The sequence below is a fragment of the Hippopotamus amphibius genome, chromosome 6 (assembly GCF_030028045.1).
Source record: "Hippopotamus amphibius kiboko isolate mHipAmp2 chromosome 6, mHipAmp2.hap2, whole genome shotgun sequence".
Taxonomy (NCBI): Eukaryota; Metazoa; Chordata; class Mammalia; order Artiodactyla; family Hippopotamidae; genus Hippopotamus; species Hippopotamus amphibius.
In genome coordinates, this window is record NC_080191.1 from 143,123,150 (window position 1) to 143,267,328 (window position 144,179).

The 144,179-nt window shown below is 34.1% G+C and overlaps 1 protein-coding gene across 2 annotated transcripts; it reads right to left on the reverse strand.

Annotated features, from left to right (window-relative positions):
* Nucleotides 1–54,154: 54,154 nt before the first annotated feature.
* BCHE (butyrylcholinesterase) lies at nucleotides 54,155–112,902 on the reverse strand. Of its 2 annotated transcripts, XM_057739262.1 has the most exons (4): nucleotides 112,768–112,902; nucleotides 105,584–107,108; nucleotides 60,502–60,668; nucleotides 54,155–54,767 (listed from the first exon to the last, which is right to left on the reverse strand). In XM_057739262.1, exons 2-4 carry the CDS (start codon nucleotides 107,098–107,100, stop codon nucleotides 54,643–54,645), a joined length of 1,809 nt encoding a protein of 602 aa, XP_057595245.1. In that variant the 5' UTR covers nucleotides 107,101–107,108; nucleotides 112,768–112,902; the 3' UTR covers nucleotides 54,155–54,642. The 2 variants fall into 2 exon arrangements, with proteins under 2 accessions (XP_057595245.1, XP_057595247.1); XM_057739264.1 differs by lacking the exon at nucleotides 60,502–60,668 and having other exon boundaries at nucleotides 54,697–54,767; nucleotides 112,768–112,853.
* Nucleotides 112,903–144,179: the final 31,277 nt, after the last annotated feature.

The window sequence follows — 144,179 nt, forward strand, 5'->3', positions numbered from 1 at the left end:
TTTCATATCTTCAAACTGTCAATAACATGAGTGAACATAAATCAACAAAATAGAAAAGGGACTTTCATCTTACAAAACAATTGCCATTTTGTATTGTCAATGAGTTTGCAGAAATATTTATCCAAGTTTGAATATTATGACTTATCTTTGATTTATTTGCTTGAGATCTGTGATATTATTGAGATTTTAGACACGTCTATTCTTTCACCACTATCTTTTTGAAATGTTCCTGGACTGCTTACTTGTACAAGTTAGTGAGAAAACACAACTAAATGAACTGTAATGAAAAATAATTCAAGTTTCAAAACCTGAGTTTTTCTTCTTATATTATAGTTGAAACATTTATCAAGGTAATTTTAATACTTATAAATTTGTACTTATATAGAAAAGTATCTTTCTTATTATCCTAGTTGCTAAATTTTTATATGGCAAACTCTTTAAAAACTTTACATAAGAAAGATGGGCTTGAATTTCTTTAAAGAATAAATGCTCTGATTTCTAGTTTAAAAAAAAAGAAATCTTATATAGAAATCCATCCATAGTTTCAGTCATTTTGAAATACATTCTTGAAATTAATCTTGGCATTAAAAATTCAAGATAAAATTTATTCTGAGAAGAAAGTAGCAAGTAAATTAGACAGAAAGTAGTTTCTCAAGAAATAAAAAAATGCATCCTACATTTTACATTTCTGGCATGTCTTAATATTAACCTTTATTGAGACAGTACTTGGCTTGGCAGAGGCCCCATGTAACTTACCTCATAGTCATGCAAAAAGTGGCATATAGTGTTAGAAAAATATATGTTAAATTTAATGTGTTTAATAGGTAAAATTATTGGACAGAATATAAAAAGCACTAACACTGAAAGAAAAAAGTGCTAAATTATATTTCATCAACATTTAAAATATTTTCTAACCAAAAGGCAAAAAATAAGCCATACACGGTGAAATATATTCAGATATATAAGTTATAAAAAGGACATATCCAGAATATGTACATAATCCTACAAATAGACAATTGAAAGATCGATAATCCAGTAAAAAAAAAAGGCAAAAGACTTGAAGAGACACTTCACAAAAGGTAAGTAAATGGCCAATAAATATATTAAAAGATGGTCAACATTTTTATTAATAGTCATTGACAATATGTACACTAAAGCAATGAGATACTATTCACATTCTAGAAAGGCTAACTAAAGGAAAACGAAAACAAAAACTAAAAATATCAAATGTTACCAAGCATGCGGGCCAGTTGGAACTCTCAAAAGTTGTAGTTGGGAGTTATATCAGTTTGCTAGAGCTGTCAAAATGAAGTATTGCAAAGTGGAGGTTTACACAACAGAAATCTGTTATCTCATTTCTGGAAGTGAAGTCAAAGTGTTGGCAGGGTTGGTTCCTTTTGAGAGCTGTGAGAAAAGAATCTCAGGCTGTTCTCTTTGGCTCGTAGATGGCCATCTTCATGTTCATATGTCATTTTCCCTGTATAAGTAGGTCTGTTTCCAAATTCCCCCTTTTTGTAAGGATACCAGTCATTGGATTAGGACCTACCCAATGATTTCATTTTAACTTTAATTATATCTGTAACAACTCTATTTCTAAAGAAGATCACATTCTGAGGTAATGCGGATTAGGACTCAATACAATTTTGGAGGTACACAATTCAGCCCATAACAGGCATGAAAATGGTACAATCACTTTGTAGTACTGATTGTAGTTAAATATATCTGTACACTACAATCCAACAATTTCACACTTTAGATATGTACTCAAGATATGTGATATCATATTTTTGCCCAAAGACTTGTAGAAAAATGTTTATAGCAGCCTTACTCATAATAGGTGAAAGGTGGAAATGATCCCAAATATCCATCAACAAGAAAAAAGGTTAAACAAACTATAAAATATCCATACAATGAAATATTACTCAGCAATTAAAATGAATGAAGTAAACACAACAACATGGATCATTGCAAAATTATCATGTTAAGCAGATAAGTCAGGCACAAGTCTTGGAAGGTGATGGAGGTCAGATAATGGTGAACAGTGATAATATCTTCATGCACAGATGATGAGAAACCCCACAGATTCTGGGGATCCTTAAAAATCAGAGAAGTTTCTTTCCAAACCAGTAAAGAAGAAGAAATGTAATTGGCTTATATAGTTAGAAAGCCCTAAATTTACTAATATAAGTAAATAACTTATCAAACTTTTAAGACCTAAAATGATTTGAATAATGCCTCTTAAACTCCCACTAAAGTATCAGTTGCTTGTAACTACAGGACAGAATTCAAAAGAACAAAATAAAATAGAAGGTACAACATGTAATAGTCTTTTTTGGCTCACTGGAAGACTCTCAGTTGTCCACGTGTTCTAATGATCACAGCCCCTGAAAGACTAATTTGCTAATTTGCAAAATAAGAAATTTCAAGGTCCTTTCTTTCCTGCTTCAGCTGCTCTTGATCAAACATTAAAAAATATTTACTAAAAAACACTAAATTTAATTGAAAGGAAAGCAAGGGAGAAAAAAAACTCACACCCTCATTACCGCAGCCATTATACTGGTTTTGCTTTTCCATGTTTACATTACAGCCCTTGTCCATTTGCAGACATAATTTTTTACATACTATTAGACACAACATAAATATAGTTAATGCTTCTTTTTCACTGACCAATATATTTATAAGCATTTTCTATGCATTTTACTGTATATTTAAGCAGAATACATACTGTGAAGTCTGTGAAGCCATAAAAAATACATATCTAATTTTAAGGCACTGTGGCAAAGATGGCTACTTTTCTACCCCAATATCACTGCTTCTCCTTAGGAAGTTAAAAAATATATACTTAGGAAAGCAAAGTATAATGCAGATAATGATTGTATTTCTCAGCCTCCTGTGAATTAAGGGCTATTAAGTTTGACCAATAAGAGGTAAGAAGAACTTTTCTTATGGTATTTCTGGTTATGATCCTTAAACAGGAATGATCAGTCCCTTTTTTACTTTTTTCCTCTTTTGGGATTTAGACATGATGACCAAGTTTGAGAAAATCATCTTAGAATATTAAGCTGGAATGAACCGAGATTCTGGAAGAGAGGGCCTGGATTGAAATGCCTGGAGAGATAAACAAGTTGTTCATCCATTATTTATTGTGCTTGCTTGATTTCAATTTAGTTTTGTTTTGTCACACATTGCTGAACCTAACACTAACAAATACAGGTCCAGTAAAATCCGCAACAAAAAAAGTATATTGACACTTTGTAAGCTTCTAGAAATGCATATATTTAAAAAATTCCAACAGTACAAAAAGGTATAAAATAAAAATTAAAATTATTCACTCTCCATTTCCTTTCCCCAAAATAAAGTTTGTTTTGTTCCTACAAATAAATATTTATTTGCCCATATGATAAACAGATATAGGTACAGATGGATAACTAACTATATAAGTGCATTTTGACTGTGAGCTATTTTAGTAGTTGTTTTTATCTATGTATATAGATATTGATATAGATATAAATACACACATATGCACATTTCCTCTGATTTTAGCAGCATTATACAGTATCTATTTATATGTTCTGAAGGCTGAGAAAAGGAGCTAATTTTACTTTCTTCTATCCTCCCTCTCTTCTTAACCTCCTTGATTTCCTTATACGTTTTCTAACATTCTTTCTATAACATATATGACTACTTACATTTTTATTTCTTGATTTTGTCAAGTTTATTCAATACTTGTTAATTCTCTACCAAGTAAGTTGAGAAAATTAATAGAATTCTCTTAACTACCATTCTCCATTTCACCTCCCAATTTTTGTTTCTTGTTATTATGACATATATATAATACATGTTTTATATGTTATTATGACATATATAATACATAATGTATAACATTTAATGTCTGTAGCCACATTTTATATAGGTTTGTATATGAATTATTTCAATACTGACCATTGCTCTTTCATCATGACTTATTTTGAGTTGACTGGATTTTTCTAGTAGTTATATCTAAAAGGACTTTTGAAATGTCTTCCTGCTTCCTCTATACTTTAACACATTTGGATGGGCACAGCTTTCTTGGGCCTTCATAATCTCACAGTCACTGCTCCATTGTCACTGGGGATGGCTTCCCTGATTTCCCTCTCCAAATGTTTAAGAAGTTTTTATCCTTGAAATTCAATTTTGTCTACAGATGATTTTAAATCAATTTTCCCTAAATTAGGGTGGGTGATTTCAATCTCAGACAATTCAAGTCTTCCCTAATTTCAGAGAAAATTCACACAATTTTTGGTCAAATTTTGCCCACACTGTTTATATATGTCAAGGGCATCATTTTCTTTAACCTGGGGCCAGTGTTTTTAATCTTTTAATAATTCTAAAATATAAAGTGATACTTGATTATTGGTTTATGCTCACAGGTAAAGGAACAGTTTGTTTTATGTTAGTAATTTAACTTCATTTCCTCCACAGTTTAAAAAGGTTGCTAGGTAAACAGAATTTAAACCTAAACAATTTATATTCAGAAAATTTTTTCAGGGTCTGAAAAAAAGTGACACAGGTAATTTGAGGGGGCAGAGAGGTGTTTGCTTACTGAAAATGTCCTTGCTCTACCTTTTCATCTAATAGATAATCTAACTGGATGTATAATTCTGGGTGGAAGTTATTTTCTCCCAGAATTTGGAAGGCTTTACTTCATTTTCTTTAACTCCTAGCACTGCTGTTGAAAAGTCTCCTGTCTTCCTGTTTTTAGATTCTTTATGTTAAGTACTAAATATTACTATTATTTCTCTCTGAAAGCTTTTAGAATAATGTATTTCTTTGTATTCTAAAATTTCAGGGTGATAATATTGATATTAATCTTTTTTCATTTATTTTGCTCAGCAAAATTAGTGATCAGTTAGTGATCCTTTACAATTTGGAAATTCATGTCTCAGTTCTTATGACACTTTACTATTACTTGCTTCATATTTTTCTCTCCTCTTAGTTTATCTTTCTGGAACTCCTGCTTTTGTATTTGGAATATCTGAAATAGTTCTTTGAAACTTTTATCCTTACTTTCCTAATTTTCAATTGTCTTTGTCTCTCTTTTCTAGAGGATTCTTCAACTTTATCTTTTTCCCCTTCATTTATACTATAAAAGTATTGGTTTCTCAAAGCTTTTTTTTTTTTTTTTTTTTTTTTTTTTTGATCTGTGCTGTTTTATATGGCATCTCGTTCTTTTCTTACAGATGCTGTACTTTAACCGATGGAAAATGTTTGATACTCTGTAGAGAATAAAACTCCAGATTTTTGATAGCATAATGAAAGATATTTACCTGGAAGTGCAGAATGGGGGAGAGTCTTTAGGGCTCTAACCACTTCTTTTTTTTTTTTTTTTTTTTTTTTATTATTTTATTTTATTTTTTTGGGGGGTACACCAGGTTCAATCAACTGTTTTTTATACACATATCCCCATCTAACCACTTCTTAAAAAAACTTTCAAACTATCCTGTTTTAGTTTACCCTCCCCTCCCCCTTCGCAGCCCAGCCTCAGCTTTCTGAGAGATACCAGATGCTAACAATCCCTGAGTCTTCAGATCTCTGTAGTGTAAACTAGGTTGCTTTATTGTTAACACCATGGTTTTAAAATTGAGCTTTAGGATTTGACTTCCTTGGGTATGTTCAGTTACTGTTCATAAATCTGTCTACAGCTCTTAAAATTGTTTTGATATTTCCTCTCCTGTTAGCTATGTCCTTTTAGGTGCTTTGTGACTTAAAAAAATTTTAATAGCTATGAGAATGGAACAAATATAAATATGTGCCTTCATTCTATCTTCTCTATCTAGATGGCCTCTTAAGCAATTTTGTGATAAAAATGATTGTTGACTATTTTTTTAATTTAGTATTTACTTTTTGCTGTTTTTTGTAAAATATACATAAATTTTAAAAGAGAGAAAATGTTAAATATATGCAAGCTGCCCAAATAATAAGAGGAGAGAAGAAAGAACCTGCTTAACATGAAGACATGCAAGTTTTCTCATCTTGAAGGTGAGGATTATGTGACTTGGGTTAGTAATGGCCACAGTAAGATAAACAAAATTCTTTAGGGTCTTATTTATATTTTAATATAAATATTTAATTGCCTGGTTGAATTAAGCTCAAAGAAGTGGTCTCAACTGTTCTGATCTAAATTAAGAAAAATCCCTCACAATCTTTAAAATTTCCAAATGATGCAATAATTCTTCATGGAGATGAAAATAACTAGTGTCATTAGTTCTCTTGTCTACACAAGGTTTATGAAAAGCTCAAGAGAAAACGCTTTGAGTGGATCACAATCTGCATTGTTTTTCCTTCCCCTTTGCCTTCTCCCTCCCACTTCCCCTTTCCCTCTCTCCTCTTCCTCTTTCAATCCCTCTGTGTCTTTTCTTTCTCATACGTGTATTTTGGCTTCTTAATGTGAGTGCAAGTAGAATGTAAGAAGGAAAGAAGAAACTGAATGTTATGGATTTGAAACTTCTTGACAAAACACAGCTGCTCGTGTTGGAGGACATTTTGTTGAAAACATAAATTCCCGCAAGCGGCACCTGGAGTCCAATAGTTTTCAAGCTGACAAGACTGTGCTGTGAACATTGTAACTGAATATTTAACAACTGTGGTAAATGTCAATTATGTAAATGGTAAAATGATATACTTTAGATTTATGTAGCACAAACTAAACTCACGGTGGGAAAATTTTCACATAAATAATTACTTGAGGAATTTTTTGTTTCTTACATGCAGTGTTCTAAAACACTCAACAAACATGAGTGCTAACCACTATTTTCCATCAGAGAATAATTAATAAATACAGATGGGATAGAAACTGACAACATGATATGAAGAAGTTAATAACGGGATTGTAATTTTCTTACCCATAAAATGATATGAGAGATATGATACTAATTTCTGACTGTAAACTACCTGCTCTGCCTCCCACCCCCCATCCCCCCATCCCCCCCACTCCTCTGGATTGAAAGAAGTTAAGGAGCTGTGCTTTATGAGGCTAACCATCTGGATGAGAATTGAAACTTTCAGTTGAAATTCTAAATGTTCAGAAATATTTGAGTGCTTTTTGTTGAGTACACCAAATCCATAACTTTTAAGTTTCTCTTAAAGATTTTAATTTTCATCTGGGTATTGTTCTAAGACATCTCATTACTTTATTCAAAAGTTAATGATTCAACTGTTTTGTTTTTTGTTAACAAATATACACACATGGCCCAGACTCCTATTTAGCGTCAATATTAATCACATTTCCTTAGGCCCCAAGTTCACAATGGGTATGACTAGGAGTGTGATGTCTGAGAATATATTGAGGACTTTTTCAAACTACAAATTCACTACTCCCCCAGCTCTCCAGGACTGATAAATTCCTGAAAGTACGTAGACCCCTTTTCCCAAAGTCTGCTAAACTTCCAACCTTAGCGGCACTGCACTAAAAATAAATTATGCACTAGAAAAGTATCCTATGCCACTAAAAAAATAAATTATATATTGATATTATTGCTTCAAGGTTAACTTCAATCCTGTGTATGATATTAGGCATGTAACATGATGGTTATGTTCAAAACATCATTAGACTGTTCAGAAATAATTATTGATTACCAGAAATATAGGGTCAGTGTATGCAAACATCACATATTTTCAACTTTTAACAGCACAAAACCAATTTTGAGTAATTGTATTTTTAAGTCCTTAAGCAAAGAATTTTAGGCTTTGAGCATTTATGTAATTGATTGTATCTTTAAAAAGATATAAAGCCTAAAGATGATGGAACAACATGAAAGAAAGCTGAAATTGCAGAAGAAATGAAATACTTAAAGGTGAGATAAAAGTAATCCTTAGCCTACACAACAGCATTAGATTAAATTGATTGTTAATTATATACCAGATACTGTTCTAGGTGTTTTATGTGAATTAACCAAGTTACTTCTCAAGCCAATCCTTTGATAATTTACTCTTTGAAGCAACCTTTTGACATTATTATTATTTTTTTCATATTAGGAGTGAAATGTATGGCTATGTTAAGGCAATGGATGAGGAGTTAGGAGAACTTGTATCCAACTGTGTTCATTTTGGTCTAGCCACAATGCTCAATTGCTTCTAAAATGTGCCAAGAAGACTTGAATTTATCTTTCAGTTCTAAAAAACTACAGATTTTAAGCATTTCTATCTTATGGATTAAGTGAAAAATAAGTTATCTGATTTAGGCAATTTCTTCTTGATTCAGACTTCATGTACTGTACCTCAGGTTTTTCAAATCGCTCAGGTGATGATAGCAATACCTTCCTCAGAGGATTGATTGGAAAAGGTAATGAGTTATTACAGTGAGTTAGTGAAGGTAAATATTTACAGTAGTGCTTGGTCTGCAGCAAACACTCAACACATTTGAGCTAATATTGCTTTTGACTAAATATTAGGGTTTAAAGTTTTATTATTCTGTAAATTTTAAAAGATATTATTTTGCATATTATTCAGCAGATCTGCTCTTAAGGCTTTAAATTAGAGTAAAATAATTTAGCTATTAACAATAATAGTAAACAATGATAATTGTAAATTGAAAATCTTTGTGAGTTGTGGAGGTTGTATATCTCAGCTTGGAGACCACCGGTTTAAACCAGAGATGCCAAGTGTTGGTGTACATAGGAGCCAGGCAGGTAAAGTAACTGCGTTGTCTTCATGGTCTTAATAATGGTGTTAAGCAGATGAAATAGGGACTTGGATAAATTCAAGAGGAGATGCCCTAATAGGATAACGTCTGCTCTTCATCACTCAGAAATAAGAACCCAGTTTTGCAATTGGGTTTTTAAAAGTTAGAATTCCAGGGTTTTTTTCTAACATTAAATATTCTAATTTCTAAATGTTGGGAACTCATTCAATATTTGATTAAAACTCTGAGAAGGCTAAATGAAACATATCTAAAGGCAAAATCTCTCTCAGGGTTATCTGTTTGTCCTATCCTTTCTCTTCATGTTCTCTGCTGTGTACTTGAGTTATACTTTGATTTTTCTTATTAACATTCCAGTATATTTCTGATACTAGAGACTGGTCTTGCTAGGGCATGCACACCTGGTTTGTTCTTGACATTGCTCCCTGAAGTTGGGCTAGATTCTACTTTTCCATATACCCTAGTTGGAGTCCACACACGAATGGGCAGATCACTTGGGATGATGCATTTCTAAGCATTTGTCATAAAGATAACAGGCTGTGTGAGATCCTCTGCTACTTCCTAACACACATTAAGTTGGAAGATTTTTTTTCTCTTTTATGCCACACAGACTTTCAAAAATAATGTCTGAAGTTGTTTTGTCTTTGTAAATGTCATGCATTGAACCATCCAGCAGCTTGAAAATGGTCCAGCCTCTATACACTTTAACATTCCATTAGTAACCCCCCCCCTCTTTTTCCTCTGTTTCCATTGGGCCCCATTGCTGTGAACACCAAAATCTATCTCCTAAGTCATTGCTTATTTAGAGACACCAGTTTCTTCAGGTTTCTCTTCCCTGTATCCTTGGCAACTGCCCTACTTATAGCCAACTGTGCACTTTGTCATTAACCATTTTGGAGTGGCCTCTCCTTTAAACTTCTTTCTTCATCCTTACCACTTGTCAGCATTGTACTCATTTTTAGTACTTAATTCTAGTTTCATACACTCCAGTTACTCTGTGATTGTCTCTTTTTCCTTTTCTTTGTTTTCTTTCTTTCTCTTTCTTTTCTTTTTTTTTTTTTTTTACTTCAGAAGTTCATCCCAATTCAAGGTCTCTCTCTTTTTGAAAACCTATGCTAAGTTCATACTACAAAATCAATTACATTATCTTGAAGTATTGATATTATTATTTATTAGTTTTGTGTACTTTCACCAATTGTATTTTAAACTTTTCAAAAGCCAGTCATGTAATTGAACTCAACAAATTGCTTTAGAAATTATTAGTGACTGAGTTTAAGTTATTTTCCTGTCTTTTGTAGCTAGTGTTTTCTTCCTACTTTTCTCTGAATTCTGTTGGATTACATGTCCTTTTTCAATCACAACATTTAGATACTTTAAGTCACATCTTAAATGCCATTTAGCAACTTAGGAGAAATGAAAAAACAAATTCACTTCTCAAGGGAGAAAAGAGCTATGAAATGGTAAAAAAAAAATAGCAATCTTTAAATCTCTAATATTTACCAATTCTATACAAGACTCTTCTCAGGAAGGAAGCTTACACAAAAAGTATGTATCAGAAAAGTAAACTTTGGTTCTTTCAGTGTTAGGTAGAGATAAGTTTCAGTATGTTTTGGAATAAATTCAATCTAATCTCTGTTCCCTTATATATTTCTTTCTCTTTTTTTGACTATCAAATATTTCCCTGGGTTCTCACTAGTCTGTTATTCTCACTCTTCTACTATCACTGAGATTTTTCTGATTTTGTGTTCTTCTCATTGGAAAGTTATAGGAATGAGGCAATGCATACTGAGGGAACAATGATGACTGACATTATCTTTAAACTAGTTTTACATTTAATTTGCATTTGCAAATAAACCACTTGCTTCATCTAACTTCAGTGTCCACTCAACTTTACAGCCACAGAGAGCCCTCTGAGGTGACACACAGAAATTAATCTACTTGCATATTTGTGTTATGGTTAAATTCATGGTTATGTGGAGTAATTACCAAGTTTGATGGAGAAAGCTATTTTAATGCATAAAATCTTGTGAAGGTAATTAGAATTGGAACTTCTTTGAGCTGCAGGGAAGATGGCTTGGAGATATATTTGCCTTTACAAATTCTTTACAAGATTACAATAAACTTATCAAGTACATTTGCATTCTTATCCTCTATGGACCTCTATGCTATTCTAGAATGGCCACCTCAACATCTAAGTTCTAACTACCTGGTGTCAATGTTCCCAACAGAGTTAATTTCTCAATGTATAATATACCGTCTGTTAAAGTGAATGTAGCATTAACTATAAAATAGATTTTGCTATTAATATCAGATTTTTTTTTTGGATTTGCGTTGTCTTCATCTCAAATTGTTCTCGCCTGTACACTTATACTTTATATGGTAATCTGTTAACAACTAAGATTCTGATCAGTTGATTTCTGGGTGTCAACATTTTCACTTTCCTTTAATGAAACAAGTTTTATGTTGCAGAAAAATCTTTCCCATGTGAAGGCTTACTGAAGCATATTCTGCATCTGTACATCAAAAGCTCCTCTTGTTTAAACTGAAAGCACAGATTTTTTGAAAATGAAATACAAACTTATGCCATAAAGAAGTTGAATAGCTGGACCATAATGGATCAGTAATGAGTCATTAGTGACTAAGGTGAAGGAAAAATTGCTGTAAAGTAATAAGTGGCTTTGCAGCACATGCAACATTTGGAAAGAATCAAATGGCAATGGGAATCCAGGTACCGAGGCTTCCTGTGAGTTTACAAACTATTCAGAAGAACACAAACAATTTATACCTTATAGTAGAGAATAAAACTGAATGCTTAAACCCCCAATTCTCATTAAGCCTAAGCCACTTAGGTGGTAGAGAAAGCAGTATAAACAGTTAAGAAAATGGTCGCATACTGATTACTCTCAGCTCTTTCTTAAGTCAGACATATCACATTCTAAAACAGCTGCTGGCAGTGCTCCTTATTTCTTTGAAACTGGTTCTCTTTTCTGAAAGGTTAAGCAGAGACCTTAAATTCTCTGACAGGGCCATGTGTGTCTCATTCTGAGAGGCACTTAGTATGCTCAAGAAATATCTGTTAAAAGCAAGAGTACTTTTAAAACTAATTTACAACCAGGATAGCAAAAGTTCTGTTTAGTTAGAAATGATGTAAACTGTGGAATTGCATGAGGATTCTGGAGGGTCCTGCTGCACCAGGCATTGTCTTTTATTTTCTGGACAGTAGGGGGGTCTAAGGAATAAGAGAAGAAGGTAGAAGAGGCAGCCTGGGAAGCAGAAGGGCACTCGGGACCCAGAGAAGCAGCTATTTACTCTCCAGGAAGTATTTTCACATTTTAATCAGCAGTACTGGTTTATCATGGCATAATGGCTGAACCTCAGCCCTGACTGAATGAATGATATCTTCAGCAAGACTGTCAACATTTGTCCAACAGAGAATTTGCTAATGCGGATGTTACCACGTGACACGGTCACCAGACATCCTCAGTGTGGCCGTTGCCTTTCATTTTCAGTAGACATTTCTTTTTTCTGTTCATAGATTAAAACATAAAGGCTCAATCAAATTATGTGACAATTTACAGACCTAGCAAGTGGCAGAGCAGAACTTCAGCACATAAGATATCTTGCCAGACCCAGTGCTTATTAAACTATCTCTGTTGGAGAATAAAAGGCCCCCTAGCAGAAACTGACATAAGAGCTCTAAATCCAAGTTAAAACCTTGGGGAGAAGTGGAGGACTGTTCAGGTTTAGGGAGAGGAAATGGGAAAAGGATATTCTTGGAAACCGTTACAACACTTGGTTCTTTAAAAGCCTAAAAAATAAAACTTCAAATATATTATCCAGTAAAATATACTGTATGAAGTATATTTAAATGAAGCTTAGTTCTGGCAGGTTGTTCAGGGAACACAGGTGCTCTGGACAGTGAATGAAGGTGAGCCCTTACTGAGTTCACGAGGGTGCTCTGTGAAGTCAGCTGCAGAGCCAGCCTGCTCCAGGGGGGTCCTGACTATAGCCTTCACTAGGTGTGGGACATGGGGCACGAGGCTTGTCTCCCTGAGCCTCAATTCCCATATCTGTAATAAAGAAATATTTCTCTTAATTCCATTGCTGTGAAATTATTGTGAGATGATTTATATTTGGAGCTTGGCAGAGTAACTGGCAAAAAACAAAACAAAACAAAATGAAAATAAGTACTAAATAAATGTTAGTCCTTCCTATAGCTATTTTTACACAAGGAAAATGAAAAGAGAAAGTTTTATCTTCAAAGCCTTAGAAGCTGCTATAGAAATATTTGTAGAGTGGATATTTGATAAATGTTTGTTGAATGAATGACCCATGAGTAATATCATGAAAGTAATTTCTCGACTTTTTCTGGTTTGGGGGTGACTTTCCACTAATACAAATTATTCATTAGAGTGAGGATCACATGATTCTTAATTTTTTTCCCCTGTAGATGTGTGTTTCTAGAGTCCTTTACATAGTAGCCTGGAAGACACAATAGGCTTCAAGACTGTGGCAGACCATATATTATAATAATGGTGTAAATGGTAAACTCTAAATTTGCTTCACTTTGATAGGTGCAAGCAAAGCATGTAAAGCAAAACATAACACAGTATAACATGATGCTGTAGTATGACAAAGTGTAAATAAGCTACAGACTTGCTCAATTAAATCACAGTATGCAGTAATATTTAGTATTTGTTATATGCTATACAAATCAACAAGTGCTATGGGGTACCAAGAAATATAAGACATGATCTAAGCCCTTAAGAGTACCACTCTAAGTTGCCAGGTAAAACATTCTTATTTCTTTACTCATTTATGTATGCATTCATTCAATTAATCTATAAATGTTTACTGGACACTTGCAATGTATACTCTAAGTACTGATACACTGATACTACAATAATAACAAAAAATATTCTTGCTATCAAGACACTCCCAGTCTTATGGAGAAGATAGACATGTAAATAACTAATTGAAATGAAATGTGATAAGTATTATAAAAGTAAATGGAAAAACATGAAGCAGAATGTGAAAGATCTTTAGCACAAATTGAATGTAACTGGGAATGCGTTTGGTAGGAATTCACAGAGAGGAAAGTTAAGTTCCTAAAAGATGTTTCTGGGGTCTAACAAATACATTACAGTAAATTATATTAAGATGGTTGCAAGTCGGCTGGAAATAGAAATCGTCCTGGAGGAAATGGGTCTAAAGAATGATATTATTTAAATGGAAGGGAAGGAACACACCATTTGATACCTTAACCCACTTGTTTTATACTCAGCTGTTCATTTTGACTACCCACCTGCCAAGTGAGCTATGTGTGTTTCTTACTTTGTGTCATGAGTCATAGAATCTTCGTGGGAAGGATCTTCAATGTTATTTGGAAGAACTTTTCCTTACTTATTGTCTAGAAGGCATAGTTGGCATTTGGTCCCTAATACCAGTCTTCCTTCCTTTTTCTATCTGAATGCTTCAAGGGTTGGGTTGCTCACTTTCTGCCTCTTTTATGTTTATATTTAGAAGTGTCTCTCTTCTAGGCCCAATTATTTCTCCTAGTTTTCTCTATAATTTCATAGACTATATGATATCTTTTCATCAGACACTCCAAAAATTTTAAATACCATTATTATATTCACAAAGTACTCTCTTAAAATCAAGCATCAGCAGTTTCTTCAACTATATCTACATGGTAGTTTCTAGATCTGTGACCATTTGGGAAAGATAAATAAAGGCACTTGTAATGTTTTTCTCTAATAGCAAGGATGGATTTGAGGCTCATTTAATAAGACCTTGGGGTATCTGTCCACATTTGCTGATGTCTCTCTTTAGAATAAGGTGCATGTAGTGCTTTTTGTTCCCTGTTTTTACTTTATTCTCACCATTTTTCATATTCTCCATTTCTTGTTATGATTACTCAGCCTTTTTAGGTAAATTGTCAATCTTTTCTTACTGTGATTATGATGATTTTAATTTTTTGACCATAGTAGCTGGTTTATTAGGAAGAAAGGGGCTTAAACTCAGCTGTGTCCATGTTAACTCTCTGGACCTCTATTTCCTCCTCTGTAAAATGAAGAGTCTTGATTAAATTCTCAAGTCTGCCAGAGCTCTAAAATTATGATTTCATGTGTCTATTATCCCGTGGGAACAACTGCGAACATCAGAGGTAACTCTTCTGTTTGCTGACTTTACAATATCTTCTAATAGTGTAAATAAATGCAATATCAATATTATGTAACAACAATAAAAATATAGCAACAACAATAAAGATAACTCCCAGTTGAAGCTTTTATCTTAATCTTTGTTCCTGGCTGGAATTCAGCAGAGTGTGTGTAATTTAGAACAGCAGGAAAAAGCAGTAGGGGGAGGAGAAAGGCCAACATGACCTTGTGATGGGAGCAAACAATTGTTCTTCTCACATGAAAGAGAAAAATAAGGACCAATAAATACCACTTTACAGAGTAATAGACACCAAAGAAAGGAAAGAAGGACCACTGGTAAATAATGGGCAATGCTGCTACCTCTTGCCATTCTTTATTCTTTTCATGACATGAATGTAGCCTCATAAATTACTTTCTGAAGCTGCAAGTGTTTTTCTTTGAAAAGAGATTCATCATCTATGATTCTGATTCCCTTTACTGAAATGAATAGAATCAATTGCATACCCTGTAATAATGCTGAATAGAAATTACCTTTTTGAGACCATAACCTTTTCCAAATAGCGTAATAATTGAAATGCTATCCTGCTACATGACAATTGTGAGAATCTTACTTTCCCTTCTATTCCGTACAAGACCTCAAAATCTCTTAGGGATACAAGGAATAAATGAGCTTAATACCTGCAGTTTCATCTTCCTTTCCCCGAGCAGGTTGAGATATCTCAATTGTGCAAATCCTCAGGAATAACATGCTGTGATGGTATCTGGTAATTTTTAAAAAAATTAATTGTGTATTTCTTTCAAGAATGTTTACACGAAAGATTGAAATATATAAAAGATTATAAATACAAGCATGTAGTACATAAACACGTGATATATACATATATATGTGTTATACACACACACACACACTTTTCAGTCCAGTGCTTTTCTAAGTACTTCATACAGTAACTCATTTAATCTTCACAATTCACAGTAAGCCCATGGGGTATTTTTTATCATTATTTTACAGATGATGAATACGAGGCACCAAGAAGTGACATGATTTTGCCCAAGTCACACAGTAAAGTGATGGAGGAAGCAGTTTGATTCCAGAGACATTAATCTTATGTCATTGCTTATGTCTATATAGCCATATAGATATATTCCATAAATCGGCATACTGAATACCTATCTCCTATCTATTGTGTATCTACTATGAAATTAATGAAGTTAAGCAAACCTAATGTTGGCTTAGTAATGTTACATTGAATCATTTGATGTTGGGTAGCAGAAGGGTGTAGAAAGTGGTAGAGGCAGCTCATTCCCATCAAAACTTAAAACTTGAAGCTAAAAACTAAACATTAACCATACCTTTTTCTTTTCATATCATCACGCCTTTGCTATGCCTTAATGTGGACAAGAGGAAAGAGTAATCTATTACCAAGAAGTTTTTCTATTTAATTTTCAGGCATATTTGAGGAGTCCAGTAGAGGATAAAGTACAATTCATAAATCTCCTCACAGGTTGTAATCAGTCATTTCATTTTCCTTAGAAGCAGGTGGAGGGTGTGAGTAGAAGGCAGGAGGAAGAGTTACATCATTCAAAACCTAGGATAAAAAGGAAGGTGATAAGAAAAGTGACCTCACAAGTCTATCCTCACAGTCATCTCAAGTGGAACCAGCCATCTAGATCCTTTTCCTACTAAGAATACAAGCAGGTGCTGCCCAAATTCTAATGTGTTATCCTACAAAAATACTCGATATTTTATTTTCTATACTTATTTTATTATCTTAACATTTCCTCTTCCAGGGCCTAATTGCTAATGAAAACTCTCAAATATCCAGCAGTACCCCGGTATGAGCCCTTCTCAAAGCCATTCTAGTTCAGTAGACACCAGAAACATAGCTCAGACAACGTAAAAATAAAATCTCTGCAGTGAGGGCCAAGAATGGGATTTTTATTAACTCCCCAGGTAATTACAACATGCATTCAGAGCATTCTGTGCATTCCCACTTTAGTTAGATGTTGTAACCCCACATTAGCAGCTAGAATGCAAAGGCAAGAAACTTGGATTTACTTTTGGGAGGAAACAGAAGACTTTGAAGGAAATGATGAGCATTTGCCACCTAAGTAGCCCATGTGACATGGCAGAACCTCAACCCTGCTTGTTTCTTTAATATCATTTCATACCCTCTCCTGCTCCTTTACTACTGTCCAATCACTTTCATTCTCAGCTCATCAAATATATCAAACACTTTAATGCCTCAGGATTTCACACATATTAGTCCCAGTGCCTAGAACACACTTTTTCCCACTCCTTACCTGACTAGTGCAGTAGAATTTTACCATGTGCACTTAGCTAAGAGGGAATCACATTTCCTGAATTCTCTTCCCTGTGTAGTTCCAAGCAAACACAAGGATATTTGGCATGAAATTTGAAAGGCAGAAGAAGAGCAACAGAAGAGTTCACACTCAATTGGTGCAAAGAAACTGTGTGCATGTGCTGTTGTAGTTCACACAGGTTTTTGCTTCTTGGCTGGCTCACCTTGGTAGCAAGCAGCAGCAGCAGGGCCTCTAACTCTTTCAGAAACTATCAGATCCTTCTTTGGTTTCCTCTACTCTTATACTAGGTGCATGTTTAGCTCCATGACAAGGGTTCCAGCTTTTCCTGAAAGTAACCTGAATCATTAAGGTTGATAGCTTGGAGGTGGGAAACAACTGATGCAGGTTCCAGTCTGTCCTCACATGTTCCAGTTTGTCTTCACTCTTCCCACTTCACATCCATCTTCCCGACTTCATGACAGCTGACTTCAGCCTCCAGCACCAAAGCAAAGACAGAAGCCTTACATAGGCTTAGTCAGCTCCCACATCCTGTGAGCTGAAATCCCTATAAGAAATCCCTTATACATCACTCCCAATGATTCAGTTCCTTCAAACAAACCTCACTGATAGTTTTCCCCTCAGCCTTCAAATATCCCTCCTTGAGAGGTCTTCCCAATGTTATCCAGAATGTTCCTCTCCTCACCCCTCTAGTTACACTCTAGCTCCTCATGGTGCTCATTTCTTTCCAAGAACTTATCATCATTTATACTTATTTTGGCAAACTTCTGTACTATTTGCCTGTCTCCTTCATTACTAAGTATACTCTATAGGAGAAGGAGTTAGTCTGTCCTCTTTGTCACTTCATCCCTAATGCCTGTTACAATGCCTGATATACAGAAAATGTTCATTAAATATTTTGTACACATGAATAAATAAAAAATGAGCAGATGGATACTTTTTAGAAAGATAGCTATGAGGGCCATGTGAACAAGAATTCAAAAAGAGATTGGTGGCTGGCTGATCAGATAAGAGATTACTGAAATTGATAAAGACCCAAAAGAAGGCAGGATGAAAAATTAAGGTGAAAGATATAAGACATGGACAAAAAAGAAGACTAGATAAGATGATTTGATGATTTGTCTCCTCTATGGAGAAGAAGATAGTGGAAAGAAGGTTGAATCAAGGTAAGAGATTCCTCATTCAATTGAAGAAATAGAATCACTAGGAGGAATACATAAGGGATTTCTTATAAAGATTTGAATTCACACAATGTGGGAGCTGACTAAATCCATGTAAGGCTTCCATTTTTGCATCTGGAGATGGAGGACAAAGTCAGCAGTGCAGGAAGTTTGGAAGATGGATGTGAAGCGGGGAGAGTGAGGACACATTGGAACAGGTGTGGATGGAGTGGAACCTGCATCAGTTTCTCATTCCTCATTTCTCATGGGGATGATGATGCTTAAGCAGATTAAAGATGAAGAAAAGGCTTTAGGGAGTCAGATATTGAGTTTGGATTTTTCAATTCAAATGGAAATTTCTGGATAAAAGTCAGGATTGGTGACACTAATTTAAATGTATCAGACAATGGTATTATTTGAACCCATGACAGTAGTAAAGATTACCCAGGTAGATCATAGAAGTGAATTAAGAAAAGGTCCAAGGAGTTCTTAAATATTTGCAATGTAAGAGAGTGAGTAAAAATATAAAGCTTAAGAGATCAAAAAAGATTTTCTATGCTTTCAGTATCAAGTGAAATTGTTTCAGGTCAGCAAGCTGTGCAAACATTCATAGCAAAGAATCACACACTTCATTCCTCTGCACCAGCAGCCTCAGAACTAGGCTAGCAACACTATGAGTATGTAACATTCTCTATCTTCTTGCCGTTTTTTTCTCAGCCCTTCTGCCCAAATATTTATTGTAAATATTCCAAACTACCTTCAGTAATTCAAACCTGAGTGGAAACTACTATCAATAGTTCTCAAATGGGGGCAGTTTTGCCCCCAAGAGTACATTTGGCAATGTTTGGGGATTTTTTTTTGGTACTGGCATCTGGTGGGTAGAACTCAGGAAGCAGCTAAGCATCATACAATGCACAGGACAGCAGTCCCTGCCCCCAGCCAAGGACTGTACATCCCCAAATGTCAATAGTGCTGAGGTTGAGAATCATTGGTATAGAGAAACATTTTGCAAATAGATGTTTTTAGAACACAATTTGCACAAGTTCCATAGAACATCAATAGATTTTGTGCTTAACATGTTTACATACGTACATACACATAAACAACTATGCAGCCCACATAGTTGATAAAAAAGGTTAAATAGGTTATTTGCTTCAGTATTCCTCAGACTCTTGAATTTATTAATGGACATTTTAAGTCTCTAAAGTGGTATTTTGCACGCCCTGTTTCCCGAACTTAATTGACCTTAGAGACTATTTCTGATGAAACATGTTGAGAAGCTAATGTTTTGCAAGAAAACTTTGAGAAGCACTGTTTTGGAGTCTGGGAATAGAATCTTGGGATATAAAGGACACAATAATATGTGTTACCTCCTGAAAAGTTTATTAAATGATGAGCATATAGACCTGTCATCTAATTTCAAGTCTGGTATATTAACACAAGGCTGAGAAACAGTTAGTTGTGTAGGGCTTTAACCTGGGGCCTAGTTATAAGAATTTGATTCTGACAAATAAAAAAAATATAACTTTAAAAATGTATTAAAAATTCAAAATGCAATTATCTATGTTATACATTTTCATGGAAAATTAAAATAAAAAATATGCAACAAAAAATATAAACCAGATCAAGGAATTCAAACCACAAATAGTGATTATTTCAAAAAATATAAATTAAGTAAACTAACCTTATTTAAAATAAAACAGCTTAAGATTATACCAAAAATAATACTCAAGCTATGCAGAATAAAAATCATACTTAAAATTGAGTATCTTGCATTTATTTGGCATCACCATCAACACATCAAATTTAACCACTGGGCAAAATCACTAACCAGATTTCAATGTTTTGAATTCACTCCGACGTCAGTGGGAAAACATAAATATATTCAAATGCACTGTCATATGTGATTGCAGCACTTTGTTTTCGGCCTTACTTTTTTTTTTTTTTTTTTTTTTAAGCAAAGCCTCTTATTTGTGAAATGGTACTATTTCTTAGGCCTTATTTCTCCTTGAAAAAATAATGTTGGGCCATTAACTGGCAAGTATATCAGGAAACATGGATTTTTTTGGTATCAAGTTTAGGTTATTTTGGGAATTTTATGGTATAAATTTGAAAGAAGAAAAGAAAACTCTGGAAAGAGTCCAGAGAGCAGCCGTGAGTGATGGTAATACTAAATGGTCTGGAAAATAAGATATATAAAGAGGTTAAAAGAGATGGTTGGCTTATAAAAGAGAATCCTGAGGAATGAGTTACTGAAAATTCAATTTGAACCGAAAACAGAACATTTAAAAATGTACTTAAATTGTACTGAGAAAAAAGGTTAAACATAAAGATGAACTGTGATGTTATATACTTGAATCATTTCTGAGGTTTGTGCTTTTATAGCATTTTGAGGGCAAGAGACTAAATTCCTAAGCATGTTGAATTATATTTAGAGCTACTTGGATGAAAAGAAAATGCTATTTATTTTTATCTTTATACACCCTTTTATGATTTTAATAAATGTTTTTCTAAATGCATATTGCAAAAAAGTCATTAAGTGAAAAATGCATGCAACAATGACAGAGCGAAAGTATAGCAAAATATTTTACCAGGATGGAGGTGAGAGTTTGTGTGTATAAAGTTAGGGTACCATTTATGAAGGAACTCAGTATCTTAACCTCTAAACCTTTATATTTTATGTAGGAGGAATACTTATCTTTTTGACAGTCTAAAATTAACCAAAATAAGAAGATATCCGTAAAACTTACTACCAATATATTGAATTGACAACAGGACATGCACCTGTCATATTTACAAGAATTTTCATGGCCTGATCACACATACTTTTTCAATGATTATGGTTATGTGCAGAGCAAAACTATATTTTTTTGTTTGGTGGATATAAAATTATAATAAAGTGAATTAGTACACCAGGCAGACAGGCCAGTTTATACTATGGTACAGGTTTCCCCCACCATTTGAAAGTAGAGCGTTCCTATGAAACCTTTCAAAACTGAAATGGCATAAAACAAAGAAGCAATCACTTTAGGACATATCTTGCTAACGGGTGCACAAAAGAAATCCAGATAAATCACAGATGCTCACAGGCTCTGTTCAATGCCATGGCACCTTGATGCTGAGACTCCGAGTGTAGTTCCTGGGGAAGGAGCTGGGTGGCGCCACTCTTGCTGCTAAGGGTGCACTTCTGCCTCTGCAAAGGCTCGCTGCAGAACAAATGAAGAACGCTATTTTCACTTTTTCTGTGAAAGCAAAAATCCTCTTTGGATTTCTTTAGGTTAGTGAAAGCAGGTTCTAATGCAAGTCTTTTGTAAAAGCGAAGTGGCCTAAAGCAAATTTTAGAAAATCCGGGGATACCTGACGCACATTAAACCCTAAAACCTCAGTGGCATAATTTAAGTAGGGTTAATTTCTCTCTTGGAGAGGTGGAGCATTATACATCCAATCTCAAAAATTCAGTTGAAACTGACACACATCACTTCTGCTCACAAACAATTGGCCAGAATTAGTCGTATTGCCTAGTTGGAAGAGGGCTGAGAAATATGGAAAAGCATACAAATATTTGGTGAGTTGTAGTGACCTGTCCTGGTTACATCCCTTGATTATTTGAGGGAGGATGTTAGGCTGCTACAACCATCCCTATGGTTGTGTGGAATTTGTCCACAATCCAAACAGCTTAAAGAGGAGGACTAATTCTCCTTTTTCTAAAAAGTTCTGGAGTGGACATTGTCTACTTTTAAACTCTGAAATTCTACTTTTTCTATGATTCAATATCTGAACATCTCATTTTTAACTGGCATAGTCCTTTTAATAGGTTTATATTTTAAAACAATTTACACTAAATTCAGCTAGCTCTGTAGCCATTCTGTTTCTTTAAGGTGATTTATACCTATGATTTTATTCATTATATGTTGATTTTATGTTGGAACTGGATGGGTGAGTGGGGGTGTGGACAGATTAAGAAAATCATAAATCCATTAAATATTGCAATTAAACTTTCAATTAATCAATTACTATTGTTATTAAAATTACAGAATTTAAGATGAAATATTTATTTTTTAATTTTTTTATTCTTATTCATATTTTACTTTCCTTTATTCCCTGTATGAAAGAAACCTGAAGACTGAAAACACCTCAAGGTTTCCTGCTTCTCCCAGCACCATGGTTTTACCTGAGATTCACAGAATGTCAGCTGACTTACACATCTTGGGACAGAACTTGATTTTTATTTTGACTTTTTTTATACTTCTTTATTGGAGTATAACTGCTTTACAACATTGTGTTAGTTTCCGCTCTACAACAAAGTGAATCAGCTATATTTTTACATATGTCCCCATAGTCCCTCCCTCTTGAACCTCCCTCCTCTCCTCCCTATCCCATCCCTCTAGGTTATCACAAAGCACCAAGCTGATCTCCCTGTGCTATGCAGCAGCTTCCCCCAGTTACCTATTTTACAGTTGGTCGTGTATATATATAAATGCTACTCTCTCACTATGTCCCAGCCTCGCCTCCACCACCCCCGCCCTGTGTCCTCAAGTCTGTTCTCTACTTCTGCATCTTTATTCCTACCTTGTCACTAGGTTCATCAGTACCATTTTTCTAGATTCCAAGTATATATGTTAGCATACGGTATTTGTTTTTCTCTTTCTGGCTTACTTCACTCTATATAACAGACTCTAGGTCCATCCACCTCACTACAAATAACTCAATTTTGTTCCTTTTTATGGCTGAGTAGTACTCCACTGTATATATGTACCACATCTTCTTTATCCATTCATCTGTTGATGGGCATTTAGTTTGCTTCCATGTCCTGGCTATTGCAAATAGTGCTGCAATGAACATTGTGGTACACGTATCTTTTTGAATTATGGTTTTCTCAGGGTATATGCCCAGTAGTGTGATTGCTGGGTCATATGGTAGTTCTATTTTGATTTCTTTAAGAAATCTCCGTACTGTTTTCCATAGTGGCTATATAAGATGAAGTACTTATACATGCACTGTCTTTAATAACTGAGTCATTTTAATTGAAGTGATTAATTCAATGTTAAAAATTAAAAACTGTTAAATCTGAAAGCAAATTTGTGAACTGAAATAGTTTTTTCATTGTTTTAAAGATACAGCTTATAAATATATTATTTTCTAAATAATATGATTTCTATTTTGTTAAAGAAACAAACTTTCACAAAATATTGTCATATTGAAAAGCTATCAACAGATGATTTTGTTAATAAAAAAGAGAAAATTCACACAGACATCATTTCATGATGCATAAAAATATTTTGAAAAAATCTAGAATATATTTGTAGCTCTAGTATGAAAGCTGTTTTTGACAGGGTGGAGTAAAACTTTCTTCATGTTTATTGGACCATGCATTTTCAGCCAAAGAGCCATTATATTTCTTAATATCACTTAATATCACTAAGCACATTATAATGCTGAAGAGAAATATTGGTGAAAATTATAATTTAAATGACAGTGAAAAACTCTGAAAAGTCAGCATTATTAAAAAATTGCTGAAAGTTCAAAATCTAAGTAGGTGACTAAACACCTGACTTAGAAGAATAGAATTGTGAGCTAAATAAAGAAGACACTGAGTACTAAGAATTTAATTCTTGAAAGAATAGACTCTGAAATTATTCCAAACATTTCTGAAGAAGTGAAAATAAATTGCTGTCTACTAGGAAGGAAATGTCATATCCAGGTCTACTAAAGAGTGGATAAACTCCCATTGGACAAACTGGTTTGTGTCTATTCTGTTTGGCAGTGTTCATGCTCTCTGCTTACTAAATATTTTAAATACTGTACCCAATATTATCTATTAGTTTATGTTTAATTGGAGGAGGTTCATTTGTGCATTTCTTTGTTTTCTCTTACATATATGATTGAACTTTTTCTTGCATGTTTGTTCAGCCTTTATCATTGAAAACCCAAACAATATTACCATTTCTTTTTTTTTTTAATTGAAGTATTGTTGATGTACAATATTGTATGTTTCATGTGTGCAACATAGTGATTCAAATTTTTAAAGATAATATTCCATTTATAGTAATTATAAAATATTGGCTATATTCCCTATGCTGTACAATATATCCTTTTAACTTATTTTATACATAGTAGTTCATACCTCTTAATCCCCTATATTTGTTTTATACATAGTAGTTTGTGTCTCTTAATCCGTACTCTTATATTACCATTTTTTTAACTCAATTTTTTTCTCTATTAAAATTCCAATGGTATTTTTCCTAAAATGCCATTTATAATTTTTAAAGTTTACTTTCCATTTACAGTTATTACAAAATATTGGTGATATTCCTCATGTTATGCCTATATTTTGCGGGTTTTTTTTATGGCTGAGTAGTATTCCACTTTATCTTTCTTAAAGATTATATACATTACAATCAAGGCCTCCTTACTTTCAGATAACTCACAGCCTCATTAAGACCTGTAAGAAGAAAGAAAAAAAAAAAATGAGAAAAAAAAAAAAAAAGACCTGTAAGAGTCAGCTCAATAAATTCTTTCTAAATGCAGGAATAATCCAGCCTCCCAACCCCCATTGCTTCTTTCTATTTTACTCCTATTTCCCACATCTCTGGACAGTTTTAGGTTGACTTTCCTAGTAATGATTCTGCTTAAGATATGACAATGTGTGTATAAATGAAAGCTTATAATTCAATCTTTCCTAGCTTCAAATCTATTCTTTCCTTTAAATCATTTCTTAGCATAAAACTTTCCCTCAAATATCCATTGCAATGCCTTTCCTTTGTGTTTACTTTGTTTTAACTTTTTCCCCCAAGGTATGAACCCAGTCTTTATCCAGCACACATTTATGTCTAAAATGTTATTCACTCATTATAAAAAATTATTAATTGTCTATTAGCTTGAAAGCAGGCCTATGCTGGTCAGTAGGATACAAAATGAACAGAATACAATCCCTGTATTTTGGAGATCACAGAAACTTTGCCGAAAGAGGCAAATAATAGACTATTACCAAGTGTAAGTACTACAGACCTTGTGAGAGAACAGAGGAACCTCGACTCTGTTAACTCTGTCTGATAATGTCAGACAAGGCCTCCCGAAGGAGGTAAAATAAATTGAATTTAAAAAGAGGAATAAGAAACTTCCAGATAGAAAAGAGAGTAGAATTAAGAAAATCAAACAGGGTAGTGGCTCTACTAAGCAAACTCTGGTTAACTGCCCCGCTGTGAATCACCATGACACGGCCCCAAGCAGGCTTTCTGGTGGATCCCATGCTCCCCTCCTCCTGTTAGCTGGGTTGTATGCTTATCACATGTTGAATTTATTCTTAAAATGGCTCAGTCAGTTAAATGTTTATTATAATTCTATGCCTAACATAATATTACAAGTAGATAAAGCAGAACAAAATAAAAGTCACATATAAAACCTTATTTGAATGTTTTGGAAAGGATTAAGGTTAGTCTCTGAACATATTGCTGTCAATTTAGGTACAGATGGTCATTACCAAAAGATATGGTACATATTTAAGATAGTATATACTATAAGGAGTTTTTACTCATTTTTTTCATTAAATTCTTATTCTACTTCAAATATCCCCAATACAATTGCTTATGAATGCAGATGTTACAAATCATACAGTTCTAGTCCTGGGCCCACAGTAAAGAAATACACTTAACTTTTCATCTATTTTAACTTTTAGCACATTGCTTAATGTAGGATTGGATTTTGTTAGTTATTTCTCACCTATCAGGTTTTCTTAAATGAGCTGACCCCTGGAAATTTTGATTTTTTTCAGAAAGCGCTTCTAAAAATCAGAAAAAGGAGCAAAACTATGGCTTAAAAAGTCATCATTATAAAAAAAAATGAGTAATAATGTTTTCCTATTCTTCTTAATAATTAATTTATATTGTCATTAGAATATTTTTAAAAAGGCTAAGTTTGAAGTTAACATTTATTATCATGAAGGGAAAAAGCAATACCAAGAAAAGCAAGTTTTATTGTTTTTTCAGAGACACACTGGCAATGTCTATAGTGGTCATAAAAATTACACCAAATGAAAAAGTAATAAAAATTTTGCCGCTATGTGCAAAAGATTGTTCCCTGTTAGTAGATTGTTAGAACAAGAGTATATTCTTTTATTCCTTCAATTTATATGCCAAGCATTGTGCAGTTTACTCAGACTATTTATTCAAGAACTGTTCCTCTCTGGGAGGTAAGATCTGGTGGGAAGCATAACAAACAGAAAATTATAATTCTGGGCTATAAATAAGTTCTCCAGTTACAAATACTATACCAGTGTATTAGTTTTCTATTGCTGCTTTAACAAATTCCCTCAGATTTGGTAGCTTGAAACAATACAAATTTATTATCTTGCCATCCTGAAGTTCAGAAGTTTCAATGCTTAGAATACAGAACCTCTCTACCACCAGCAATGTCAATCAATCCATTAAATAACAAATATTCATTGAGGAATTTCTATTTTCAAGATTCAATATGCAACAGTATCTCTGTTTTTGTGGAATTTACCGCTCTTTAGTTGATGAGACAGACATTAATAAAATAATCACAAACATATAACATTAGGATTACAATAGAGTAAGATCTGTGAAGATAAATCACATAGTGCCATAGAATAAGGGAAAGACCTATCACTGTGGACCAGGGGAGAGGAAATTAAATTGTGATATCAAGAAATACCGGAAATGAACACATAGAGAAGGGGAAAGTGCATTTAAGACAGAGGAAGGAACATGTAAAAGGCCCAGTGGTGAAGTCTGAGGTTCAGTTAAGTAATTGAAAGAAGATCACTGTGTGGTAGAACATAGAGACTAGTAATAATGTAAGATCATACAAGGTTCTATTAAGTTTTTTAAAAAAAATTTGAAGCGTCTTGAGTAAAGATCTTGAGCTGATTAGACTTGCTTTGTGAACTGAATGCTTTAGCAGTGATGGGCAAGAGTGGATGCAGAGGGGCACGTTCACAGAATTGCATTGGGACAGCCTAAAACAGGAGATTACAGTAGCTGCTCCTAGTGAGGAGAATGTGGAGATGGAGGTGGATTCTAGAGACCTGTAAGAGATGAGATCACAAGAATTGCTGATGGAAATTGTAGATGAGAGGATATGAAGTATAAACAATGATTTCTAGTGTTCTATCTTGAGGAAGTGAGTATATGCTAATACTATTCAGAGTTAGTGCCACTTTAAGAGAACTGGGTTTGCTGGGAGAGGATAAGGAGTTACTTTTGAGATGTGTAGAGAAGAAAAATCAGTTTTTTTCTGAATTATCAAGCATTTCTGGTTCTTGTGGTGAGATGAGGGTAGTACTCAAGTAAGAGGCAAACAGGAGATTGGTAATGACTTAAATTAGAGGATTTGAAAGGCCCGTTTTTTTCAGTATCAATTTTGCTGAGGACGGATTGAAAGATGGTGGGGAACATTTCACTTGAGAATTTTGGACTTGTATAGCAAGAAACAGAGTGGTATAAGGCTTTTTCTACCTTCTGGTCTAACAGGATAAATTTGGAAGTGTGAAAGGAAGATAAATGGCTGAGACAGGGACTTTCCTGATGGCGCAGTTTTTAAAAATCTGCCTGCCAATGCAGGTGACATGGGTTCGATCCCTGCTCCAGGAAGATCCCACATGCCACGGAGCAACTAAACCTGTGCGCCAGAACCACTGAGCCTGAGCTCTAGAGCCTGTGAGCTGCAACTATTGATCCCTTGAGCCACAACTACTGAAGCCTGCATGCCTACAGCCTGTGCTCCGCAACAAGAGGAGCCACCACACTAGAAGCCCATGCACCGCAATTAATAGTAGTCCCCGCTCACTGCAACTAGAGAAAGCCCACACGCAGCAACAAAGACCCAACACAGCCAATAAGTAAGTAAGTAAATACATACATACATACATACATACATACATACATACATTTATTAAAAAATTTGCTGACAACTAAAAATTAGGAAATTTTGGTCTGAAAGTGGAATACCGGATTTAAATGCGCAGGGTAGAGGATGTTAGGGTAATGCCAAGGTTTAAGTGTTGGCCCTGGATATAAATGAATTGTACCTGTTGTTTCACACCAGCTCTTTTTCCAGTTGTGTAACTTCAGAAGAGTGCCATAAATTCTTGGCACTTACATTTCCTACCTGTAAAATGGGATAACAACAATAGCTGTCTCACAGTTTTGCTGTGAGTTTTAAATTAATTAATATGCAAAATGTGTAGCAAATACCTAGAACATGGTGAGTGCTCCATAAATATTATCTTTTATTGTATACAATACACAGATTCTTTATACTATAATATACCCTGAATTCAAAAAAATGTTTACCCCTTGAGCTTTGCAGAATAATTCTATTCTGTACTATTTAATACAATCAACTTTAATACATGTTTCTTTTGTAAGTCTTTCTCCAAAGGATAACATAATATTAACACTGTATTTGCTAACAGCATAATAGCAGTTTCTCAGACTAGAATTCTAGTGGTTATGAATAACAAAATGGTTGTCTATCTGTTAGAAGAATTTATTTAGTGTATTTTTATATGTACCCATTATGGTCTTATAATTCTGCAGGTTTCTTCTCCTTATTGTTCTTATAATTACTACAAGTTAGGTGCCACTTGGCATTTTCAGTACTAAAAAATTATTTTTAAAGCAAGATCACAATTAAGATGACATTAGGATCCTCTCCTCATATGAACTCTGTGTAAATAAAAATAGAAATAATAAATACCACTGTGGAACAACTTATCGCTTCTAAATGATCTGCTACTTGTGTTATTTCATTTAATCACCATAAGATACCAGTAAGCAAGGCATTTAGCCAAGGAAACAAGTGGCTGGAGATATACAACATTTATCTGCTATCACATGGCTACAGAGTAGTGGACACAGCATTCAAATCCAGGTGTCTATCTGGTTTCAACATTTTATTTAATTCTTACTAGATTTGTCTTTATTTCAAGGAGAATTTATGTTATCTGTAGCCAAGTTTAGGTGAAATTGAGGCAAGAAAAAATTTCATTTTAAGAAAGATCTCCCAGTGGCATTCAGGTATCATCAAATGTTCTTCAGGGAAATAAAATGCTCTGTGTTGGAAACACAGGGCACATGCATCCACAGACTTCATAGTAAGTGCAGCAGAAATTAGGGACACTGCAAATGATATTTTTAGAAGTGCACTTGTGACAGATCAGATTCCTGAAGACTAGAAAGTGGTTGTCATAACACACTTGTCAGAAAGGCATTAAGTGATGACAAGTATAGGAATAGAAAATTGGTTGGCTTAACATAAATTATGGGGGAAGCTATATCAGAAAACCAAGTAATGGAGAATAAATGCTTACAAAGACATGCCACATTCAAAATGAAAAATAAAATTGCCTCAGTATTGCTTCAATAACTTATTTTTGTTATCATTTTAAGACACTACTTTCAATCACCTGTGGGATATACATTGACCTTTATACTTGTACTAGTTTCCCACCTAAAACCATACATTTATAGTTTCCAATATAGCAAATGTGATAATGGCTCAAAATAAAGAAGCACATTTGGATATCAGTAGTGATGTTCAAATTGAAAACATTAGTGTGACTTTGTGCTTGGTCTTTTCACAAATATGTTTGGCTATCTGGTTATATAATATAGGGAAGTGCTAGATGTATAAATTAGTTATTGCTACATCTCCAACCACTCCAAACTCAGTGGCTTAACAGAAAAAATACTTATTCTTGTGCCTCTGTGGATTTCCAGAGTTTGATGGTATAGACTACGCTTTGCTTCAAGTTGTTGGCCTGATTAACTGACAGCTCTACTTTAAGCATATTTATCCTGGGTTCAAGCTGTAGAGGTGGTAGCTACCCAGATATATTGGTTATTTTTAGGTGTCAACTGGACTGGGCTTAGTGTACCCAGATATTTAGTCAATACTATTCTGAGTATGTCTGTGAGGGTGTTTTCAGATGAGATTAACATCTGAATCAATAGACTTGCTAAAGCAGATTGCCTTCCCCAACGTGAGTGGCCTTAACCCAATCAGCTGGATATCTGACTAAAAGAGAAAGGCCACTTGAAGGTAAGAAAGAACTCCTCTCCCTGACTACCATGAGCTGGAACATGGGTCTTTTCCTGCCTTTGGACTCCAACTGAAACATAGATTCTTCCTGAGTTTTAAAACTGTTGACTTGCTGACTGCAGGTCTTGGGATTTCTCAGCCTTCATAATCATATGAGCCAATTCCTTTAATATATGTTATATATTATATAGTAGGGAATGATAATATAAGTTATATGTAGTAATGTTATATACAATATATGTTAAATATAATATTATATTGTCTTTATACATATAAATAATACACATGTAGCTCATTGATTCTGTCTCTCTGGAAAGCCCTGACTGATATAACCAGGGAAACTCTTCTGAAGAAAACAAGAATTTTCTAAAAGCTAAGCTCAGATTTGGCTCATTGATACTTTCATCCATATTCTATTAACAAGAACAATCACATGTACAAAAGTCATGTCCTAAAGTCAGGGAAGAAGAAAAGGATACTATACTATGTGGCCATGGCAAGGGTGAAGATTTGGGGCCATTTATTCATTATACTTCAGTAGAGCCAAAATTTTAACATGAGGATCCATGAGCATTGATATAATGTCTCTTTTTTACCTTCTTTGCTAATCAAGATAATAAAAGTGATCACCTGTGGAATATATTTCCACTACATAAAATATAAGGATCGGACACACAATTTAGAAAATTGCAATATAAATACCATTTCTCTCCAGTATTGAGAAGCTACTGTAGAAAGTAAACTGACAAAAATACAACTATAAAATTAAGATGTATTAGCTGCTTTAGAGGATTAAAACCTTTTGCATTTGGTTTTGGTTTTACTAGCTATGGTCATTAAACCTGGAAAATTTAATTTTGCGTTCACTGTCACTCACTCCTAAAACTTCAAAATTTTCATGAAGGAAATGCTCCAATTGAAAGAAAGAGAGAGGGAGAAAGAAGGGAAGAGTGAGAAAGAGAGAGGAATTGAGAAAGCAGACAATTTTTTAAAATTTATAGTTTACATTCTCAAAAAGAGCAAATATTGCATACAGAAACAAGGAGTATGATATCACAACAAATCACAGTAAATAAAGAAATAGTAATAAATGAATAAATACAAGCATTTAGAGGACAAGAAAGACCTTAGGGTTTATACCATTCAATAGACTGAGAAAATAATTTGAACAAAGTTTCTGTAAAGTAGAACAACATCAAAAAGAGATGGAAAGTAGGATGTTAGAAAAATTAAAGCATTGACCCAGGATGTCTGATATCCAATATCAATCTGCTAATATTTCCAGAAGGCAGGAACATTAAAAAAAAAAAAAAACAGAAGTCATCATTCAATAAATAATACAAGAATACTGCCGCTACTCTCCCTAAATTCCAAGAACGGAAGAAAGGGAGTTTTATCAAAATTTTAAGGTAAAAACATGCCCATGCCATTTAAAATATTACACAATGCAAAAAAGAAAGGGAAATTTTTAAATTTTTTTAAATGAAAAAAACCCACACTATACCTAATAATGATTTTTTTTTAAATATCTTTGATTTGCAATAAGCACAATATCATGAGTCAATTGGGCTGAGGTGTGTGTGGAGGAATAAAACGTTAAAAGGCTCTGAGGTGAAAGGAAGCGTGTATTATTGTGTACTTAAGAAAAAATGACAGTGTTAATGCAGCAAAGACAGGAAGGATGGATAACTGATGTGAGAAAATATTGGAGAAATAGGCAGAGAGTAGAAAATGCAAAATCTCTGGGCTTGCTGAGAAAGTTGCCATTAACTACAATAGGATGGCATGAGTATTTTTTTTTTAATTTTATTTATTTATTATTTTGGGGGGGTACACCAAGTTCAATCATCTGTTTTTATATTCATATCCCCGTATTCCCTCCCTCCCTTGACTCCCCCCCCACCGTCCCTCGATTCCCCTCCACCCTCCCCGCCCCAGTCCTCTAAGGCATCTTCCATCCTCGAGTTGAATTCCCTTTGTTATACAACAACTTCCCACTGGCTATCTATTTTACAGTTGGTAGTATATATATGTCTGTGCTACTCTCTTGCCTCCTCTCAGCTTCCCCTTCACCCCCCACCCCCTCCCAAACCTCGAGTTCTCCAGTCCATTCTCTGCATCTGCGTCCTTGTTCTTGTCACTGAGTTCATCAGTACCATTTTTAGATTCCGTATATGTGAGTTAGCATACAATATTTGTCTTTCTCTTTCTGACTTACTTCACTCTGTATGACAGACTGTAGGTCTATCCACCTCATTACATATAGCTGGATGGCATGAGTATTTTAAACAGTGGAAAGAACTGATCAGATGTGTTTAATTATGAAATATTTCAATTATAATAATTTCACCAGTTTTTCGATCTTGAAGATTCCTCTTCTTTAAGAAGTGATGTCTAATCATGGCTCACAGAGAAAATGTGTACTTGTTCATGATAATGAATCTGATAATGGACAATGAGATTTAAGTTACAGTATAGACAGAGTAGGTGATAATTTATACCATACAATTTCATAGATGACTAGAAACTACTAACCTAAAGTATTATATTACTTCATTTATTTACTGATATACATATGAATGATATCATCTTATTCGTCCAATCTCCCCACCCCAATACCCTAATATGGCTTAGAAGAGGCAATGCTTGTTTTCAATTTATACTAAAAAGACTATAAAAAGCCTTTAGATTATTTTATCAAGGTCCTTTTTTTTTTTTTTTTTTTCTCTTGGCCATGCCATGAGGTATGCCTGATCTTATTTCCTGACCAGGGATCAAATCCATGCCCCCTGCAGTGGAAGTACGGAGTCTTAACCACTGGTCAACCAGGAAAGTCCCTCAAGGTCCTTTTTTTGAGTCAGTTTTTCAAATATTTCTTTTAAATATCTGGTTCCTACTTACATTTCCAGTCTTACCTTTGCCCTTTTATCTTTCTACATCATGGTTTCTTGCTACAGCAAATTTTTTGCTTTTATGGGAATATGCATGTCAATTACTCTTTATATATTGTGAGTTGTTTGGGGTCAGAGATAATGACTTTTTATTAAACTGTTATTTACGAGATATATGTCCAACATATTTTTTTGGTCTGATACTATGCTGCAGACCAGGGACAAAAAGATATTAAGTATGGTTTTGTCTTTGTTCTAGTAGTACTGTTCTATAGCAAGTGCTAAATACATATTTCTTGACTGTGTTATTAAGCACCAAATAAATACTTTTTGAATGAATTTTAATCTCAATTTGCTTGTCAACATTTAAAGTTTAAATTTGAATAGATAGAGCTGTATTTGCAGACAAATAGCTCTTTCTTTTCAGGAAATATCCCTATATTAGGCAGAATTTTGTCCCCATGACCTTTGTCCCTAGCATTACATCAATAAATATGTTGCATTACATGGCAAAAAAGACCCTGGAGATGTAATTAAGGTTACTAATTAGTTGACTTTAAGATAGAAAGATTATTTGGGATTATCTAGGTAGGCACAATGCAATCACATGAGACCTTAAAAGCAGAAAAAGAAGTTGGAGAGAGATGGATAAAGAGTAAATCAGAGAGATTTGAAGCATGAGAAAGACTCCACCTCCTATTGTTGGCTTGAAGATGGAGGGAACCACATGGTAAACATGAGAAGGAAATAAATTCTGCCAATAATTAGTAATCTTGAAAAAGGACCCCGAGCCCTAGATTGAGTTGCAGCCCTGCTGACATTTTGATCTTGGCCTCGGAACACACTGAACTGAGATTTCACCTACGTCACGCCAGACTTTTGACCTACCAAAACTGTGAGATGATAAATGAATGTAGTTACAAGCTGCTATGTTTGCAACGGGTTAAGTAGCAATAGAAACCTAATTTATTATCTAAATCGATGTTCATTACTATTGTGGTTTTAGTTCCTGTGACAACACTTCAATGTTAAGAGATTTAATCGCGTAGAAAAACCATACATGTAATTAAATTTAATTGCATGTTTAATTTAATAAATTATAAATATGACCCCATTTTTACTTTTAGTGAAAGCATAATCAATATATGGGCAGTATGCAAATATGCATGTATTTCCAAAGAGATTTTGTGTTATATTAGAAAAAGCACTGGAAGAGCAACCAAAATAGCTGATTTCAAATCCAATACTGGCCACTTGAGCCTGCGAATATCTCATTTTCTCTATAAGTTATATTTCTTATATTTAAAATGGGGGTAATGTCAATTCTCTCCCCTCTCATAGGGTTGTGAAATTCTAATTAAATAAGATGTATAAATACACTTTGTAAAACATGAAACATAATGCAAATGTGACATGATTATTATTAGGCTACTGCTAAGTGAAATATTCATGTTTATGTTTTCTTAGTTAATTCAGAATAGTTTCCATAGTTGCACAGTAATTAGGTTTATAATCAGTGTAGTCTTCTCAGAAAGGTAAATGGACCAATGGATGGGTAGATGGATAGACACTGAAAGGTATATGCACTTAGATTTTTTAAAAATTATTGTGTTCTAAGGAAGATCTAAAATGTATTTAGAAAGCCCCTCTTTCTGCATAAATGATTTTAGAGGGTTAATATCATTGGAAATATCTCAACTCAAATGCCACTATGAAATTTATATACTTTTTTAAAGCAAAATTGCTCAAGCAGAAAATTCAAAGTGACAAGACTCTCTATATCATATATATGGCATTATTAATTTTGCAGCATCTCCAGGAGATGCTAAAAATAGTATGTTATTAAGTCATAGATATACACAGAGATTTCTAAGGTCTAGCTACTCACAAGTCTAATTCACAAAGAAAATATGAAGGCATTAAAAACTCATAATATAAATAATAGAATGAGCAAAACAGATTGCCTTAAACAGGACAATTATTGGTCAATAACTCATTGGTAATAGTCTATGTTATCATCTATTTTAGCAATTCATTTTTTTAAAAATTAATTAATTAACTAATTAATTTTTTGGCTGCTTTGGGTCTTCATTGCTGTGCATGGGCTTTCTCTAGTTGTGGCAAGCATGGGCTACTCTTTGTAGTGCCAGAGCTTCTTATTGCAGTGGCTTTTCTTGTTGGGGACCACGGGCTCTAGGAGTGTAGGCTTCACTAGTTGTGACACACAGACCCAGTAGTTGTGGCTTGCAGGCTCTAAAGCTCAGGATCAGTAGTTGTGGTGCATGGGCTTCATTGCTCTGTGGCACGTGGGATCTTCCTGTACCAGGGATCCGACCCGTGTCCCCTGCATTTAACTACTGCACCACCAGTGAAGTCACTTCATTTCTTATCCTTTGATCTGGTATTTCCTTTTTATACCCTGGACCCTTGTGTTATTTTCTGGCAAGGAAGCTGACCTAGAAAAGATTCAATGTAATTAATCTACACTTAAGAGTTTTCACTAAATCTTTATTAACAATATTTTAAATTAAAGATTTTTTTTCTTTTTCAGTGACTTTCAAAATATGACTATAATGTGCTTTTCTTTGTATTTTTGCTGACTGGATTTATTGAACTTCCTTTATCCTTAGGTTCATAGTTTTCATCAAATTAGGATATTCCTTGGCTATAATTTCTTAAAATATTTTTTCTTTCACCTTCAGGCCTTATTCCCATTGTGCTTAATTAATTCTATTACTATGTCCTCAAGCACACTGATCTTTTCTTCTGTGTCATCTAATCTGCTGTTAACATGAACCAGTGTATTATGTATTTCAAATATTATTTTGCACCTCTAAAAGATTTATGGTCTTCTTTTTTAAAAGCTTTGGTCTTTTTTTGGTATCTTCTAGTTCTCTCCTCATAATATTCATAGTTTTGTTTATATTCTGAGCATCTGGGACATATACATTAGCTATTTTATTACATTTTCTGCTAATTCCCTCATCTCTGTCATTTCTGTATCTCTTTCTTTTGATTCATTTTTCTGCTGGCTAGAGACCATATTTTATTGCTGCTTATTTGCATAGCTAATAATGTTGTATTGGATCTTAGAAATTATGATTTTTACATTGTTGGGTGATGAATTTTGTTTTATTTCTTTAATGAGGTTTGGATTTTTCTCTGGCATGTAGGTAAACTACTTGCAGGAGATTTGATCCTTTGGGGATGGCTATTAAGCCTTGTGGGGGTGAGTTCAGAGAAGTTTTTAGCCTCCTGCTGATTGGTCCAACTTCTAAAGTGATATCCAAGTATGAACAATCTGTGATGTCCCATAAAGTTAAATGTACTTCTGCTTTTTTACTTTTGAGCTCTAGGATTTGTTTAGATTGGTATTACCCCAACCACCTCATGGAATGTCACCCTATTTATGTACAGACCAGTAATATGGAAAATATTCAAGAAGATCTCTCTGTAGTCCTCTGAAGCTCTCTGTGCTGTCAATTCCTCTCCCGTATTCTTTCGGACACAATGAGCCTGCTCTACCTCCTTCTACCCCAACTCTGGCTCTTCAGCTCGCTGAGATTTCTCTGCTTAGTTTGGTTTCTCTATCCATGCACCACCGCCTGGAAACTGACATTTGCAATTTTGCGGCACTTTTCCCAATTTGGGTAATCAATAATTACCAACTAAGCAAGTAAAAATGAACTATAAATATTGAATCCAACATTTTAAATTGGATTAAGTTTAATTTTTATTGTAGAGCAGAGATTAGCAAATAATGCCCCATTAGCTAAATTTGGTGCACTACTTGTTTTTGTACAGCCCTCAACCTAGGAATGGTGTTTACATTGTAAATGAAAAAAAATCAAAAGAAGAAAATATTATGTGATAAATGAAAAATGATGAGAAGTTCAAACTTTAGAAAACATAAATGAAGTTCTATTGTAACACAGGAACGTAAAAAGATGAGAAAAGGCATACCAGGCAAACACTGAGTGTGATAAAAAGCTGATATGGTTTTACTAGTATCAGATAAAGGAGGCTTTGGGGATATAGCGTATTACCAGATATAAATGAGGAGAATTCATGAAGGTAAAAGTTGAAATAGAGATTTTTAACTGGGCTGACATAGAGCCCTGGAATCTGAGTTGTACCAAGCCCTCTGTAATAAAACCTGCTGTAGAGTAATTGGAATAACAAAATAATTCTTAGTCATGAGCCATGCAAATAATCAGCTATTTCACAAGATACAAAGTAACAGATAGGGTCACACAGCTTTAGTGAGAGGAGTGCAAGTTATTATGTAGGCTACAGGAGAGGATACAATTTGGAAGACTATGAAATAAGGAGATAACTGGTTTCTGCCTACACAGTTTCAGCAGCTTTGCAAAGATGAGATTTATAAATACTTTATAAATTAAATAAATTAACTACAGCATCACTAAACTGAAAGCACCACCTACACCACTTGCACAGTTTTCTATTAATAGTGAGTGAAGCATTAGCTGCCAAGGCCTTGGAATAAATTATTATGGAATTAGAGCTTGCAGAGATGAGTTATTGCCTCTCATATGCACATTACTTGTAGCAAGAAAATACCATATTTGGAGTCAATCTCTCAGAGAGTCCAAAAGCTACACACAGTTACAGTGACATAAGAGCTTAGACTTACAGCCTTATTAATATTTTATAGAAACAGGGTGGAGAAGATAAAATGGATAGTAATTTAAATGAAGATGAGATGGTTCTTCAGTACTTCTTAATCCTTTTGGTCTATCAGCTACTTTTAAGAGTACAAGAAGGCATACCTCATTTTAAAAGAAACACATCATTCTATAACGTTATTTATTAAGGAGGGAATAAATTCAATATTAATTACATGAAAGATTATAGTTAGAAAGTGTTGTGCTCCACATTTAATAAATTGTCATATAACTCTGCAGTGTGGGTGTAAAGAGGTTTCTGATCAGGATCATCTACTTATAGTTAATAAAATAATTATAACTCTTACTGCCAAATAACAAACCCACTGGGAATTGCTTAATCAAAAAGGAAAATTTATTAGCAGAATAGAATATAAGGGTAATTCACAGGTCACAAGGGCCTCATGTGGCCAGACTTCAGGAAGAGAACTGGAACCACCAATATGATTGTCATTAGAGCTTTCTCTTCAGTGGTCCCTTTGGGGTGTTTCCTTGTTCAGTCTCGCTGCTGAATCCCCTTCTCTCATAGCTGAAAATGGCTGCTGTTAGCTTTCAAGTTTAGAATCCCTATTGTGGAGGGGTACCATGATAAAGATTAAATGTCTGGATGCCTTGCTAAGGAACTATTTGGTCCAGTTGGTGCCAGTAAGTACCTTTCCTAGTCTAACCACAAGGGATCCTGGTACTGTGTGCAGAGAAAGATGTCACACTATTCCAGTCTGACAGTACTCACTAGTCAAGCCAGAAAATATAGTAATAGGGCCAAGTTGAAAAAAAATATCATTTGTCTAAAAAATTCCCTCATCCATAAAAATAATGCTTTATTTTCATTTATTTCCCTCAACCCACCAGCCTGGGGGTTGAGAAAATAATGGTAAGAAGATGAGCTTAAAATGAGTCCATGCCCTTTTAAAATTAACATCTAGATGCATTTGTCAGTATCCATTGAAAGCATACTAACAGTTTATGCATTTAATTGTATATAAATTTTACCTCAACAACAATAACAAAAAAAAGCACTGGAAATAAATATTGAACTCTGGTTAATAATATGCATGTTGAGGTATTTGTGGGACCATACTGAGGTCTATAACTTTGTTTGCAATGCATCAAAAAATAATATACATGAATCGATGGTTAGAGGAATGTGTAGATGAATATAGACAGATATGTGATAAAGCAAATATAGTGAAATATTAATTGAGCACTGACATAGTACACATATGAATTTTACAGAAAAATTCTTTCAACATTTTTGTATATTTGAAAATTACCCCAATGAAATATTGGAAAAAAATAAAAACCAAATGCATCAACACTTCTTCACATAATACATCCTCAATTAGCATTTCTATACATTTGAGAATCTAGAATAATCTCTGTTCCTACTACTTTAGATAGTATTTTATATTACTTTAAACTCATTTACCTTTGGAATTTCTAAGTTCAATGTGTACCTTTCTCACTGATTACAATTGGCCATCTTAAACATTCTTTTCAAGTTTTTAATTCCACAATGAATAGTTATACATTTTTAAATACAAAAGAGCAAAATCTGAATATATGAATTATCTGTATACTCACTACTCAGAGATATTTGGTATATGTTCTTCTAGAATTTGCTTTAATAAATGCCCTTTTCAAAGTTGGAGAGACTAAAGCAAATATATGGGAAACATGTATTATTTTTGTCATTTAATAAATCTGGCCAGAAACTCTGCTTCTTAAAATATGAATTTATCATTTCCCACCTGAAACTTACCATGACAAATATTTGTTTTTATCCTTCAGATTTCTCATTGACCTATTCCATGGGTATTTTATGTTCTATTGATTTGCTCAGCTAGTACCGTATTCTACATGTACTTCATAACACAATATTATTGGATTGTACTATCTCAGTAGCTTAGGGACTGAAATGTTTATCAAGTACTGCTTAATAGGTGCCACTATGAATTAGGCCACAAAAATAATATAAAGGAAGTAAAACATTTTAAAAAATATTAAACAGGTCATTTGGTTAAGACAGGTAACTACCGTGAGTCCCAGTTCTAGAACCTTAACAGCTTCAAGAGAAGTAAAATAAGATGCTCGTAGCACTTCATCCACTGTACCTCACATGCTCAGTAAATCTAAGTGGGAATTGCTATTAGTACGTTACTTTTAATTTGCATGTTATTAGCACATTCACAGAATAAAATATGCTAAAAATATTTGCACTAAAAAAGAGGTTTTACTATTTTCCCACAAATATTTCTTACATTATTGATGTTTTTATTAAGCCCATTTTCATTGATAATGCAGTCCAACGTCAGCTTAGACAAGCTCTAATGCCACCAAGTCTGAATTTTTTGTCTCAGTAATTGAGATTTTGTTATTTAAGAATCTAAGATAATGAACCTCACTTAATGTTTTAGGTTCTTTGGTAAGACATCATTCTTTTATCTCTATATTGGACTAGTTTCTCTAGTACTTCATTTGTGTGTAATGTGTCACTAAAAACAATAAAATCTTTGTTCCTCAAATGATGCAATGTTATTTTTTCAATTAAAGTTTTTACATTTGTCAAGAAACAGCTGTTATTAATCTGTTGCAATCACTTGTATAATTCTTACTTTGCATCAATGTTTGCTATATTTTTTCAATCGAAAAGAAGAACAAATGATCTTTTAATTTTGCTTCCCTCCTTGTCTAATGGAATTTCCCTTCCAACACACCTTATGTGAGTCAACTGACATGTGGCAAATACCATTCTCACAGATGCATGGGTAATGGCAATTGCACAATTGCTGAGTTTTGCAACACAGGTGCTTGTATTGGCTCTGCTTGCCTGCCAGCAACATACAGATTTTTGGCAGCCCCCTCCACAGTTGTAAAAAGAAGCAGAGGGAGAGCACATACTCATTTAGCTGGAACTCATCCTTTTCTGCACTGGGGCCCACAGTTGAGCCAGACTCACTGCTTTCATTGCCTCTTAGCCCCTGAATCACTGTCAGATTCTTCACCTAAATCTGTGACTTGCAAGGAAACCATTTTGGTTTAATTACAAATGTGCAAATTTAATATGGAAATAATGTGTTCCTTCATGCAATATTTACTACCAACAAAGAAGTGGAAACTGAGAAACTTGAAGATAGTATTTTTTCTTCCTAATACAAAATAGAATGTTTCTACAACAGAAATAAAAAAAAAACATTTAAAGTGAGGTTTTCTTTAATACAAAATCACATATTTGCTATTAGTTTTTAAAATAAACCTTTGATTTTCCAAACATACCTTGGTCCTATGCACTTGAAGATGTATCTAGAGAGAATGATTGCTGATTGCTATTTATATATGTGGGTGGGTCTAAAATGCTATTTGTGAGCGTGTAAGAAAATTTGTCTGTAGTGAGAATTTATGCACTGGGCAAGTTTCCAGGAATCCTAGTGTGAATTAGAAATAGGCTCACCCTTGAGGAACTCATGGTAGAGTTGATGGAAATGTGAGTGTGATATCTTCTAAAAAGCATGAATAAATGAAGTGATACTGTTGTGGGAGAGGCAGTTGTGCCTGATAAGGGTCAAGGAAAGCAATAGAAAGAAACTGACATATACTTGGGACTTACCGGATGTGTAATAGTTCATTAGGAAAGTGTGTGGATGTAGGTAGTTTGGACAAAGGGAAATGGAACAGTAGGTTTGTTTTGGAAAATAGGATTTACATACGTTTGTTAAGATTAACTAGAGATGTGGTTGGAGAGATCGTCTTGGATCAGAAATGAAGATCTAATAATTTTTCCTAAGGAGTATGGGATTTATTTAAACATAGGCAGTGTGAATTGTATTCAGAAAGAACACTTGATTTACACCCTCAATTAATGAACTCGTTCCACTTCTTGAGATCCCTGATCTCAGCTGCCCCAACTCAGCACACCAAAATACGGAGTTAATCAAAACAAACATCTTAGAGTCACTCTCACATCTTCCTTTTTCTTCATACCCCATATTCAATCCATTAAAAAGCTCTGATGTTTTTACCTTCAAAGCTATTCCACCTTCACATGCAAACCTTTCAAGCCATAGTCTTTCCTTGTCTGCACTACTTTAATCGCCTCCTTATTGGTCTCCCTGCTTCTGTCTGGAGCACCTTTCCCAAGAATCTTTGCCACACAGAAGTCAGAATGATCTTTCAAAATCTAAATCAGATTCATGTCATTCCTCTGCTTATTACCCTTCAATAGCTCTCCACTGAATTGTAATAAAATGCAAAGTCCTAATACTCATAAGACCCTACATGATTCAACTTCATCTCCTGTAGCACATGCTAGTCTTTCTAAATTCTAATGTTTTCCTCAAACACAATAAGCTTATTTTGGCCTTGGGGTCTTTGCAGTAACCTAGAATGTTCTTCCTCAGACATCTGTGTGCTGATCTCATTCTTGTTATATTCATTTCGATTTAGATCACTGACTCGGGGGGCCATTTGTGACCATTCAGCCTAAGTCATCCTCCAGGCATACACTATCACAGTGCTTCTCTAAATAAGACCTTCTGAGTAGTTGGAAATGTTAATAAGGAACTTGCAACAAAGTAGAAATCAATGCACTTCTGTCTTGATTGAGAAAGTTTTGCTGTGCAGCAAAAAATGTCAGCTATAGTATCTTATGTGTAAGAGTCATACTTGCTTTACTCAGAAACTGTAGAAGGGAGTGTGGTGAGCATTCTAAGAAAAAAGTAGCTTTATCTTGATCAGAAAAAAAGACCTGATTATCTGACAAAGAATCTACTTGGGCATGATATTAGGATTTTTTTGCTTTTTGTTAACATCCTCTTCTAGCTTATCAACAGAAAACAGGAGGAAGGGAATGTGTATGGGTAACATGAAAGTCAAAGAAATTCTTTCTGGGTATGGTTGTTGTTCCAATTTTGGTGCTTCTTTTCCTTTACCTTCTAAAGGGGTGAAATGGCCTGGGTTTTGAGCAAGTCTTTGCATCCATTTCACCTGCCCCCCCCCCCCCCAAACCCAGAATATAGATACATTCTGATATTGGTTGAAGCAAACTGTAAGTGCTCATTTTGGAAATTAAAGACTATAAATTGTATTGTCATTTAAGGAGTCCTGTTGGCTATTTTTTTTCTCCCCTGTAAAAGAATCAATGCCTTGGTTGAGATCCCAGAGTTCTGCACCACAGAGCATGGAAGAGCCATTTTGGCCTGGAAACGTTAAGGGCAGGTGTTACCAGTTATCCATAGACATGCAAGGATTTTAGTAAATCTTTTTGCCAAATGTATAATTTGGAATAGCACTGCCTTCATGGATCCTCCAGAATGAGTTAGCAGCAAAATACTGCTGTACGTAGTTGAAGGTGAAACGGCGTGAAACCTAGTGAGGCCCTGTGGGGCTTCTGGGCACAGAGGCCTTTTGTCCAACATTTCTATAGGCAAGACTCCAGCCTTCATGAACTTCCCTGAGTTCCCAGAGGTGGATTCAAACAGTTGCTAATCAAGGGAGGAGCAGCCAAGAAATCCCGTGAGGCAAGATTAAAGAGACCAGAAAAGCTCATCAATATTAGGAGACCAAGCACCTGAGACAAGATAGAGGGAGTGCAAGCCCTGCTCACGCCCTACTCCTGTCAGAGACCCCACCTTTGAATCATTGTTATAAAACACCTAAGCAAATCCTCTAGAGTTGGGACACACAGTTTTATCAGACCTGAAGCCTGATGTGTCTCCCTTTGCTTGGCAAAGTAATAAAGCTGTCCTTTTCTACTTCACCCAGAACTCTGTCTCCAAGATTTGATTTGGCACCAGTGTACAGAGAGGCCAAGCTTTTGCTAACAAAGGTATTAACATTTTTGATGGAATTATTTAACCTCATTCATTATATTGCAGAAAAATGCTTGTCAAAAGCAATAGTATGGGGATTCAGCTGTTGTTGTCATATACATTTTCCACCTGCAAATAATTTAACAGGTTTGCCTGCCTTTTTACAATTACATGTTATTATTTGTTTTGAATAGGTACTATATGCCCAAGCTACAAGTAGAAAAGGCATTCAAAGACAGAACATGAAAAATAATTCTCAGTCTCACATTTCTATCACAGTCATCTAGTTCCTTCCCCAGAGGCATTCACTGCTATAGTAGTACTTTTCAAACGTGTTTCCAGAAAGAATCTATGTACATTTAAGCATAGGTACCAAATATATTGCTTTTAAATAGAAATCATAATACATCTTTAATATTATTCACATTGATTTCTTTTAATTAAAAAAATCTTTGAGATTTTTCCATATCAGCACATAAGGAGTCAGTTACTTCATCCAACTGCTGCATGGTATTCCATCTTCTGAATAAACCAAATTAGCTTTTACACCTTCTTAGTAGTGGATATTTATGTTGTTTTCTAATCTTCCTTTCTTTTCTTTTCATGTTATATCAATATATATTTTAATTAATTAATTAATTATATATATTTTATTGGATTATAATTGCTTTACAATGTTGTGTTAGTTTCTGTTGTACAACAAAGTGAATCAGATATATGTATACATATATCCCCATGTCCCCTCCCTCTTGAGCCTCCCTCCCACTTTTTCTAGTCTTTCTAACAAAGAATTTTTTTAAAGTCTTGGAGAAGTCTTAGGATATTGTACTACTCTAACATTTTTCTCCCTGAGAAATAGTGCCGTTTATCAATTTATAGACAAAAGTTTGCATTTAACATAATTTTTTCTCTGAATTACATCATTAATTCTTTTTTGTCCTCCTATTTCAGTTTTTACTCTTAGTAAGATGATGCTATTGTATCTCCTTTTGCAATCTTTCCTATTCATCTTTGTCTTTTTTTACTCCTTCTTTCCTCATCTTATTTTGTTTATTTTTCACTACTGTTATGATGTCAATGTGTTTTCAGCCAGTATCATTCTCTTCTATGATGTTCCTAATGTGGGCTTCATACCTGAGATTTTTAACTCCTTCTGTCTTGTGCTTTGCTGACTCACATGCTCTATCTCTGTTACCTAGTATCTTTCAAGAATTCTTTTATCTCTGATTTGAACTATTGGTTATATAATTACTTATTAAAATATTTTAATTTCATGGAAATATATAATTGGTCACAATTTTTATCTGCTCCATGGATTTTTTTCTTAGTGAGTTTTTTTTTCCCATTCTTTATATTCCTGGATTTTTTTTCTCTTTATATTCTAGCATTTTCCTGTAAATCTTGTGCTGGTTTTGACCTCAGGTGATCTTGGCCTGCATCGGCTTGAAGCAGGATGTCTGTTCCCGGTCAGAGATTGAAGTTAGGTCAATGAAGTGAGAGCACTGAATCCTAGCCAAAAGACCACTGCCCAGTGACAAGGTCCTGGCCCTTCAGCTTTGTAGAAATGAATTCCCATGGAGACGAAAAATAGTGAAACAAGTAAAGTGTTCATTAGGAGGGAAAAGTGTACGTGTGAATAGGTACACACAGGTGGTCTCAGAGAGAGAGTTGTGCCCTCGTGGTAGTTTGAATCACTTATATGGGGCATTTCTTCTGGGTTTCCTTTAGCCAGTTGTCTTGCTTTGCCTGATTCTGAGTTCATATTTGGTATATCTCAGGGTCCCTCCATGTGTGCAAGCGCATCTCTTAGCCAAGATGGATTCTAGCAAAAGTAGAATCCTATGGCTAGGTTGACATCACTCCCTTTTGACCTCCAAGGAGCCTTTCTGTGCATGTACAGTTGGGAAGGTCTCCCTGACTTCAGGAATGAGAAAAATGTGGTCTCTGATCTAGGCAGGACTCAGCTTCTCCTGCCTTTTGCTACTTTGGAATATCTGTCCACTGGGAACAAACTGCAGCCTGGAACCCATGTATCTTCTGCCTCAGTTTTGTGATTTCAATGAGTTGGTTCTGGGACCAATAATTTGCAGAAATTTTGCATGAGGCAAGAATTTTTCTTAGAATTTACTGAATTAGGTCATTATTTGCTTAGTTTATTATTGAAAAATATTATTACATTTAAAACACATTTTGAAAAAAAATTTAAAAAAAACACATTTTGATATTTAATTATGGCATCTACAACCTGTTAGTTTAGTGGTCCCCACGTGTTCATCTTGAGTGCTATTTTAAAACAATAAAAAGAAGAAGCATTTGGTGAATTTACTCTGCCTGAGCCCCAAGTTAATTTATCCCAATTCAGGGTTAGCAGCACCAGGCCTCTTGACTCTTAGTTGAAAAAAACATCTCAGTGAAAAGTGAGAGGAGTCTTTAAATGCTGCCGAACATATATAGGCATATTATATAAGGTATATCTGACAGTTGTTGAGCCTCTGTTATAACAAAATAAAGTTATTGGTGAAAGTGCTATGCACACAAAATGAAAACTAGTGCTGGGATCCAGTAAAAATAATTTTGTAGTGCTTTTCACTATTATTTGATACATTTTCAGTTGTCTTTTCTATGGGACAATTAATACCAATATGGTGATCATCCACTGATATCACTATAGCTGAGTTACTTGTTCTTGGGTGATACATCTCTTTGAGTTTCTGATGAAAGATTTCTGACACACTGATTTACAGGTTTTGAGGATGTAGTTTTTTTTGTTTGTTTTGTTTTCCAGCATAGGAATTTCTGCACAGATGTCACACATAATTCCAACCTATACCCCTTTACTTTTTTAGGATTTTAAAAAACCTTTAAAAATGCAGGTCAGCAGCATTTAGACTCAACATTTGAACTAATTATATTTCTAGTACTGAAGACTGAGCCAGACAAAGACCAAATGGACCTCTGAACGTGAATCCTGCTGTATCCCATTACCAACCAAGGCTGAAAAATGTAAAATAAAGCCAACAAGAAAAATGAAGAATAAGCTGACATAGGACATTGCTAAGGCAATTTTCTGTCTAGCACACCTATATTGGAGGGGAACCCAGATAAATATCCCTTTTGCAGCAGGCCCCTCCACTAAAATTACCTCTAGAACCTACTAGGTATTGGACTTCCCCACTGGTAAATTAAAATTATGTTAAATATAATCTGTATCCTCTTCCTTTGCCTGTATCTGAAGGACTAGACCAGGAATCCCCACCTATTTCTGGAAATATTTATTTCAAGATTTATGTCACATAATACTGTGTTAGACTTATGGAAAGATAACTCATCTGAAAGGAATAACTGTATCTAAAGCTAGTCTGTTTTTGAAATTCTGCTAATGCAGAAATAAAAGAAATTTTTAGAATATTTATGAACATGTAAAAATTTATTTAGGAAAGATCAAAGGAATTTTTTTACACATGAAATTGTAGCAATCAATTATGAAGAGAGAATAAGCTGAAATAAGAAAGACTATACGAGATGCAAAAAAATATGAAATTTAATAAAAAAATGGTGGTAAAAAAATAATGGATTAGTTATAGAAGACAAATCTAGGAGGAGGAGCAAATACTAGAAAAGTTTTCCCAAATCAGAGTATCTCTAAGGAAAGGAATAGAAAAATTAAAGTGAGGCTAAAGTGGGACAGATTCAGATAATTTGACTCATGTATAATGGGACTATGAGTGGTGAGAATGGAGCAGACAGGCAGAAATAACAAAGAGATATACATATGAAAACTTTCACCAAATTAAGGTATATATTAACTGGCAGATTGAAAATATCTTTGAAAACCTAGGGAAAATTATGTTAGATAAATAATACTTATATCCTCATGAAATTTTATTTTATGTATTAGTGTCCTATGGCTGCTGTAATACATTAACACAAACTTGATGGTTTAAACAATGGATATTTATTCTTCCATGGTTCTGGAGGTTAGAAATTTGAAATCGATTTCATTGTATCAAAACCAAGGTGTTAGCAGGGCCATCTTCCATAGCAGAGCCTTCCATAGGCTCCAGGGAAGAATTTGTTCTTTATCTTTTCTACTTTTGGTAGCTGCTGGCATTCCTTGGCTTGTGGTTGCATCATTTTAAACTCTGTGGTTACATTGCATTCTCGTCTGTGTGTCGAATCTCCCTCAGCCTCTTTCTTATAAGGATACATGTTATTGCATTTATTGCTCACCTAGATAATCCAATATTATCTACCTCTCTCAAGATCTTTAGCTTAATCACTTTTACAAAATTATTTTATGCAATATAAGGCAACCTTTACAAATTCCAGGGATTAGGAAATGGCTATCTTTTGGGATTCCATTATTTAGCCTTTGAGTATATGTATGTTTGCATGTACATGTAAATCTTGCAAGCACCCAAAGAAAACATATAGATTATATGCATAAGAACAAAAATCTAGCTGCTCTTAGCATTTCATTCTGTAGAGAATTCTATGGAGCTTAGAAAAATATATTTAAATGGTGATATTATAAATTCAAAAAAATATTCATTTATTTGTGAGGACACCAAAAGATTTTCTCAATTATAAAAAGGCTTGGTTTACTTCTCTTGAAGAAAAAATTTTGTCAAATTACAGATAAATGGGAGATGAATCAAAGTTAGAAACTTAAGGCTAGGGAAGTCATTTTATAAAGGTCTGGCAACAAGTACAGACCTTTATAAAATTAACAGACTTAAACATCAAATTAAGTCTCAGTGCTGGAGTGCTGGCTTGGCTCAGTCCAGATTTACACTCAATCTCTAGGTAATTTTCAGTCCTATGGCTTTATATACCATCTTTATGCCGGTAACAGCTTAATTCATATCTCTAATCTAGACATCTCCCCTCTACTCTACTCTCATTTAACAGTGTTTTCTCTGTTTCTTTCTTAGATACCTCCTGGGCATCTGGAATCTGACATGCCCTGAACCAAATTCTTGTTTCTCTGTTTAGACCTGCTGGACCTACAAGCTTTCCCTTCCTCAGAAATTGATAAGTCCAGTCAACCAGTTACTTAAGCAGAAAATCATGTATTCATTGTTTACTCCTGTCTTTTGGCAAATCCTGTTGGCTATTGCTTAGAAATATTATAAACATAATACTTCTTACTTCTCAACAGCTACTAACTAGCTCAACCCATCCTTTTCTCTTGATTGGACAGCTTTCTTTACACCCATTCTTGCCTTTACATAGTCTAGCCTCCAAGGAACTGGAGTGCTCCTTGTAAAATAAACATGATCATGATTATGTTAATCATTTGCTCAAAGCCCTGTGATGGCTTCCTATCTGCCATTCTCCCTACTTTGCGGCCCATTTCTTATGACCTTCCCCTATTTCCCCCAGCAGCTTAGACCTCTTGCCTGTTCCCTGAACACAGTAAGATCTTCCCAGGGCCTTCTCATTTGTTCCCTCTGCCTGAACTTAAGTGGGATAGGGTCCCCAAACATTCCACTACTCAGTTTCTTTAGATGGGATCCAAGACAGGCTCAGTTTACTAAAACTGACATGGCTTGAAGTGATAATGTAATGTGATAAAACAAATACTTTTCATTAAGACATTAATATTGAATAGTTGGAATTTTTTTCTTCCAAGGGATAGTGACAGTCAAAAAGAGGTTGAAAAGATGGTTGAAAGATATCCTAGAAAAAGTATGTTTTTCAGGCATTAAAAAATACATGTGAAAAAGTAGAATTCCATATAGCAGTGTCAAATGAATGATCAAGAACCATAGGTGCTCTGGAATTTGAGGCATTCCTTTGTAGCCTTTGACCTACTCTAAGATAAGTAAATTGTTGCCTCTCTAACCGATTATAATACCCGGTGAGCTGAAAGGAAGGACATGGTATTCACTCTCTTTGAAACCTTCAAAAATCTTAAAAGAAAGAAGGACTAGAGTTCTGTTAGAATTCTTACTTAATATTTTGCACATGACTTCAAAGAGACAACTCCAAGGAAGATTATTAAAATTTTATCTTTCATGGTTATGTGAAAATGTTAATTCACTTACCTAAGAGAATATTATACACACATTTGGTTTAAAATTGAAATGCCACAGCAGATGTTAGCATTTGAGTTTTTCACTCACTTATTACCTTGCACAAAGATAATAACTTCAAAATTAGCATATTACAATGTTGTAAAACAATGATAGCACATTTCAACTAAAGAAAACCATAGAATGTCTTTAAAGGTAATGGGAGGAGGAAAAGCCTAATAGTATAATGAAAATTTGCATTATAGATCTATATGCAATCATTTTTATCACCTGTGACTCCTAGACCACAGAACAAGAATCTGTATCTATTTTTTTTTGCATTCATGAAAATAAAAAAAAAAAAAAAAAAAAAGGAAAGAGGAGAGGAAAGAAGAGAAAAAATGTCCTATATGCAAAATAAGAGAATCCATTTGTTCACAGCCATTCTATCAGGAAAAGAGTATGCCCATGAAAACTTAAATTTGATGTGGAAGGGAAGGAAAAAAATATTATGGAACATTAAGAAATGCTAAAAATAAAAAACTCCCAAAACTTGAGATTAACACAAGAATGAAAATTATCATCTGCCTAAAGTCTAAAAGATTTTAGAAAAAAATTACTAAAAAATAGTACCTCATAAATTCAAGTTTTACTGCCCTTTTCATTAGGGAATCACTCTTTCTGAAGGATATCTGCTACAAGAAAATATTTATATTTTCCTGATATGATAGTAGAATATTAATATAAATGTGAATGTGCCCTAGGCACTGTAAGAAGTGTTGAATTTTGGTTTAGGCTGTGGAAGTAAATATTGCACTGAACAAAGTTCAATAGTCAAGAAAGACTTTATTCAAGGCTACTGCAATAGGCGAGAGAGACTGAAATCAACTCCCCTGAAATAAAAGATGTGAAGGTTTTTTAAGTGTTGAGGTGAGCTAGTGGAAAAGTACTGGAGGACTTTGGGGGAGGGTTGACCAATGGGATGTGTTGAGCACATAGAGTTATTCTTGAGTTTCCAATGTTTTCTTCTGGGATTAAGCCATCTGTATTTGGCAACTGGCTCTTGAAGTTAGGCTCCTACCTTCTGATCAAGACTGAGAGATGGAGGCACTATCTCTTTTAATGTTGAATTTCAAAGTAATAGTTTCCAGATCCTTGAGAAAGACATTTCCTCAGTAGTAAAACTGGCAAGAGGCTGGGAGATTTACACACGTTTCAAAGGGGCAGAGAAAGAATTTACAATTGCAAGATTTCTGAAGTAAATTCTCTAAGAAACTAGAGGTCAGAGGCTCACAGACAGGAAGAAATCTGTCTAAAACTTAGTCAAGCTGAGGGGAATAGTTAGGCTATCTCAGTCAAGGTAATGGCTTTGAATTTATAGTCCAGGTTGTATTAGGTATACTAGTAACATTCCTCTGGCTTTTATCCCTCCCTTTGGCTAAAATTGGGAGTGGCTATCCTAGGTAGATGATAGATAAATAGATGATAGATATAGATTGATAGATAGATGATAGATAGATAGATAGATAGATAGATAGATAGATAGATTAAGTCATTCTCTTGGATTTTAGAATTCTTAACACTGTTAAATGCATTTTTAAATTTTATTATCCAGAGACTTCTTAGATAAGTTTTCCCCCCTTTTTTCTCCCTGAACCATTGAAGGAAATCAAAACAATTAAAACAGAATAGAAAGTTTCACTTCAGAAAAACAAGGTAATACAGTAATTGCCTCAAGCAGAAGACTTCTGCAAATTCTTCTGAGGAGAAAAACAACTCATAGTGCTCACCAACCTAGTTTAATAATCATTAAGTAATTAATCCTAACAACATCTCATTATGAGCCTGGTGAGAATGATTGCTTGTCCATATTTTTAAGAGTTCACAAGACAATTGATACTTTTTACATGAAAAGTACAATGGAAAACAGGAATTAAAATTCAGATTTCTTATCTTGAATCTGAATTACTATTATTAATTATTGTCAAGTGAGCAAATTCTGGTTTAGCTCAAACCAAACAATGATCTTTTGTAATAACTGCAGTTGTATAAACCACCATAAAATATTGTATGTATTTCATGTACTCTTTCTTATTTTTCAGACATACCTCTCAAAGCATATATTTATGGTAAAGATGACATTCTAAAAAGATAACTTTCTGGTGTGGAGGTTGTAGAAATGTGTGCATGCCACATTTATTTTATACATTCAGTAATATCTGTTACAGTTCCTCATTCAGAGAAAAACAATTAAGTCCTCAGATATCAATAAGAAGTAGATTTCTTTCTCATGTCAAATTGCAAGTTTTATAATTGCTTGTGAGTAGTAAAACAGTATGAATATCCCTCCCCCCCCGCCCCCCACCACTTGCTGAAATCAGAATCTCATTGGAAACTTAAAAACACTGATGTCTAGGTTCTAATCCCAGAGATTCTAATGTGTAGTCAGGGTTGAAAGTTGAGAATCACTGAGTTAAATACCCAAATACCAATGTGAAATTATTTACAATATATACCTGCAATTGCTTATCTCATCACCTCTTCTGCCCTAAAACTCTTAAGTACCTAAGATAGCCCACTTGGATAAATTCAGTGATGGCTCTACTCTTCCTCCACACCCCCCAAACTTTTTCTTCTACTTTTATCACATTTCTTCCTGGCTCTCTGAGGATTCACAATGCAATTTTCCTTCTATACAGCGGAACTGAACTCGGCTGTATCTCATCTTCCCATCCATTCACAAAACCAGCAAGCACCTACACAGTGTGGTGGCACTTTGCAAGCCATTTCCAGCTGGAAACCTAGAGATGAATCTCACAATATCAAGGCACTGACAGTTAATTGTCTTGAAAATTTGGGTTTTTTCACCTTTCAGGGTAACCATAAAGGATTAAACTAGACTAAGAAAATGGGCAATGTTTGGAGAATAAACCAGCCTTTTTTGGTGAGATACATGAATTTTAGTGCTGTGTGTGTATCTTATTTGTGTTAGCATTTGCTTCTAAAATAACTATATCATTCCTACTACTTTATTATCTCATCAACTGGTAACTCTAATGATAAGATTTCAGACCAGGGATAAGACAGAGAAAGGCAAACTAAACTCATGGATAAAAGCTTCAGAATAACTCAAGAGGTGTTCTAGGTAAAATTCAAGAGCAAAGAAATTGGTTGTTCAAGGTAGAACAAAGTGGTCCATGGGATCTTTTCTTATGACTGGGATTTGTCATTTGAGGAAGGTTACAGGTATTCTACAAACATTAGTTATGTCTTCCTAATTATTGCTCTTATCAAGAGAACTTTTAAAGGGTCTTTAATGCTGTTGAACAGGCATCACCCAGTTATTTCACAAGTAAGAGGGTTTTATACATCAAAAGAAGGCTCAAGTGATTCAGCAAAACAGAATTGATCCTGGGAGAATGGCACCTGAAACCAAGATGGTGGTGTAGGATGGAAAGCCAGATAATTTGCCTATTATTTGTGTAGGTTTTTTCTTCATCTAAGGATGAGGGGATAAATATAAAGCAAAATGTCCATTGACAGCAGCACTGAAACTAAATTGTCTTGTATAACAACTCCCTTTAATCTGCTGAAGTTGATAAAATATCATGATTTTTGAGTGACAATTTGAATGAAGATGGCAGACCCATATTGGATCTAAATATAGACATACTTATAACCAATGAATAATGAGACTTACTTTAATGAACCGTCTAGAGCCCTAAAGACTCACTTTATCCTATCCTGAGTGCTAGTTTTCAATGCTTAATTAGCATAATCAACAGTATTGCCCTTTCTTAGGACTTAAAATCCCCTGACTTCTCCCCTTTAGTGAAAGACTTAGTGAATTTATTCCTGGGATGTGTTCCCTTGCCGTGCAAGTTAGTAAATGCAACTTTGCAATTTTTAAAATTATTAAAACAATATAATTTGTCTGCAGAAAGTATAATCATTTCTTTTTTGGAATTTAACAATTTTTCTATAAAATCCTAACATTTCTGGTCCAGCCAAGGGTTCCTTTATTCCAGATGCTACATGACTTCTGAAATTGTTCATTTGGACTTCTGCTCATCCATATTTTTAAATTTTTGAGTTACAGGAAGAGTAATTTATATGTGGGCATGTTTGGGGAGAGTTGGAGGGTGGGGAGGTGAGGAAGAAAAGAGTTGAAAGAATGAGGAATATAATTTGAGGACTCTCAGCATACATGTTTTTAAAAATACAAAACATAAATAATTATATTCTTTTACATTTTGTCTCTTGGTAGTGACATTTTGTTTCTATCATAGGTGTTTCCAAGTGACCAAGCCTCTTATTTTATGATTCTCTTAAATAAATAAATTCTCTTGCTTTTGTATAAAAAAACCACGGGGACCAATTATTTTCTGTGTTTGTTTTAATACAGCATATTTACACTAAATGCATAAATTAATTAAAGGAAATAATATTGTAGATTATGGTGTCTAATGTTTCAAGACCTTATCTGTTTAAAAAAGGTACCTTTTATGAGTGGTAATGAAAATAAATTCAAGGCTGGAAACAGAACACAGATACTTTTTAGGGAAAAAAATTCTTAAAGTTATTCAGGAAAGAGAGAGTTTGAAGCTGCAAACTGTTTTAATATGCATATAATTAATTGTCAAACTTTATAATGTGAAATTTAATTAAACTTGTTCTAGCCGTTTGGGTTTCGAAATGCTAGATACAATACTAAGTGAAAGATGTGAGGAATCGATATTATCCTTCTGGCATTTTTGTTTCAGCTATATAATAGCTTTCTTACCAGGTGTGTAAGAGAGCCACTGATATTTTTGCCTTGATCTACAGGAAAACGAATGTTCTGTAAAGGGTAAATCTATTAATTAGAGACCTGCACAGCTTTCTTTCTTGCTAGTGTAATCGTTAAATTGATTTTTCCAGTCCATCATGTAATTGTTCCAGCGATGGAATCCTGCTTTCCATTCTCGTTCTGCTTCATCAATATTCCCTGTAAAACATGGAATGAGTTGTATTAATCTAAATTTTCATCTCTGTTTATGTTAATTGAAAAATAATTTTGATTGCAGATGCCATTTTCTCCAAGTACACTGCACGGAGATTTTTCATTCATTATTTATTATCAGCTTATCTCACTACCTGAAAAAATGTTAATGCAATTTTTATACATTACATGAAAATGCAGGTAATATTTTTGTACAAAATATAACAAAATGCAAAAATATAAGTTCATGTATTATATTACACCAATTTATGTTACATTACATATATTTGCTTTCTTTTCTGAGAAAATATATAAATATTATTCTTTTCTTGACTCCCCGAGGCGTAGCAAAATATCTCGTTTATTGCATCTTATTTATATTTATAATTATGTAGCCTAGTATTATTTCTGATGAAAATGTTTATATATGAGCATTTATTAATGCACAGGGAGAACTTTGTAATTGGCATTGTGTACAGATTTTACACTCTTCCTACGTCAATATATTTTAATTCCAAACAATACCTGGTCATTTAAAGCGATTTATTGAAACTACTATATGATAGAAGTTTATTAATTGCTTTGCAAATTAGAAAGATGACTAAGAAAATCTCTGCTTTCCAGCAGTTTGTGAAGTGTCATACGTGTCGAGGGAGAGGATTGTTTATGCCAGAAATAATGTGAGGCAATGAACCAAAAAGAGTTTATGTACTACAAAAAACCTTGAAATCTTGATTTATTTGAAAGGGTATTATATTAAAGAATAAAGTTTGTGAACAATATAAACAAATTACAAACTTTTAAAACAGTATATTTATGTTCCTAATATAAATAGATATAATAAAGCTTGAAGATGGTTTATTTAAATCTACAGGTATTTTATACATTTGTAGTTTTCTTACTTTTTAAGCTTCCAGGATGCTGAGCTATAGTCATTGAATTAAAAACAAAACTTTAAGTTATTTTGACTATTATGAAAATAACTGACAATTTTTTAATATATACTTTTCAGTTAGCAATTTTTGAAATTAATTATAACTTTTTAAGATGTTAATTTGGAGAAGAAAGTTCATGTGACCTCATACTACATTATAATGTATATATAAAAGTGTCTTCATTCATATTATTAATGATGGAGCACATTCAGTGATTTATTTTTAGTTTATATGAAAATCAAAATATTTAAAACATTTGTAGAGCCATTAAAAGATCCCCTGTAATTTAAGATATATTTGGATTTGAAATGTTCACAATGCTTGGACAATGGACAAATATTGGAGAATTTGTACAAAAATGTCTTATTTTTATATAAAATGCCTTGTAAAAGGTTAATGGCTATAATTTTTTTGTGAATAAAACTATTTTTCTAAGGAGTCAGAAGGCATTAAATGTGGAAGAAAGATGTTAAGTATACCAAATGAACCACTCTTATGTTCTTTTTATTTTATAATTAAATGCTGTTTTAAATGTTATTTACATAAAATAAGGACTCTCAAGTTCAGAAAGAACAAAATTTTTAATATAACAAATAAATGACTGGTAATTTAGCATTTAGACCATGAATTTTAATATTTAGAGAAAAGATCCTATATCTGATTTTCTTTTTTTCTTCATGGAATGATACCAAATCCACTGATTCATATAAACATAAATTTATTTCCTTATGTGTCATAATCAAATATCTTTACAATTTAGTTATTAAAATAGTTTACTTTTTGGTGTACAAATGCTCTGTAAACCTGAGTACATTTTTCCTTTAGAAGTACTGAAATTGATTGAGGCAATAAAGTACAAAACATTCAATTATTTTCTAACAGTATCCAAAGGAACTGAATACACCATAATAAAAAGACAATGAAAACCCAGAATCCCATGTCATAAATCAAAACCCAAATTAGAAGTTTTTACCTCCCCCTCCTTCTGCTCTTCCTCCAAAACTGGAGTACTACATAAGTCACTATAGATTTATCATCATTGGTGAGATGTAATCTATTTGTTTTGTGGTTAACAGGGTGCTGCAGTGTGAAATAAAGAAAAGAACATCAGTATAGGCTTTGGAGTGAGTGACATGGGTTGAAATTTCAGCTTGACCGATTATGATATCAGTGACATAAAAAAATTCTTAACTTTTCAAATTAGTTTTCCAACTGTAAATGGAGTTGGTAATCCCTATTTTGCAGTGTTACCATGAGGGATAAAAGAGATGGTGTGTATATTGTGAAATCTAGCTCTATGCATCTATGGGGAGCTCTGGAAATGAATTTACTGCTCTTGTTACAGAAATTTATTCTTCGCTCTTTATTGAATCGGTGTGTAGCTAGATCAATACCGTTAGTTCATAAACATATTGTCACAACTTTTTCAGAACTTTTGTGACCTTTGTTTTGCTCACATTGTGTCTCATTTGGGGGAAAGTCAGGCTCTCTTCCCCACAGAAAGAGGGATAATAATAAGACTATTTTTTTGCCTTGTCAATTAAAAAGGGTGAGCAATGTTTCACCAGAGCTGAATCTAGCCAAGTCTGAGGAGTTAGGACAGAGCACAGGAGAGGTGAGTCAAACCCAATTGGTTAATGGAGATGAAGTCAGAAGAGGACATTACACTGATAGAGGACATTACATTGATATTGAATGGTGCTGAACATTATAATAAAAAAACAACATATTTCTTGTACTTTGAGACTTTATTAAAAATATCTTCTGTCTCCTTTACTTGCTCATTTCCCTGTTTGTCAACCAGTTATTAAAATTGCCGAGGAATTCATAATCCTCTATGGAGTAGATCACAAACTTACTTGTCATCCTGGTATAATTTTGGGTGTGTAATGAGACAGTAGATTGAACTACAATAAAATCAGGCTGGTCTTTTTGAAGCTTTCATGTATTGATACTTTCACAGTGAAGCATATAGATCTTTAATTTGGCTATCAAGTTACTCAAAGCCTTTTGTTTCTTTGTTTTGTTTTGCTTTTAACCAGGAGTGGAAAATTCAAATATGAAATCAGGAAAACTAGCTTGATTTTTTTCTTCAAACCATCTTTACACTATCTCATTTTTGTTTGCCATTCTTGCTAACTGATTAGCAAATTGCATTATATGAGTACCCAAAGTGACCAATCTGGGTGGTATCTCTGCTCTTAAATTTATATGTGGTCTTCTTTAGTTGTAGCAAGCAACAGTGTTTCATGATTTATTCAAAGCCCAAAGGAGGAGCCACTGGATCTGATTTATATTTTTACTGGGAAGATGTGAAGGTCAAATAATTTTTCCTTTAAATAAATTTACTTTTTCAATTTTAATGAAAAATATTGATATTTTTTCAAAATTAAATGGGTCATTTCTCTACTTCCTTTTCTTTTTTCAAATGATTATGAGATTATGGAATTATATTCTTAGCAAAAAAATCTGAATTTGATAAGAGTTGAAACAAATGTATTTTATTTCTTGCAGGTGCATGCAATAACAGCATAGGTATATGCTGAAGTATAGTCTGAAAGTTAAATGCTAAAATTTGTGTGTTTAAAGAAGTCTTAAGGATCATTTTATTTGAAAATATTTACTGCTCAGATGTAAACGACTGCTCAAACGTTGCTTATAATGCTATTGGTCTTCCACTGTGAGTGAGGTAAACATTTCTCCTTTTAAGAAATCCAGTCAGTAGTTATCTTTCGAAATTTTTCTTTTACTTTTTTAAAAAAAGTAATATTTCCATAAGAACTTCAGCCCAGGTCATCTGAATAACTCCAATTTTCAGAACATTGAAGATTAAAATATTTGAAGTTTTGTGACTTGAAAAATATAAGGTATGGTAAGAACATATTTTTTTAATCTTTTAATCCCTCTACACTGTTTATAAAACCTAAAAACATGGCATTTCAAACTGGTTTTGTTTGTTTAAATATAAACTTTTTTTATTATTAATGAAAACATTGATGTTATAACAATTATATCATGCATTTACTTTAAAACATTAACTATATTTCATATAACTTCTTTGGGGGAATTATCTGAAAAAACAGTGCTAAAATATAAAATTATGTTTTCAAGACACATTGGAAGTATCCCCGAGCAAGGTATGGTACTTCCATAAAGCTCAGTGTTGCTTAAACTAGAAAGTTGTTCAGCCCTACATAGGATGGAATAGCACCTAGCCAAAAACTTAGGATTTTGTTTTTCAACATGCTTTATAGCAGTTGAGTATTTAGAGATAGAGATTTTGAAGTACATCTTCAAAAATTGCTGATATAGAAATTTTATTTAATCAACAAGTACATTGCAATAGACCACATGTGCTTGAACCAGAATGACTCAGTTTGGTTTACAATAAATTAGTCATTTAAAATTTGTCCCCACCCCACCTTACTTCCCTTCAAATTATGACCCCCTCATTTAAAAATATTTTAAGTAAAGACTGAGAATATGTTGTCTGTGATATGTTAAATGGTACCTCTTATGGTTTCTTGGCAGATTAAATGCGTTACCTCATTGCTATTCACACCCAGAGGACACAAGGGCAGCACTGTAGCTCTGCCAAGGGATGCAGAAGCCCATTTCTGATATATATTCTGCCACAGAACATTTGGTAATACACAGAGCACTGGTCTATCAGTAATGTTGCCCAAACAGATGGAGTCCATAATTATAATTTTGGTGAGTAATGTCTGAGAATCAAAAGGCATATTAAACAGTCAAATACAACTCTGAGATGTTCATATTTGCCTGAAACTAGCCCCAACCTCTGTTAAGAAAAAACTAAAAACATCTACTATACTGTGATATCTAATATATAGTCTGAAAATTGCGGAACATTCTGATGAACAGAATAGTAATGTCTAAAGGAACTGGTTAGCAATATGGTGATTGAAAGTCAATTACTTTTATTTGAAAAATATAGAAAATAGATTTGAGGAGCCACATCAGTTATAAATATCTGGGCATTTTTAAAAAAAAAGAAGCAGGCAGTGAATTGCATGTGTATGTCATTCTTCTCACAGAAAATGTGATCATTCATGTTGACCATTCAAGTTTAGTTAAATATTTTCTTACTAATGAATTTTTGAAATAACATGATAATCTGAGCCATTTTCCTAGTATTTCCTTATATAAATCTAAGTAATCACTTCCTAAAGAGTAGTTAACTAAAGTTACTACTTGCTTATTGTACTATGTAATGTATGTACGTGGTCTTAAATATCTCTAAGCTTAGAATATTTAGAAATATTTAGATTATGTTTTAAAACATGTAAATTTTAGAGATTTTTCCCCCTTAGAAATCAAGGGTTCTACTAAATTTGTTTTTGCCTCTTTCTGAGTATAAATTATATTTAGTTCTATATCAGTTCAACTTTTTAATACTATAAATTGTTTATTTTATATATCTATTTTTTCATTTATCCATTAATTAATTCCACAAAAATTGGCTGAATAGCAAGAGTGCCCTATTTTAGTTTCACTGCTAAGTTTCATGTTCCACTAGGGAAAAATTTCTAGTTTTGCTTTCTTTATTTAACTATTAAGGTGCTGCTTATATAGTAAGCCCTCAAAACATATCTAAACTTGATGGAAGAAGATCATTAAAATAATTTACATGTTGGAATCAATTAATTGTAAAGTCACAGATGAACATTATTACTGTGCCATGGATAGTCTACCTTCTCCCCCTTTTACATAATCTACAACCAATTATTTAACCAAATACTAAAACAAAACAAAACAAAGAAACAAACAGAAACAACACACACCTGTCATTTCCAAGACTTTGGGAAAAAATAGTGTCCAGAATCGGCACTGTTGAGCACGCAGTTTAGTGTATACTCTTGGTGACTCTGTATTCAAGGTGAAATATTTTTGTTCATTGCTTTTGAAGACAGGCCATCTTGTGCTATTGTTCTGAGTCCCATTTGGATTTCTAAAAATTAAAGAGAGGCATTATAGTTCTACTGAAATCACTGATAGATAAAATTATATTGTTCTCAAAAACCAATAAGAGCTTTTAAAAAATCAGAAAAATTGTGGAGAAAGTCAGAAAAACTGTAGATTTGTTTAAGGATGTCAAGCTTAAATGAACTGGATTGAATGTTTTCAGTACCTTGAAGCACTATGTTAGTTAAAATTGTAGGAATTACTTAAAGACGGACTTTTTACACACATTTCTACTTAACATTCAGGGGGAAAAATATATTCCATTTTAAAATGCTAATATTTTCTTCACACTTAAACATATGTTAAATTTGGGACCAATTACACATCTCCTTAGTATGTAAAAACCTTATTACTCTAGGATACTCCCCTCAGTCTCATTTCTAAGTTGATTTTATATTCTTATAGATCTGTTCAGTGATTAAAAATCTTTCAATAATTCCCCAGTGAGGGAAGTGGGGAGGATTGGGGGGGAATGAATTGGGAGATTGGGATACCAAATTGTACATTCTAAATATATGCAGTTTATTATATGTTAACTGTATCTCAATAAAAGTTCTAAAAAAAAAAATCTTTCAATAATTCCCCAGTGAGTTCAGATAAAGGTTAGTGAACATGGGGCCACCCACATTTCCAAGCTTACTTTGAGGTATTCTCTTCATGGGCCAACCAACAGGAATTAGGGGCAGTTCCTTAGGGATTCCCTCCTCTATTTCACCTCCTGTCTTTTCCTTGCTATTACTTCTTCTTGAAATTCCATCATTTCCTAACATGCCGATTCAGAACCTCCAGATTCTCTTTTTGTGCTGTTTCCCATATCTTTAATTGTGATTTTTAAATCAATAACACTTGACTTTATTTTTCAGAAATTTATAATTTTTGGTTCACTTGCACCTTGTAGGACTCAGTAATATATTATTGCCTAGGTCACACAAACAAACTCAAAGAGTAAACATTCTGGAAATGACTCTGTCTAGATAGTCACTGGTGATTCTAAAGATTTCCCTTTAATATATTTGTATGCTATTATTATGAGTCAGACACTGCTTGGGCTCTAGAAATACAAATAAATATGGAAAACATTGTTTCCCTCAGGGAATTTACAAGAAAGGACATCCATGAAAACAAAGAAGCAACAGTATGTGGTAGCCTAAATCATGCATAAACAAAGGGACACAAACTGTCAGAAGAGGGAATTACCTAAAGGAATGTGATTTTAGCTGAAGTAAGGAGGAAAAATAAGAACTGAGCCAGAAAGAGAAGTTTGGAAAGCTAGAGAAAGGGAAAAGAATTAACATAGGTATAAATAATAAATGTTCATCTTAGTTCAAATAGCAGTGAAAAAACTAGTTTTCTTGGATTCTAAGATAGAGGAGATCCTATTAGAGTTATAGCTTTAGAATATTAGTGTTATAGCAGTAAGATCTGACATCTAGGAAAAGGGCTTAGACTTTAACTTGGAGGCATTTATGATTCTTGAAGATTTCTTGGCTAGATGACTTATTGTGAACATAACATTTTAGAATGTTGACCAGGAGGTGGTATCTAGAATAATCGAGAAACCTAGAAAGTAGTCACAGATACTTACATCATAAAAGGAAGACTAAAGTGATAGGGATAAGTAATTCATTCCTTTCGCTTAGATTCATCTAACTTAATCAAAATCATACCAGAAAAACCCCAATTGAACTTTTCTAAAAGTTTCGCACATGAAATTCTCTCTTCATCATTTAAATACCTTCTGTATATTATTAACTGATAGAAAATTGGAAGTACTTATAGCAGATACATATTTTTTTTTCTCAAAAGCCTGTGAACCCCTAGAATTTGAAAAGACAAGCAGGCATTCATCCAGCATGGTTAACTAGAGGCAGATTTTGCCAACAAGAACTTGTGTTGAATAAGTACCATAAATTCCTATTTTATCACAGATGCAGACATATTCAACCATGATTCAGTAGCTGTAGAGATAAATAGCTTCATAATGAACTAGTTGATTTTATGTAGGAATTTGATGATTTAATAAAATTATTAATAACCAAAGCTATTCAAGCTAAACCAATATCATAACAGGATTGAAACCTCTTGCTTTAGGGTATTATTTGAAAGAGGTCAGGAAGAAAATTTCTCTAGATCACAGATGGCACACTTGTCTAGGTGAATTATGTAGTCTTTTTCTTTTCTTTTAAAGCTTTAGAAGCTAACAAGTACAGCTGCTGGAGGCTGGATATTAAACCAGGAGAACCATTGGTCTGATTCGGTACAGCAATTCTTATGTTCCTAAATTGCCCACTTTCCTTCTAATTCCATCCTAATTAACTTATGGCACCATTTTAACTGCACATTTATTTCTGGCTTCTGCAAATGGTGACTTAAACAGAGCTGACTTGTACTTGAGTTCAAGAGCGAAGCACTAATGGCACTGCCAGCGTTCATTTAACAAACTTTGTCCTATGAAATAACTCATGACATTCCAAATTGTAATTCAGAGATAGTAAAATTCCTTTGCCTATGGATGCAGATACAGTTTTCAAAAAGTGATTGAAATAGCTATTGAAGTGATGAAGCATTTTACTCTATAATTTGAAGAAACCTCCAAAGACTTTAAAACTTAACCAGAGACATAATTCTCCTCCTATTTTTATCAATTAAAAACTTTGTGAAATACAATATAATTCCCAGACACAGAACTCTGAAACACTATATAATTTTAATTCTAAAATTGTAAGATAAATTTAAACATCTTGACTTTGCTACTTCTCAAAAATATTCTCTATTCTGGTTACAAAATAAAGATCTCAAAGTGATAATACTTAGCACTTTCCATGAGGTAAATAAATCTCTTCTCTTTTTGTTACCAGATTCTTTTCCCAATTTGTGGTACATAAAAGTGGTCTAAAGACCATCCGTTGCCATTTTTCTTCTAATATAGGATTGAAAATTTAAAGACATGGCTTATTTAATCAAAAAAGCAAAGTATCATTCAAGCAACTGTATCACAGGAAATTACCTGCTTGCCATTGGTATTTGAGCACAGATTTGATAACTCATTTTATGAATAGATTTTTTTAAAAAGACATTAATCAACTCAAGATGCCTGGTATGAAGAAGTAGGATGCACTCAACTTCATGCATCAAGTTTTCTTAGAATTACAAATTTCAATATTGCCTACCCAATCCTAACACAGGAATTAAGATTCCCTTTAAGAATTCAGAGACAGTTATTTCTAACTAAGATATACAGTGATTTTAAAAGTGAATATATTTTAGAGTGCTTTACAATCTAGTAAAATGAAGCCATGATTGGTAGTTGTAAATTGAAAGGCCAAGTGAAATATTTCACAATCATGAGAGGGCCAAGGGGATACAGTATATAGTAGATAATTTTATTTATTTATTTATTGGCTGTGTTGGGTCTCCATTGCTGCACACGGTCTTTCTCTAGTTGTGGTGAGCAGGGGCTACTCTTCGTTGCGGTACATGGGCTTCTCATTGCAGTAACTTCTCTTGTTGTGAATCACAGCCTCTAGGCATGCAGGCTTCAGTAGTTGTGGCATGTGGGCTCAATAGTTGTGGCTCTCGGGCTCTGGAACACAGGCTCAGCAGTTGTGTCACATGGACTTAGTTGCTCCACGGCATGTGAGATCCTCCCAGACCAGGGATCAAACCCACGTTCCCTGCATGGCCAACCACTGCACCACCAGGGGAGCCCCCGGATAATTTCTTAAATATACAAAAACTTATGGACTTATATTCTATGTCATGTCATGCTTAAATAAAACTGTATATTTTTTGGGGGGGAATGAAGTATAAAAGGATAATTTTATTACTTTGTCAGGCAAAGGGGGACAGAGTGGACTCCTGCCTTTGAAAACTATGTATTCCCAAACTGTACTTTAATTTAAAGAGTAGAGAGGTTATAAGAGAATCTGAATTTAGAGATTAATTCCATTCTTTCATTAAACAAATATTAATTGAGAGCATAGTATTGAAACCACGCAACTCAGATTGGAACTTGAACCCACGTTCTTTTAACTGAGCTGGTCACAGGACTTAATGAAGTTCAGGTTCTTGATGTCTCATCGCAGAAAGAACTCAGTGAGCAAAAAGGTGATAGGTAAGAAGTGGATTTATTTAGAGAGAAACACACCCCACAGACAGAGTGTGGGCCATCTCAGAAGGCGAGAGTGGCACCAGGGTACCGGGATGTCAGTTTTTACAGGGGTGGGTAATTTCATAGGCTAATGAATGGAGAAGTATTCCAGCTATTTTGGGGAATGGGTAGGGATTTCCATGAATTGGGCCAGTGCCCTTTTTTTGACCTTTAAGATCAGCCTTGTATCTGTCATGGCACCTGTGGGTGTGTCATATAGCTTGCTAATGTGTTACAATGAGTATACTGAGGCTGAAGGTCTAGTGGAAGTCAATTCATCTGCCATCTTAGACCTATTTGTTTCTAATCAGTTTATGTCATGTCCTTGGGTTATGTCATTCTTTTAAAGGTTGTGCCCTGTCCCCTTTCCTTCTGTTTCATTGTCGGGCTTGTTTGAATCACAGAAGATTCAACGAAAACAAAAGAGACAGAAAATTCCTGGCTCTCGTAGTTTTCATTCTATAAAAAGGTAGATGATAAAGATAATAAATAAGGGAAAATATATAGCATGTTAAACAGTGATAGTTGCTAGAAATAATAAAGTGGAGAGTGAGGATGATAGGAAATGAGAGTGTAAGTATTATTGTGTGTGTGTGTGTGTGTGTGTGTGTGTGTGTGTGGAGGGGCAGTGGTTAAGGAGTATATAATAACGAATTTGACTGGCCTTTGTCCACATTTCCTTGTGAGATAACCCCTAAGTCTTTGGAATTTTGCATTGTACCTGATAGTTTATGCTAATAAGGTGACTCCTGTAGTGCACATGATGGCTTTTGCTAATGCCATGACTCAGGGTGGGGCCACTCACACTGATAATCTTAGAGAAAGAACTGGCCTCCCCAGAAAGACTAACCATGTGATTAGAGAGTTGGGACTTTGAGCCAAGTGATATCAACCTGACCTCCAGGAAGGGAAGGGTCCTGAAGATTGAGTTTAACTACTTGGCCAATAATTCAATCAACCACGCCTTTATCATGAAACTCCAATAAAATTGTGAACCTCAAGTTCAGGTAAGCTTCCTGGATTGGCAATTCTCCAAATGCACATTGCCATAATTGATACCATGAAGGTAATGCATCTCTGAGGACATTGAAGTTTTCTGTTTGGAACCTTGTCAGTCATAGATTTTGCTCTGTGTCTCTTCCTTTGGTTCTGAACTATATCCTTTTACTATATTAAAACTGTTGATTGTAATTATAGCATTTCTCTGAATTGTGTTAGACATTCTAGTGAATTATCAAATCTGAGGTCATCCATGGGGACTCTGAACTTGCAAGTGGTATCAGAAATCTTGGGCCAAAATCACAGTCTGAAAGGTTGTGTCTTCACCTTGACTCTGGCTACCTCTGGGTAGGGAAACTCTGCAATATTTGATAGGAAAGAAACTTTTAAGTGAAGAGTTGACAGAGGACAAAAGTGAGCCATGCAGTTTTTTGGGGGAAGAGTATTTCAACAAAAGGAATAGAAAGCAAAGGCTGGTGAGACAAGTGTGTGCCTGGAGTTTTCCAAGAATAACAAGTAGGAGAGTGTGGCTTGAGTGAAGGCAGCCAGGGAGGGAGGAGTAGGAGGTGACATTATTTTGTGACCTGTAGGACCTTATAATCTTTTTACATCTACTCCGAGTGAGAGAAGAAGGAATTGGAGGGTTTGCACAAAGAAAGGACAAGATCTCTCTTATTTTTTTTTTAAAGATTATCTCTGGGAATCGACCTCAGAGAATCCAAGGGTGGAAGCAGGGAGATCAGTTAGGAGACAACAGGAATAATTTAGGTGTGAGATTATGGTTTCTTGAACCAGGAAAGCAGTAGCAGAAATTGAGAGAAGTGCTCAGAGCTTGCAAATATTTTGAAGATAGAGCCCTTGCAATTGGCCAGTGGATTAGATGTGGAGAAAAAGAGAGTAGTCAAAGGTGACTCTAAGGATTCTGGCCTGAGGATTTGGGAGGATTAATGGAGTTGCCATTATTCAGATAGGAAATGCTGAAGAAGAGCATAATACTTGGAGGAAAATATTATGAGTTCAGCTCTTCCCATGTCTTTAGGAAAAATGTCAGCTTTTTTCCTTCCTATTCAGGGAAAAACTCAATTCTTCCCTACTGTGTATTTCTTCCCTGTGTGTCTTCTTTTCTATCACACAGAATACTTCACTTCTGACACTTCTGATCATCAACTGTGTGAAGACTTTTCTTACAACAATAAGCAAGTTTTGACACCCGCTGCGTGTCTTACAATTTAACTCAATTCTGAAACATCTACCTGGACAGAGCATCAGATCTCACAGAAAAGGACTCTGTCCCATAAGACTTCCCCACCCTCTTGAAAAACTTCAGATGCCAGTAGCAAGTTCAGGTTATCAACTGTGTATCTGACCAACCAGCTATAGACTGGAAGTCCCAAGGACCCCTTCCTCAGATTTGATTAATTTGCAAGTACAGTTCACAGAACTCAGAGAAACACTTACTTATGATTACCAGTTTATTAAAAGATATGATAAGGGTGAAAGATGAACAGTTGGATGAAGACATACATGGAGAGAGGACTGGGAGGGTCTAGAGCATAGAAGCTTCTGTCCCCATGGAGTTAGGGTACATCACCCTCCCAGTGTGAATGTGGTCTCCAGCCTGGAAGCTCTCCAAACCCCACACTGTTGGGATTTTATGGAGGCTTCCTCACATATGCGTGATCAATTATGAACTCTTTCTAGACCCTCTCCACTCTCTGGAGGATGAGGGGTGGAGCTGAAAATTTTAAGCTTCTGCTCATGGTTTGTTCTTTCTGGTGACCAGTCCCCAGCCAGAAGCCCATTCCAGAGTCACCTCATCAGGACACAAGATACCCCTGGTGCTCTTATCACTTAGGAATTTACAAGGGTTCTAGGAGCCCTGTGTTACGGATGGGGTCAAAGACAAAATAACAGAACCAAAGATGTTCCTAATGTTCTTACCACTTAGGAATTTATAAGCTGTTAGGATCTCTGTGCTGGGAACCAGACACAGCAACCAACACACACACACACAAACATACACACACACGTATATATGTATATTTCTTATTATTTCTCAACATGTTAAATTTGAGATCCAAAGGGAAATGGTAAGTAAGCAATTGGAATTTAGTGGTTAATCTTTACTTTACTGAGAGTATCTCTGCATTCCAAATGGATTCACAAACTCTTTAATGTAATGTTCCCCCAAGAGCACTAAAAGTGTGACTAAGTTTACAAAGTTCAATATATAAATAATATTTTAAAATATATATTGTAATAAATTAATTCATAGGAGATACAGCACCTGCCCCCTCCCAGATCCCTGTCCTATGTTTGTCCTACCATCTCCTCAGACAGGCCTTCCTTTAACTATATAAACTACGATTGCAAAGAAAATTATATTTCACAGCTGATAATTACTCTAATTTCATAAAAATTAATACTCTGAGGTAAATAATGTGAAACTCCACATCAAATAAATTTTTGCTATGTCTGTAAGACACCAAGGGGCAATTTTGACATGTTCCTTAAGTGTAAACTATTTTTCACCATGATAGTTCAATATTTAAATAAAAATAATTGATGACATGGCATATAGCCTGTGCCTAATGGATCCACATTTTAAAAATGAGATGTTCAGATTTAGTACCCTTAGAAAAAGTCAGGAACCAACTGAGCAAAATTGAGAAAAAGAAAATACTAAGGAGACATTCAGTTAGTATCATGATTACTAGTGGGAGCCGCAAATGAAATATTTCACACGTTGCTTCTATTATTTTGACATATTTACATAAAGAACAGACAAAGCAATTTCACATAGTAAACAACTTTACTCCTCATATTTAAGCATGTAAATGGGAACATGAATTCCTAATAGAATCTATTTTAGAAAAATGTGGAGACACAGGTGAAACAGCAAAGGATGAATACAACATTCCTTCTCCCAAGATCATATTCTCTGCTTTGTCTTGGATACAGGAAACTTCTTAGGATAAATAGGGGCATTAAATATATTTTGAAGTAGTTTTTCACTCCTTCTAGAAGAATTTCTGTGACTGTAATATATTTCTATATTTTTTAACTTGAAAAATTTCTTATTGGAGTATAGTTGATTTACAATGTTGTGTTAGTTAATATATTTATAAAATTGATCAAGTTCCACTACAAATTATGTTTAATTAAGTGTTCTAAAATCTGAACAATCTTTGAAACTGACCCAAAGATAGCTTTTCTAAGTTAAATAAGTAAATTATAACATTTATTCTTAATTATATAGCCAAATAAAATGAGTTTAATTCCCACTGAATTCTATTAAAATATCTGAGTACTAATTCATAAATTCATTACCAGTAATTCAATGATACTTGTTCCATTTTAATCTATAAGGCTATATCTTAGGCTGATTAGTTTTATAAAACTTCTTTTACTGACGCTCATGGTTTTCTACACACTTCCAAGATGAATCTTCAAAGATGAATGACGTAATTTAAATAATTTTTCTTCACAAATATACACACAAATACATACATTCCTATTTATCTGACTCCTGATTCCTGTATATTGTCTATATACAATGTGTGTGTGTGTGTGTGTGTGTGTGTGTGTGTGTGTGTGTGTATTACACAACTTAAATGCTTAAATGTTAGGGATACAAAAAACAATTAAGCAAATATCATTTACATAAAAATTTAACCTATATCATACTATCATATCATTGCATTACACTGTAACAGTGCCAAATTATATAAATAGCAACTATATTTTGAGATTTGGAACAAACCACATCTTATTTATTTTTGCATGCTCAGTATCTGACATAAGCCTGAGCAGAAAGTATATGCTCAATAAATGCTTGTTGAAATGAGAACTAAGTGAATAGCCTTCAGGACTTTGGATATATCTTGAATTAATTCAGTATCAGTTATAAAATATTTTTCACAGTAGTATAAGAAGAGAGAAATTCACTTTATTCTCATGTGTTAAGGTGAATTAAAATGTCTGGTAAATATTACTCTTCTAAGATTAAAAACTTGAAAACGCACATTGCTTCTTCAAGTGCCTAAAGCAATAATATATTTGACTTCAAAGTCCTACATGAGCTGATGGAGGGTCACAATGTGCATGAGTTTCTCTTAAACCTGTTCACAAATTGAATCTCAACTCTTTTCCAAGTCTTATGTTCTCCACCTAGATGCACTGTATATTTTTAGGAAGACTTTTATGACTGTATTGTTTTTCCCCTGGATGTAACAAGGGCAAAAAAAATTAGTTACTAAAGCAATATGGAGTATATAATAATGTAGTTGTGCATAGAAAAAAATTTATAAGTGGATTATTTGCAATTTAGATTATACTTAATGCAAATGTCTAAATCTAATTCACTTTTGTTACTTGTTTCCTCCCATCTCCTGACATCTCCATTGCAAACTGTGAAAATGAGAGAAGTAATTATTGAAGAACAGTTCCCTAGCTTCATGAGTTTAAGTTTCCTCCTTACTTCAACAGGCTTGTTTTTCTAGGCAGGAATCTGGGTACCCAGGGGGGCAGGACTGTACTAGTACACTATAAAAGTTTGCAATAATTCAGGAATTCTCTAATGATGTTTTCTTCAACCTAAATATACTGTGTAAGTAGGATCCATGGTCAAGTTGGTTATTAAATTTTTATTATCTCATCATTCCTAAGAAGTGGATTGGGATACATTCTCAGCTTCACACAGAGATAGGAATATAGACTTTTATGAGAGAAAGAAGAGAAGAGAAAAGAGAAGGCAAGGGAAGGGAGGATATTAAAGAGTAGACTCCCAAAGAAATATATAAATTATATAATCTTGTTACCAAATTTGGTTAAAAGGCAAAATGTATCAATGACCTAAACTTTCTGGGGGAGGGGAAAAAAGAGAGGAAGATTTATTTTCACTTAGCACTAATAAAAAGGAACAAATTACATTTCAGTTAAATAAATACCATTAGGAAGATGAGATATATTTAGCTGCACATCAACCTCTAACTTTAAAAATAATTAGCAACTGTAGTAACTGGAAGCATGCAGAATATGGGATGAGGTTTCAGTGCTAGCAATAAGCCAAAGCCAATTATGATACAATACAGATAGATATGTGCTATGAAAGTGGATGCCTGGGAAATGAGAAAAAAACATCTGGTCTAAAGGATGATTTAAAAGAGTAAAACTGAACATCTCATATAAGGTGAGATTTCTTGAGAGTGTTCCCTGGTGTCAGGACCTCATTTAATCTTTTTTTTATTTTTTATTTTTTTACTAGCATTTGACAAAGAATTTCAATGGCACAGATTTTCAATCAGTGTCGTTGAATTTGATCACATTTAAGGGGAAAAAAAACGGAGTTAAAAATGTCTTAAACACACACAAAGATGCTTCTCCTTTTAATCCAAATCTAAATGTTCCAACACATTCTCACCTTTGCTGAGATGTGGTTTCTATTTTTCTCTAAATATATAAGTAAAAGTTAGGTGCCCACTTTAAAGCACATTTTCTATTATTCTGTAGGAACATTTAAATTGTAATTTGTATTTAAAAGAGGTTTCTGTACTTAACCCAGTCTCCTAAATACTTCACTAAAGTAGTCGGATAGAATCAGGCAAACAAATTGATTCCCAGGGCACAGCTTGCATTTAGCAATTAGGTTGCACTGCACATCTTCAGTTGTTCATCAGCTGAAAGGGCAAAAGGTTGCCAGACAAAAGATCTCTAAGATCTTCACTAGACGGTTGGTATGATGGATGAAGAAAGCTTTCATGGTCTGGAAGATTATTCTTTCTTCTTTCCTCTGCATTGTTGGGACAGAAGGTTTGGCTTAAATAGCTGGAGAGTTAAAGAGGAATACCAGGAAATGTTCAGCCTCCTCCAGCTCTCTAGAAAAATGAACTGGGCTGAACACTAGATTGATTTAAAGAGAAGCAGAAATGTTTCCTTCCTTCCTTCCTTCCTTCCTTCCTTCCTTCCTTCCTTCCTTCCCTCCTTCCTTTTTCTCTCCCTCCCTCCCTCCTTCCTTCTTTCTTTTCTTTACTGTCTTGGCAAGTGCATCCAGATATCCTGCCTAATTTCTAAATGTGAAAATGCATTATATTCATTCCTATTTCTGTCTTCTAGTGACACTAGAGCAGCTGCTATCATTTGGATGCAAATATATCAATCCCAGAGGGGCTACAGAGCAATAGTTTGTAGAAAGTTCAAATGCACTTTTACATAACGGCACCAGAGCACTTATTTTAATAAGGGTGCAGATTTAGTATTAATTATGGATAAGAAAATAATCCCAAACTTGAAACAAATTGGCTTCTCTTTTGAGTTTTCCAAATTCTACCAGTATTGTTCTTCTTCATGTCAGTTTCCTCTTGTCTGTGCCACAAAGTTGATGGCAGCAAGCCCACAGTTTCAAGAATAAGCCTAGGAAATGCCAAGAAAAAGTCCTGGAAACTTAGTTTTGTAGCAGCATATGTGAGTCTTAAAATAGCTTGATTTTAAGGAAGCACTTGAACATTAGAAGGGACTTGGGAAATCAAATGCTCCAAGAAAAGTACATAAAACCTTAATTATTGCAATTTTTTTTCTTTACTGGAGAGTCTGAGTATATTAAATAATTCTTCTTATTTTTCTTTATATCACCATTTACTAGAGATTCCTTTATTTGAATAGTCAATGCCATTAGGCTGGAAATCTACATGAGAGTAGATAACATGCCTGTTTTTTTCATTCCTGTAGCCGAGCACAGTTCATGCTCAATAAAATCTGCTTGCTAAAGGTTTTTCCTACCAGAAGGTTTGCTTAAGTAAGTAAACCATTAGATTGACTGTACTGAAAGGTGGTGTAATTTTATGAAAAAAAAGTATGTCTCCAATGTGCAAAGGAAAGGTTTAGGTAATATCATGAATATATTGCAAACTGAAATTATAAAAATATCCATGTATATTTGATTTTATTTTACAGGACTTTGATTCTAGGGAAAGTAAGGTGAAGGAAACAAATACGCTATGTTAAGGTGCAGAGATAGCAGTGACATTATTTTTGGAGCCACACATGTTTTAAGTAAGTTTATTGCAATACACATATGTACAGAATAGAGCCCTAAATCATGCTTAATGAATTTTCCAAAGTGAGCACCCAAGCATATTGAATTTCTATCATTAAAATGGTCATAGACATAAGATAATCTTATTTCAAGATCAATTTTGTATAATTTAATTGGTGAAATTCTTCAACCCAAGTGATATTAAATCTATATTAACATTGGAGAGATAACAGCAAATATATGTTTGTGGTCTACCATATAAAATACCACGCCATTTTTCAATAATTCTTCTATCATATTAATTATTTGACTAATAATTAGTAAATTAAAAATAATATTTAACATTCTTTAAAACTTTTGTGATGTCCCATATCAGCCTTCAATTATTTCTCATGAAAGCATTGTATTCTATTAGCATGTAGTTGGACATATTTTATAATCAAAGATTTTCTGTTTTTAAATTCTTTCAGTTAACTCTTTTCTAGATACTTTTCCTAGCTTTCCTATTAAATAATTTTTACTTTTTTAGTCAGAGATAAATATTTTACTTTTTTAGTCAGAGATAAATTATGACCTTTAAATAAAGTTGAAGTTGAGGTAATGTTGCTTAATCTCCTGTTCAGTGTTTCATTCTCTCTAGAACACCTGCTTAAAGCTCTTCTAGCTTGTTTGTTCACTTTCCGTAATGGGATGTGTGTCACATTCTGGACAAGGTCATTCCAGTTCCTGACAGCTTTATTCATTATTAACTCTAGTTCATAAAATAGATCTGTGTTAAGGCCCTACCAGAATTCCAGGCACTAGGGCTATTGTTTACTTTTTTCTCAATGGGAAGTAGTTTTGGGGTTTTTTTATACTAAGCTAAAATGATCTCTCTATTAATTTTACCCAAAGGTTCTCTGCTTTGTGCCCACATAAAATACATCTAAGCTCTCTTTATGACACAATTTTTGTTTTACTTGAAGCCAGGTACTTTTACCCCCTCACACAAATAGCTCTTATTGTCCTCCAGACTAATGATAACCTCTTCGTTTACAAGACAATGAGGTAAGAATAAGAATATCTGCAGATGTATCTGGAGATGTATCACAGGATAGCCAGTATTCTGTTGAATTTTTTTTAATCCACAATAAAATAAAATATCAAACTGATTTTTTTTTCAGGAAGATGTTTGTTATTCACTTATTGAATTTTATTGCCTAGTGTGTGCCTGGAGCTGCAAGGGCAATGGATAGAGCGGAGAACAGAGCTGATAAGGTCCCGGGTCACAGAGACCCACTGATTTAATGAGTGGAGGCAGACAACAAACAAAGCGATACTACTAAAAACTCAGAGAGTAATATTATCTATGAAGAAAAGACAGTCAGTATAACCGAATATCTTTCAAGAGTATGTGATAATTCAGAACTGGCTAGTGAGGCATCGAAAGGAGTTGTGAGACAAACTGAGGAAGTGTCATGAAAGCGAACCTCACTTCCTGCCCTGGTTCTTGGCTACAGCTTTCTGGCTTTTACCTAAAAAGAGAAATGTGAGACAGAGTGGACTTTGCAGTTCTCATAGATGCTAAATACAGCTCAGGCAATTCCTTCTGGTCTCTTCTTTAGAGACAATGAATGGGACTTCCGAATGCCTGGCAAATTGCAGCTAAGTCAGTCACAGGATTCTACTTCTCATGTCCAAGGCAGATGGACCATAATAAAAACTACAAAGATAACTATTTTACACTGGGATCTATGATTTAATAACTTGTGAACTTAAAAGCAGTGTTCTTTGGACACTATTTCACGAATTTCATGCAAACATATTGAGGTAATGAAGAATATTGCTTTATGATTAGAACTGTAGATATATCAATCTTATTATGACCAGATATGTTTTCAACATTTTATATGCTACAGAATTATGAAACTTGAAATCTAAATTATGAAGTAGAATATAATTTTAAATAAGTGTAATTTTTTGAAATTAGAAATATGAAAGCATCCTTAACCTGAGAAGTGGGATAAACGTTTATTTTCTACATAGCAAATGGTAGTTTTTTAAGGAAGGTGAGGAATATTTCTGCATATAATATATTCCTCTTATGTTTCAAAGTTTTTTTTTTTTTTATTCTAGGAGTTCTAAAGTGTTATTGCAGGTGTCATAATTTAAAAATAATTTTAATATTATGAAATGAAGTGGAAAAAGTATTTGTTAAAAATATTATTGGTCGTGTGACCTTGGGCAATTTGCTTAAACTTCAATAATTAGTTGACTTGTAATATAGGGATATTAATGCATTTTACAGAGTGACTGTATATTAAATATGAAATATCTATACAGAATGTTTAGACCCCTGCCTGGATCTGAATAAAACATTTAACAAATGGAAGCTATGATGATGAAGAGGAAGATAGTGGTAGTGGGGAAGGCAGAAATGACACTGTCACCACTGGAGCCCTTCTAACTGCTGTTTGCTGACTTCCCACACTACTGTGGGGCATTACAGTCCACATTACTCACTGGATGAAATTTGCCAATAAAGATGTGAGGTAGGTTTTATTTGGGAAATAGAAACACAGAGGAATTGGCAACTCTGTGGTAAACATGGGCTGCAAAAATCAAGTATACGTTTGTCTAATGACCGTGCTATTTTTGCCAATGCATCATTGTTTGTTGGAAGTTTAATAAAAAAGCAAGGCTTTTTTTTTTTCATGGAGGTGAAAGAAAAGCCAAGAAATCCATACTAAAATGTGTTTAGATTTTCAACTTTTAACATCATGTATTTCAATATTTTCAGGATTAAAAAGTAATTAAAGAATTGCATGTTTTAAATGTTTGTACTTTTAAATGTTATCATGCCAATTCCTTTTTTGGAAAGTACATTTTTTCGAACATTCATGTACCAGTAATTTATATTATCCATACAATGATGAGAGTGTTATCCATGAGATAGCTTTTAATTTAAATGTATATTTATTTTATTCTGTCTCTTTTGCTACTACCATCATTTCCTTATATATTTTTAACCTTCTTTTTTGTTGGTGTAATTTGAAAAAAATATTTTAGCTGTTTCTGCTTCCTATGCTGTAACCAGTGATTTTCAATCAGTAGGGAAATAAGAGTAGAAGAAAATGGTGGTGATTAGGAGACACGTCCATTTCGGGGTTGTACCAGACTTATTCTCAGGGCTTTTTAAAATTGCACCTAGAAACTTTGATGAAGATGTATGTACTGTTCTCTGCCTTTAAAATCACTGTTATTGTGACTCAATATTCCAAAGGCAAGTAAGACCTTGTTACTCAAAGGTTTATAATCAGTAAAAAATCAAATTGCCATTCAGATTCTGGGTTCCCTGGGTGTATCCTTTTATAAGGTTCATAACCCCAGGCTCAAACTTTCTTTGTGTCTCTACCCACTGTCTGAGTGAACTTATCCACTCTCAGTTTTAATTATTCTTTTCTATGGTGAACTTGCCTGCCTCTCTCCACATTCATCATCCACAGCACCTTGCTGGACCCTAGTGATGAAATCCCAGCCACTGTGTATGTACCTGTTTAGCATTTTGCTTCCCCCTTCAACTCAGTGAGACCACACTATACTTAACCTCCACAAAAGTCCACACTTTCTGTGTTCTCCAACTCAATGGATGTCCTCAATCTGTTCCCAGTGTCACTTTATGTCCTGAGGGGATACATGATATCTGATTTGTAATCACAAGTTTTGTGTTTAGATTCTACTACTAAAAGTGGGTTAAACTTGCATAAAGTTATTCAACTTCTCAGAGACTATTTATCTATACATTTTTAATCAGTTTCAAGGAGACCAAATTGACTGGAGTATAGAGAGTAGGGAGAGAATTTTAACAGAGGTAGACAAAGAATATGTCATATAGTTTCTTTTAGATAATGATAAAGTTTGGATTTTATTCTAGATAAACTAATAAATCACTGGAGAGTTATTATCTCAGCAGTGATAAGATCTGGCTTATATCCTGAAAAGATAATTACAATCACAGTGAGGAGAGTAAACTAGAGAGACAATGGTGGAACCAGGGAGACTCGCTATTGTAGAAAACCAGAAGATACCTTCCTGGCATTGATTAGGTTTGTAACTGAGAATAGTAAGATCTGAGGGTTTTTTTTAATATTTTGAAGGTTGATCTGATAGAATTTGCTGATATGGAATGGAGGGAGTAAGGTTTCAAAGATAGCAAAGATTTGGGTTTTGAGAAACCTGTAGATATAGAAGATGTTTACAGAGATATAAACAAAATTCATGTATATATATATGGTGTTTCACATCATAGAAATAAGATGAGATTACTTAGCAAAGCATATAGGAAAAGAGAAGGGAAGAGCAGAGCTCTGGAAAGCTTTAGAGAAGGAGGCAAATAGACCAGGAAAGGAGACTCGCTGCAAAAGTTCTGACTATACCTAGTATGGGAATGTGCCGAGTAAGTTCAAGAAACAGCAGGGAAACCAGTGTGGCTGGTGTGGAATGCAGGCAGTTAAGGCAGAGGTGATGAAGTCGAAGAAGAGATTGTTAAGTGGCGTATAAATCATTGTAAAAGATTTTGTTTTACTCCCAGTGAGATGAAAGCAAATGAAGGATTTTTAACAAAGAAATGACATGACCTGACAAACGTAATAGCTCCTTTTGGCTGCTATGTTGAGAACAGATGGAAGTTGAACAAACACAGAAAATAGACACCAGACAGGAGGCTAGTGCAAAAACACATGTGGGAGATGATGTTGGTTTGAACCTAAGTGGTAGCAGTGGAAATGGCCAAGACTGGTTAAATTCTGGGTATTTTCCAACTCATTCTATTTATTTGTTTGTTTTATGCTATAGTACAGACATCACATTCTTCACCAAAGTAACTCAGTATGCATCTTCCTCCCCTCAAAAACTATTCCTACTTATTCAAACAACATCATACCTAATAAATTTAACAATAATTTCTTAATATCACCTAATGGCCAGACTATATTTATGACTATGACTAATTTAGATTAAAAGATATATAATGATCATTAACAATTGTAGGCAATGTGTACTTTTGAAGAGACTTCTGATTGGTTACTTTTTTAAAGGTCAAGTTGACAGAATTTACTGATGAACTGGATGTGGGGAATGATAAAAGGGGAGACTGCAACATTGATCTTGAGGTTTGGAACATAAGCAAGTGGAAGAATGCAGTTGTTTTTAACTGAAATGGGAATGCCTGTGAGGAAAACATTAAAAACAAATTACAGGACTTCCTAGGTGGTGAAGTGGTAAAGAATCTGCCTGTCAATGCAGGGGACACGGGTTTGAGTCCTGCTCTGGGAAAATTCCACATGCCATGGAGCAACTAAACCCGTGCACCACAACTATTGAGCCTGTGCTCTGGAACCCGTGAGCCACAATTACTGAGCTCATGTGCCACAACTATTGAAGCCCATGTGCCTAGGGCCCGTGCTCCACAACAAGAGAACCACTACAATGAAGAGCCTGTGCACCACAATGAAGAGTAGCCCCCGCTCGCAGCAACTAGAGAAAGCCTGTGTGCAGCAATGAAGACCCAATGCAGCCAATAAATAAATAAAATAAATAAATAATTTAAAAAAACAACAAAAAAAACAAATTATGGGTATAAAAAGTTTGTGATACTAGATATCTAAGTGGATATGTACATAAAGTTCAGAGAGAGTTCTGGGATGCAGATATAACTTTGGAAGTCATCAACTTGTAAATGGTAGTTAAAGGTGTGAAAACTAGGTGGAATCACCTATGGGATAAATATGTAGAAAAAAGAGAACATGTCCAAGAACTGAGTTTTGGAACACTGCAACATTTAGAGATGAGAAGAGGAAATACCAAAGGAGACTAAAATAGGTTTGGAAAGGTTAGACAAAACCTGGTGATTTCCGGATTCCCAAGACCTAACTGAAGAAGATGTTTTAAGGAAGAGAGGATGCAAAAGATATCAAACATTGATGGCAGTTTAAATAAGGAGATTGAGAAATGACTGTATGATTTGGCAATGTAGAATTAATTGCCAACTCTTATAAGAGTAATCAACATGAGGTGACTGGGATAGTGAAATAGGGTAAATAGAGAACGAGAGGAGAGAAGCAAGCAATTGGTAGTAACTCATTTAGAGGGTTTTGTTGTCAAAAAAGAACAGGAATGTGAGGAAATAAAGATTAGAGATACTATTATATATTAGTAAACTAATGGGAATGATTCAGGAGAGAGGAAAAAAATGATGATGAAGGAGGAAAGAAAATAAATTTAAAAGCTAAGCTCTTGCATAGTCATGCATGGGCTTTGCAGAATCCCACCTATAGGCAGAGGTGAGAGACAAAATATACCCTGTAGAAGAAGGAAGGTAACGTGCTCAGGTGTGGATTTGGATAGTTGATTGGTGAGCTGATTGAGTCTGGGCTTTTTTTTTTCTTCAATGTAAAATGAAAGTTTATAACTGAAAGTGTGTCTGGAGGAAGAATTTTTCAGCTTTGAAGAGAGATAGGATATGCATGTTATTTAGAAAAGTTGGGGAAATGAATTGGTGAGGAACACTTACCACTACATAACATTAAAGACCTTGAGGTTAAGGTCTTGAATTTATTAGCAACTTGTGTGTATGGGTGTGTGGTGTGGGTGCAGGTGTGTGATAAAGATTGAGAGAAAGAAGTCAAAGCAATGGGTAAATTATTAATATGAACACTAAAATAATTAAAAGTGTTACATGATTTATGGTAGAGAGAAGAAAGGTAAGCTAGATGCTAACAATTTCCACTGAATGAATAGGATTCAACAGGATTTAAGCAGATGACTACAGCAAAAATGGTGAGCAGATAGCATAGTCTGATGTAGTCTGACAGAATCTGCTTCAAGTGAACTGAAATATTCTGAGGGAGGAGGGAGGAACAATGTTTTGAAAATGGTAACCGCTACTCAGATATATATAACTCCCTGGTACAAGAATAGTGAAATAAAAACAGCCATCAGTTGAATGGACCGACGGTGAAGTAGGAGCTTTACGATCAGCCAGATATCACTTAAAGCCACGGTTAAGGAAATATTTAAAAGTTGAAACTGCAGTGAATTATGTGGCCTGATTTGGAATCTCAGAAGGAACAGTTGACGGAGTTTTGGAGGGCTGGAAAAGGTAGTAATGTGATTAGTGTTTTTTTTAAGTATAGATTTTAAAGGAACATAAATATATTTCCAAAGGTATTATTAAACGCATGGTTATATTCCATAGTGGCATAAGATGCCTTGTTACATATTTTGAACATTTAAGTTTATGCTTGCAGAGTCATATGTATATAGGCAGATGGACAGATGTTTCTCTACCTTCATATGATACTGGAAGATCTAAGACACAGCACAGATGAATGACATCGACGACCTAAATCATTAACTACAAAGGTTATGTTGTTAGCCCCTCCTTCCCTTGCCAATTTTTCACCTTTCTTTTTGACAAACTTATTTCCATTGCCTTTACAAACACCACAAATTTCTTGTTCTTTTCTTTTTCTTCTAATTTTCAAGCCTCTCCTTACTCTGAATTGTAGGCATCTTTACCTTTTCTTCCTCCGTAGTACTGGGGATTGTCAGGTATCTTATGCTTCTCATCCCACATAAAATATCTTAGTGACCGTATACAACTTGATTGATTAAATTACCATTTATGTCGAAGTGCCTACTCAACCTATCCTCACAGCTCTCTCATGGGCACTAAGTCAGTGTATGAAGGACTGAACTCATCATCCTAACCCTGTCCGCCACATGCACTTGATTCAGTAAAAGACCCTGCCTAGTCAAGTCAGAACACCAGATAACATTCCTTATTTCCTTTTCTTCTCACATACTCTCCATATCTAAGTAATCAGCAAACACTTTGGCTTATGTCCACTGAACCTCTCAAATCCATCTTCTGCCTAGTCTTTTCATTCCCAACATAACACTGCTAATTTAGACCAGTATTATGCTGCCCTGAACCATGGCAACACGTCTCCAAATCATTCTCCCTACCACCTTTCTGGCTCATTAGGCCATTCTCTCTGCTGCAGACAGAATGATCTAAGTCAAATTCAAATTTGATAGCATTCTCCCCTGACCTAAACAAACAAAACAAAATGTTTCCACATGGTAACCTTGGAATATATTCCATAACTGGTGGGATTTGCAAACGTATGCCCTGGCTTCTGCACACCTCTTCAGCTTCATGTCTCCCCACACCCGCCTTCTTACTTTCTCTCACTCTATCACCTTTGGGTCTTTGCAAAGACAAACTAACCTTCACAAAGGACTGTTTGTCTCCTTCAGAAAGGTTTCCATAAGACTCTGGGACTGGATTGAGAAGTCTGTAGTTAACCATGTTGTGGCCCTTATCACTCTTCATGGTACATTGCTTATTTGCTGCTGTTTTCCAGCAGTAAGTGGTAACCTCCTTGATGGCAGGTCTGCATTTTATTCTGCATTATGTTTCTACTGACTCCACAGCATTTAGGATATTGCCTGGTTCATAATTCGATGCTCGATGAATATTTGTTCAATGAATGAAAGTATAAAATATTATGAGATGTGACATAAAAATATAAAACATTTGATTTTCTATAATCATCACTTATGTTCATAATATTGGATAAAACAAAAAGGGACTAGAACCAGATGCCCAAATAATGGTATAATCACATATTTATAATAATAATTATGTAATTTATTTTAATCTGCCTAAACAGTAGTCAAAATGTATGAAATACTGTTCTGATTATTTTAATGGCCAACTTGGGTACTTTCCATGCCTGTGTTGGTTGATTATGCAAAACTCAGTTGTTAGAAAGAAAAAAATAACTTGACTAGAATACTGTAATCTTACAGAAACAACTATAAATAATGATCATATGTCTTTGAATGGATATTATCAAAACTTTAAACAGCTATGTTATATCATATTTTCCTAAAGAAGTCATTACTTTCTCTTTTATTTTGGTTGGTGGAGTGGAGGTAAATATTATAGAAAAACAAAAAATGTTTCATTAGGTTCCACACATTAATTTATTAAAAATTTCCAGCATCTTTTTTTTAATAAGTTCAGAACAAAAATCCTGCAGATTAAGGTAAATTATACTTGAATTACAATGTTTGTCTACCTTTCTGACATCATACAAGATTCTTTTTTTTAAAAATTTTGTTCCAATTTCTCATGATAAAGCCCATTTTTAAAGTAAAGTAATATTTTTTAGAAGCTTATTTGTTCAATAAATTTCCTTAGGACACAATAATATTTTAATACACTTAAAATAGTTACAGTTGTTTTTAATAACCAGTTATCACTATAGAGGACACTGAAATATTCATTTTAAAAATGATTGAGATCAAAATTAATTTGATTAGAATTTTAAAAATAAAAAGTATTTTACTCACAGTGAAATTTTTATGATTAAGGTTTTGTTGAGTTGGATTTCATTAAGAAAAACTACCAAGTAGTATAGTCATGCTTATTTCAAATTACGTTAAGTATTCTGACACCAGCTATTGGAAAAGGAATGATAGATATGTCAGATGCCCTTTATGAATTCATAAACACTGGTTTCCAAGGAACTTTATTTGGACTTAAATATATACCTAATCTTTGTATACTACTTACATACATTATAAGGAAACAATGAAAAAAGTTTGCATTTTTTAAAAGTAATTTTTGGTATGCTTAATTTCTAATACTACAGTGATATTGTATGAAGAAATGCTACATAATCAACCCACTGTGATAAGACTGTCTTTAGGAAATATCTTCTATTTTAACTAAGTACCAATTTTGTCTTCTTTATAAGCATGATAAATATTTAATTTTAAAGGCTATGACTATATGCTGGTTACTTTATTTCTGCTACAACACAAGAAGACTGATTTTGAAAGCATTTAGACTGCTATGAATATTCTTCCAAAATGCCACTTATATCTACAAAACAGAGGTATATCCTACAGAAAAATGTTGAATATAATCTTATCTGTGAGTAAGTTAAGAAAGTGAAATGCAGGAAAAAAGAAAACTATCATCAATTATGGAGTGGTATATTACAGTTATTTATTCCTTTTGACTTTATATATATTATTTCATAACTAAGAAAGCTAAAGACTATATTTACCTTTTATATTTAATGAGTAGATAATCCATAAGTATTTCTCAAGATATTATGAAATTATTTCCTTTTGTGATAGATGGGTGTCCATAATATTATTAGTACTTATCTTACAGAAGACAAAACTGTTATGAACTTTCACTTTTCTATCCTGTAAAACTGCATATCCTTTATATTCTGTGTACTATTTTGAAGGTTGGATGGATAATATTAAGCCAATATAAATTAAAATATTGAAGTTCAGGTACAAAAAAATAGCTCAACCCAATTTCCATGTGGTTTCAATTTAAAAATTTTATGAGAATTTTTCAACTTTTATGTCTAGACATCAAACTATTGCCAAATTTGAATGTTTGTAGTTCTCCTGTGTGACATAACTTAAATACAGGATACTTTTATTTTATTGTTATATAATAAGAATTTAGGGTGAATGAATAGATTTTAAAGACTTTTTTGACATTCCAAGATGCATTAAAATATTTTACTTGCCTTTATATATGTGTCTATATAATTGCACATTCATAAATGTTTAGATCAGTTGCTCATATTTAGCATAAGTTTATCAGTGATACATTAAAATAAGTATGTGTTAGGTATATTCCCTTCTAACTAATCTTACTCATATTACTATGCATTTTTATAATCTAAGAGTAGCATATTTTCATATTTATAGTACCTTCCAAGGTAGGGTACATAGTATAACACAAGTTACCTAAGAGAAGTGGCACGGTTTTTATGATTAAACTTGTAATAGTAAAAGTTGACTGTAGCATGGAATTAAATTTCCTTCATTGTCAAACTTTTAAAAAATGGTGTTGTCTAGAGAAGAATTATGTTATTATCACCATTTATTGGAAAAAGCCCCTATTTCTTTAGTATTTTATAGAGGTCAGTAGAGTTTTGCAATTCTTAGGAGGATTTTGAATGTTTATGTTTAATATGAAATGTGATTTTTAATATTAAATGTAATGTTTAATATTAAATATTGCCATTCTTAATTATTCTTACTATGTGATAGACATTGTTATAGACATTGTGTTAGGTGATTTAAATTAATTCTCTACTTTCACACTAATTGCAGAAGTTGAGGTTTATTCTGGAGACAAAAATTGTAAGTTTTAGGTAGGCTTTATTCTTGCTAATGGAATTTTTAAAAATATATATCTACTAATGGATGGATGGATAACAAAGGTGTGGTATATATATACAATAGGATATTATTCAGCCATAAAGTAAGAGGAAATCCTACCATTTGCAATGCTATGGATGGACCTTGAAGGCATTATGCTAACTGAAATAAGTTAGAGAGAGAAAAATACTGTATGATCTCTTATACTTGGAATCCAAAAACAAAAACATACCAAACTCATAGAAAAAAAGAGATCAGATTTGTGGTTACCAGAAGTGGAGGGTAAGGAGGGGGAATTAGAGGAAGGTGGCCAAAAGGAACAAACTTCTAGTTATAGATGAGTACAAGGGATGTAACATACAACATGATGACCGCTGTATGATATACAGGAAAGTTGTTAAGAGAGAAGATCCTAATATTTCTCATTACAAGGAGAAAGTTTTCTTTTCTTTTTATCATATCTATATGAAATGATGGATGTTTAAACCTATTGTGGTAATAATTTCACAATATATATACATCAAACCATCATGCTGTACACCTTAAACTTATCCAGTGATGTATGTCAATTATTTCTCATTAAAATTCAGAAAAAAAAATGGTTTGTTATCTATAGTTATACTCAATATGAGCTACTGATAATATTTTCTGTTTAATTGGTGATTTTCTAGCAGTAGGTTCAAATTCATAGGCAAATGTTTATGAAAATTTTCCATATCGTCTCTACTAGGACTATTATGTCCATGCAAAATATCTTGACATACACTATGTACACTGTCCTGGAAGAGTGCAGATTCTGGGACACACTTCCATCATTTGTGTAGTAACATACTTTAAGGAATTCACTGAATACTTTGCATCCATTTTCACTTTATAACATTTGTTCCCCTTTTGTCCTTGGGTGTATTACTTTGTTACCAGCTTTCCACACGGAGGCTAGGCTATGATATTGGGATAAACACACAAGTCACAATGCCTTTGGGAATAAGGATGCTTTGTGTGCATCAGTTCTGCTTTGGTGGCTATCTGAAGAATCAAGTTCCTCCACTTGAAATCAATAGCAAGTTATTTGACATTGGTTTCCTCAGCAGTTCTTGAGGTAAGCTGTTATACCCTTAAAATTTTTTTGTTCTTCAGTATAATATTAAATGAAGAATTGGTGTGATGCTTTCATTTCAAAGGACAAACTGTGGCAAGATCAGAACATAAGACTGAGGGGAAACTTCCACACAAACAGAAACATCAGATTCAGGATTAATACATTGAAAGTCTGATTAAAACATGCAGTTGAGTGAATTATCCTTTTTTTCTTTCACATTTTACTTGAATTATAAGTTAAATTGACAAATTTATTTCACAGTGATGATAAAAATGAAGCTGCAGTACACAACTGATAGCTGAAATACATACTATAAATCTTTAATTTTTTAAAATCAGCCATGAAAACAGCAGCAATGTTAAATTTTAACTAGTAGAATATAACCTGAGAAATGAAACAATCTGGCTCAAAAGTGGAAGCCTCAAACTGCAAAAGATTCTAACGTGGAGGGATTTAGATCTCTCCATTTAAGAGGCAGTTACAAACCTCACAGAAGACATGAGATTAGAAATGATTCTGCACATGCAGGTGGAGGTCTAGTTCTTCTTCAAACTAAAATTCCATTTACTACCAAAGGGCACGAGTCTGAAATAAAAGTGAAGACACACCTACCTATATATTCATGATAGGATGCTCCAACTGTGTGCAAATGTGCTTGATAGGGTGATTAAAGGTGGAGAGAAATTCAAGAATGAAAGGTAAATTGAAAAGTAATAAAATTATTTTAAACACAAGAGAGGTGTTGTAAGAATAGACAATAGTAATGTTCTGGGAATAAATGAATTACCTGCATCTACACAAAACTCAACTGACATTAGAAATTAATTTGATTTGCTCTTCAAAAATTCTATTTTTGGATTTCTGTTTTCAACATTAAAATTTTAATTTCTAAATTTGAAATAAAGAAAACTTAATCTGATAATTTAGACTTCTTATTTCCTCAGCAAGATGGTGGGGCACATGGATAAACACTGTTACCTTCCTAGTACATGGAGTTTCAGCTTAAGCACAGAATTTTCTGTGAGTAAGTACTGGACATAGTGGGGATTAAAAAATAATAGTAAACATAGTATTATCTAGAGTGGCAAAGTGGCTACATGATTTGGTGTGAAAAAAATGGGTTTTAGTATCAGAAAGACTTGGTCAGAAGCCTGTTTCAAACCATGTCTAGTCTTTGATTTTTCCCAATTTAATTCACCCTATCTCTTCATCTAACTAGGAAAGATAACACCTTATGAGCAAATTTGTTGAGAAAATTAAGTGCATTAATATATGTGAACACACAGTCTAAAGCTAGAAACTTGATAAATTTGTCTCCTAGTTTTTTTTTCATTGTTTATTTCTTTTCTTTCCTTATCATCCTTCATTCCCTAGAAATTCTTTTTACTATATAGATCAGTTCAAGAGCTCAAAGTATCTGCATGTTGGATCCTGAAGATTCTGTGAATACAGACCTTCAAGAACAGATAAGGGATCACCTCATTCTATCAGGAACAAACAGAAATTTATATAAGTAAATATTTTTAGTCTTTAAGACTTTGGTACCAACTCTGAAATACACAATTTTATCAATAGTTAAACAGTTTTAAAAGATAAAAACATACTGTAATATCTTTGTTTAAAGATGTCTTAGATATAAATCCATAACTGGATAGAAATTGTATCTCCTAAGTCTTTTACTTTTTTGTGGATCTACCACAGACTTAAAAGACAAAAGTATTTATCACCATTTATACCCTATGTTTAGGTTTAAGGCATTGAATATGCTCTTGGTGGCATGATAACCTAACCATTTGTTTCACATGCTAGTCATAAGAAAACTATAGAACTATTATAGTTGCAAATAAATGGAAAGTTCAATTTTTAAACTATGCTTAAAATTGGCATTTCTAATTTTGTTAATTTTTAAATTCAACTCATGCATTCTAATTATAACTTAACCATTGTAGAGTGCCAAAGAAGTAAAATGAAAATGAAATATTTCATATATATTTTTCATATTTTTTGCTAGTTCCAATAATGTCATTAATATTTATTGGAGCTGAGAAGAAGCGAGAGAGTAGCACAGACATATATATACTACCAACTGTAAAATAGTCAGTGGGAAGTTGTTGTATAACAAAGGGAGCTGGGTTTTTTTTTAATAAACAAATTTATTTATTTATTTACTTATTTATTTATTTAATTTGTTTATTGGCTGCATTGGGTCTTCATTGCTGTACACAGGCTTTCTCTAGTTGCGGCGAGGGCCAGGGCTACTCTTCATTGTGCTGCACAGGCTCCTCATTGTGGTGCCTTCTCTTGTTGCAGAGCACGGGTGCATGGGCTTCAGTAGTTGCAGCACATGGGCTCAACAGTTGTGGCTCATGGGCCCTAGAGCACAGGCTCAGTAGTTGTGGTGCATGGGCTTAGTTGCTCTGCGGCATGTGGGATCCTCCCAGAGCAGGGCTCGAACCCTTGTCCCCTGCATTGGCCGGCAGATTCTTAACTGCTGCACCACCTAAAAAGTCCCCTTGAGCTGTTTTTTAATGTGGTATTTTCCCACAGTGAAAAATGTTTAAACAATATTGTATAGAAAGAAATGTAATACTGTGGCTAGGCATATACCCTGATTGTATATGGGTGTGAATGGGAAAACTTACTAAATATACCTTCTTTAATATGGGAGTATGTATATTATAGTCATTAAGGGATATGCTCCAAAGCATTGTACATTGGTATTAGTTCTTCCAGGTTTCTTCTACCCCCTTTTTCTGTTGTTTATTATTTCAAGCTAATAAAAATGTTTAGAATGCCCTTTACAATGTCATAGGATTTCCACAATTCTCTAATTGCTCAACCATCTTTACTTTCATTGAATGATGGTCTTCTGCACACTTTTTTGTTTGGTCAGGATTATGGTTCAAAACTTTTTAGCAAGGAAAAACATGGTAGAAAGAGAAGCTACTGTGGATTAAACCACACAAACTGCAGAATTACAATAAATCAATGTTCTGTGGCATGTTGTTAAATGAAATAAGTTCACTTTGACTACTTACCAATAACATTTTAAAAATACTTTAAAATAGTAAATAAAAATACTTTAATATGTAGCTGGAATCTTTTTGATTTTGAACTAATTTTTATATCATTTTCAATATTACATTATCAAATATTTTTGTTCCTTTTACTACAATCATTTTTATTCTCTTGCTTTTCTTCCTTATTAAATGTATAATCTTCAGTTCTTAAATCACTAAATATTGAATATCAATTTTGATTTTTCATCACCTTATTATCTTCCACTTGTGGATATATGATTATGTTTATATCTAGAATAGGTTCACAATGGGAAAATTTATATATGGTGCACCTATATTTTATAAAGTTAAAACTACTTTTCAAGATAAAGGTTATTAATCCTTAAATACATTGAAACGTTGGTTGAGAGCATATTATATTTATACCATAATTGATTCACCATTTAGATTCATTTATTTACACCAAAATATTTCCCTAGATTTTGGTGTAAATCTGAAGGCAAAAAAGTTAAAACACGATGTTGAAATAAATTCTAGGCTCAAGATGGAATTGCTCCTGCCTGGGGTGCTACCTCAGCAAACCCAAACTTGGATAACTTTTATGCTCCTCTAAATGCTCTGTTTTACCAGAAGAGCAGTACAGCTGACCCTTGAACAACATGGCTTTGAACTGTGCATGTCCACTTATTTGCATATTTTTCTCAGTAATAAATACTATAGTACTTCACAATTCTCCATTGTTTGAATCTGAGGCTATGGAACCATGCATACAGAGGCTAACTATAAATTATACTGGATTTTCAACTTTGTAGGAGGGTGGGTGCCCCTAACCCCAGCATTGTTTAAGGATCAACGGTACATCCAGTCAGCCAATCCCTAGACATCAAGTCAATTCTGGGGTCTATACTTATTTTTTTATCCTTGATCTTTCTAAATAAGGTCATACATGCAACCCCAGCCAATCACGTTCTGTCTCCTCCTTACTGCTTCTAAAGTCTATACAACTTGCTCTTGCCCAAACATCCCTCAGGAAGAGCACTACATTAATTGTGAGGCATTGTGTTCCCTCAGTTCATAGACTGTTTTCCCTTGAATAAAGAACACCAAATTTGTAACTATATTGTTTTACTTCTGTCATTTGACAGTGATGAACATAAATTTATGTTTTAAGCAAATTTTCTGTAAAGGTTTCCACATAAGAAAGGGCAATTGTAAAGATGAAGTTCAACTTCATATTTAGAAGTTAATAATTTTTCTCACTTTAAAATTACTTATTCATTACATATAAATGATCTCCATTGTACTAATGGTAAAAAAAAAGAATGTAATTAATTGGAGAAAGATATAAACCATCCAATGTCTCTATATTATAATTTAGATAGAGATCAAAACACCTACCTTAATTTACACATAGTTTATTAGAAGCTCAAGTAACTAATGGAATATCTGAACCCCAAGTTGATGGAGGAGAAGATTAGGATTTGTATATCCTTGAATTTTATTATTTTTATAGTTGGTAGTTTTCTTTAATTTCCATAATGGTTTCTTTCTAATAAAACCCCTTATATTACAAAGTCTGAGTAATTTATTTCCTAATAATTCAAATAGGTAGTAGATAGAACATTGTAAATAGTTTTTTGGGGTAATAACAAATAATGAAATCTGAGATTGCAGTCTAGTGTTATAAAGAGAATTAGTTTGAAGAATCTACAAGTAACATATTTTCTGGTTTATGTTATTTTCCCCTCATTCTTTATTTCAGGGTTCATTAATACAATTCAAAGTCTTTATGAATGTATTTCATGAAATGTTCATTTCCCAGAGGTTATCTTTTCTTAAGTAGAAAAGAAAAGAAAACAAAAATCCAAAAATAAACAATGAAATAAACTCAAATGCATATTCAGAGCTTTAGAGATTTAGGTGAAGGGAGAAGGAAACCTTATTTCTATTATAATATTAATATTTAGACAAACTTTTGCTCTTATGGTGTTGATCTTCACTTTCCTCAGCTCACTTAACATTTAATGGGAAGCCTAAATGTGCAGGCTGAGTCCTGCCTAAACCCAGAGCCAACCTTGAGAAATGCAGCCAGGACAGCAGAAACGCAGTGAGTCCCTTTAAAATAGGAGGGAAAGGGGGCAGTGCACAACCTTTAAGAGAATGACACAGTCCGAGGACATGACATAAACTGCTTAGAACCAACTAGGTCCAAGATGGCAAACACTGACTTCCACTAGAACCTTGAGCACACAAAATGACACACCCACAGGTGCCATGACAGTTCCCAGGCCAACCACAAAAGGTCAAAAAGTGGGTGGTGGCCCAATTCTTGGAATCCCCACCCCTTCCCCAAAATAGCTGGAATACTCTTCCCACACATTAGCCTATGAAATTACCCACCCCTATAATAACTGACAACCCCCATACCCTGGTGCCACTCTTGCCTTCTCAGAAGGCCCACACTCTGTCTGTGGGGTGTGTTTCTCTCTAAATAAATCCACTTCTTGCCTATCACTTTGCTTCTTGCTGAATTCCTTCTGCACTGAGACACCAAGAACCTGAGCCTCAGTAAGTCCAGACACCAAGTGAGTGATTCTAATTAAAAGACTGTGGGCTCAAGTCCCAATCTGGGTGTAGGCTGGGTTCAAGTCCTGGCATGTGGGTTCAAGTCCCAATCTGAGTTGCACTGTTTCACCTTGAGAGCCCCACTCTCCAATCCCCGCTGTCCTGATCCAGTTTTGAGAACAAGTTCTCATTTCAGTGTCTGGTTTTTTTATTCTGTTCTTCTTCTTAGCAACCTGTGGGCCTGATACTGAGCAGGACCCTGTGGGGCTCCTGGGCACAAAAGCCTTTCTTTGTCCCCCATTTCTCCGTTACAGGAAATAAGCTTCATTCAGCCTCCATGACCTTCCCTGAGTTCCAATGAGCAGGTTCAAACAGTTGCTAATTAGGGAAGTAAGGGGTTGTGGAGACACGGGAGGAAGAGTCAAAAGAAACAATAGTGGAGCCTTAGGGTAAGGTCCTGGTTCCCCCTCAAGGGGTATACGTAACATACATATACTTTGAGCAGTTTTGCAGATACTGAAATCCCCATCAGATGGGAGATGCTAATGTTATGATGCCCACAAGCATGTAGACCCCAGACCAGTTGGAACCAGAAGACTGATGATGCTGACTCCCACTTACCTCACCACCAACCAATCAGAAGAATATCCACAAGTGGATCACACCTTTTTTGAACTGTTACTATAAAACTTCTCACTACCTCTCCAGGTTGGGACACACAGTTTGGACGGCATTAGCCCACTGTGGCCCCCTTTGCCTAGCAAAGCAATAAAGCCATTCTTTTCTTTTCTACTTCATCCAAAACTCCGTGTCCGAGATTTAATCTATTGTCGGGGTACAGAAGCCAGATTTGGCTTCAGGCCCTTTACTGAACTTCCCTGCGATACCTTTCTCAGCTTTTGCCAAACTTTGCTCCTAGGGACTGCTTCACATTCTCTGTAGGGCATCTGACTTCCAGTTAGGGTTACCAGATTTAGCACAAACAAAACAAAACAGAATACCAAGTTAACTGTGAATTTTAGCTAAACAAGTATTTTTTTTTTTTAGTATAAGTATGTCTAATGCAGATTTATGAGACATACTTACACTGAAAAAAAACAAAAAGAAAACAAAACCTGTTGTTTACCTGACCTAAACACTATGTAACTAATTAACTGAGTATCCTGTTCTTTATCCATCAACCCTACTTGCAGTATGTATATGGAAATACATTAGATATTTTACATGTAGTTTCTCAAATTTCCATGACAGCCAGGAGATAGGTATTAGCACTCCCTTACTAAAGATAGGGAAACTAAGGGCAGAAAAGATTCAATTATTTGCTCTTTCCCTTTCCCATTGGTACACAAAAATTCTAATGCAGAGGGGACAATGTACTAGAAAGATGTACCTGAGTTTTTCCATCAGACCACAGGGTTCACATCAAGCTCTTGTTTTCACTAATACCTGTAGAATTTTGAGCAGCTTAAGTTCTTTAAATACCCTCAGTATCCCTGCCACCACCTGTTGATGATGACCATCCTTCCTTAGAAAGCTCTGTCCTAATGAAAGTGAAGTCCTGAGTAGAGAATGAGCATGTGTTAGCAGTTAATAAATTTTAACTGACATTATTACTAAAATGAATGATACTATAGGCTTAAAATTAATTCAAATACTACTTAGTCAGTACTTTCTTAAGAATATTCAGACTACAACAATAGCCTAAATTATTATGTATAGGTCATGTGTGAGGCATATTCCTTAAGGGCTCAGTTTTTATTGTAAACACATTAATTTTATTTTAACAAGTTAATTTTCCTAACAGATTTTGCCTAGTGCTTCCTTGAATGTTAAAGGACACATAAAAGGCACTACATAACATGTTTTGTGGTCTCAAGGTCAATATTTTGTCACTACACACAGGACCTTACATATCAGAGGTTATTGCTCCCCTCTCCCACAGTTCCTTGTCTGGCTGTTAGTCTGTGACCTCTCAGTTCTGTTGTAAAGTTGCTTGTTTGCTGCCTTAGCTCTCAAAATCTGCTGATTCTGCTTTATCTCTCATCTTAAAAAATAAAGAAATAATTCTTTCAGAATTTAGGACACATTATAAGTCCATAGATTCCAAAGGATGAAATACAACCTTTTCTGTGGAATAAATATCAAGGAAATAGTTCATGACAGCCTTTTTTGATCTTCAGAATATCTGGGTAGTGGTTTTGTTTATTTTCAACTTTGCTTCCTATCTTTTGATTCTCTTAGTTTGTACTCTGCAAAATCCAAGCTACTGACAGCCTGATTTCTAACCAAAGGGTTTGCATTGTATTTAGATGCATTGTTGTCTAAAAAGAAAATAAATAAATGAATAAAATTAGGTAGATGATTATGACGGTGACACAAAACCAAATTAGTCACATTAATCACTATACCTTTCCCATCAGCACACAAACATGTTGCAATATATCCCATAAAAAAGCAAAAACAATAAAAAACCCTCCTGTTCTCTCTTGTTCCCATATCCCCTGTTCAATTCCCCTTAAGAGTAAAGCTCCTTGAAAAAGATTATTCAAATTGCAATTTCTAATTATTTTCCTCTTATTCTCCTTTGAATTTCCATTAAGGTTTTAGGTCCTATCATTCCATCAAAACATCAGATATCTTTGCCATCAATAACCTTCCAAACCCACAAACCTTTATATACAGTTTCATATACTGATAGTTTTTCTTATACTTATCCTATATTTCATACAGATATTCACTCCTTCCTTGGTCTTGGGAGATTATCTTGTTCTCCTAGTTGCCCATCTAACTCACTGGCTACTCATTCTCTCTGCTGGTTACTCTTCCTCCTCCGAATCTCTAACCTTGAAGAGCTCAGACATCTGCCTCCATAAATGAAATAATTCTGTCTCATGGCTTTAAATACATTTTCATGTTGCTAGATACCAAATTTATATCTCTAGCATCTACCTCTCCCTTGAATTTCAGACTTTAGTATCAGAATAGCTAGCTATTTTATTGTTCCAAGTGTCTACAGAATGGGCAGCTTAAATTTAAAATGTTTAAATCAGCACTTTTCATTACACAGTCTCAACCATTATCCTACCACAGTCATTCCTATCTCAGGAAATGGCACCTCTGTTCCTCTGGTGGCTCAGGTCAAAAACCTTGGTGCATCCTCTTCTCCACTTGTTCTCTCCTATTCCACATCCTATCAGCAAATCCTGTCAGATCTTCTTTCAAAATATTTCCTGACCATTCCTTTCCAGTTATACCTATTCAAGACACAACCTGGATTGCTATAACAGCCTCCTAGCTCCTCTGTCTGCTTCATCCTTATTTACCTACTAGTCAGAGAGATGAGATGCTTATAAAGTTTGAGTTAAATTATGCCATTCAACTGCCCCAAATGCTTCATGGCTCACCATTTCAGAGTAGATTCCAGAAAACATATCTAAGCTTCAAATTTTATATTTCTTGATCCCCTGTACTTCTCTGACTTTGCCTTTTACCACTTACCCCTCACATACACTAGTTTTCCTGCTGTCCGTGTCACATCCTAAATATTTCAGTTTTAGGGCACATCCTTGCTGCTTTCTCTCCTAAGAAACCTTTTCCCAAGATATCTACAAACATTTTTCTCCCAGATATCCATATGATTAACTCTGTCACTTTGCTCTAATATAACTCTGTGAGAGGCTTTTCACAGCAACCCTACAAATAATGTCACATCCCACTCACTTCAAGCTCTATGTCCTAAATATGCTTAATATTTGTTCAGAGAGCTGATCACTATAAAATGTATTATATATTTGTTTATTGTTTCTTTCCTTCTATTAAATTGTAAGGCCCCTGAAGGTAGAAACTTTCTCTGGGATTTTTTTTTTTTTCCCTCCAATGTTTTCCTTTTTGTTTTTTTCTTTCTTTCCCTGGGTATATATATATATATATTTTTTTAAATTAATTAATTAATTAATTTTATTGGTTGTGTTGGGTCTTTTTTGCTGTGTGCAGGCTTTCTTTTAGTTGCGGTGAGTGGGGGCTACTCTTTGTTGTGGTGCGCAGGCTCTTCATTGCCGTGGCTTCTCTTGTTGTGGAGCACGGGCTCTAGGTGTGTGGGCTTCAGTAGTTGCTGCACATGGGCTCAATAGTTGTGGCTCACGGGCTCTAAAGTGCAGGCTCAATAGTTGTGGCGCACGGGCTTAGTTGCTCCGTGGCATGTGGGATCTTCCTGGAGCAGGGATCGAACCCGTGTCCCCTGCATTGGCAGGTGGATTCTCAACCACTGCACCACCTAGGAAGCCCTCCCTGGGTATATTTTGATTACTGCAGTATTCACAACACCTAAGTATTACTTGGTGCATATATACTTTCAAATGTATTTGTTCAATGACTAAATGGAAGAATGAATAAACAAATCACCGTAATCCATGACCAATCTAAACAAACCATATTAACTTGTTTATTAGCAAGTGCTCTATAAAAGATGTAGATTTTTATTATAAGGAATTTCATAAAATGTGTAATTTTTCCTATTTCCAGAGACATTATCGAGCCAGCAAAAGCCTGATTGGCATTATGGCTTTTAAGAAAAACATGAAATTCTAACACTTGTGGTATCAGTGGGTTATTATTTGATTTGTAATGGTTTATAAGATAAAATATATTTTGTAATTAATATTTTAACTCTAGTCATAAAACAAATATTACTTATATATCGATCCTTAGAGACTGATACATCAAAAGTAATTCAATTTAATTTGTATAAGATAAAGATTCACTTGCTTTTATATAACAGAGGTCTGTGGACAAATTAATAGTAACATTTCATGTATAATAAATCTATAATTTATCCCATCAGGTTAATAATACCTATCGTGCTAAGGTGAAGGTTTCCAGGAGAGATATTAACATACAGAAAGTTTAAAAGAGTGGAGTTATTTAGCTTTGATCTTGAGTGTTATTGACTGGGAAGAAAAATTAGAGCAAGAATAATTTCTTGGAGCTTATCAATCTAACCAAACACATTTTAATCATATCTGATTGTGGAATGGTCAGAAAAATATAGTATTTTAAACAGCAAAATATTTAAAGTCACATTTTGGTTACTGCATTTTGTTATTCTGAAGTCATTATTTTGTATCTGACAAGTCTTTTGAGGTATTGCATTTATATGTACATTCCTGAAAAAGGATTTTGATTTTTAAAAAGTAATTCATGATTAATTCTAATTTCAAATTGAACCTAAGATTTACAGGTGGACTGAATGTTATAATTTTTCCAAATACAGAAAAAACTTTGGGCAAACATAGAGAACAAATCACATTAAACTATTTCCAAGTAAATTGATCCTACAAATATGATCTTTCATGATTTAATGAGCCCCCTTGTATCCTAAAAACATTGGTTTTCCCCTGCTTCACTGTGATAGAGTATTTCAAAACACTTAAACATATTTTAGTTTTATAGCTATCTTTGTAGATATAGTAGCCCTTTGGGGAATTTGGTTTCTCCTTCTCATTCCACTGTCACTGAAGGTAAAATATTGCTGCATTCTGATATGGTTTTGCAAGTAATCTTATGTACATTTTAAATTGTCCTGTAACATAATTCTTCCTTTTGTTATAAATAAGTTACACTAATACATATATATATATATATATTTTTCACCTACATTTATATTCTATTTGTTAAACTAAGGTATTTTACAGGAATACTGTAGCCAACACTTATTGTGTTATTCCTTACTAAATCCTCACCTAATTCCTAAGGGGGAAAAAGGATTTGAAGCAATAGAACACTGATGTGGTCATGATAATGATAAAATAAATACAAGGGGATTTGAACCCTAACCCTTCTGTAAAGTCATCAAAATGTTAGGTTAATTATGATAAGGTACTACAAATAATTATAGAATTGGAGGGTAAGGACTTTTTCCCTCACTCTGGAAACCACATGAACTATTATCTGTCAAAAAATCTAATTAGAAGTCTGATAATAATTGGACTAGATGGCCAGATGACATTCTTTCACAAACTTAAAATTGTCTCTGTATGTCATAATGTCTAATTTTAGTCTATTCTCTGCCCTTACCTCTGTAACATTAACCAGGCAGGTATCAGCATGCAAACATGTTAAAATTATAAGTTTGCAACCAAATGCATTTCCTAAGCATATTTAATGACTGCTTTCAATAATTCATGGTGAAGGCAGCCTGGTGAATGGATAATAGAAGGAAATGAAAGTTAATAGTCTTGAGTCATAGTTAATCTTTGTTCTGTCACCTATTAGATTCAATTCACATTTCTTCTATGGACCCCACTCTTCTCATCAGAAAATGCTAGATAGTCATCATTTCAGCAAATTTTCATTCTAATAATAGCATCTATATGCTTCATACCTTGTCAGTATAATGGTACCACTCACTTTAAAGCTATCTTTAACTGCTACCCTTTTGGTATATTTAAGACATCTCTTATTAAGAGGTGTGTTGTAATTAAGTCCTAGAATATTTATTTTCAGTTGAAAAATATAATAAAAATAAATTCAAGTGTAGTTTGAAAATTAATTTCTTGGTGAAGGGATACAAACTCTATAAAATGAGGACAGACACATGCTAAGTTCCTATACAGAGATTTATAATAAAGGGGCACCAGTTCTCTACTAACATCTTCTTTAACTTTTCTTCAGTTTTTCTATTACTGTTTAAGAACATAAAACGATTCCAAGAGATGAAAAAACAAAACAAAACACACACACAAAGAAAATATACTTGTTTGAAAAATAAGTGGGGTTAAAATGTTATTTCAATCACTTTATTTCTTGTGTCATATATAAGTAAACACAATAGAAATAAACCTATTAAACACTAAATATTATTAAATCAACTTCAGAATATTAGAAAATACATTAGATTGTAAATATTAGAAAATACATTATTATTGGGAATTTCCCTGATGGTGCAGTGGTTAAGAATCCACCAGTCAATGCAGGGGACATGGGTTTGATCCCTGGTCTGGGAAGATCCCACATGCTGCAGAGCAACCAAGCCCATGTGCCACAACTATTGAAGCCTGTGCACCTAGAGCCTGTGCTCTGCAACAAGAGAAACCACTGCAATGAGAAGCCCACACACTGCAATGAAGACCCAACACAGCCAAATTAATTAATTAAATAACTAATTTAAAAAAGAGAGGGCATTAAAAAAAGAAAATTATTATTAAGTGCATTCCTATTAGTATAATGAAGTTATGGCAATAGATATGAAACACCCATCATATATATATCTGGAATACAGCAATAAAGTTCACTGCTTTAGAAATCTGGCAAATCTGTAATTCCTGATGATTGTAATTATAATTTAGCACACAGAAGCAAGCCTATTTTGAATTCTCCCAATTAATCAAAGTAATCTTGTGCACTAAGGAATTATGATTTAGCATTTCATTTAATCTCACTTACTTTTCAGTACAAATGTCAAGAACTATTCATATTTATTTTTTACAGATCGGTGAACCAGGGGACCGAAAGTTTAGTAATATATTTTTGTTCCTATTTAACAAGTTGTTCCTCACCCCTTAAAGAAATAAATAATAAATAAATAAAACACAAGAATAGCAGCAGGTATAATGCTGTGAAGCTACTACATATACTTTGTTAAGTAACTTTATGATTTCATGACATCAAAATAGGACAAAATAAAAGTGAGTTGTATCATATCATTTATTTCTGGCAAAAAAAGTATTAGGAAACAGTGACCAATTCAGAGGGGCTCTGAATAAATAAATTCTCACCAAAAAGACAGAAGTAAGTTAATTGCCTCAATTTTGCAGTTTATCTTTATTTGTTTGAAAACTTGAGCTAGGATGTTAAACATGTTGAGCTAGGAAGTTAAATAATTGTACATTCTTGGGAGGAAACCAAGTTTAATCTTAGATAAGAATAGATTGAAGTAGTTTATGCCTCGTAGGGGAAAAAGTGAATTTTTTTAATGGAAAGGAGGAATGCAGTTTCCTGTCAATCATAAGGTTTATTTCAACATGTCAATAAGGGTTGTGTATTTATAGCCCCATTTTTCTATTAAGGAAAAATAGTAAGGAATTTTAAGTAACTTGCCTAAAGTTATATTATATACAAAAGATTCATAGAAAGATTAGCACTGGACACATTGGGGCTATCACTTATGATGGGGAAGACTGTGTAACTGCACTGTGAATAGCTCACCTTGAGGTTGTGCCCTGGAGGAGCTCTGAATATAGCACCCAGTGAGGACACAGCAAATAAAAGATGCTCTGCAACAGCAGGAGGCAACTGGAGCTGTCCTAGAATAATGATCCTCTATCTGACGTTATGCTACTAATTGTATTTTGGCTTATTTTCCTTCTTTAGCTGTTCTGGTCTGTCTGACAAATCAAGTTTGAGTTCACCAATTTCCTGTATCATTGAGGTAGTGCTGAAAATATGTTATTAAGTGCTGGTTAATTTAATCTATTGGTCATCAAGCTATTGACTGGATGAATAATTATAAATAGATATGTTATATTGATATTTCAACATCTCCTGTTATAGGATATTGGATATAATGCACATAAGGACCTGTCTGCCCTTTGGATATGGGTTGCAATTCATTTTTGAAGATGGGATCGAGGGAAAAGCAGAAGCAAGCAAAGTACATATAGATGGTACTTCCAATTAGCAAAGGCATAAATTACATTGCAGCTTCTACTTTATGAAGAATCTCAAAGACTAAAGATACCAAATTTGAATACCATTTACTGTTTTCACAGGATAATATTTTCTTTATTTCTGGCAAGAAGTCAAATTAAAAAGTTTTTTTTTTTAAATATATCTTGGAAATTGACAAGATCTTTTAAAGTAACTGAAAAGAAATGAATTTCATGGAACTGAATGAGAAATATAAAAGGTTAAGATTCTCTTAAAATACAAATGGGAGAGAGGTTGGGCTTTCATCTTCATCCATGATGGAGTGATTTAAACTGGATCACCTCTCCCTCCAAAAACAATTATATGCTAGACCAAAAACAAACAAACCAAAACAAAAAGACAAAGAGCTTCAGGAACTGGATAACAGGCAGCATAAGTCTATGATGTTTGTGAGAAGGGGAGGTTCAAGGTGGGTCCATGTTTACTGTAGTTACTCACATGAGGATAATTTGTTGTCCAAGATGCAGGGAGCTTGAACCTAAGCAGAGTACAGTAGGTTCACTGAGGTTAAAAGACAGAAGTAAGAGTTCTAGGATACAGAAGAAATGAGAATCTGTGGGATAGGTCTCCCTGCAGATCTTTGGCTGAGGCCTGGGCTAAATATATACAGAGTGAGAGTATGAAAGGCTAAACAAAGAGAAGATGCTGAAGGGCTGAGAGCAGAAAAGAGATGGGGAAACTGGAGAGTGAATAACTATTATAATATTGTCAATACTTTGTTTTCATCTCATTAATACCTCATTAATACTCAGTCCAGCTGAGTGGAAGGTTATAACTTAAAGAGTAAGGAGACCCAGTCTATTTCCATCGTAATAGATACTTAAACCAAGTAACTGTAATATCCTTTGTGAAAACAGACACTGGAGTTTAAGTCCTGCCAAGTTAGAGGGTCTATAAAATATCTTGGCTCTTTCATGGATTCACTCTAACAAAATATAAAACCAAGCCTATACACATTTGAGACAAATTCAGGTCTATACACATTCCTTAATTGAACTGCCTGGTAAAACTAAAAACAAACAAACAAACATTATTCAGTGGAAGCATACATTCTTCAGAGGAGGCTAAAATATTACAGAATTTCTGCTCATATCATCCATAAGGTCTAAGACAAATTTGAAAATTTCCAGACATGCAAAGAAATAGGAAAACAGAAAATGAGCCCATGAACCAGATATTATTGGATGGGCAAACAAAACCTTAAGGCAGCTGTTTTAAATATGTTCAAGAACTTAAAGAATAATATCTTTAAATAGAAAGCAGGGAAGAACTCAGAAAAATAAAGAAACTACTGAAAAAAAATAGATTTGAGAACTAAAATAAGTGAAATAAAAATTCATTGGGTAAGTTTAACCACAGATTGGAAAGACAGAAGAAAGAGTCATTGATCTTGCAGAGAAGTCAATTTAAAAAATGTATCTAATTTGAAAAACAGAACCAAAACTGAATAAAAGGCAACAGAACCTTAGAAACCTATGAAACAAAGTTCAATAGTCTAGTGTATGTATAATTGGAGTTCTAGAAAGAGATGAGAGTGAGAATGGGGCAGAAAGAATATTTGATGGAATACTGACACCAAATTTCTCAAATGACATTGAAAATCACCAGGAAAAATCTTGGTAAACACCAAACCAAAACAAAACCCCTAACCAAAGAAATCACACTTGGAAACATCATGAACAAACTATTGAAACCAAAGATAAAGAGAACATTTTGAAATTAACTAGAGGAAAATTTTTTTAAACAATTGTATACAAGGGACAATCATATGAATAAAGGCTCACTTTACATTAGAACTGAAGAGATAAGAAGATAATGAAACACATATTTAAACTGATAAAATAAAAAGAAAAAAAAAGATCAAATCAGAATTCTATCTTCTTAAAAAAAATCATTCAATTGAAGAAAAATAAATGTATTTTCGGATTAAAAAAAGCTGAGGGAATTTGTAACTAGCCAAGCTGCCAATGAGAAATCCAAAGGATGTTCTTCAGCACAAAGGGAAATGATGCCAGATGAAAACTAGAATCCACAAGAAAGAGTAAAGAACACTGGAAATGGTAAATACATAAGTAAACATAAAATGCTTTTTTTTAAATGAATTTACATTAATATAACTGATTGTTTAAAGCAAATTTTATGAGGGATTTTATATTATATATTGTCTAAACATGTGACAGCAATATAAAAAACATAAAGGAGAATATATGAAACTATACTGTTAGTTTCTTACATTTGTGAAGTAGCAAGAGTGAAATGGAAAATAGGAAGCATGAATTGTTTAGAAAGTGGGAGATGTCAGTTGCAAAGTGCTAAGTGGTTCAGTATTAACTCTAAATAGATAGTTATAAGTTAAAGAAACAATTGTTAGTATTAAGACAAGCACTGGGGCCAAAATTAAAGGCAAACTAAAACACCTATATAAAAGTCAAATCAAATTAAATAAAACATTAAATTAATGCAGAAAAAAGCTGCAAAGGAGCAATAAGAAGGATGGATTACAAATAGCAAGATGGTAGATTTAAACAAAAACATATTGATAATTATAGTAAATGTCAAATGGATTAATCACACCAACTATAAGAAAGGGTTTTGTTTTTGTTTTTTTGTTTGTTTTAATAGGTGGGTTGGAATAAAAAGGTGAAACAAAATATATTACGCAAACGTTAAGCATGGGAAACTTATCTATCTTAATACTAGACAAAATCAACTTCAGGATAGAGACATTTCATAATGATAAAACAGTCAATTAGTCAGGAATACATAATCCTAAACCTACATGGAATTAATAGTATAGATTTAAAACATGAAAAGGAAAATTAGCAGAACTAAATGGAGAAATAAATAAAACCACAATAATAGTCGAAGATGTTAATATCCTTCTCTCAGTATTTAAAACCAATAGACAAAAAATATTAGTAAGAATATGAGAAGACCTGAGCAACTATGAACTAATTAATTTATAGAACACACCATACCAAATAATCGAAGAACACACATTCTTTACAAGAGCACATAAAATAATCACCCATATGGATCATATGCTGGGTCGTAAAATAATTTTCAATATATTTCAAACGGAAAAATCTTACAGAGTCTGTTACAAGAACTGAATTAAATTAGAAACCCACAAGATATCTAGAAATTACCAAATCACTGCAAGTTAAATAATAGACTACTAAACAACCCATTGGCAAAATAAAATATCACAAAGAAAAACTCAAAGTTATTTTGAACTGAAACATAATGAGAAATGCAATATGTACTAAACTTATTATTTAAGGAGAAAAAGTCATTAAAATGTTTTATGAGCCTTGAACTGGAAAACTCATTTTTCCTGAATGATAATTACAACTCTTAGCTCTACTTTTTTACTTTCTTGATGTGTCATTTTGGGGTTATATGGAAGTAACAACCTGCAGTTTCCCAATCGTAGCATTACTGACATTTGGAAAGAATAATTCGTTGTTGTGGGGGGCTGTCCTGTGCATTGTAAGATGTTTAGCAGCATTCCTGGTCTCTACCTTGCTAGTAGTAGCCCCACTCCAGACACTGTTAAATGTCCCTGGTATGGAGAGTGGAGGGGAACCAGGGGGGAGAATCTCCCTGGGAAGAGAATATCAAACATCATGTTTGTGGTCAAATAAATGTGGGTGGATTTCCAACCCACTTAACCCAACTTCATGGAGTTTACTCAATCATTCTAAACTGTTGTATTTATTCATAAGTATACTTTGATAAAAGATAGTGCATACCAGGAGATTTACATTACGTTTGCCATCAAGTCAAACCTCAAACCATAAGACATGTTATTATTATCTGTTCAACTGTGCAAACATGGACTATAAAGAAACTCACAGACTGAAATGCCATCTTGTTATGGCTGAACTACTTTAAAAAGTTTAATCTTTATGGTTTATAATCTTGTTTATATGAATTTATCATTATCATTAAAATGTGTCAACCTTCATTTATTTTCCATTAAAATATGCTAATCATAGAAGTAGATTAAGATTAAACTATGTATTATTCTATTAAGTGTCAAATATTTTCTTCTTTGACCTGTTGCTATCTGTGTGCCATAAATATGACCTTTACCACATCTGGTTCTTGATTTTCTCCAACATGAAATAAGAAAATATAAATTTCATGATGATGTAAACATGCAAAATACGAGGTCCTTTAAAAATTTATAGGCATCAATAACGTGAAAAAATATTGATATTTCCCTTAAGTTCCCTTAAAATTCCCCTTAAGTTATTTAAAATCTCTAGAATTGCCAGAAAGAATTAAAAACATACTCCAATTATTTAATATAGATAGAGACTTGAGGGAGAGAACAGAATGAAATAAATGTAATTCTAATGCAGCTCTAGAAATAAGATATTCCTTCTTAAGCAGAAATTTAGGTTGATGTTGAGAAAGTGTAATGTATTGCACAGCTGCAGATAATATAATAGCCTACATACTTTGAAAAAGAATTTTTACCTGTACTAGCTTTCACCTGTTCTCACTGAATCACTGACCAAATATTTAAGTGTGATATATACTAATGTCAATACTTTAATGAATAGCCAATAAAACCACAGATTCTTTTTCAAGAAGCTAGTTCTTAGTCTAGTTTAGGAGGCTCAGAATACAATGAAAGATAGCATTTAGACATGTGACACTCAATGGCTTCTGCAAGAGTGAAAAAAAAGGTCTGAAGCAGTTACAACACTAAGAATTAAAGATACACTGTATGAAACGTAGTCAGCCAAAACCTCAGCAAAATAATAGGACTTGGGTCATTTAAAAGGAGAGAGACAAATGTTCTAGAAAGGGCACATGGCAAGAACAAGGCTCTAAGGTGTAGTTATGTTTGAAATCTTTGGTATTCATGAGATAACTCATCTACCACGCAATCAGGTGTTGGGAAGTACAGGCTGCAGCAAGATTATAGAAGCCTCTTAATGCCAGCTAGAAGAGTTTTAGATTTATACACAGTGAATAAGTATCAAAATTTTTTTAGAAGAATCATATCAAACAAGTACTTTGTAGAAAGCTACAGCAACAATCGAGTACAATGAATTCCAAATGGAGGATGGAAAAGAAAACCAGATAGCAAAATCATCTCAATATTCTTTTCAATTGTAAAAGACAAGATGACAGATCAGATTAATGCATCAATCAATTCATGTTTCTGGAAGCACTTCTCAAAGAAAAGAGATGCCCAAATTTCTAATTTTTTATTATTCTCATTGATACAAATTATTCCAATGTATAAAATTCAACTTGGGGTTACTAACACTAAAAACAAACAAACAAACACCATCTTATTTTTATACACGTAAAATATAAAAAAATAGAATATATATTAAAAGAGATTATTTTCCTCTGACTACTAAAGACATATCACAATATTTATAACATATGAGGGAAAATATGTTCTTTTGTATCATCTCTGATATGTAATGTCACCCATATGATTACTCAAGTGGAAAACAGCTTAGCTAAACAAAATGACTCTCTTGTTCAACACAGGTTACCTAAAAGCTCTGACCAAACATATTAGGGAATAAAAAACTTTGATAAAATGGCAGATTCTGTATTTTCAGTAATTGAGGGCCAACCCTATTACCATCTTGCCCTTTGATTTTCCTGAGCAGGCATGTATTTCTTTGTGCATCAGGTAACAATGTACCACTGCTTAAGAGTATGAGAAAAAGAGAGATATTCTCACTCTTAAAGCTGAGAATATTATAAACTTTCAGGCTGAAAAACATGTCACAGTAATTTTAGTTCTCAAGGTAAACATTTATTTCCATACAAACTTTGGTGAACATTGTTAAAGTACTTTGCAGTACTTTGGAAATGAAATCAGAAAATATTTTTCCTAAAAGGTCTTTGATTATTTCTTTTAAGCACTCTGGTGCAAGGAACTGAAATGCAGTACATAATAAAAAATACAACCAGTTTAAGGTATGAAGAGAATAAATAAAATGTTTCTATACCTTTAATGAAGTCTACACTGGAGACCAAGCAAAGCTATGCAAAACAAAACAAACAAAACCAAAGAAGAACAATTAGGAAAATTGGCACTTACCCATATTTTGCAAAATTTGTCCAGCGTTTCATAATGGATCTACTCAAAATTTCCTCAGCTTTTGTGTAATTAACTCTTCTTTCCAGAGGTAAACCAAAGACAAATTCAATCTCATAACCATGCATCACTCCCATCCATTCTGGCCAAGGGAGTTTGGAGGATCGGTGTTCAAAATAGTAGAAAAAGGCATTGTTTCCCATATCTGAGAACTTTTTGGCAAACTCTAAGGCAGGGCATATGATATTATAATCCCCAACAACATCATCCAAGGCCTCACGGTAGTTTTCAGCTCTCTGATCATCTAACCAGTCCATGTAGTGGAAAAGGATCGATTCCTTTCCAAATTCACTCACTCCCGGAAAAAATATTTTTAAACCTTCTTGAAATTCTTTTCTAGTTATAATACTATTGTTATCTTTGCTGAAACCAGGAGCGCCATATACTAAAAATGCTGTGCCTTCATCTTTATTAACACCCACCAAGATCTGGGTTTTTTTGAACTGTCCAAGTTGGAGTAGTGTGTCTGGCATGTCAGTGAGAAAATCACCATCCACAGTTGGACCAAAGTTTACTGACAAGAGCGTACCATAGGGGGCAACAAATACTTCATTCAGAAGAATTTCCTGGGGATCTTTATTTCGAAGGCATTTGATTATCTCAGTCTCATTTTCTCTAGGGCAACCAATAAATTTAGCTAAGGTCAATGTTCTGTTCCTAGCTTCATAAAGAGATGTCACTGCCCAAGGGGCATTAGAGGATCCACTTTGCAGAATGGCTCTGGTAAACAATGGGTGGCTTCTAGGAGAAAGTAAATGAAGGCTAACTGAAGCTGCTCCTGCACTTTCTCCAAAGAGAGTTACACTTTTAGGATTTCCACCAAAGGCTGCTATATTTTTTTGGACCCACTGAAGGGCCAACTGTTGATCAAATAAACCCATGTTCCCTGGTGCCTCAGGATTTCCTGGTAAAGCTAAGAATCCTAGAGCACCCACCCTATAGTTCATTGAAACCACAATAACTCTTTCAACTCGTGCCAGAAACTTGCCATCATAAACATGCAAAGATGAGGTCCCAGTCTGAAAACCACCACCATAGATCCATATCATTACAGTAGCATTTTTTGGTTTAGGCACTGGGATCCACACATTCAGATATAAACAGTCTTCACTGAGGTCAGTGTTTGGGTTCCACATCTCTGATCCAAGGAAGCCTGGGAAACTTTGATCTGTGTTCTGATAGCAAGAGTTTGCATATTTTGTGGCATTCCAAATATTGGGCCACTTGGTCAAGGATTGTGGCTTTTTGAATCGAAGTTTACCAAGAGGTGGCTGTGCATAGGGGATTCCAAGAAAGGCTGTTACTGTGCCAGCAAGAACTGGCAAGTTCATCCCTCTGACTTTTCCATTCTTGGTGGTAATTATGATGTCTTCTTCAGTGTGTGACTTCCCAAAGAGCACCCAGAGCAGAAGAAACCGCAAGAGAAATCTGATACATGTGGTTGTAACTTTGCTCTGCATATTGGTTTCTGCAAGAGAGGTAAGCAGGAAGTTTAACAGCCTCATGTATCTAGTATTATAATTTATTGAGGATAATTAACTAAAATTTAGTAGTTCTTATTAATCCTATAAATTATGAAAACTAATAAATCTGTTACTGCTACAAAGACATGAGAAAGAACATAAAAAATGGTTGGAGATATTTCAGTTTTAAATTTAGAAAAGAAATGAGTGAAATGAAAAAGGGGAAATTATTTCAATTTGGAAAGATTCATTTTCAAACCTTTGTAAGAAAGATTTAGTATTTTAAGGAGGAAATTTGTTTGAGGCATAAGTATATGCACACATACATATATATATATATATACATATATACACACTTCTTTACCACACACAGCACCACCAAAGGTGGCATTAAGCAGTAGTCTACTTATGATAGATACAACAGATTAAATTTCTACCATGGTTAGAAGAGGAAATACAAGCTCATGTATTCTCTGAAATATATATAGTTCTAATCATGGCTGGCTGGCTCTTGACAGTATGTTAAGAAACTTTAGGATCCTCAGACTTCTTTTATTGGCTTTTTCTGTTTCCACAGTCCCTTCTGTGGTCCTTTTTGCCTAGTGGTTTCTTCCTCTATACAACTGTAGCCTATGGTCATAAGAAAATTTGGACGAATGATTCACAGAATGTTAAGTAACAAAAAAATACAGTAGTTACCATTTTTCCTACAAATTGTGAAAACTAACAAATCTGCTACCACTATAAAGGCCTACGGGAAAAATTGGAAAGGGAAGGCTGTGGATATACCAATTCCACTGAAATAGAATAACCATGAAGTGCTTTTCTATCTGAATTTTATTGTCAATGGGGAGACTGGCTGATAATGTAAGGTGTGGGAGAAAAAACTGACATAGAAATAATTTTACACTCAGGGATTACTCAACGCATGTCTGTTAGTTTGTTAATTGATTAAAGCATGTGCAACTAGGGAGGTTAAATGTGTTAGCATGGTCAGATTTACTTGTATTTTTTTTTTTTAAGCTCTTTATTGGAGTGTAATTGCTTTACATTGTTGTGCCAGTTTCTGCTTGTATTTTGAGAGTGGGCAAGGTGAGTAAAATAAGAAGATTAAAACAGAAATTACTGGGAAAAGTGGAGGAAGCAAAAGTCATCTTTGAGACTTACAAAATTATAACTATTTGACATTTTATTAAATAATATTTATTTAATGATATGCAGAGGACATTGGAGGAAAATCAAAGTTTTATTAAAAATTCATAATGCACACTTGAGTTTCTCTTAAATAAAAAAAATTTAAATCAGCATCTGAAACTCCAAGTGACAAAGAGCGACAGAAAAATGTAATGTGGATATCATTTGAAAGAACTAACATCTTTATATAACTGAAAGAAAAAAGAAAATCTGATTAAAACTGTCAAATACAAACACTGATTCTCATCACATAACAACAGCACAGGTCCACACATGTACAAAATATTTTATTTATTATGTTTTGATACTGTAATAATAAATCCAACCTATGTGTCCAAGAAACTAATCCTGTGAGCATTGAGAATGTGTATTAGTTTTCCTATTCTTTTTTAAAATTTAGATTGTCTTAGAAGGCAGAGATTAAGGCACTATCCATGGTGATAAGTCCCAGATCTACGAGCCTCACAGTTAATCAGCCTCATTCACCACTGCTCATAGGACAGCTAGTGATCAACAAGTATTTTTCGATCCCCCAAAATATCTGAATAAACTAATCCATTATGTACACTACTTTGTCCAGTGTCCAGTATTTGTAGATATATCTCCATCTTTACCTCTGTCTCTGTCTTTGTCTGTCTCTGTCTCTATGTCTATGTTTATGGCTATGTCTATATCTATATATTTAAACCTAATTCTACTGATGCCCATATGTTTATGCATATATATACATATATATTTATACATAATGATTGTTTTAATAACAAGGTTTTAAAAAATCAAGCCATGAGATTAATTTTTATGTTCTCAATTTTGATACAATTGAATTTGTGCTAATACCAATAAAATATATTATTGAAGTATATATTTTAACACTATGTATACACTATTATGAAATTTAGATATTGTTATAATCATAATAAAAATGTAATTTGTTATTTTCTAAAAATAATATATAAATAAAATATCATAATATAAATGTTCCTGTAAAGTTGACATATACTAATAAAATTTTGCATTTCTGAGAGTTAAGAGTTTTAGAGACATTGCTGCCACATACCACAGTTGGTGGTGGTTTGTTTGTTTCTTTGTTTGTTTTTTCCTTCATTTTTTCCTTCTGATAATTCCTAAGACATTACTTCTAAATAAATGGAGGTTGACATTTTGAGAAAAACAAAGTGCTGTGATAGATTTTTTTTTCATTTTTAAAAAGTTGCTTTAGAAAGGAAAAGGAATTAAGATATAAAGCTGGTTTACTCTAAGCTGCATTTCAACAGATAAATTGCAGCATCTTTGGATGGACTCATTCCTCCCTTTGGCCTAGATCACTCGATGTCTTCTGAGTCTAATAAAGATTGTCTTTTTTTTTTTTTTTTGGTTTTATATAAATATTATTTTGTCTTTGTAAACCATATAGCAAAACCTAATATTTTTTGTTTTCTGACAATTTTCAAACTTTCATTCTATTGTTTATTAATTTTATTGCATAGCAAATATAAAATTACTACCGAAACTTTTGGTTTTGTATGTAATTAATAAATATAAAAATTTTCATTGCATGTATTATGAAAGGCTGCTATAATATCTAATATGATATCTGTAATATCATCCCCATGTCACTTAGTTTGATTTATATAACTACTTCTTGTATGTTTTTATTTACATTTTGTGCTGAGTAGAACTTAATGTTACATAATATGATTTATGTGAATAATAATCTTGCTTTTTCAACAATGATATCTGTGAGTCATCACCTTGGTAACAGTAATATAAGTACTTACACCTTGTGATTGTAAATAATGTAATTAGTAACATTCAAAAAATCATTGTAAGCCTGTGTTTATTGCAAGAATGGCAACATAATTCCAATTTACCTTCCTGCTACCTGTTGGAGTGTATTATATACCATATGATCTCTAAGTCTTTATTAATAATTAAAATATTCAATAAAATTTCATTTATTTCCTCCTATACATTCTGGTGCAAATTGACTACTCCCACATTAAACAATTTAAACTCTGAGAAGACATAACCTGTTTATCATAAATAATGGGGTAAAGTTTCACACCAAGAACAACTAAATATCTGAATTTAGATCAATTAACTTATTGTAATAAGCTTTAATATTTGATTAAAGGCAGGAGGTTTTGTTTAGAATTGCAAAAGAGAATAGATGGGGATGGGAAGGGAGAAAAACCTGGAAGATAATGAATGCTATAGAGTTCCAAGTTTATCAAATGCTCCAGGATAATAAAATCTACTGGCAATTTTGGGAAAATAGTCTAAACTTTAAAAAAAAAAGAAACTTTCAAAAGTTAAAAAAAAGGTAAAAAATCATATCCTTTTTTTTTTGCATTTTTAATTCAGCTTTGAAAGTAGTATCAAAATCCCTTGACTGATTTTTAAAATATATAATGTTATGCTATAAGATATGGGTTAATAAAATTATTGATATAAAGAGCTATTTATTTGCCACATATTTGCCATAATTGGAGATCAACCAAATTTTCAAAATAGTTGGTCAGTCAAGGACTTATTAAAGGATGGTCATGCAAAAATTGATAATCATTTTCTCTGAGTGTAATTTTCCTGTCTTTTAAAAAGTTTTATTAGAATATATATATATTTCTATATAAAAATAAAGATTATTAAAATGGTGGGAAAAGAGCCACCTAGAAAATATGATCTAGAACAAGTGCCACTAAAATGTATTTAGTCCAATTAAAACAACTGAGCCTTTATACCACACCAAAAGAGCTTGTTTTGTTGTAGGTTAAGTGAAGTGGGAAATTGAGGAAGTCTGTTTATAGACTATACCACTGTCTTTCAGGGACCCTTCAGATACCCAATAGGCACTAAAAGGATATGTACAGATAGAAGACACTAACTGTATTAGGTATGAGAAACAGATCTGTAACTGTCCTCAACAGAAAGGACATCTACAAATTTTTCAGTTGCGTGAATAATTTGAACATTCAATATTAGAGAGAGATCTTGGGTCTTCTTTGAAAGTTCAGTCTGTTCTTAGGTTGACATCTATTCAATTATAATTCTCCAACATTTGAAGCAGTTCAGGTTCGATAAGAATGAGCAGATTTTGTCATGAAAGCATTAAAATGAAGACAACATACAATTTAAGTATGTATTATGAATTGCTATCAAGAAATAAATCAAAGCTAAAACTAGATTTGTAAATAAGGTATCCCTTGCTAAGATATTATTAGCTTATATTCTAAAAACTGAAATGTAGAGTAGATCCCAAATATTTTCTTACAATTAAAAAAGCAGGATATTAAAAATGAACAACAACAATAACAACAGGTCTAGGAGGATAAAACAGAACTTTGCAAATCCAATTAGAAATTTAATTTGCTTCCAAAAGGCCAGGTTATTTCAAATACACAGAGAATTCTAAAGATTGTCATTTAAAGTAAAAGCCACTCTTTAAAAGCTCATGCTTATCCTTAAACAAAGTAACTGTCTATATAAAGTGAAATATAATTGTATTTATCATACCTATGAGATAGCTCGTATTACGGAAGGCACTGCAGACTAGTGACAGTAACTCCTAACTGAGTTTATTATCATGCAATAACTTCATAACAATTTGAGATAACTTTAATTTAAAATAATACAAATAGAAATCATAAATAATGAAATAATTTTGTTCACATTTCAGTTTACTTTTAATCATTCGTATATTTTATACTCAATGCTTAATACTCCAGTTAAACAAGAACTGATATCAAAATAAAGGCAGATTTACAAAATCATAGGATGAGCAGAAAGTCTATATGTACTTATTATTTCTATAATAAAAATAATAGCAAATGTAAAATATTTTGCTATAAACACATATTTAAAGAAAGAGAACAAACAGGACACATGGGACAAAAGTTTGTAAATCAAATCAGGAAATAGATTTTCCCTTTAAGATAAAAGAAACTTAGATCTTTCCTTTGCCAATTGATATTATTAAAGATTCAGATGGCAAAATGTTAAATACCCTGTAAAGCCAGATAATAAGGTAACTATTCATTTCAAACCACTTTAAAAAAAGAAAAAAATCGAGAGTAAGACTGGTCAAAAAACACTTTTGTTACTCTTTTCAAGAAGAAATTGACTAGACAGTGCATTTAAGGGTAAAACACAGCATACAATGTTTTCCCTTAGAGCGTGCATCAGGAACATATATTACAGTGATTCCACAAGTGCTATGGTCCTTTATACGAAGTTGAATAAATTCATTATTTCCTTAGCAGTTAAATGGACTCAGTCTGCGTTCCCTGAATAATCGGAAGATTTGATGTATGTGGCTGCTCCCTGACTTCATCTGCCCCATAAGCAATGACTGTCTCCCACAGAGCACCAAAGGGGCACAGCAAGCACGTGAAGGGATCACATTCCTCCTACAGAATGAGCTTCACAGTAACTTGCATCTCTACAGGAAGATGTAAATTCAGAGCAACTTACCCGACTCACTGCAACAAAGATGATAAAGTTTGCAAGGAGTGGAAAATCACATAATACTTCAGGGAAATGCACTATGCAGCTGCTGCTCCAGCCTGTAAATTGGACTGCACTGACATTACAATCAACTGTTACTGACAAAGCTCGCGAGAGTTGGCAGCGGCAACTTGATCTAGAGACAGCCAATCTTTACTTTCTGACATCTGTTCAGAGGCTAATTGTATGAGTGCAATAGTGATTCATTTACAAAAGTATTACCGGAGTCATGCTTTATGATTGCAGGCGCTCATCTAACAGTGAAGAAAAAATAGATACGGAGCTGCTTTAACAGACGCTGACATTGAACAGAAAATACACGGGTTTTTTTTTTTTTTTTTTTCTTCTTTTTTTAAATACTACCAGAACTTTTAAGATCTTTTTCTTCTTTATGGAATATACATTTTTCTTATGCTTGTTTTGATTTAAAGATATACATGTTGTTTTAAAGAAATGCTGTTATTGAAACTTTTGTACCTTCAATCTGTGTCAATCATGGAGTTATAAAGGGGTGTAAAAGATTAAATAGGAAAATAATTGCTCTGTAGATAAAGCTATGAAAATCAAGACTAGTTGTATGAATGAATGACTATCTCTGATATGTATGTCCTTCCAACCCCTACACCCCGACACTCATTTAAGTCATACAGATCTCAGTGTTAGTAATTTCCTAACCGGCAACCCTGCAAGGCGTTCAAGTGTTAATGAGAAACCACACATTTTCTGGTTGAGACAAGGAAAATAAAATACAATGAACAATCGTTACTAAACTATATAGAAAAACACATTTGTCAGCTGAAAGTGTGTGAGCTCTGGAGGTTGTATTTATGTCTTTCAACCCTATCTTCCTTGACTTAATACTTGGGAAAATGAAAAGACAAAAAACAAACAAAACTTTTAATGAACTGTTTAATGCCTGACTTCTCAATGCAGTTATATTCTTTATCTGTTGCAAATTATCACTTCCTCTCTTAAATCTCCATTGGGGGCTCACTATGAACTAACCAGAAGGCATGTAATTGAGGATAAGAACATTTTTTATTTTTAAAACATAGTGTTTAAAGTTTCAAACATGCAAATATAAGAACTCTCATTTTGTTATTAATACTACCCTGTGCCAGTCATAACTGACAGTTTATGTAAATTATTTTATTTTATTCCAACAAAATATATGAATTAATATATGAATTAGTATGAATTCCAATGTGTGAATTAAATATTATTGATTACATTTTCAGATGAGGACACTAAGGCTTTCAAAGATCAGAAACTTGGCTACGTATATCCTACCACTAGTAGGGGTTGGAATCAGAATTTTAACCTGGATTTGTCTGATGTCATTCCATGTGAACTGTTTACAAGCTAATGACTACTTGGGTCTTTAAAAATTTTCTTTTTTGGGAAAATTGCTACTTTGGAGGTATTTATTAGATGATGAATTTCAGAATCACAATTATTTATATTGTATTTAGGATATAGTTTATGTAATAACAACCTAGTAACAAAAGTTACAGAATATATGGTCTATCTAAAAGGAGAAAAGGATTTTTTTGAAAGTAGTACACTGACAATCATGCAATGGATAGTAACGTGATGGCATTTCTGTTTAAAATGTAGTCATTCTGTGGCCCATGTGAAAGAGAGTTAATTGGTCTAATATATGTGATTTTTTTAATCCAAATGTCAAAATTCTTCTCTCCAACACAGCTGCACCGCATTGCTCTCTGTGCTGGCACGTGGTTGGTCTTATTGTCAAATCCTGCAATTGTTGAGGGGTGTTTTTGATGTTAGCAATTTCAGCAGAACATTTAACATGTAACATCCACTTACCACAACGAAAATATATCACATATATTTTTGAGATATATATACATACATTTCATCTTCATCTTTAAACAGGAAACAATAAAATCTTTTATTGCTTTATCTTTAAACACATTTTTAAACTGGCTAACTAGCAAAGTCAACTGATTACAAAATCTGACAATTTTTCCTCTGCTCAATATTTTTGCTTCAGTGAACTACCTTTAGCTAACAATCCTTCTATTTCATTTTCCCTCATGATTCCTCAGGTATGCCACATTATTTAATGCATTATTTTAGTGCATTTCTTTTTCCTGTCTTATTGGAGGGTTTCTTCCTCTGTGGCTCAACATACAGCAGCTGCTTTACTTCTGGGATGTGATTATTTTCTCGCACTTATCCAGCAAGAGGATTTGGTCACATGCAGTGAGTCTTGTTTCAGGGTTAGTTGGCAAGTGCTGTTCTGTTACCTGACAACCTTGATGGTTAATGATCATGCTGTTAGATGTTGAGAATGCCTCCTAAGAAACGCTGCTGAAGTACCACAAGACACTTCACACAGCATTAATACCACTCAGGTTTTGCAACCATATACACTGAAGCTCTGGCAAGGCAACAATTATGGTCTTGACTCTGAACATTTTCAGTTAATCTATCACAGAGGTTCTTTTGCTTTTAAGGTTTTATTGTAACTTAGTTACCACTGGTCTGGTTGTTTTCTAGATAGTATTGAAGATTTGAGACAGTGTGGGAAATAGTAATCCCATATTATACATTAATCTTCCTTAGGCATACTTATGCCACAAAAATGCCCTAATCTTTCATTAATATTTTCTTTCTTTTTTTTTATAAGAACAATGTCTTCTCTAAAGAAAATATGGATTACAAAAAATACCTAGTATTTTACATATCACAGAGATGGAAAAGGTCATTTGATATATTCCATTCTTGTTTTTTAAAAAGCTATGTACATAGTTATATTTACAGAGTTATATGTAACAATAGTCAAATAAGTTGTTATAATTTTCCTGTTTTTAAAATTTATTTTATATTAATTTTTAAGATATTTTATGACAGTTATATATTATCAATGATTATATCATAATTTGTTGCACTATTTGTTACTTATATGATGATAATAATTTGCAAACACTACTATTTACAAACTCTGTTCTAAGCACTTTGAATGTATTAACTCTTTTAAAACTCAAAACCACCTTTTAAGTAAGTACTATTATTATCCCTATTTTATGGCTGAGGAAATTTAGCCACAAAGGATTTTACTAACTTACCAAAAATCATACAGGTAATAAAAGTATTCTCCAATTTTTTAAATGTAAACACTTGCAATTGGCATCTTTGCAACTCTTGCATATTTTCTTAATTTATTTTCCAAGAAGTGGAATAACTGAACATAAGTAGTAAAATATAGTTTTTTGTTTGTTTTGTTTTGTTTTGTTTTTGTTTTGCAATTTTCTGAGGTCTTCAGTAGACTGTTGAATAAGAAGAGGTTTCCAACAATTCTGGCAAAAGGGAAAGTGTTCTTAATAGGAATAAATCTGAAAAAGCCTCTGAAGCCAAGAGACTAGACATTCATACCTGGATGTGACAGGTGAGATATTTAAAGGTAGATTTCTTGGCAAATTTTAAAAGTGTGCAGTCCTGTGAGCACAAAGAATTCTTTGAGTATGGTGACACCTAATACTGGAAGTGCCTACAGGCAGTGGCATCAGTAAATGATCAAACAGAAATCTCTTGGAGGTAAGGGAGAGTGAATGATGGGGAGCCTGAAGTAGCCCTGTGTTATTTGGACCAAGATACAGGTAGTTTGTGTAAAAAGTTCTGGAAAGAGGTTATAAGCCCCAACAATTTGGTTACAGCCTAAAACACTCTACTCTAAGAAGATAATTAAAATCAATAACAAGACATAGCTTCTGAGGAAATATGGTACCAAGCCCAATTTCATGGAGTTGCAAAGGCAAAAGAATCAAAGTAAGGAAATAAACTCTGAAACTAAATTATACAGGGCTTGAGAAAAGAAAGAAGGAGAAGCTCATTTTTTAAACATGAAAAAAGACAGAGAAGCAGTGCCTTTCTTTGTTTAAATTCAATTTATTGAATAAGCTTAAATTTACTCGTACCAATCACTTGAATAATCTTAGAGTTCTACTCCCAGAAAAAAATTGTAATTAGCATGCCACCAAATCAATGTTGGTGCTCTTTAAAAATCCTAGGGTGGGATATTTAAACTAGCCTCCTATGTGAGACCAATTTGAGAAGTTCACAGACCACACTGAGAGGCGGAGTCCTGGGGCCTGACTCCTCAGGAAATTGTTATCCTATCATGCTTATGGTTTATCTTTTTTCTCCTATCTACTCATGTGCAATTATGCCCTTTATTTTAGCTAATTTGGAAATGCATCAAATATAATATTTTGTAGTCTATTTTCATATAACTAATGCTATCAAATATTTTTCTTCAACTTAATTTCATTGCATGTATATTAATCATTTTTATGGATATACTATAATTTATCTAACTCATTTTTTTTGTTGTAAAGATACATTGCTTTAAACATCATGGAAATACTAGTACAAAAAAAGTGTAACAATTGTAGATATTTTTATACATTTCTGATTTTTTATGGAATAGTTAATTAAATCAGAATTATTCAAAAAGTAAGTACACTTTTATGACTAAGACACATACCACCAACTACTTCCATAAAATATTATCCATTTATTTTCCCATTGGCAATCTAATATGTCTCCTTTATGCGCAAAAGACAATTGACTATTTTATATTTTCCTGTTTTTCCATTTTGCTTGATAAAATATGACTTTATGTTTAATTCATTTGCTATTACTGTGATCAACCATATTTTCATGTTTATCAGTTTCCTGAAATATAACTTTTTAATTTTGATATAGTTTCAAATTATGGAAAACTTTCAAAACACTGTAGAGAACTCTCAGGTACATTTACCCAACTTTACCACCCATTAATATTTTGAACCATTTTCAATATCATGTTCTCTTTCTTCATGTAAATGTATATGATAATATATGTGTGTTCATATATGTGACTATTTTTTCCAAATTATTTCAGTGTTATTTCCAGACATCATGCTCCTTTATCCTGAACACTCCTTTAGGATCTATGGAAATCTACTTGCTGTAGATATGTGAATTCAATCAGCAGTCTGATAAATAGACTACAAAACTGAATAACCCTGTTATTGAGGGATAAGTCTAATTTAGAGAAGAAAGACAACTAATATATGTAGAAGGAATAATATGTTAGAAATTAAAATTTAACAAACCATGATGAAAATTGGGTCTGGCAAGAATGAACAACTGGTATTAAAATTATTAAGTGTATGATTGATGGAGAACTAGGTATTTGATATTCCTTAGAAATCACAGATATTACACTCAGAATTTCATAACTTAAGCAGAGGGTCAAATTTAGCATCATGGTTAGTGGGGTCCGTGGAATATTGGGTACACAGCAGGACCTAGTCCATCTGAAATTTTTTAAATTGAATTACATTTTTTTATTAACAAGCTTTAAGATTTGACTTATGTTTTATGTGAAATAGAGAAAATAAATTAACAAAATAAGTTATATCACAATAAAGTAATCAGACAACTCCTAAAAGTGGGACATTCTGGCCTTGTCATTTCAACAAAACAGTGAAGAAAGTTTCTGTACAAGACTGGACAAGATGTAAGAGACATTATCAGATGCAGTGCATGGTGCAGACTGGGAATGGGTTTGAATATCAGAAGGGATACTTGGGGGGTCAGTTTTGGAAATCTGAATAATTTCTGGCTATTAGATAAGAATAACTGTGGTGAAAATTCTTGATTAAAAGAAGTAGGTAGCAGGACACTATTTAAAACGTGATTCCATTGTGGTGTGCACACACACGCACACACAGAACAACTTGGAAGGATACGCATTAGAATATTAATGGTGATTATCACTGCGTAGTGAGTGCATAGAATATTTCTAAATGTTTCATTTTTCTATTTTCCAATTTTCTATAATACAAATGTATCATTCCTATTATCATCATTTATATATATTTCAAAGTAGAAAGTCAAATGTAAATAAATAACAGTTAAAATTTTCACTCTGCACCTCAATTTCAGGTGATGTAACAAGAGATTTTATCTTGCGTTAATTGTTTTAGAGTATTGGGAAGAAGCAAAGCCGCCCATTTGATATGATATAAACTTATGAAATGATATAAACTTTATGGCAAAACAAGTTAAGGACAATAAAAAAAAAAGACAAGTTGCAGTTTGAAGAAGCTGGAGCAAAGAGATTTTAGGTTGGGATGAAGTAAATAAGATGAGAGACAGATGTAAAATAAAGAAAAGGGAGTGATTTGGGGAGCCACCCTAAAGAGTAGAAATGTGGAGGAGTTATACACATAGGAAAGACTTTTAGGAAGGTATCAATAGATATTTGTGGTGAAGTGTAAATCCCTCCTAGGAATCCTCAAATTTGTTAGTAGAAACTGACATTGTTTTTTAATGATTCTGGAGCAAATGTGTCTGTGTGTGTGTGTGTGTGTGTGTGTGTGTGTGTGTGTGTGTAGAACTAGAGAGACACTGGCTGCAAGATTATGCAGAGCTGGACCTTAGACAGGGAGAGAGAGAGAGATTTATATAGTATATAAAATAAAATAGTTATGCTACGCTATTTGTCAGGTGGGAAATTGTAACATTTTGCTTTCTTTCTGTAATTTGAAAATCTTCCTAATTTGAATGTAACATGTTTAAATAAAAAATAAGCTTCTTGTTAAACAATTTTGATCATTCTAAGAGCACATTTTGGAGTCATCCGTGACCTCTGAGACAAGAGTTAAAAAAGAGCGATGGTGGCACCTTCCCCAGAATGGTCTTGCCTTCATTTCCAAGGTAATCTCGGCTCAGTTTTTTTTTCCCCCCTGAGGATCTTCTGTTCTATGCCTTCTTTCCTTTTATCCCCTTCGCAATATTTCCAGATACCTCTCTTTCTGCTTTTTCTTTGAAATTTTATTCTCTAGGATGATTTTGCAAATGTCAAAATTCAAATATTGTTTTTAGGGAGAGTACGGAGAAATAGAGTCAAAAGCCACAAGACAGAAACTATGAACTGTTGACGTTTGCCTCTGTTTTGCAACTGGATTATGAATGTAATGCCAAATAGTCTGACTAATTAGCTAAGCACTGGATTGCTGGTGCATTACTGCAGTTACTAAATATAATCAGGCAACTAGTAATTAATCTTGCTATATCAGTACAATCTCATCTTAATATTGTTTTTCAGTCTGTTCATATTTGGTGATCACATTCACAGAATGATTTTATCATACAAAGGAATTTTATTCAGAGTATATTCCTAAGTATGGAGACATTTGCTTTGCTGGTCAGGAGAAAACTTATGTCAAAATAATTTGCTGCCTCAAGGTAATGGTTCTACCTTTGATTTACTCATTAAACCCATCAGATGGCACTTTTGTCCTCTGTATAATCATTCTGATGTCACATTTCTGGCTCTGTTTAAAAGATCAACATGACATAAGTAGATAAGTGCTACAAATCCCAAGAAACATGACTTGAAAGCACGACCTATTTGAAGACCTTACAAAGTAAATATTCTTCTACAAATAGATATACATATCTAAATTACTTTTATCCAGTAACTGTTAAAATTATGGCTGCATAAGCTTAAGTAAATCATAGAGATGGTCATAGAAAAAACATTAAGGACCCTCAAGAGAATACGTATTTTTATCTTGTGTATTTCATTAAATTTGGGGAAAAAGATATCATGCAGTAATGTATAGAAAAGCATGTGATAAATTATAATATCATTGCATAGCTCTATTTTATAGTTCACAAATATAAATAACCAGAAAATATTTTGGTTTCTATTGTTAATCATTCTGTTTCCCAAAGCACAATAAAATTGTATCACCAACAGTGATCAGGCTCTGGCTCTTCTTACTGAGTCTTAGAGAAGTAAGAAATGCCCCTGGGTCTGTTATCATAACCTATCAGTGGAGTATTTTCAAAAGCAGCAATGTCAAAGTACAAAAGCAAAGTTAAGTACATTTAAAGGCAGTCACAACAGTCTTGGGGAAGAATGGCCATATCCCAAATATGCATTACTTTTGAAGCAAGAGTGTGAACATAGAAGGATGGATGTTTAGTCCTATTTCTATTTTTCCTTCCTTTGATCTGCATCACTCAAATAAGTGGTCATTTTTAAGTGACTACTTATTATACTCAGTGATTACTTCAGTTAAACTCATCTGAATAGGCCAGGGTAAGTGGTCAGAGAAAAAAGGGAGGGGGTGCTTTTAGAGTAAATCCCTTACTGTAGTTCTTTAAGTGCTAATGTTCTTGTGTCACCCTCCAATATTTGTTTATACAATGGACAATCATTTGTATATCTTTGTATTGACAGCACCTTGCAAATTCCTTGGCATGTAGTAGATACTTTATAAAAATTTGGCAGTTTTTGACTGTATAAATAAATGTTTAAAACATGTAGATCGTTTTTCTCAAAAACTATTGTGAATGTACAGTGTGCCTGTTCTTCTAGGAGTTTCATTGTTAGACACAGGAATTACACTTTTTTTTTAGAAAAGAAGAAATGTTTCTTATCATTGGGGATATCTTTTGAAGCCATTCATCTAGTATAGGTGGTTACCTATTATAGGGATTTGCCAGTACCTTTCCCCATCGTATTTTCTGAACCAATTCTATTCTAGCTGAATATACCCAATGAAGCAATTTATTTGAAAGTTAGACATGTTTCTTTTGTCTAAGGAATGCAATAGAAGATCTAAAATATCAAATCCAGGAAGATGTTCTTGAACTAGTCACACACATTCCCAAGGTGAGTTATGATGAATTTGATAGTCATGAAATACAAAGACAAAGAGACTTCCTGGAATGTGTAGGTACACCATGATTATAATTCATATGCGTTAGTGATTATAATTGAAATCAACACCTTACTATGTGTCAAGGAAGATTTGTGTAAAAAATTCTCTCACCACACCCAAGCTTAACAACAGCCAATTATTTACAGTATTTTGAAAGCAAACCATTAGTAGTATTTTGAGAACATTTTGATAAGAACTTAAGATTTTACTTGAATTTTACAATATTTAATGGGACTCAGCTTTCTCAAATTGCAGACTTGTACTTTATTTGTCTGGGACACTGCTGGTATATGCTTGTTTTCTCTGCATAATTATTAATAATGCTGCCTTTTATGCTCACAAATTTAAAGACAAATTATAGAGGCCCCTACTGACAGATGAAAATAAATCCCTGAGAAGCATTGTACGTACACCTAAGTAATAAATAACAAACATGAATTGAGAGTTTTCAGTACATTGTTTTATGGAAGGACATAGCTGGTAATGACATATATATTCCATCCAAGTAAAGAAAGGTATCCTTTCTTATGAGGTCACTCTACAAAGCAAGGTCTTCAAAGTTTTATTGGAGTGATCACTTTCAACCTATTTTATTCAATGCATTGCCAAGGCATTTCTTCACCATTAGGATAAGCCTGGCATATGAAGGATTTGTTGACTGTGTCGTCTGGACTGTGACATCGTGATGAACACAAACCCTGCTTCTTGCCACTCACACTTCACCTTACAGTGTTGCTGCTGTGCTTAGCAACAGAATGCCAGATGGCACGGAGACATCAATTGATTAGTGCTCAAGAACAATGTCACCTAGCAGAACAGACTACAGACAAATTGACAAAGACAAGGCTATGTTTGCAGGCCTGAATGAAGAAGACTTTTAAATAGATTTATGGCTGCATTTTTAAAATATGTGCTGTTTGGAAGCTTTTCTTTGTAGGAGGAGGCTACAATCTTAATTAATCATGCATGTTTTGCTGGAGTTGTTTCTTTAGTCCTTTATCCTTTTAACTTGTATACACATCTAGAAAAATAATATAACATATTAAATCTCTTTGTTGTCTGCCATTGCAAATCCAAAATAATCCAAACTCTCTTTTTAAAATGTATCCTTAGCCACCTTTTTGTGATAATCAGTTAACATTTTAAACTCAGGCCGGAGAGAATTGCCAAGAGAAGAATTGCCTGAAGAATTCTGGAATTCACAAGCTGTCAGCATGAGTTATCTGTCCACAAAGAATATCTTTTATGAGTAAGTTTGTTTTTATAGAAGGCATTTATTATCTCATTTGGCATCATTTTATGTAGCATATCTTGAACTGTTTGCACTAAAACCTTGGCTACAAGCTGTATCGGCCTTAGAAGTGGATACCAATATTTGAAAAATGTACATGCCAGGTTACTCAGCTTAGTTTTGGTAAATAAGTCATATTGATTTTTCAAAAATATCCCTGGGAAACTTCTTGACTGCTATAGCTTCCTCTCAAATTTATCTGAAGAGATGCTAGTAAGATAGTGAAAATTCTACTTCACCAAATGCAGTTTATTGCTGCTTTTATACATGCATGGATTGCTTGTAACCGTTGTTTCAGATAAAGTTTGCATTTACTTAAGTGCCAGTATAATATCTCTTTGGACACAAAATTGATCTACTTGTCTAAGATGTTACCAAAGTGCTTCACTTGTTGTGAGAGAGGGCTTTACTTGGAAGACCTAAGATTTTTGGAAAACAAAAGCCAATGGATTGACTCCTTCTGTGTTTAGTTATGTATTTTAACTCTGACAATGTAACTTGATTATCTATAGCTGACCTCATTGCCTCTTGGAGCATACAGTCCTGCTGATGGTAGTGACAGAGCAGTGGACTCTGCATTTGTTTATTAATTTTGATCTCTTCTGGTTGAAGACAGTTCCTTTAATTTAAATATTCTGTCAATGTAAAGTTTGAGCATATTATCAGGGCTATTTTCCGCTTCAAAGGGTCTTGCCATTACTTTCCAGTTTGATCCCTTGGTTCAAAGTGAAGATTTCTAATCTGCCCAGAAGGCATTGTCCATAAGCATCTCACTGTCCATTGTCCTCACTGAACTCTGCCCTGAAAGTCACTCCTGAACTGATGTCACACAGGTGTATTTGGTCAGGCCTGGTTTTAGACCATCAGGCTGGTACTCACTCATGATGACCGGGTGCTCCCCCTGCCTCAGATCACAAAGTTCCTGGATTCTGCTGCTCCCTTACTCCAATTGGGGTGCCTTGCAGGTCACAGGTCCTCAGCTCAGCACAACCACACATTCTAAAAGTGATGAAGAGCTCCTGCCACTCCTGCCTGCTTCAGGCAAGCTTTCGGGTAGACCCCTGTGTACCATCTCCAGCTCTCCTTTTGCCTATGAATGTCTATGAATGTCCATCTGCTACTTCTCCTCTTCTGTGGTTGTAACGTGGCTCAGAAACCAGGTCTTCTCTTTCAGTTTGCCCTTTGCCCCGTCTTGCAATTATTTTATCTTTCCCCACTGCAAGGGGGACTTTTGTCCCTTATCCCAGCCCTACTCAATATCTTAACAAGTCTTCTATTTTCTATATTTATGTTCCTGTCACTGCTCACACATTTATTTCCTTTCTAAGTCACAATAAAGCTGTCCTTATATCATTTTTATACAATGTCCTCTCTACACTTGGCTTTGGCGAAAAACTGCTCAGACTGCTAAATTTTATCTTGATATTTGAAAAGAAGCTTCTAAAAGGTAGAAAAAAAGTTTAAAAGTCTATTATCTTCCATTAGACTAGAAGATTGTCTAGTTTGAAACCCAAAATTGACCAATAAGTATTTAGACTGTGTTTGGACTTCCTCTGATACAATGTATACCATTATTTCAATGAGTATGGAAGCCAGAGTACAGCTGAGATTATCAGGAATAGAATTCCATTGCTTTCATCTGCAAAAATATTACCTCAGTTTCATCCTACCCAAGTAAGACATTGTTTCCTGAAAAAGACACATTCTTGGGCAAGGAGGCCATTTCATCCTAGAATTTGAAAGCCAAATATTCTCAAATTTGATTTTTCTATCACTTGCTATCTCTCCAACACCTGAGTACTACAGGACACTATGTCTTACCCTAGAACAGTGGTTCTTAAAGTAACTGTGCATCTGAATCACTGGAAGGCCTCGTTAAAGCATTACACCCAGAGTTTTCACTTTAGAAGGTCTGCAGTGGGTCCAAAAATGTTCGTGTCCTCCACGGGTAGCTTTGTCACCAGCACAGGCAAGTCTTTCTTTGAGTAGTTGTGCATCATTCTTCCGCTGAGTCACAGTAGCTTCTCATTCAAGAGGGATGCAGGTGTCCTCACCCTTTAAATAATGACAAGACTTTCTGGCTGTTCAGGACGTCTCCAAAGTGACTTCGTGTTCACATTACCAGCTGCAGATTTTCTTTCTGGCCTGGATATAGGGACCAGTCTTTATCTACAAATCCCAACCTCTTCATTCTCTTGGCCACAATATTTAGGGATTTTGCTGTGAATATTTGTATCCTGTACCTGAAAAGAGGTTCCATATTTTGAAAGTTTAAAATCGAAGAAAGAAGTTTTAAAGGTTATTTTCTATGTCTTTCCTTCTTTATTATTTTTTTTCTTGAAAAATCTATTTCTTCCTTGGTATGATATTTTTTTTCTCTGAGGGGTTGGTCATGATCTTGGGTTCAAATGACAAGACTTCTCTTTATTTCTTTTTCTTCTCTCTATTTTTTCTAAAGATTGGCAATGACTCTGTGGAGTTATTCAAAAATGCTTACAAGAAGTCTTTTTTTTTTTTTTTGATGGGTAGCCCCTCTATTTATTTATTATTTATTTATTTATTTATTTTTCCTTTAAGAACTTTTATTGAGATACAATTGACATACAATAAACTGCATATATTTAAAGTGTACAATTTGATATATTTTTTTCTTATTAGTAATGTATATATGGCAATCCCAATCTCCAAATTCATTCCCCCCCCACCCCCCCTGCTTTCCCCACTTGGTGTCCATATGTTTGTTCCCTACATCTGTGTCTCTATTTCTGCCTTGCAAACTGGTTGATTTGTACCATTTTTCTATATTCCGCATATATGTGCTAATATACGATATGTGTTTTCCTCTTTCTGACTCACTTCATTCTGTATGACAGTCTCTATACACGAGGTCTTGATGTAAATATTGGAGCACCCACATTGGCCATTTTGACTAGAGCTCTGCAGAATCTTGCAGCATTGGTGAGTATCACTTCTGCGTGATTATTCATGAGCAGCCCTTAGGATACTGTTGGTGAAGGCCCTTATCAGAAATAATGAGAAGCATAACCGACGTGACTCCTCAGCCCAGCACATGTGGGGCACATGCTCATGTGGGAACTGATGTGACCAGGGCATTGGCCTGGCTCCCACGGAGCTCTGTGTTTGTGGGACCTCTGCTGACCAGGCTTGTGAATACTGTGTTTTCTTCTCCATACACGGCCTCCATAAATCTCACCTCTGATGGCAGGTTTCAGTGTCTTCTTCTAAACCCCATTCCATGCCAGATAAGCTGCATCTTCCTTGAGCCAAGTCACTCTATCATCTGTCTAATTCTTGTTGTGACATAGCTTATGTTCTGATATAAGTACTTTCAACTTTAGCTTCTCAAGGATATTTTATTCTCTTAACAAAGCCCAATTTTAATAAATCAAAAGCTTTGGCTTTAAAATAGACTCTCAAACCTATATTTTAAGGATAGTTTTCTTTTTTGTTTTTATATTCTTGTTATACAAGCTTAAAGTTTTTTGAGGCAGTGTGCATAACCCGGGTGTACTCTGGACCTTGGATAAGAAGGGCACCATGACCTTGGATGTAGGATGCAGGTACCTTGATTCATTGCTGAATTGCAAATAAAGAATAGCTAAGGCATAATAATTAGTATAAAAATGTAAAAAGCTGTATTCAGTAAACAATGCTCCATATCAGATCCAGGGTATAATTTCCCAAGCAGATACCACCCTCATAGGTGTAAGAACATGATAGTCCAGACCACTGCCTCCTTCTGTGATAGACACAGGGGCTCATTGATCATTGTAGTCTCAGTGCTTAGCACAATGATTTGAATATGAAAAAAAATTAATTTATTTTAACTGAATATACTAACAGAAGAGGGAGATGTACATACTAGGGCATCCTGGTCACTTTAGATTTTTACGGTTACATGGAAAATGGCAATAATCTCAGGTGTTGGGGATTAATTTATGGCAGAGCCTCTTAAAGTTTTCAAACTGTGGATTCTTCATACACTTAAAAATTATTAAACATTCCGAATAGCTTTTTTTCTTCAAATAGCTTTTTAATGAGTTATATCTATTAATATTCACAGTGTTAGAACTTAAAACAGAGAAATTTAAAAAGTATTTATTTATTAATTAATTTTAAATAGTAATAAACCTACTACATGTTAACTTAAATACATTTTTAAGCAAAATAACTTGATTTTTGAAATCACAAAACAATTTAGTCAGAAGAGTTGCATTAACATTAAAAAAAACTTTTAAATATCTGTCTTAATAGCAGACAATTGGATTCTCATATCTGCTTCCACATTTATTTTGTTGCGATATCACATGTTACATAGCCTCTGGACAACTCCATTATACGCTTGTGAGATAGTGAGGGTGAAAAATGCAAATGAGGTCTCAGTGTTATGAAAACAGTTTTGACTTTACAGATCCTCCTACAGGTTCTCATGGAAATGCAGGGATCCCTAAACTGTATTTTGAAAACTGGCCTGGGTATTTCTTGATAGTTTCCTTGTTTTGTTATAGCCATTAAACAGAACACGTCAACATAAGAAAAATAAGTAAAAGTGAAAATACAGAGAGAAAAATTAATAAAAATACAGGGGAAAACTGATCTTTCTCTGTATATCTACTTAAGTCATCCCCTCATAAATTTTATTTATATTTAAATTTTTTTCTTAACCAGAGTGTATTTAACTTGATGTATAAACTGAAGGGAGAAAACAAAAGTTTCCGCATTTTTCTATTGACTCAATGAGGTATTATTACATTCCTCTTAATCAGAAAATAACAATTTATGGTTCACATTAGAAAAATCAAACTGTTGTGGAATTTCTAACTTCCAGTTTTAATACTATAGGTTTGTCTCAATGAATGTCCTTGATAATATTTAAATTTTTTATCATAGAAACAAAATTTATTATACATCAACCAAATTTAGACCTTGTTTAAGCAACTCTCAAATAGGCAAAAAGTGAAAGACAAGTGTCACATAATTCAGCCCATAATTCATCACCATTGGTTTACAGACTTAAAGTTCAATAATGACTGCCAGTATAATAAATATGTAGATAATGAGAATTTCTTATGTATAATTTAGAAAAAACAATCCAAAATGAAGTGAAAATAAATTAGTAACATTTGTTCATATTCCTTACATTTTCATATCTGACCCATTGAATTTTTAGAAAGTTTGTTTATGTGTGCGTGGTGGTGTGTGTAAGAGAGGCACACACAAAGACAGAAAGACACAGAGACAGAGAGTAAAAATAAATACATTAGGGCCTAGAATATGCTAAGACCTATGTGTTTATCTCTATGTATAAATTAGAGAAATTCAGAGTTTATGTTCAGAGTTGAGACTCAGACATTGGACTATTAGAGACTTACGTATTTCCGTATTAAAGAACCAAGAAAAAAATGGTTATGATCCATGCTTCTGCCAGTCATTTGTATTAATATTATGTCAAATGATTTATCTGCCTTTCTTGGGAATCATCACTCAACATTTCAAGTCACTAGCTCCCTATCAATATCATCTTCAAGTCCTTTACAACTCAAGTGGATTAGCTTTGTGCCTTTGGAATAAAAGATTTTTTTCCTGAATGACCCATTTTACCTGTTATTTTGTAACTTGCATTTCAAGGGGAATTAACATAGCATCACAATTCATATATCTTGATATCAGCATTTTATTTTTCACATGAGACAACATTTTCTCCATATAATAATAAATTTTTCTCCTGACAGCCTGGAGAGTTCTGTGGTTGAAAATTAAAATCAAATTGTGATCTGGAAAGCTAGTTTTGTATACACCTTTAAGCCCAGAGTGTTTTCAACTCCTTTTATTAAAATGAATAAACTCTAAATCAATCTTTTCCATCCAAATTTTTCTTAGAAATAGTTCACCTTAAGTAAATATAAATAAATAAATTGATTTCCTAGGGAATACATCACCCTTAAAGCAAGACAGCATCATTAAACATTACTAAAAGAAACCTCACCATGTAAAATAAATGTCTTTACAACAGAAGGCTCTGTCATTCTCTGAATGTGCAAGTAGTATGTGATCATGAACATCTCATTATAAGCATCTGTGCAAAGTTTCCAGATTCATGCCATGTTTTCTACATATTGGATAATTTATCATAGTGCCATCTGTTTAAAAAAACATAGTTGCCAAAATGGATGGATTATCAAGAAAATAAATTATTTTGTGTCTTTATGTAAATGCTTTTGATGATATATGCATGTGAATTCTGCGTAGGCCATTAGCTTTTAAAGGCAAAATAATATTGCAAAGATGTGCTAACCATTGAAAATAAATATAATTGCAATCAAAGCAATAACTTAACAAGAATGATAACAAAGTATTAGTTGTTCTGATCAGTTCATAAAAAAAATAACAGTGTTAATTTGGGGGGGGGATATTTGTGTTTAGATTTTTTTTCTCTCCACCATTTGTGCTGATATCATATGGATTTAAAACTTACTTCCTTAGAAACAGAGTGTGTATACATGGTTATTAATTTGCATATAATTATAGCTATTTCCCCCTAACACTTTCTAAAGATTATATTGTAAGTGACCAACAATGGAAATAGAATGAAGCTCATTCAAGCTCTTATACCTCTGAGAAAATGACCTTAAATTGTAGCTCATAGAAATTCTGGCTACAAAAGATTTTGAAGTCCTGTAATCCAGTTCCTTCATCTTGTGGCTGGGAAAATTGTTATTCAGAGTGCTTAAGTATTCGTTGTGACAGAGAGTGTTGTTATCATCAAGATTTTCCAGAGAAACAGAACCATTAGGAAATACACACATATATGGAGAGAGAGAGAGAATTTATTTTAAGGACTGGGCTCGTGCAATTGTGGATGTGCAAGTCTAAAATCCACAGGCAAGGCGGGTAGGCTGGAGACCCAGGGAAGAGTTGCAACCCAACGGCAAGAGCTGTCTGCTCACAGAATTCTTGCTTGCTTAGAGCTCAGTCTTTGTTGCTCTAAGTGCTTCAACTGATTGAATGAGGCTCACCCACATTACAAGGGTAATCTGTTTTTCTCAAAAGTCCAATGATTTATATATTATTCTAATCCAAAACACTTTCACCGAAACCTCTAGAATAATATTTGACCAAATATCTGGGCAAACCAAGTTGACGCATAACAATTAACCATCATGCTATTGTAGATGCTGCACCCTTCAATGTTCTATTAAGAATGTTTGGAGAGCTGTTTGGGTTTTTACATATTTCCTCTCACAAGTATTTGTTACACATTACCCTCTCTTTAAGGAATTCAGTATGAAATTGCTATTACAAAGTATGTTTCTAAAAAATAAAATAAGTACATGATGTTACTATCAACTGAACTAAGATGCCTATTTAAGCTAAACAGCCAGTTTTAAAATGTTATGTAAATAGGAAATAATACATAAAACTAATATGTGATCTTAACTTTAGATCTATTTCGAAAGAAAAAACGTAGTTTATTAGAGCAAGAGTATTACTAAAACGTTTGCACAACAAATCACAAATGTTGAAAGGACACTTCTTGAATAGACTTGACAATAAAATAATTTAATTAAAGGTACATGTCAGCCCTTAATATACTATAATTTTGTATTTAGGTGTTTTTATTTCTGCCATCTCTTCTCTGCTTTTCAACTAATGCTTATTCTCCAAAACAAAACCTTAACCATCTCCTGCTCTTCTAATTATTTTCTGGTGTCTCCTTCTTCCATTCCCAGAGCAACTTATGTGCATTTCAGTCTTGCCAATCTTCTGTGACATAGTTTGCAAATTTAAGTGAATCAATATTTATTTTCTACAACAAACATTCTAACTGGAATTCTAACTGGAGCTATGAAAGAAAACCTTTCAACATTACAGGATGATCCTTGAAAGTTTTATTAAAACGAAATAGATAAAATTCAATTTTCTGATGAGAATAAGTATAGATTTCACAAGACAACTATATTTGTTAATGTTTCTTTTCTTTCTTCATTAAAAAAGTAATGTCTATCCAATGTTATATTTTAAGATCTAATATAAAAATTTCTTTTAAGGTTTTCTCATTTACTAATAGTTGAAGCATGTCGCTACTGAGTTCAACATTAATTTTTCTCAGGAATGAATAAAATATATTTGGTCTATATAATATTTATCCCTCTAGTTATGAAATATTTGATGAAAGGTAATGTGTCTTATTCACCTCTTTATCAGTGGTACATGTCATCTATCATAGGTATTATGATATTGTTATTTTAAAAACACTACATAAATCATACACACTAAGTGATTTGTATTAAGGAAATTTGATTTTGGATTTCTACCAGGATAATCATAATAAAATTGTAAATTATTTTCTATGTCCTTAACACCATTTTTAAACATATGTTTGTTGCTTACATATTTTTATAATTCACCAAATTCAGGGAACTTATGCTGTCTTTATTTCTTCCCATTAGAAAGAGTTCTGATTTAAATATTTTTCACTAGAGATACAACATACATGGATTCATCACCAAAGACTTTTTTTTTTTAAATATGCATAACGTAGGGACTTCCCTCGTGGTCCAGTGGCAAAGAATCCACCTTCCAATGCAGGAGACATGGGTTCAATCCCTGGTCAGGGAACTAAGATCCCACATGCTGTGGAGCAACTAAGCCCACACACCACAACTACTGAGCCTGTGCGCCTCAACTAGAGAGCCTGCATACCACGAACTACAAAGCCCATGAGCTCTGGAGCCCATGTGCCGCAACTAGAGAGAAAAAATCCACCCACCACAACTGGAGAGAAGCCAGCAAGCCATATCAAAGAGACTGCATGCTGCAACCAAATATATACGTATATACATAACATAGAAATAGCAACACAGCTTGGTAGGAGTAACAGTTTATTTTGAAAATTATAATGTTAATACTGTATATGTTGTGAGGCATTTAGGGCACTGCTTAGTGTTAACTGCATGAACAAAATCTAATTGGCTCAGTTCAACCTTCAAGCAGGATCACCAAGGTCCCAACATCTCTTAGTTTTAGGAACTACAGTTGCTCAATCCTGGCATGGGCAAATGTGGCTGAGAAAGTAGGAGCAATAGCTTTATTTGGTAAAAATCATGGGTGAGGTTGTTGACATGACAGCATCCTTTAAGTGTTTCTGCATGGGGAAACCACCAAGGGTTGCAAATGCAGTGTATTTATTAGTTATCTACTGTTGTATAGGAAAATACCACAAACTTAGAGGATTAAAATAGCACAAAATTATCATCTCAAAGTACCTGTGGGTCAGGAGTATGGGCCCAGTTTAGCTGCCTTATTTACTTATAATAGTATAATAACTAAATATTTCAGTCTCTAAAAATAAAGCTACCATATGATCCAACAATTCCACTTCTGGACATATATCCAGAGAAAACCATAATTTGAAAAGATACATGCACTCCAATGTTCATTGCAGCACTATTTAAATAGCCAGGACATGGGAAGCAACTTAAATGTCCATTGACAGAGAAATGGATAAAGAAGATATGGTGCATATATACAATGGAATATTAAAAAAGAATGAAATAATGCCATTTGCAGCAACTTGGATGAACCTAGAGATTGTCATACTGAGTAAAGTAAATCAGACAGAGAAGGACAAATATTGTATGATATCACTTGTATGTGGAATCTGAAAAAAATGGTACAAATGAATTTATCTATAAAACAGAAATAGAATTACACATGTAGGAAAGAATCTTATGGTTACCAGCAGGGAAAGGGAGGGAGGGATAAATTGGGAGATTGGGATTGACATATACACACTACTATATATAAAATGGATAACTAATAAGGACTTACTGTATAGCACAGAAAACTCTACTCAATATTCTGTAATGACCTGAATGGGAATAGAATCTAAAGAAGAGCGGGTATATGTATAGATATAACTGATTCGCTTTGCTGTACAGCAGAAAGTAACACAACATTGGAAATCAACTATACTCCAATAAAAATTTTAAAAAATATATTGCAGTCCCACAAATCTACAGTAAATTTTGCATAGTGTTGTGTTCTTATCTGGAGGCTTGACTGGGAAATAATCTGTTTCCAAGTTCACGCAGTCTTTGGCAGAATTCATTTCTTTGCAGCTGGAGTACTGAGTGCCCCAGATTCTGGCTGGCTAGAGGTTGGGGGTCATTCTCAGCTGCTAGAGGCTGTCTCAGTTCCAAGAGGCTGTTACAATTCCTAGTTGTGTTAGCTTTCCCCAACATGTCACTGTGCTTCATAGTGAGAAAACCTGCAAAGAGTCTCTAGAGCAAGTCTGCCAGCAAGATGGAGATTTATTTAATGTAGCATAATCACAGGAGTGACATCCATCACCTACCTTTGCCAAATTCTATTGATTAGAAGCAAGTCACAGGTCCTGTCCTCACACTTGGGAGAGTCCTACACCTAAGCATGAACCTCAGTTTTCTGGGTTCATGACACGGGAGCAGAGAGACCTTAGAGTCTGTCAGCCTTATTCAGTATAGACAGGTTTTATCAGCCCCAGATGAAAATAGCAGAAGTAAAACTTCCTCTCAAGTCACCAGTAGCAAATGATGACACTGACTTAAAAATAAATCTTTCTTATTCCCAGAATTAAAAACTCAATATGATGAAATGTTTGTACCTGGCTTTTTTTTTTTTTTTTGGTTCTGTGACTTTTATTCCACATTTTGGCATCCCTGGCCACTTCAACCCTGGCTCCTGTCCCCATACCAGCTTAATCCCTAGCCTCCACTCAGTACTCACCATGGAACCTTGTTGGCAGATGATGTGTTTCAGATGCCTGCTCCACCCTTTACTCGCTTCTGAAATTTAATATGCACAGAGGCCAGGCATGAGAAACAGGCCCCTAGGATGCAGTCTAGAAAGAGACATCCCAAGGCAAGCAGAAAATAAAATAACTCAATAGAGACTAGAGGAAAATTGACTAAAGAACAGGGAAAATAATATGATTAAATTGAAGAAAAATGAAAAAAAAAAACCCTCTCCTTCTTACATTCTGCATTTTATATCTGGAATTTTTTAAATTGCAGGCATAACTCTATGTACAAGTTGTAGGTGGCAAATGACTACTCTGAGAGCTGCTTATTTTAATAATGTAAAAGTGAAGCAGGCAGCTATTTCCCTTTCTTTGGTCAAGAAGACAGAGGTGATCCTGGATGGATGGTGAGCAAGGATGCAATAAAGAGACTTGGATGGAAGGGCAAGTAGTCCAGCAGAAGCCCAACGCTCTCATCAACATGAGGGGACCAGAAACTGAGGTATAGGCTTGAGGTATAAAGCCAGGGACCAGAGAGACAGCTAAGCCGTAAGGCCTTTGGAGTGTTATCCTTGGAAAACACCTAACAGCTAGGCTGTACTTGAGGATGATTCCTTGCTGCTCAATTAGCTGGATGCCTGTGCAGGAGGATATCAGATGGTGACAGACAGAAGGTGTGTATATTGCAGCATCAGGAAATTCTGAATGCCCTTTGCTTTAGTCATCCTGTGTGAAGCCATGCATTCATTCATCAGATACAACAAGGAATAAAAGAGACAAAAATACCCTCTTTCATAGACCTTATTTTCCAGTCAGGGGAATCAAAGTCTAACATAATAAACATGCATATTATACAGTAATAGGTAATAAGCCCCATGGAAAACAAGAAACAGGTCAAGGGGATCCAGAAGAGTTGAGTTAATTATTGGATAGTCTTTACTGAGACAAGGTGACATTTCAAAAAACTCTTGAAGGAAGTAAATGTATGAACAGATGGAGTCTGAGATGGGGTCCTGTGTGCTGTGCCTGAGGAATGGCAAAGAGGAAAGTGCACCTGGAGTGGACTGAACAAAGGGGTAGGTAGTTGTAGATGAGGACAGAAAGGTTATGGGAATTCTTATCACATAGAACCTTGGAGGCCTTTAACAGGGTCTGGGTTTTACTCTGAGTGAAATGAGAAGCCATGGTTAAGTTTAGACAGGCACCAGGAAGCCCAGAGCTTTCATTAGTCTGATCCTCTACCTACAAGCAGGCTTCTGGGTCCTCCCCTGTGGCTGATGTTTATTTCTACTCTTTCCTACCTCCAAGTAACAACAATCCTATCAGATCCTAACAATCCTGACCTTGTATTTGCCCTTTATTCCAGCAGTAGGTAGCCACTTATGTTCTTTTAACATGGTTTGGGAAATAATATACACGGATTGACACCCTTTTAACCAAGCGGTATCTGATGAATGTGCTTTATAATTTTATTTATTTTTCATGTTGATGTTTTGGTATTGTAATAACATTAAAAGTCTGTCTATGTCTGCAAAGAATTCTTTTGATGAATTTGTGAATCACCAAGATCCAATGAGCATGATCTGTGTTACATCAGGTCCAGGACTGAGGCCAGTAATGCTTACAATTCATATCCTGATTTCTCATATTTTCCGTATGTCTTTAGACTCTGTTAAATAGGGAATGACCCTCCTTCACACTTCTGATTTTAATATTCCCTAACCAATTCTTTCCTCTTCCTTCACCCCTTATTTTACTTTTACAGGTGTAACCAATTACCTGGTTGCTGGGTAAAAGCCATTGCTATGCATTTTTCTGTCTGACTGAGCTAATCTACCAAAAGATATAACAATGGGGATATTGTTTCTTCTTCCATCTCCATTTCAAACCAGTGTAAGACAAGAACAAATGAGTGTTTGCTCTACAGACTTATTTAAGCTGTATCCACCAAGGTAGTCTAGGAAGGCTGATATTTTGGCCTTTTTTGTCTGGTGAGAGATATTTCAAATCCTGGATACTTTTCATAGATTATTTCCTACATTGGTCTCAAGACTCAGCAAATTTGGAACTATTATAACTAAAAGGAGGAGTATCATTGAGAAGCCATGATTTTCCATTGTTTCCAACTATGTGTTGCCATTTTCTTTGTAAAACTCATTCTTACAATGGTAATATGCTGCTACTAGGTGACAATGTTGCCACATGCTCTAGACCTCAAGGCTTAGTTCCTTTTGATTGAGCTAGAAGAAGTAGGCATATACTTTACGTTTCTGTGTAAACAACAACAAAAATGACCAGTGTAAAACTCTGTCTTACAATGCAAACAAAATACACTGATATAGGTCATTCTATTTTTGTTGAGGAAAATTTATGTATAGGGAACTTAGGCATAAATTTTAAGTATATAATTAAATACATTTTGTCCAATGCAAACACCCACATAAGACAACACCTCAACTGAAATAAGGAACACTTTCATCACCACAGGAAGTTTCAGATCACTTTCAAAGCATATGATTCTCAAGAGAATGGGGGAGGGAAAAATTGGGGAAAGACCCAATTTAGAAAATATCAGAATATCCAGGGTTAAGCATGGTTCAAAAAGCATCCTTTCTCACAAATCACATGGGGGGTGGAGGGTGGTAGTGTGTGTCCTAATTCTGCCTTTAGACTGTTATTTATGAGAGTGTGTTAAGCAAGTGAATGTTCTCAGAGTGGAAAAAATATGTGAAAAGCCTAGAACATTTAATGAAATAAGCCCCCAGAAACAATATAGCACTTACTTCAGTGTTTCTCAATCAATAATCCCTTTTGAAGCATTAATCCTTTATTTTTTAATATTTCTTTTATTTATTTTTTGGCTGCATCAGGTCTTAGTTGTGGGACAAGGGATCTTTGGTTGTGGCACATGGGCTCTTTGTTGTAGTGTCGAGCTTCTCTCTGTTTGTGGTGTGTGGGCTCCAGAGTACATGGGCTCTGTAGTTGTAGCACATGGGCTCTGTGGTTGTGGTGCATGGGCTCAGTAGTTTGGAGAGCAGGCCTAGTTGCCCAGGGCATGTGGGATATTAGTTTCCCAATCAGGGATCAAACTAGCACCCCCTGCATTGCAAGATGAATTCTTAACCACAGGACCACCAGGGAAGTCCCTGAAGCATTAATCTTAAACACAGCTTCACCCATTTTTTGGCTTGAAGGCAGAAGTCTTCCCCAAGACCTTTAACCTTATTGGCAGACTAAACTGTTGGACAGATTCAGTTTAGCCAAGTGATTGGAGTGCCTCTCCATATTATCAGTTGTCTCCCATGTGTGGCATCATTAGTGAGTAAAGAGGGTCCTCTCTGTAGAAGAGCCACCACCACTCTTGGGACACTTGGGATGTTTGCTTTTCCCCCCAGCTTTATTGAGATATAATTGACATACAACATTGCCTAAGTTTAAGGTGTACAACATGATTTTATACAAGTATATACTGTGAAATGATTACCACAAAGTTAGTTAACACATTTAATCATCTCACATAATTACTATTTTTGTATATGTATGGTGAAAATAATTAAGATCAATTTTCTTAGCAACTTTCAAGTATATAATACAGTATTGTTAACTATAGTCACCATACTATACCTTAAATCCCCTGGAATTTATTCATCTTAGAACCAGAAGTTTGTAGCTTTTAACCAACATCTCCCCATTTTCCCTATCCTCAGCCCCTGGCAACTACCATTCTACTCTCTGTTTCTATGAGTTTCTTTTCTCAGATGCCCCATATAAGTGATATCATATAGTATTTGTCTTTTTCTTCTCTGACTTACATCACTTAGCATAGTGTTGAAATGTTTGCTTTTATCATAAGAATGGAAATATAAATTCACTCCTGAAAATTAATAGGTTACTTACTCTTTCAAGACATCACTTAGATTTTTCCAGCTAGGTATAATTTGATATTTTACTTTTTGTCCACCTAGAATGGCTTAGCAATTTTATTTTTGGGAAAAAAATGTGAAAAAATTTACAAAAATGCAAATTGCTTTAGTGAAATAGCTCTAAAGATTTTATGTCTTCAAAAAACAAAACAATCAATCAAAACCAAAACTCAAAGCATGAACGAAAATAAAATGGCATTTTAAATAATATATAATCAAAAGAAATAGCAAGCATTAAAGGAAGCTCCCTCTAAGTTCTTTAATATAGAGTGCTGTACTATGTCTGTGAGATGATGATGACGGTGATGAAGGCAGTGCAGAACTTAACACTCTCTGCTAGTGTCAGCCTCTGCGCTAAATGGTTTGCATGTGTCACCCCATTGCATCTTCACCACAACTCTAAGAAGTAGGCATTGGCATTATCCTTCATTTACAGGTAAGTAAATGGAGACTTAGCTACATTAAATGGGTGATGTCTGAGGTGACCTAACTGAAAAGTGACAAACCCAGGGGTCAAAATTAAATGGTATGACTGTGAAGACCTTGAACTCAACTCCCATGGCAATATTTCTCCAAGTATGAGCCATGAACCATTTACATCAGTGTCAGTGGAAAATTTAGGGTCTTTGGCCTCGCACAAAACCTACTATGTTTACGTCCAAAGCTAATAATTAAAATTGACCAAGCTCACGGTAATTCTTAAAATACAGTTTCAGTGCATGTCCTCTCCTAACAGCCAACATATCTGCAAAGACAAAGGATGAATACAGGAAGCCATTTTATCTATAAAATCAGTTCTTGGAATGAAGTAGAAACAATTCTTGTCCACTTTCATTGTCTATGAAAACTGCCTAAATATCATGGCATGAAAAAAGAATGATCTTTTTTCCCTCCACACGCCTAAGTAATCAAATGTGCTCCTGTCACTAAGAGTGGTGACTAAAGCAGTATTTGAAAAGGGGGAAGGAATATGGTGTGTGTTAAAACAAACAAACAAACAAAAAATACTGTTGATGGGAAAGTAGTTAATTTCAACAATCTCCCTGGATCATTCTGATATAACCTCTGGTTTATTTTATTGTTTATTTTTTGTTGAAGATAGTTGACATACAATATTGGCTTCAAGTGTGCAACACAGTGTTTTGACATTTATATACATTAGGAAACAATCACCACAGTAAGCCTGGTAGCCACTTGCCACATAAAAGGTATTACAATACTGTTGATGATATTTTTTATACTGTATGTTACATCCCCATGACTTATTTACTTTATGACTGGAAGTTATAACCTCTAATTTTAGTTGAGAATCCTTGATGTCATTTTTGTCAACCACTTCTACTGCTAATTTCAATAATGTGTTATTTTGAATCTTGGTGAAAAAAATTCACAGAACATATTACTGGCAATATTCATAAAAAATATTTGTAGATCAAACATCACACATTATAGTAACTGAACCACAAAACTTTCAGAAACTAGCCAAAAGGAGTTTTATCTCATTTCATTAAAGGGGGATCAAAAAATTCCTTACTATCATTAACATATATACACTATCAAACATAAAATAGATAGCTAGTGGGAAGCTGCTGCATAACACAGGGAGATCAACTCGATGATAGGTGATGACCTAGAGGGGTGGGATAGGGACAGTGGGAAGGAGGCTTAAGAGGAGGGATATGGGGGTATGTATATAAATACAGCTGATTCACTTTGTTGTACAGCAGAAATGGGCACAACAGTGTAAAGCAATTATACTCCAATAAAGACCTGGAAAAAAAATTACTTGCTATTCAATGAGGGGAAACATATATTCTTTCAACACAACATTCTGGTTAATACATTTTATTGTACAGTCAATACTTATAAGAAAAAGGTTTGTAATATATTCTCCATCCTGATATAGCATATTCTTTTTGATATGAATATATAATTTACAGAAAATGGTTCAATTATTTCAGAGACTATTTTACATTCCACTGCTGTAAGTTCTAAATATTTTGATGCTGAAAAACCAATGATCAGATCTAGCTTAGACTGACAGATGTCCCCAAATTAAGATGTCAGATATTTGAGTTATTCATTCTGAATAAAACCACAATGTCGAATGTTACTACAGAGTGTAAAGGAAATTGTCATATCAATTAAGATGAGATCAGTAATGATCCATATGTTAAAAAACCATAATTGTGAAGGAACGCTGAGCCATTACTTAGGAACTTGAGTTTTATATGTTCATAAATACATCATTGACGTAGTAACTCTTTTCCTCTTTTTCCATCTATAAAAAAAAGTGATATAAAAGGAAAAAAACACTATAAAAACTATTTTTATCACCAAATTTCAAACATGATTTGAATTTAAAAAAAGAAAATTTATTGCAAAAGGATACACTCTACACGTCTCCATAATCATAGCCCTACATCTCCACAGGGTTGCAAGACTGTCACAATAGAGTGTTGGAAACCATCATTTTCTTTGTAATTTTTATACAGTTTATTGCCTCCTGAAATTTTTTCTGTACTGCGGCTCTCTGCAAGCATCTATTACAAACCCTACTGAACTATAAGCTCTTTGAAGATAGAGTCATAGTGTTCATCTTTGTTTCCACACTTGTAGCATAGAGACACGACAATGGTAGATTTTGAGTAAAAAGGTTGTACTTTCCTGTGTCTGCTCTTCCCATGAAAGCCTGAGCAGGGAGGTTATAAAAACAGATATTCCATTTCCATGATATAAACCATGGGAAAGTCAGGACCTGTGGTTTCTACAAGTCTTTATCACAGGACTAGGTGGCTATTATAGCTGTCATAAACATTCATATCAACAACAGAAAGATTTTTTAAAGCATTTTATCATGTGGATATAACTGCACTAAGATTTTCCAAGTTTCTTCTCTCTAATACACTGTGAGAATTTTTTAATGTACTTATTCATCACTTACTACATGCAAGGCACTGAAGAAACAGGAGAGGAAAATATAAGTGTACCCAGCAGCGCTCAGAGAGCTTACTGAGCAAACATCTCAGAACTAAAGCAATCAGGATTCAGCCTTAGGTTGCCAAGTGAGGAAGGGAGCATTGTAATTTAGGATAGAGGGAGGGAGAGATGCAGTCAGGAATATTAGACATCACTCTCTGTGCCCCATCAGGGCAGTGCTAGTATAACATAGAGTTCTGAAGTGCATTGTGTGAAAGTACATTGCCAACATAAGGTTGTGGGTCGTGCATTTTGATATGAAGTCAGCTCTCCTTCTTGAACATTTTCAAACAAAGCCTGAACGGGCATTTTAAAAATTAAGTACCTTGTAGTGGAGATCTTATGATCACGTACTAATGTTGACATTGGGGATATGTGGAATGGGAAAGAAAAGGAAGCTGATGTAAGCAAAAACTTTCTGACGTCTCACCTGGCCATACTTCCATGTGGCTGGAATCAGGTTACCAAGCCAAAGTCAGGAAATCTGGGGAGGATTCAAATCTCTAAACCGAGGTCAGGGACAAAGGATATAGACTTACAAAGATGGACTCAGTAAATAACCAAAGTTAACTAAATATCTTCAAATATTGTTAATTTAACTTTATTAGTTCATTTATCAAACCCAAATAAGACTAACACTTTATATATTAGTGATCTCAAATTATACTTCTATTTATAGAAATAACTGATAACACACAAATATCTTCTATTAGTAGAAAATTTGTGAATAAAATTATATCTTATCTTTCTGTTAGAATTAATATTTTGAATGTTTAAACCCCAACAACTAGACCTTTTAGTCAAATAAAATTTTCTTCCTTTTACCAAAAAAAGAGCTGCCAAAGAAACTAATTTTTAATTCCAAACTACAAAATATTTTTGCACTTAACCACTCTGCTAAACAACACAGTGTGTGATTCTTAACAATCATTCAAAAATGTGAACCTAAGACACTTATATAACATAAACTATAATATACAAATACACTTTAACTTTTAGCTATAAAGATGGAAATATAGTTTGATATCATTTAGAAATGTGTTCTGTGAATGCTGGAAAAACAAAGAAAAATTCCATTTAAACATAATGTTTCCAGAGGAAAAAGCAGGGATTATTTCTTTTATTAAAAGAAACTGAAGTGAGAGAATTTTCTAATGCTGGTCCTAGGTGCTGGCACTCACCTCATTTGTACCAGTAGTTTTCTGTATCAGTTATCGTGTATGTTCTTTCTGAATACAAGACAAGAGAGACACACTATGGAATTGTGAAATAAAATAATCACTGTTAAAGTTTCCCATACACTTTAACTGTAATTTATCTTTTTTGCTCCCATTTACGCAGTCAACCCTTTAATACTTTCTGCCTTTTACTGCAATAAATTGTTCTCATCTGCCTCCTTTTCACATCAATAATAGCATCTAAATATAATAATCAACATAGCCTATAAAAGTTATACTTGAGTATCTGTCTTATTCCCTCATATTTCCTATATAACTTATTTTGGGCTCACAAAGACTATAACTGTTAACATGAATTGAATGAATTCTCAATAGTGCTAGTGTGGGGACAAGTGTAAGAGATAAAGAAAATACTATTCTTGTGCGTTGAATAATGTCATTAGCTGAAATGATCCTCAATTTTCAAAGAATTAAGAACAAAATGTTACCAATAAAAAGAAATTGAATATAATTTTCTCTTTACTCAGAAACAGAACCTTAGAATCAACTAAACAGAACCTCCTAATTCTTTTAATCTTGGATTAATCAGCAGGATTACATTAGGGAAAACTCACTGTGAATCTAGTGGTGAGTTAGGCAATTTTACCAATAAAGATTTAGTCATGCTTTGGACTGTTTTAAAGTCTTTGTATTGTAGATGTATTTTTTTTACCGCAAGTTACATCAATATATCCCAAAAAGGCTAGAGTGAAGAAAATGTATTCAAGCTTTTAGTCACATTGAAAAAGGCCACTTTATGATGAAGATGGGAGACAGTAGACTGAAGACATGCTCTAGGGAACTCTGCAAAGAGCTGGGGATACCATGGACAGGGAGTGAGGCAGAGGGGAGAAAGCTAAAGATGGACTGTAGTGTGTTCCTTGCTCACTGTAACTAATGTGCCTGCACGGATAGTGGGAGACACAGATGGAAGAATTTAGCTTGCTAAGGCAATAGAACCTGGCAGTTAAAGGCACAGTCTCTAGAACCACACTGGCTGCATTCAAATCCCAGCCTTGCCACTTGGTTTCCTCATCTATAAATGGGGAGAGTAAGAGTACCTATCTCACAGGTTGTAGGAAGGAAAAAAGAAAAAAAAAAAAGGCCACTTTAAAAGTTAGATGATAGAATCAGCCTGCATTAGGTACCTAATTTCCAAATGACTGGTATGGCTGTTTCCATAAATCTGGATGTTGAATCTTCTATATTAAAGTGGTAGACTCTAAATATATGAAATCAAAGCAGAGGTATGCTGAGTCATCTTAAAAGGGATGGCTGTGTCAAGGCCTGGTTGACCAGATTAAGCTCCTTTTAATAAAGAATGAAGTGGAAGGTGGTTACTAAAGGAAGGATAGAATATCAGCAAAGCAAATGGATCCATTAATACACTTATTGTATGTAGCAAGGTCTGTGCTAATTTCTGAGAATATAGCAATAAATCCTAAATTTTTAACCTTTCATGGTCATAAAATTGAATGCATAAACAAATAAACATAGAATAAACAAAGATATTCACAAAATAAGCATATAAATATAAGTGCATGTAATATATAATCTTATATTCCTTTATGTAGGTATGTATGTTTGCCGACCAGAGGGCAAAGTGGGTGAGAGTAACAGATAACAGAGAGTTCTACTTTAGACTGGGATGTCAGGAAACAGCTCTTGGGAGTTAATATTCATGTTAATGTTTGGAGGGTGAGCAAAAGTTGGCCAAAGGAAGTGGGGAGCATTTCGGGAAAATAAAACAGCAAGGGCAAAAGCCCTGACATGAGATAGAGATTTACCTGTTGGAAAAAAGGAAAGTAGGTGTGTGTAACTGGAGCCTAATAAGGGAGAGACCCGTAAAAGACAATGTTATGATTTTTGTGAAGGCTGATGCGTTTTTCCGTCCATCTCACACTTCTGCTGTCCTTGTGTTGTTTCATTTTCAGGCGGCTTTCTCCGCTTTGCAGCAAACATTAGCAGCTCCAGTCTTTAGGGCTCGGAACTTCAGAGACACTCCTGTCTTCACAAATCTGCTTCTTTTGCAGTCTTTCCCACCCAGTTTAAAGGCAATTTCATCCTTCCAATTATTTGAGGGCAAAAATAGCGTCATCTTTGACTCTCCTCTCACACGCCAGCTATAAATTGTAAGGATTTCTTGGAGGAGACACCTTCAAAGTATTTCCATTGTCTTCCCAGTTTTATCACAAGGGTCCTCACTATCTTCATCTTTCACTTGGATCATTGCAAGAGACTTTTCCATGATCTACTTCACACTTGCTCTGCTTCCGTCTACTTTTAAGGCAGCAGCCACTCCTCTGACCTCATCTCTACCTCATCTATTATCCTTTCCCTTGGCTCACACAGCTCCAGTCACATTAAAAAACCATAATTGTACATATGTCTTTCCAAGCTTTAGTGTTTTGCATC

Bases quoted from the DNA above. Each gene is read 5' to 3' on its own strand.
- BCHE (XM_057739262.1), bottom strand. From the start codon at position 107,100: ATGCAGAGCAAAGTTACAACCACATGTATCAGATTTCTCTTGCGGTTT. The intron at 60,669-105,583 runs GTAAGTGCCAAT...TTTAATTTTTAG, and splicing joins ACAAATTTTGCAAAATATGG to AAATCCAAATGGGACTCAGA. The intron at 54,768-60,501 runs GTGTGTGTTGTT...CATGTTTTACAG, and splicing joins CAAAGTCTTGGAAATGACAG to GGAATATTGATGAAGCAGAA.